Source organism: Anolis carolinensis, chromosome 2 (assembly GCF_035594765.1).
Source record: "Anolis carolinensis isolate JA03-04 chromosome 2, rAnoCar3.1.pri, whole genome shotgun sequence".
In the NCBI taxonomy this organism is placed as follows: domain Eukaryota; kingdom Metazoa; phylum Chordata; class Lepidosauria; order Squamata; family Dactyloidae; genus Anolis; species Anolis carolinensis.
Window position 1 is genome coordinate 293,674,515 of NC_085842.1, and position 114,371 is coordinate 293,788,885.

The 114,371-nt window shown below is 37.6% G+C and overlaps 3 protein-coding genes across 4 annotated transcripts; 1 reads left to right on the forward strand and 2 right to left on the reverse strand.

The window, feature by feature from the left end:
* Positions 1–2,506: 2,506 nt before the first annotated feature.
* On the reverse strand, positions 2,507–97,072 carry ipo11 (importin 11). Of its 2 annotated transcripts, XM_062972388.1 has the most exons (30): positions 96,928–97,072; positions 83,215–83,358; positions 81,721–81,821; positions 78,790–78,862; positions 76,143–76,346; positions 72,421–72,553; positions 70,521–70,579; positions 68,302–68,350; positions 66,225–66,295; positions 63,708–63,900; positions 63,443–63,595; positions 62,681–62,724; positions 60,696–60,786; positions 58,179–58,226; positions 56,746–56,851; positions 56,334–56,460; positions 47,248–47,281; positions 47,086–47,126; positions 45,976–46,092; positions 43,532–43,645; positions 41,968–42,083; positions 40,987–41,063; positions 37,746–37,825; positions 35,946–36,026; positions 31,969–32,064; positions 27,831–27,944; positions 26,289–26,410; positions 14,288–14,383; positions 13,628–13,712; positions 2,507–3,890 (listed from the first exon to the last, which is right to left on the reverse strand). In XM_062972388.1, the coding sequence occupies exons 1-30, from the start codon at positions 97,039–97,041 to the stop codon at positions 3,726–3,728; spliced, it is 3,048 nt and encodes a 1,015-aa protein (XP_062828458.1). In that variant the 5' UTR covers positions 97,042–97,072; the 3' UTR covers positions 2,507–3,725. The 2 variants fall into 2 exon arrangements, with proteins under 2 accessions (XP_062828458.1, XP_062828459.1); XM_062972389.1 differs by lacking the exon at positions 45,976–46,092.
* lrrc70 (leucine rich repeat containing 70) lies at positions 20,505–26,279 on the reverse strand. The gene is made up of 2 exons (XM_003216236.4): positions 23,190–26,279; positions 20,505–22,731 (listed from the first exon to the last, which is right to left on the reverse strand). The coding sequence occupies exon 2, from the start codon at positions 22,718–22,720 to the stop codon at positions 20,819–20,821; it is 1,902 nt and encodes a 633-aa protein (XP_003216284.2). The 5' UTR covers positions 22,721–22,731; positions 23,190–26,279; the 3' UTR covers positions 20,505–20,818.
* A 334-nt stretch (positions 97,073–97,406) lies between the features above and the next one.
* On the forward strand, positions 97,407–110,490 carry dimt1 (DIM1 rRNA methyltransferase and ribosome maturation factor). Its single transcript, XM_062972390.1, has 12 exons — positions 97,407–97,748; positions 100,666–100,745; positions 101,411–101,497; positions 102,555–102,616; positions 102,700–102,793; positions 102,897–102,946; positions 105,793–105,916; positions 106,031–106,123; positions 107,518–107,582; positions 108,520–108,583; positions 108,696–108,802; positions 110,185–110,490. Exons 1-12 carry the CDS (start codon positions 97,688–97,690, stop codon positions 110,225–110,227), a joined length of 930 nt encoding a protein of 309 aa, XP_062828460.1. The 5' UTR covers positions 97,407–97,687; the 3' UTR covers positions 110,228–110,490.
* Positions 110,491–114,371: the final 3,881 nt, after the last annotated feature.

The window sequence follows — 114,371 nt, forward strand, 5'->3', positions numbered from 1 at the left end:
GGGTTCCTTTTGAGATGAGAGAGGATTCCAGTTTTTCTCAGTCTCCTCTGAAAATAGAAAGTGAGCAGGATGACGGATATTATAACAGTAGCAGCCTGATATATTTTAGGAGACAATACCAAACCGTCTTGCCAAGGACAGGTGAAAAAAGGAAAGTAAAAGCAGCAAAAAAGCAGAAGAAAGACCTATAGGGCAGGAACAAAGGGTGACTGCTGTATCAGCTCTACTCACCCCCCCCCCCCCTTTCCACCCCAAGGCTTAGACATGCAAACCTGGGAGAGGTGATGAGGAGAGTCCATGAGAGCCAAGTTTTGAATGCCAGCCCAAATCACAAGGTATCTTAAGAAAAAAAGGGGAATTGTTGGGGGATTTCACCATTTAGATAATAATGGATAAAGCATGCGCTCATGAGCTAACCAGCTTCCTTCTGAGATGCTACTGAATCTTGTCAGTTGGTCTGCTGTTGAAAAAATAAGTCTCTCTTCAAGTACACAGTTATATTCTACAAATCACCTGGAACAAAACCTCTGTAGATGCCTGTCTAAAACTAGATTTGTTTGATTCCCTTTTTTAGGGTTCAAATTATGTCAGTATGTGAAAAAAATGGCTCCCCAATGCAATAGTGGAGATCCAGATTTCACACAGCCCAGACTAATTCAGACTCAATTGGATTAGGTCCAAATCCAAGTCACCGAATTAGGGTTAAAACCGCATCTGTAGGCCTGTGCACAGCCCACATCTTAATTCACTTTTCTGCCTCAAAAAACATTCTGGGTCCATTGAGGTTGGACTGCAAATATTTTGGATTCTTGTCATTGGTTACACTGGCTAGGTTAATGGGGCTTGCAATCCAACATTTGGATATTGTTGCACTGTAACTTAATTGCCTAACCCTTTTCTAAATTATGGATGCACTGAACAAAGACTCATTATTCCTTGGTTTGGCTGGCTGACTGTAAACTGTCAGATATCACCAGATTAATTTACATTTTGGCATACAATAGAATAGTCACTGAATGTTGCAAAATTCTGCCTTACAAAAAATGTACCATTAGAACTAGCTATTATACCAAATGATTTAAATAATATATGTGTTTCAAACATTACAGGCAGTACTACTTTTTCCTCCACAACATTACTGGACAACATGTTGGACTTTTCCTGATTATCTTCTTTCCTGATGATAAATGTAACGTCCTCTTTAAAAACAAGTAGAGAAAGCTTATTTTTTGCATAGCTTCTCTCTTTCACATTATAGTGAGAGAGAAAAATTAACTGCACTTCTAATAGTGACTGGTCTATAGATTATTTATTAGTGTCTGATTAGTGAAAATATCTCATTCATACCTGGATTTTCCCAATAAAGTTGTTAAATAAAGGATCCCTTAAAATCCTTGGTATTTATATATCTTCTCACTGGATAGCATCCAACTAAGACAGTATATTAAATTTCTCCTGCTATCCCCCTTCTTCACCTTCCAAATGTGCACTGCTTAACTTCTTAGACTGAATGAGTTTGTTAGGACTGATGGTTGTATTTTTTTTTCTTTTCATTCCATACTTGGGAAAAAAGGGTATGTTCACCTTAAGAATTATTATTATAAGTAGTATCCTGCTGTTTCTCTCCCAAAAAGAGACTTAACGTTTTTGGACAGGATCAATGCTTAGAGTTTTTTTTTTCATTTTCAGCAAGGGATTTGATTTCTCATAAATTTACAATTTATCCATGCATAATGTTATCTCATATATAAATCAAAAATGAGCTTGGAGGGCCAAATTTATGCATTTTGATGTGACCCGTGGACAAATCGAGGGTTGCTTTACATAGAAGGGAAGGCTGCCATTGGGTGCCACTGCTTCTTCTCTGCCCAGGCATTCAAAAAGGTCAGGAGTGGCACCACAGCAGAGACTGGTTCTTTTAGGTTCTTCCAGAATGGACTCAGCTCAGATAAAAATATGATTCGTAATTTTTTTAAAAAGAGTTAGTATAAGGTACTTACGCTGACCCATTAATAAGCTGGCTTGGTCTTGGGGGTAATTTTTGACTAAAAATTCTAGACTTATACATATCTATAAGTCTCCTTTGGGGAGATAAAGTGGGGTATAAACAACAACATCTAGACATTTCTAGACTTATATTCCAAAGTTATCAGCACTTTTAGTAGGCAAATTCTGTCGATTGTCAAACTATATGTAGATTGCGTTACTAAGCCTACTCAAACACAGTTCAGTGAAATCAATATCTTTAACTGTAATATATCATAATCCTATATGCTATATGACAATGCAGAGCTTAAATCCTTGTGGCTATCAACAAGTAGATATAACTGATTTTAATGTTTGTGTATATTTATAATTGTTTTATGTTCCGGCATGGAGTGCTTGCTGTATATGTCCCTTTCAGGGTGAGAAGGGCAGACTATAAATGTTTTAAATAAATAAATAAATAAACACGTGTGTCTATGGATTACTGAAAAGGAATAAGGAACACAGAAGAAGTCAGATGTGAGATATCATTTCGAAATTTAATTTAGATTTAATAGTTTGGAAGCACCAGATTTTATTTTCTAGTACAATTTGTAATCTAGTTTATAAGAAGACATTGATCTCAAGGGTTAGACATAGTGTTCAGCTCTCTGCACAAATATAATAACCAACAATTTGTTAGTACATAACCACCATTTCTTAAAAATAAATTTCTTACATAAGAAGGTAAGTGAGCATAGGAAGCCTTGCCTAAAAAAAAAAGGGGGGGGGGTTCTCCTTAAAATAGGAGGTATAAGAAAAAGACTGGAAAGTGGGGTACAGGGAGAAGCATGAATACTTACTTAAATGACACTGGAACCCAAAATATTTCTCAACTCACTTTACCTGATTCGCAACCGTCATTTTTCCAGATAAAGGCTTGATTATTTAGAATCCATCATTAGCATCATTTTAGAGAAATCCAGAATAACAGGCAATTAGTTTTAGTGAAGTAATTTTTCTAGGGCAGAAAATATATGCTCCACAACCCTGTCTGCTCAGGGTGCACAACACATTTCCCTCCTACCCTCATTGGAGGAGGTGATTAAGGATCAATTTAAAAAGTTGTCAAAGAGTCTGTGCACTACATTATAAATCAAAGCTATTTTGTAGAGCTAAAACATGAAAAAATTAAATTCTAAACCCTTTCCCTTTTACATGGATTAAAACACTGGGATAATTTCATTAGTTCTCTTTTCACGCAAAAGACACTAGTGTCCAGCTCCCCACAGAGGAAACTTTAAGAATGCTTCCCACTATTTATATTGCTATTATTTACACAATTTAAGTTGTTTGACATCCTTCTGCTGTAATGCTCTTTAAGCATTACCTTTTTTCCCAATTTTAAAAGTAAACAATAGAGTAAGGCAGCCTAAGCAAGCTGATATCCTTGCCGAAAACCTTAAGAGGATAAGAGCACATGATAGTGAGATCAAAGCTGTTACCAACAGTAAATGAGACATCTGCTTTTACAAAATCTCTCTTTTGCAAACTTGTACCCCTTATAGGCCATACATGCATATTTCATGTAGTACTAATTAGGAGACGTCTTAGAATCAAGACCATGGTCTCTCCCTTCTTTAATTTCAAAGAACAGCCCTCTTTTTGAAGCATTTCTTTTTGTAATCAGATGGAAGGCTGCAAAGTTTGCTTTTATGACGCTGAAGAGAAGAGATGCAAGATATCTTGTCTTCGGTCCTTCAGAATCCTTGTAAAAAGTCTTGTAGCTGTGTGACTATTTCCGTATCCACAGTTTCCATGAGCGCTTGAAAGCCTTGTTCTCCCAGCAATTCCTGTTGTGCTTTTAGCTTCTCGTATACAAATTGCTGCAGCGACACAGAGTGCACTGGATCCTTTAGCGCAAGCTGCAGAATACAGATAAGAACAATATATAATAATGAAAACAGCAGGCAAACCCAGTGCAGCTATGACTCATTCATCTGTTTCATAATCTCAGCTGGAATGAAAAAGCTCTTGTTTCCTGCTGTGTTTACAGTGAGAAACATAATCCACCAACTGGATCTGTCCAAAATGGAATTCTGTTACTTGATCAACTGAAATTAACCTTTAGCTTCAGTGCCCATTAATTAGCAGCGCTGAAATCCTCCCATGGAAAATAGTAAAATATGTTCTCCTCAATAAGGAATTTTAAAATTAGGTGCAACAATTATTGTATTTCTTCAATTCTAAGATGCATTTTCCCTACACAAACATCTTTTTAAATGGGGTGCATTTTAAAATTACAGGTGTATGTTACGTATTATTGTTGTTGGTGATAATGCTGAAATTAGGATGGATCTTAAAATCGTAGGTGTCTTACAGTTGAAGAAGTAAGGTAATTTTCTTATCAACAGTCTGGCTGATTATTACATTAAGAAATGTCATGGAATCTCCCAACTATGTGTGTGGCTAAGCAAGAAAGTAGTTTGACCTGGTCATCCAAATAAGCAAAATCTCAGGCCAGGCTTCCTCATTTGGCTGCCTTTGCACTGCAACTCAGAATACCAATTAGTTCTAGCAGTTGCAGTCCAACATCTCTGAATGGTACCTGAAGAGACCGTTTTTTTGTGGGGATTTGGTAGATTGTGATCTTCCTGAGTCAAAATGGATTTGGAAGAGGTGGGAAAAGGCCGATAGAGTTGCTCCTGGAAAGAAATATGATGGCTTTGTATCCTACTACAGAGAGGTCATCCATTTAAAGGTCTGTCTGCCACATTCAGTTAAAAGAGAAAAAAAAACAAAGAAGGAAAATGTTTCCCATCAATAGCTAGCATATGGACAGCAGAATTAACAGGCAGAGAAGTCAGTGTACTTCTACTAAGGTCAGATGTATTATATTACACTTCTACCTAATAATATTTTGGATCTTTTAAAATGGAAATCTCTATCCCTTTTTTTCAATTTGTTTGATTATACATTTATTATTTTTTGGTGCTGCAGAAGTAAGAACTCTGTATAAAGACACTACAGTTTCTAGTCCTGTGCATTATGAACCTGCATTATAATGGAAGAAGGGTTTGAAAGAAGGTCTACACAGAGTTTTTTTTCTGTTGGTGGTACTGTGTCTTTACTGCTTTATCAGTCAAAAAGTCTGGCACATTTTGGTCTATGTATGTTCTTAAGGCCTTCTTTAGAGGCTAGAGTCAAACTCCAAAACTTCCTGGAACAAAACTTCTTTAAACTATTTATTGTACATATTTTGAAATATATGTGTGCAGAAAAGTTCTTGTTACTGAATTTGGGCTTTTTGAATAGTAAAACAACCAGCATGTCTCAAATTTCTTTGGATGCCACTTATATTGCCATTTACACTTGTGAAATTGGACTGCACAGTTGTATTTACAAAGGGGGGGGGGGGGAGTCTGTCTTGATTTTTTTTAAAAACAACAACCCTAAGACCAGTTTAAAAACTTGCTACATTCTGCAATTTTCTTCTGTGCCCTGTTCTGTATTATTTTAGCAAACTAATGCTGTGAGCTTGCCTTTGTTGTCTGAACAAAGACCTATAAAGGGATAATACTCTATTCATGCTTCATACTGTATAGTTGAACTGTCAACTTATTAATAGTATCTCATTTTCCTAGGTTAACAATAAGAAATCACTTAGTCTGTCACATTAGTTTAACCAACCTTAGCAGTTTCCTAATTACGAGAGACTCTCCAAAATCCTTCTGACTCATCATAACTCTCTTAAAGAATAGCTGAGCTGGCTGCATTGCATTCCACTGATTAGTTTCCAACCAGCCAAAGGAGTGCTAGAAACACAACTTGCGGTGCTTTTGCTGCCATTACTTATTATTATTTAAGACAATCATCTCTAGATTCTCTTGCCTGGTTATATCTCAGCTTGTGATTAGCGTAATAATGTGAGGGAGGGAAGGGATTCAAGCAATAATATAAAGTCTTAAACAAAAATCAGAATCGGATAGCTAATACCTGTATTTGGTAAAAAAATATAATACCACCAAAGTTGATGAGTCTTTTGAGTTCTTCAGAACTCTTGATCACAGAAGGAGGGAAAAAGTTCAATTTAAGAATGGGAGGGGGGAATGTTCAGAAATGTCTTAATTTACTGAATCATCAGACTTAAATTTACAGATGAAGGATGCAGGCTGGATGACTCAGCTATAGGTAAGATGGTATCAGGTATAAGTTATGGGATTTGGTATCAATTCCATCTTGACACGATAAAAGGCTAGAAGACACTTAAACTAAGCACACTAGTAAAGGTAAAGTTTTCCCCTGATGTTAAGTCCAGTCATGTCTGACTCTGGGGGTTGCTGCTCATCTCCATTTCTAAGCCGAAGAGCCGGCGTTGTCCATAGACACCTCCAAGGTCATGCGGCCGGCATGACTGCATGGAGCGCCATTAGCGTCTGGTTATCTTGGAATAAAAGCACCGAGGAATAACAGCAATATTGAGGATAAAATGTAGTTAACGCACTAAATTTTTAAAAAGTGAAGCAAAATTAGAATTATTAACTAATTCTTTGCAAGAAAAAAGAAATATCTCTAGCTGCTTGAAGGAACGCCACTATACCCTTATTTCTATACATTTTCCCTTTGCGGTTTCAAAAAATGCCAGGAACATTTTCTCCCTAAAATACTGTATTTCACCACATAATAGTTCCACTTTTCCCCCCTTCAAAAAAGGGAGTGCAACTATTATGCAGTGAAAAAATTGGAGGTCTAGGGAGCCTTTCCCGACTGGCAGATGAGGGAGACCCCATAAGTCAACCTCCACTGGCACGGGAGCCGAAGAAGGCCCTGTAGGCCTTGCCCACCCATGTGTGCTGGCAGGACAGAGCTAAGGGGTTGCCCTATGGAAAGAGCTGGTAAGCTTCTCTTGGCTTCCCTCACTGCCACCAGTTGATCAGCCTCAACCAGTTGGTGGCTGCAAGAGAAACATCTCAGCTCTCATGGCTTCACTTGCTTGCACGTCTGCCACTTGGAGCTAAAGGGGCTGCTCCAAGGAGCAGAAAGTGTATATTAGATACTTTAGATTAGGGGGGTATATTGCACAATGCATAGTACGAAGTCTGTTTGATAGCTGAGCACCACAATCTATTGAGAACATGATTTGTGGTATATATATGTCCAATGTTTTAATATTCATGGCTTTACAGTGTATGCATGGAAACAGAAAATACCAAAAATGGAACCCCCAAAAGGGGTTGTGTGACTATTATTCAGTATACCAAACAACTGGGCTCTCTCTTCTATCAAATTTAGGAATGCCATGAAGCTAAATAATTATGCTAAATTTTATTTTTATTTTCAACCTGTCTACTTTGCTTCTTCTATTATTTTCATGAAATATAAGCACATATCATCTATAACTTGACTTGTCCTAGCAATCCAAATACTTATGTCTCAAAATTCCCACAAACCTTTCTAAACTATTTCAGTTGAAAAATCTGCTGGTAATAAAAATGGGCAGTAGCAAATACCAATGATTAAAGGAATAATTTCATCATATACAGTAGAATCTCACTTATCCAACATAAACGGGCCGGCAGAACGTTGGATAAGCAAATATGTTGGATAATAAGGAGGGATTAAGGAAAAGCCTATTAAACATCAAATTAGGTTATGATTTTACAAATTAAGCACCAAAACATCACGTTATAAAACAAATTTGACAGAAAAAGTAGTTCAATACTCAGTAATGTTACATTGTAATTACTGTATTTACGAATTTAGCACCAAAATATCATGATGTATTGAAAACATTGACTACAAAAATGTGTTGGATAATCCAGAACGTTGGATTAGTGAGTGTTGGATAAGTGAGACTCTACTGTATTAGTACCAACAGTATCAGGTAACCTGTAATTCCCAGATTAAGTGACAACCCAGTGTGGCTGCCTATTTGATGTGTTTCCTGTCTGATTTGATCTGTGGTAATCTGCCACAGCACCCCTATAAAAGTAGGTCAACCATGTCTGGTTCAATTTATTTGAATCACAGCTGGATAAGCTGGAATAAAAAGTAAAACTCATTTTGCTGAGCAGGCAGGTTAAGATAAACCCTCTCCATGACCATATGAAGTTATCTTCAAACAAGCAATGAACATCTGACACTGCTACCTGAATTCATGTCAAACTTGTGAATTTCTTAACACTTTTGTCTACTGGCTAACATATTTACAATTGTGTTGATATCCAGACCTCTGCTGAACATGGGTTTGGGTGTAAATATATATATATTGTGGGAGGGGGGGGATATCATTCAAGGTGTATCTGTTGTGACTCAGCCTTTCTGTGACTCTGATGAGGATTCTGGGGTGCAGTTTGAGGATTCTGGGATGCAGTTTCAAGATGATGGGATTCAGGTTCAGGATGAGTTCCAAGATGACTCTGATGGGAATTATGGGATTCAGGTGCAGAATGTTCCTGCTGTGGGAGATGAGGAAGAGGGAGGCTTTCCCACGGGAAGGAATGTGGTTGTTAATGATGATGGTTTTCAGGTGCAAGAAGCAGAAAGGGAGAGCAGCTCTCAGCCTCTGTTTGATAACGCTAACAAGCCTTGTAGCCTTGAAAGCGAAAGGGATGAGGCCATGTCTTTAGATCGGGCTAGTCGTCTGGAATTTTGGGGGTTGCGTAGAAGTCTCCGAATAGCAAGTAAAAGGGAATTCAAAGGGCAAAGAAACGCCTTTATGTTATGCTATTAAAACAGTCTGTTGAGAGAGAGAAATTCGTCAAAGCAATTTCCTCGCTTGAATCAAGAACCAAGTCTGCTTTCCTGTGTTACTTTGGAGTCTGGATGTATCCATGTTTCTGGGACTTTGGCTTTGTTTTAAGGACCTTGTTTCATGCCTAATGTTTCCATGGATTTGTTTCTTTCAGCCTTGCTTTTGTAACTACTGTAACAAACTGGAAACAAACAAGACTACGTTCTGTGTGCAGCCTGGTGTCTTTAGCCTGGTGTCTTTAGCAAGGTGAAGCTAACCTGAGGTGTGACAGTATCTTGCAAAATAAAGAATAGCTTAACAGGAGTGGCTGCCAAAGCTGTTTAATTAAAACAACACTGCAAATGTTTCTTTGTGGTATTAAACCTAGCACTAAAAGAATAAATAATATTTAACAGCATTTTGCAATTGAAATTCTTCTACACATGCCTTAAAAACAAGGGGATTAAACATTTTCAAGCAGTTAACTAATGCAGTGTTTTGCTAGTATTCCAAAAATTAATATTCTATTCAGCTGGTATGTATATTAGTGAACGTTTACAATTTCATTATAAAGACACACAAGTTTATCAAGCTGCACAATGGCTTATTTATTATGTCTACATAATATACTTATGGTCTTACACAGGAAATTAAATTTTAATAAATTGTATACTATTAGGACTAAACACTACCTGACATGATATGAGCAATATAAGGATAGTTATTTGGGAAATCTCTTACCAAGCTTTATATTCAGCTAACATCAGATTGTTGCAAATTACGATTTGTTTTTTCCCCTACCTTGACCTCAGGGTTATGGGATTACTTCTTTTGAAATAATATTTATGAAGACAAGAACATTCAGTGATTTATGAAGGTTATGGGGTTTAGTTTTTCCTCTGGCTTCTGATTTTGTTTGCATAATAGAACTCTTCTACTTTGAATTGCAATTTCTATGTCTTATATTTTTAAATAAAATTTTTATAGGAAGGATTTTAAGAACATTCCTGTCATATGGTATAGATATAAATACTGTAAGCAAGTAAATGCCATTGCAATTCTACATTCCTGACTTAAATGCCAATGATTTGTAGTTGTATGTTTTGGCAATAAGTTGTATGTTATGTCACTAAGCAATAAAGCCATTAGAGAGAAAAACTAGTATCATCTCTCTCTAATACTGAAGTGTTGAACCAATATTTGTAACACAGGTTCAACAGGATACAAACAAGGCAGGCAAACACCCTCCATTGCAAGTTATATATCTATATTCAGAGTACTTTGGCAAAATGATTCAACAAGAATTTACCTGGATACCCTGTACAAAACTTTTCAGGAGAAAGGAGGGAAAGATACACTGCTTTTTGCATTATGCAACCAGTGGTTGGGTGGAGTGGGGGCATGTCTTTAGAGCAGACATGTCAGATTTTTAGAATAGTGACTGGGACAGTCAAAAGCCACAGTTTACAGGATTGAAACAGGAAGTGCCTTTTAACAAAAATGTTCTATCGAAATACGAAATGCAAGTATTGACTTCAATTAACCAACTTAAATAATTTCTCTGTAAAATTAACACTGTCCATGTTCTCCAAACCTATGTTACATGATGCACAAACTTCTGTGTTTAGGAAAATAAACATTTGACATCATTTTTGACCTTACAAAAATTCCTGAATCTTATAAAAACTCTAATTAAAATTCAGAGTAACCTGAATCTCAGATCTGGTTAGATTTACAGAACACCTGTTCATCTCTTCATTCCATTTGGTTTTTTAGAATAAAAAGTTCTTATCTATAAGAGCATTAGACCCTGGAAACAACAGGTACTAAGCTTCAACATGAGTTACATTCAAATCTGGGAGGGATAGCGAATACTCCAGAGGACAGGATCAGAATTCAAAATGACCTCAACAGATTAGGGGATTTGGGCAAAAACTAACAAAATGAATTTCAACAAGGAGAAATGTAGGTACTTCGCTTAGGCAGAAAAAAACAAAATACACAGGTACAGGATGGATGACACCTGGCTCAACAACAATCCATGTGAAGAAGACCTTGGTGTCTTTGTGGACCACAAGTTTAAACATTAGCCAACAGTGTGATGCAGCAGCTTAAAAAGCCAATGGGATTGTGGGCTGCATCAAAAGGAGTATAGTGTCTAGATCAAGGGAAGTAATGGTGCCTCTCTATTCTGCTTTGGTCAGACCTTACCTGGAATACTGTGTGGAATTTTGGGCACCACAATTAAAAAGAGATATTGACAAGCTGGAAGGTGTCCAGAGAAGGGCAACTAAAGTGATCAAAGTTCTGGAGACCATGCCCTATGAGAAGCGGCTTAAAGAGATGGGTATGTTTAGCCTGCAGAAGAGAAGGTTGAGAGGAGACATGATAGCCATGTATAAATATGTGAAAGAATGTCATAAAGAAGCGGGAGCAGGCTTGTTTTCTGCTGTCCTGAAAACTAGGAGCACTGGGTTCAAATTACAGGAAAAGAGATTCCACCTGAATATTAGAAAAAGCTTCCTGGCTGTAAGAGCTGTTTGACAGTGGAACTCTCTGTCTGAGACTGTGGTGGAAGTTCCTTCTTTGGAGGCTTTTAAACAGAGGCAGGATGGCCATATGTGAGAGGTACTTTGATTGTGCTATTCCTGCATGGCAGGGGGTTGGATTAGATGGCCCATGGCTCTTCTAACTCCATGATTCTATGATATGCTCAGAATAATAGTTCAACCTGACTTCAAGAGGCTCACCAAAACCTAAAAGTTAGAGCTTTTCTTTGTAAAAACATTTTCTTGATAATTTTGTTCACCTTTTTTTACAAACTTTCGGGCTCTGCAATATCCTACTGGAGCTAAAACACAATGGGACAGAAATCAAACAGCAATCTAAATCAGTAATATGGACCTATGGACATATATTCCTTTTTGTCTAAATGAATACTTTTGATAAATTTTGGATTATAGTACTAAAACTGTTCCAGCAATTTGATGCATCATACTGAAGCTGAATTCTAATAACATCATTTAAACTAATCAGTCATGAAAGGCCAGGAAGCTCTCAAAAATCAAAGTAACCGTCTGACTTTAACTGGCTGAGCAGTCACTAAATCCACTTGTGTAAAAATGGGAAGGGATTGTAACTCTATGTCCAAGAAAAAAACCTCCAGAACTTTGTAGTATTTCTAAATTTTATTATCATTTCTCACTTAGCCAATAGGGGCAGGTTTTACTAAATATGGAACAACTCTAACAGCATTTAGCTGTGAGTAACATAATGTGATTGGGGCTCTAGCACTGAGGAACATGGGATGGAACTTTGGAAAGACTGGGTTCAGACATTTTATTTATACTTTTAATCAATGTATCTTACTTAATTATAATTTTGACATCTGTGACTTCAAGGGTAATTACAGAATTAACAATATACACACACACACACACACACACATACATATATACACACACATACACACAGTAGAGTCTCGCTTATCCAACCTTCACTTATCCAGTGTTTTGTATTATCCAATGCAGTCTGCCTTTTAGTAGTCAGTGTTTTTGTAGTCAATGTTTTCAATATATTGTCATGTTTTGGTGCTAAATTTGTAAATACAGTAATTAGTACATAACGTTACCATGTATTGAACTGCATTTTTTGTCGATTTGTTGTAAAATATGTTTTAGTCTTAATTTGTAAAATCATAACGTAATTTGATGTTTAATAAGCTTTTCCTTAATCCCTCCTTATTATCCAACATTTTCATTTATTCAACATTCTGCTGGCCCATTTATGATGGATAAGCGATACTCTACTGTATATATATATATATATATATATATATACACACACACACACACATGCACGCACACACACTTTATTAAATCATGGCATTATGAAATGTAAGTTCCTAAAATGCTCTTCATATTTTAATTAATTGCTACATGCAGTGAATAGACATTAAATACAAGGTCTTCAAAGATAAGCTTTCAAGAATATTGTATTTCATACACATTACCAATTAGATGAAACATGGGCAAATTTTGGCCCTCCAGGTGTTTGGACTTCGACACCCACAATTCCTAACAGCCTACCATCTGTTAGGAAATGTAGAAGTTGGAGTCTAAAACACCTAGAAGGCCAAAGTTTGCCAATGCCTGAATTAGACAGAGCTTCAGGCTTCAATCGGTAGATAGGACTATCATATTAAGAGAAAAGAACTCGATATGATATTCATGGATCACTTGAGAAAAGTACCAAGTGACAGAAGAATGTATTTTTAGAAGGAAATCAATATACATCAATATATATCAATATATGTAAAGTTGTATTGCCTAGTGATGCAAGTGAACTCTACAGCATATAGTTTTGAAGCAGTGAATTAAAAGTGGCACAATGACAAACTCTATCCTGACTTTATCAGCATTTCTCATCTTGTGATATCTTGAAAATTCACCTCAAGCATTGAGCATTAAAGCATTAAACCTTATGGTTTAAATTTCAGCAGCAGAAATTTCAAACATAATAATACTTATTTGCCAAATAAGTATTTAAAATACTTAAATGTGACTGCCTAATTGTAGAATGTCAGCATAAAGTATCAGCCATTCCTTAGAGCAAAGTTTGAATTACAGGGAATCTTCAAGGCATATTTAAACTTGTGGGTGCCTGTTACTTCCTTGGACTTGTTTTGTAAAACCTTATATAATAATGCAACACATTACATTTCTCTGGCTGAATATGGATCTCATTTTATCTAGAATTAAAACTTGCCAAATCAGTCTATTACAATTCTATTTTATAATTTGACTGTTTGCTCGTTCCTCTTCAAACTGAAGACATAAGACAGCAATAACTGAAATGAACTGAGCAACAAAAAACTGGTTTACAGTTTCATACATTGCAACTTTTGACACATTTAGAGAGGACACATACCAACTTTTTTCTTTTGTCTTGTTCTGTGGGGGGTTCTTCCTCTTCTGTTAACTTGGGCTCTTCAAAAGTAGATAGCAGCATGCAGCTAAAATATACGATACAAATAACTGGATTGATTGTTAACAATTAGAGCCAAAAGACTAACATAGTTAAAATTATTAACACAATGTTTGTTTCACCCTGTACTGAGAGAACTAAACTACAGTATCACAAATGCAGCTTTGCATTATTTGCATGCTTTTCATAATTTTTTAAATTGTAATTTTTGGAGCTGTGCATAGTGCAAAAGGTTTCCTTATTGTTTCCTTATTATTTATATTCAGAATATTTTTGCTGACTTCATTTACATAAGGCCTCAACATTTTAAACAAGATATTTCTGCAATGATATTAACACAAGATGATCAAAACTAAATGGCCTTGCTCATCTACAAAGCAGCAGGTACATGCAAATAAGGACATTTGTTGGTATGAGGTGGACAACATTAGGCCAGAGTAGAAAAAACACATACAATTCCTTACCCATAGTGTGAGGAAACTGCCATGTCTGCTTATGCTTTGGTATATTTGTATGTCCATAAGAATATTTGTATGTACATAAGAATGGCAAAATTAAGTAATGTTGTGCTGAGAGAATTGATCTGGCAAATATGTGACTTACTCTTTAAATGTTCTAGTTTCTGTGTCTTCAGTCATGACATCATGCAACCCTTCTACTGAAATGTTTATAATGCCACAAAATTTATCTTGGATGATGCTGAAAAAGAACAGGAAATGATTTCAATCAACCAGGTAAATAGGAAAATTGCTTGAGTGTTTTTAAGGACCCAACCCCAGAGCCTTAGTCACATTACTTAAAGCACTACTTCTTAAACTACGGTTCCTGACCCCAAATAAGGTCTTTTAGCTCAGTGGTTCTCAACCTTTGTATCCCCTGATGTTTTGGTCTTCAACTCCCAGAAATCCTAACAGCTGGTAAAATGGCTGGGATTTCTGGGAGTAATAGGCCAAAACACCTGGGGACCCGCAGGTTGAGAACCAATGCCTTAGCTCACAAAAAATTTGGCAATAGTCAAATGTTTCTGAATGCCACTTAGACATTTACACCAATCTGTTAGCAACAATGTGAAAGACAAATCAGGCGGTTTAGCAACTCTTGCAAATGCTGATTTACACTTATTTTATATACCTATACATCCAGGGTCATGTAAAGGTTTCTTAGACGGAAAGGGGTCGTGAATGGAAAAGGTTTAAGGAGCCCTGACTTTAAGCATGGTTGACTATTGTGACAGCAAGTATTCAAACATATGAACAAACCATCTTTTGAAACTTGGCCCACCCTATGTTATATAGTTTTATAATGCAACAGCAACCAGAAAGGGAAACCACATAGTGAAGGCTGTGGTACAATCCATGCGAAAATTAAGATTGCAAAATCTATCTGTCTGCTGCTTGATACGGTCAGCTTTGATATTACTAATTATACTCTGGAAAATGCGGGTGAGATGGAATTAATCCTCTCCCTTCAATGCTGAGCATCATCTATATATATAAAACAAAAGAAGATGCAGGGATTTATCAATGGGAATTATATACCTGGGATCCAATCCAGCCATTCTACCTTCAATAACTCTACATTTCAAAAACCAGTGTGGTATATTGAAGTGATTGAGCACAACTCTCAAGACCAGGGTTTGAATCACTACACACTCTCAGCCTCAGAGGAAGGAAAAGACAAACCTTCTCTGAACAAATCACGTAAAAAAAAAAACCATGATAGGTTTGCATCAAGTTTGTGATAAATCAGAAACAACTTGAAGTCCCATAACAACAATGACAAGTTTTCAAGGATAAGTATTCAATTATATGCATGAAATTGTAGTAACTTCAGTTAAATTAATGATGACATTAACTTCTCTCTTTACAACTAAACTCATCTTTGACACTATACCGTAATTTCTACATATTGCAGCTCAAGCAAAATGTAGAATGTAGAAGACTCAAACAATATGATAGAGCAAATCATTCAACCCAAGACAAGACTGCATGAAAGTGATCTTCCATATTTCTTAGAGCTCTTTATGTTAATAGGTTTCACAGAAATACTGAAATACAATTCAAGAAGAAAATGGTATAGTCAACAAAGTAGCATTTGATTGACTCTCAGCACTCAACATATTCTGGGGGAATAATGAGTAATTTTATTTTGAAAATGAGTTAAAAAATGAATATGTGGGGCCGGGCTGTGGCGCAGCTGTTGAGCAGCTGCCTTAAATCACTCTGACCATGAGGTCATGAGTTCGAGGCCAGCCCGTGGCGGGGTGAGCACCCGTCAATTAAAAATAAAAAATAGCCCCTGCTCGTTGCTGACCTAGCAACCCGAAAGATAGTTGCATCTATCAAGTAGGAGATAAGGTACCACTTATAAAAAGTGGGGAGGCAAGATTAACTAATTTACGACCTGGTATGAGGAAGTGCCGTCAGTGTGGATGATGAAGCAGCTGCTCCCCCCTGTGGCCAGAATCGAACATCCCCTCAGAAGAAGGTTAACTTGCCTCTGCGTGTCTCTCTCTGTCTCTGTTTGATGTGTTTATGGGCATTGAATGTTTGCCCTATGTGTGTTATAATGTGATCCGCCCTGAGTCCCCTTCGGGGTGAGAAGGGCGGAATATAAATACTTTAAATAAATAAATAAATAAATATGAGGAAAGGTTAGCCACAGTCTGGCACTGGTCGATCAATCAGAGTAGCAATAGTCTAGTGCTGTTCTATATTAATACTAGACCAATGCTCTACTAGTGCTGTTCCAAGGGTTCCCCATTCCCAGAGAAATTTTGGAGATACAGTAGGATTAATAGAATCATAGAATAGTAGCGTTGGAAGAGACCTCATGGGCCATCCAATCCAACCCCCTGCCAAGAAGCAGGAAATCGCATTCAAAGCACCCCCGACAGATGGTCACCCAGCCTCTGCTTAAAAGCCTCCAAAGAAGGAGCCTCCACCACGGCCCCAGGGAGAGAGTTCCACTGCCGAACAGCTCTCACAGTCAGGAAGTTCTTCATGATGTTCAGGTGGAATCTCCTTTCCGGTAGTTTGAAGCCATTGTTCCGCGTCCTAGTCTGTAGGGCAGCAGAAAACAAGCTTGCTCCCTCCTCCCTATGACTTCCCTTCACGTATTTGTACATGGCTATCATGTCTCCTTTCAGCTTTCTCTTCTGCAGGCTAAACATGCCCAGTCCTCATAGGGCTTGTTCTCCTGACCCTTGATCATTTTAGTTGCCCTCCTCTGGACGCTTTCCAGCTTGTCAACATCTCCCTTCAATTGCGGTGCCCAGAATTGGACACAATATTTCAGGTGTGGTCTGACTAAGGCAGAATAGAGGGGGAGCATGACTTCCCTGGATCTAGATGCTATACCCCTATTTATGCAGGCCAGAATCCCATTGGCTTTTTTAGCAACTGCATCACATTGTAGGCTCATGTTTAACTTGTTGTCCACAAGGACTCCAAGGTCTTTTTCACATGTACTGCTGTCAAGCCAGGCGTCCCCCTTCTGTATCTTTGCATTCCATTTTTTCTGCCGAAGTGAAGTATCTTGCATTTGTCCCTGTTGAACTTCATTTTGTTCATCAGCCCATCTCCCCAGTCTGTTAAGATCATTTTGAATTCTGCTCCTGTCTTTTGGAGTGTTAGCTATCCCTCCCAGTTTGGTGTCATCTGCAAACTTGATAATCGTGCCTTCTAACCCTTCATCTAAGTCTTTAATAAAGATGTTGAACAGAAACGGGCCCAGGACGGAACCCTGTGGCACTCCACTCGTGACTTCTTTCCAAGATGAAGAAGATGCATTGAATAATAAAAGCTCAATTTTCTGAATGGAAATATATACTTTCGATGGAAGCAAAGATACAAGGCAGAGTGTATAACGATGGCGTAATGGTATATGAATTATATTCTTATGAGCCCATGGCAGTTCTAAAATCTTCTGGAGATGCCCTGTTCTCTGTTCCATCACCATCCCAGGTTAATTTGTTGGAAATATAGGAAAGGCCCTTCTCACTGTTTCCAAATTTTGGAAAGCCTTATCTCCTTCTGTCAATAATTGAAAACATTATTTCAAAGCTACTAGGCTTTGGGAAACTGAATGGGATGGGCTTTTAATGATGTACTATGCTGTTCTATGGTTTTTAATAGTCTTTTAAATAATTGTAATGTTTTTCATATTTAATGTTTTACCTTTATGAACTGTTTTAAAATAACTTTTACATTTTTGTTTTTACTGAAATTTTGTATAGTTTTAAATCTGAATTGTTTCTAAATTGAAGGCAGTCCCCAAGTTACAAACATCTGACTTACAAATGACTGTGGTTGCTTTTCCTCGGAGGTTACACTGCTTTCCTCCACACGCGGGTTTACCTCTCCTTCCGAGGAGAAGCAGTCACAGTCCTGGCTGATTCTGGCTGATCCTCCTCACGAGGAGAGATAAACCCACGCCTTTTTCTTGAGCTGACAGGAAGGGAAAGGCTCAATGTTTTGATTCTTGAGATCTTGCGAAAGAAGCGAAAGAAGCAAGAGTGGGTGTTTTGCTTGCTCCTCCCTCCTGCATTCATTCTTCAGCTGGCTGAGTTTCATTACACGGCGGGAAACTGCAGAGGGTAGGAAGTTTGTAAACTCATTAATAGTTCTGAAAAGGACCTAATTTTGAATGGGTACTATGTTTAAAGGTACTATTGAAGTATGGCTTTTAACTGCATATAATAAATATTTTATCCTATACTTCGTTAATCTTTAATTCCAAAACATAATATACTTTCTGGATGGCCCTCGTATACAATAACATGTACACTGGATTCATAGGAAGAACTTCCTGTGAGAACTGTTCAGCAATGGAACTCTCTGCCCCTGAGTGTGGTGGAAGCTCCTTCTTTGAAGGCTTTTAATGAGAGGCTGGATGGCCATCTGTTGGGAGTGCTTTAAATGCAATTTTCCTGCTTCTTCGCATAGAGTTGGACTGGATGGCCCACAAGGTCTCTTCCAACTCTATGATTCTATATATATGCCATACCATATTATTGATTTCAGCAGAATGTGTTGTCAATCTGTATCTGATTACAGGGCATAGCCTGATGCTTCTCCAGTTCCTCCTCCCCCAGCTATAGAATGAATGTTTGAGGGAGCTAATGGAGCAAAAAGCACAAGTTCTGGAGGTATTGACTTGGGAGTCAAAGTGTAATTTCATTTGTAGAACTCTTATGCTAAGCTAGACAATGTAGGATCTCAGCCATAAATAGCAATCTTGTTACATTTCTGAAGTCAATTGTTTTACCACCCTGATTGAAAGATTCATGTCACCTGTGTCTAGTTAGAATGGAACTTCACCATCACCCAATTCTGTGAATTGTGCTCCAAGTTGATATTTTTTAGCTGTATGCAGGCAGTTTGAGACCATTGCCATCCCATCCTAATATTTCTTATGAATCAACATTGTTTCAGTTTGTGATACTAAAAATACAAAGTCTTTAGGTTATGAATGGTTGGACCCAGAACCTGTTATTTTATTTGTGGAAGAGATCAAGATCTAATCAAAGTTCCCTATTAAAATAAAGTTTTGCTAAATTCTCCTTTTAAGGCAGGCCCACAGCAATGCCTATTACAATGTTTTAAAGATAGCAGCAAATTCTTGATACAGCTTTTTAAAGAACATAAAGAGAAGGAGGTATTGCAAAAAATAATATCTTAGAATGATTGTTCTGTAAGCACCTATAGGATATTTGGACCCAACTAGAAGTATTCACAAATTTCTACATTCTAGTAGTATCCTTCCCCAGAAAAAACATGATATGGGTCATGCAGATGTTTGGTACAAAGGCTAAAATTATATAAATAAAACAATTTTCTTCTGGATCATTTAATTATTATAGTTCATTAGCAAACTAATCTCTCTATTTTGCTCTGTTGAGGAATTACCATATATTTTCATGTATAAGCCAACTCCATGTATAAGTCAAGAAACAGGTTTGGGGGCCAAAAATAAGGATTTTGATATGACCTATGAAGATGCCAAGGGTCATTCTGTAGAGGGGAAAGAAGCAATGCTGCCTCAGAGGTCAGCCACCCTTTGGATTACCGCAGCCATTTTCTTGTCCACATGTATAAAAAGGCTAAAAGTTAATTGGCGCTTCTTTTAGGACTAAGCATTTACCTTTTTCTACTCTACTCAGTGAACAGAAAGGTACATTTTTCTGATAAGCGTTCATGCACAGTATTCACACTGATTCATGGATAAGTCAACCAGATTTTTGGGTTGATGTTTTAAACAAAACTTCTAGGCTTATACATGATTATATAGAGCATGCACTACAATTCTCATATCATCTTAATTTTTTCTAGGAGAATTACAGGGTATCTTAAAAAGATGAACACGATTTAAAATCGCCACATTTCTGCAACCACAAACCACCCATGAATACAACTCTTACCCCTTGAAAGGGTGAGGCCTAGGGTTTCAAATGATTTCCGCTAGATGCCTCTCCCAGCGCACAAATAGCCCCTGATCTCAGTTATTCATAAGATGGTGACCATGAAACATAAGGTCTAATGAGATATTCTCCATTTGCAGACTTATTTTTTAGATTTGTTACTGGCTCAAAATGGTTAGTAAAACTTGAAAAATCACCAAAGCATTTATAACTTTTTGTGTAATTGTAACATGTTGTTACTGTGAAAAATCCTGCTTTGAAACTGGGTCCATCACTTTGAAACACTTAATATTTTGGTTAATGAAGAAATTAGGTTTCATAGCACTGACATTAACAGTTTCCTAGTCATTTGCCACTTGTCTTACATTGTTTCTATGAATTATTTCATACAAAGAAGTATTCGAAAAGACTACAATCTTTATAGGAAAGAATTTGATATATGGTATAGGCAAAGAACACCCATTGATGCAAAGTTGGATTTATCAATGAATGCTTTCCTATAGTCAGGGAAAACATAATATAAGCATTATATATAAAACAAACATAAGATACATACAAAAGTACAGCTATTAAAACAGACAAAACAATGTCAATATGTGAAGAAAAATACTAATTGAGAAACCCACGTACAAACATCTATAAAATATTACAAGCAGTTGTTATCTTGGCTTTTACACAGTCTCCAGTCCTGCAATCTATTTTAACACAGAACATCATAATGCTGAATGTTCAAATAAGATGACCTGTGCTTGACTTTCAAGTACTGTTGGTTTAGAAAGTTGAGCATAGTCTAGATTTGGACTTCCCAATGAATTCGAGGAGACAAGGCGGATTGGATCAGTTATGGTGTAGCTACCCCCTTGATAAAAGCTATAGTATTCTATTCCACTGTCAGAGTTCTTTTGTGCTTTGAGCTTCTGTCTAAACTGAATGATTTTGTACATCAAAAAGATGATCATAGCACAGGCCAAAACAAAAAAAGTTAACAAAATGTCAAAAGAGTGATTTAGTTTCTCTACTTCTTGTGTACATATTAGAGATGTTTTAATGGATATAGAAGCAGCTTCTAGAGGGAATACATTGTCTTCTTCCATGGTCAAATCAACTGGTATCTTCTGTGTTGCGATCTGTGCTGTAAACACTGAAGTGGTCTGTTCCAGTTTCTCACTGGAACTCTCTTCATAAAGCTTCTGACTAGCAGATGTGGCAGGCAACTCTGCCCGTGAAGTCATTGTATTTGTGTCCACACTTAAATGTTCAAAAGCTTTCTTGCTTGCCGGGTTTTTATGCCACGCCATCAATACTGTAGTGGTACTATGATGAATTCCTGCCAGCCCAATGTTGTTGAATATTTCAGGCTTTGGGGTAGTGCTGAAACAGGTTGTAAACAAGCTCCATTTGGCATAACTCACGTGTCTTCCATGGAAATTGGAAGGATTTTGACAATGAAGTTTTAGAGAGCTGGAAGAAGATGCTAACCATTTAATTAGCTCAAGTAATCTGCAGCTACAATTCCATGGATTAGAATTTGCCTGTAAGTGAGTTAAAGATACCAAAGGCTTAAGCACTTCAGCCCGTAAGAATGTCAGATTGTTGAATGCTAGATTCAGTATCTTCAAGGAAGATCCCATTTTTTCAAATGTACCATCTGCAATGCTTATTATTTTATTTCTGTCAAGCTGCAGAAACATTACATTCTCCAAAGATGCAAAGGTTTTGGAATTTATATTTTCTAAATTATTATTGCTCAAGATTAGCTTTTTAAGATTCTTGAGCCCAGAGAAGCCATTTGCATGAATAGTTTTTATGTTTGCACTTTTTAAGGAAAGAAATTCAAGCTTGGCAAGTCCTTTAAATGCAAAGGGAGGTATGACTTCAATAGGATTAAATGACAATGAAAGTCTTTCAAGATTTCTCAGTGCTAAAAATGCACTTGATGGCACATGTGTTAAACTGTTACTCCCAAGGAACAAACATGTCAGGTTGCTGAGGTGATGAAATGCTGCGTGTGATATTTGTGAAATCTTATTGTTGTCTAGGTTAAGAATCCGAAGACTAATCATTCCAAAAAAAGTGCCACTACCAAGGATGCTGAGACGATTGCTTTGAAGCATGAGATACTGAACTGAAGTGAGATACCTAAATAATCCTCTAGGAACGAATGTAATTTCATTATTATGCAGGTACAAAGAATGAAGATTTGAAAGTCCTTCAAATGTTCCAAGATCCAAGTGTTTTATCTGATTATTATTCAAATGTAGGAACCACAATTTCTTACACTCAGCAAATGCCTTTGGGCACACATATAAAATGCCAGAATTATCCAAGTGTAGCACAGCAACTTCATACAGGCCTATCAGTTCTTTTGGATATATGAGTGATATATTATTCCCACTTAAATATAAAAATACAGTATTTTGTGGTAAATTGCTTGGAATAGATGAAAGGCCTGAATAACGGCAGTCAGCTTGTCTGCCTTTACAATGCTGGCAAACAGAGGGACAGCACAGTATATCCTTCTGGATCAGCAACAGAAGCAGGCACTTAATAATATGTCGGATTGACCTAAGGTGGTGAAGCTGACACATATCCAAGGCTTTGATTCTCCCAGTCATCTTCGATTGTGCTATCAGAAAAAAAGTTTCAAAATTCTTATTTAAAATTCTGTATAATTCTTCTATAAACATGCATTATTTAAATGACATTTCTACTTTATTGACTTCTATACAACTGGTCCTTCATTTCTCAAAATGCTTACTTTATATTTAATATTTATCTTATTAAGCATGTAAAATGATCAATGGTGAAATGAAAGGTGATTTAAAATGAATTCATAGTTTAAAACGTAGTGTCAAATCAACAACTTTCAAAGCAAAAGCTATTTAACACCTTTTAAAATATTTAACTCTACTTAAATTAAAAGAAAAGTACTGTTTACTTCTCTATAAAATGCCAACTTCCTGACACTGGTAGCTTTAAATTTCAAATGTCACTTTTAGTGTTCCAAATTTAAAATATATTAAAATAAACCTCACTCAGAATGTAATGCTTATTTTTAAAAATAATAATCATTTTGTATCTTACCTGAATGGCTAATTCATTTATATATTAGGATTTATTTTAGGACTTCGCTAGACAACATTCTAGCTTCTCACACTTTGTCACAAGTTCTGTAACTGTTCCCACAGGAAATGCTACTCTTCCCATTGGCTCCTCCACAATAACTGGTTAAAATAAAGTTACCATGGATACAGGAAACTGAGAGACAGGAAGTCATTTTTATCTGCAGCTCTGAAGTATTGCTAGAAGGAAAATCTCTGCATTTTACTCCTCTAAAACTCTGTAGGATAAATGCATATCCTAATACGCTGATATAGTTCATTTATTCTCTGAAATTATTGAACATCATAAAAATGAATATATATCAGCAAATCTAAATATAATAGCTATGAAGTATATCATGTTTGCATCTGGTTAAAATTGATCACTAAAAAGGAAATGATTATCCTATTGTCTTCAATATTTTTAAGCATTATGCCTATTAATCAAAACTGTAGCTAAAATATCATGAATTAGGTATAACTGAAACTGAAGTAGCAGTTTTGTCAACATTTGTCTGAAGCACAAAACACTTTGTAACAACAAAGAGCCCCAAGTAGCAACAATAATAAATTGCAGCATATTTGCAAACAATGGTAGCACGTGGTAATAAACGAAACAGATCCTAAGACACTACAAAGAGGGACGGCAAGATACTAGTTTTACCAGTTTGCATCTTGATCACAGATATAAAAGAAGGATACAAACAACAACAGCTTAGAGCTACTGGAGGATATGTAAACAAAAAAAACTCCTTTGGGAAAGAATGAAGTGGCAATAGAAAATGCCAGGCAACATTATAACTTCCCCAGGAGATACTCTCTCACACCAAACTGGAAGAGAAAGGGGGTCCTTCCATAAGAGTTTTATAGAATTACTGTTAAGATATTTATCTTATTTAGATCAACATTAAGCACTTTAAGTGAGGAGTCTGCTGCTGCTACTTCTAGATTCACTACTAGAATTTAGAGACACTTAATAACCTGACTTAGTACGAAGTATACCATGTTGATCAGTGTGTGAATTTGCTTGATCTTGGGATCTCCTCAATTAATCTAGGGAATGACATAGCTTTTAGAGGGCTTTGAAAGAAAGGATACTTTTCCCTATTAAGAGGAGGAGAAGCTAGATGAAACTCTGGCTTGGCCTATTGTCCCCTTAAATACAGACTTCAGCTAACAGGGTGACAAACATTCATGGATACCATGGGAAGAAGGCTGCACAATGTCCTTCTTAGAAAGGTCACTTACTTCTCTCTTGTCAGCAGTCTCTGGATTCAGAGCTGACAAAACAGTTGGAGAACAGCACCACATATTTCTTCCCAGTAAAGTGGGAGCTTGTTGTTCTGGCCCAACCTCCATTTGAGCTGTTAGGTGACCCTGAGGTAAGGCCCATTCAGCCTGTGATTACCCCTGCACCCGCCTTGCCAGAGGTATAGCCTGAGTTTGTCCCTGCATCTGCTTTGTCAGAGGATTCTGGATTTGGGCCTGGATGCAAGCAGAGTCTGTCCCAGTGGATTCTGGGACGAGAGACAGAATGGTTGCAAGTAGACAGTTTGAATCGCATTCCTCTATGCAGTCAAGGCCAGGCCTTCTGAGCCAGATGGACATTCCAGTTCGGATGCTGATAACATGGAAAGGGCTAATAAGCTTGACAGGAGAGGAATGATAACTCAACACCGGACAGAGGGAGTCTGTGCGAAGGAGTAGATGACTGCTTTTGAAGCGAACTAATAAGCACTATTCTCACACTTTGAGGCCTTGAATTTCCCTTTAAAAGGTTTGCTTTCTCTGATACAGTCAGAAGTGGCAACATTGCTAATCCAAGAGAGAAATATCTTTGCTCCGTGTTCTTGTGTATTCCTGCAGCCGTGTATCTTGCTTCAAGTTCCAGCCTTGCTTCGGTCTGTGAATCTAGTTGAATGTTCCAGTGACTTTGCCATTTTGGATTTCTATTCTAGCCAGGACCCTCGCCTTGTGTTCCAGCATTGACTTTATACTATCTTGGAGTTTGATCCTGCATTCTATTCTTGTTTCCTGTGTGTTCGTTTGACTCATGCCTTGGAATTAATCTTGTTTGGACTATTCTTGATACCTTTCTTGGGACTTACTTTGATATCCGGTTTGAACTATGTTCTTTGAGTGACTTTGAGTGATCTTGTTTCAAGCTTTTCTAGTACTTTGCTCTTGTGAATTTAAACCCATTTTATTAACTCTAAACTTTGATTTTGCTATTGCTTGCATATAACCTTGAATAAACAGCTTGCTTGCTTATATTCTGGGCCTCCAATGTGGTTTTGAGGTGCCTATGTAGCATAGGGATGCAACACTTGTGGCCATACACCTTTTCAATACTACTGGAGAATACATGGAGGGTGTATATTGTTAGAATCAGAGTGTGAAATGAAATTCCTGGAAAGTACTGATCAGTGACATAACACCTCAATCAAAATTAGTAAACCACAAATCCTTGAATCTCAACCAAGATTTGTTGCCAGTAGCTCTATTAGATATTGTGGTAAAACTATAAACTTTAGGAGTTCAGGAAAAGGCTGAGTATTGAACATTGGGAGAGGTACACATCCTCAACAGGTAACTGAAGCAAGCCAATCCATCTACTTCTACACAGAAGAATACACTGGCAAAAATGTTTTGTCACTACTCCCACCAACATGATCACTCTACAATATCAAACATTTTCTATACTTGGAAAGATCTTGTACGTTCACACAGAGTGTAATATCTGAATCCAACTCATCTAATGGTAAAATCTAAGAGAAGGCAGGCAAGACTCAATCCTATTATAATCACTTGTACAATTACATAGTTACGCTAAGATATCCCACTGACTGAAATAGAAATCAAAATAGCTCAAATTCAGCCTAGGCTCCAATATAATTTATTACATAGTGACTGAAATTTGTTTTTACCTAAAAAGAATTATCAGTATTTTGAAGGACAATGAAGCTAAAGTTTTCATACATTATTGTAAGACTCTTGAAACATGGGCACCTTCCATGAGAGGTGGAATCCTATTCCCAACAAAAATGTCTTCCTTTCCTATTCAATAAATCTTGTTACTCACTTATTATCTGATGGTAGAAGAGAAAGTAATGCCAAAGCTGAAAGTTTCCTTCTCTCAGGCTGAGTTATATTATCCATGCGATCAACCCACATTTCAATCATGTGACCAAGAAGTTGATCCGGCTGAAAGAAAAGAATATGAGTCAAATATGATAGACATATATACACATATACACATATATACACAAAATTGAGAACACAAAATTCTAAAGTGTACGTTCTTGTTCTTTCTGCCACAATCCACTAACTTGGGTTCTAAAATACACTGTACATTCAAACTTTTTAAGTAGCAATCACAAGCACCTTGATATAAATGCAAACTGACAAATGCATAATGAGGAAAGGCAATGAACTTTCTTATTGCAAATTCAAATCTCTATAGAATGAGTTCAGGTCTGTAACACAGGGCAATGCATCAATGTAGATTTTATGGAAAAAAACTTTGAAAAATCTATTGCTGTTTCTTTGAGATAAATTGCCAAGCAGCTTTGCACTCTTGCTTTTAAGGATATATTTTCCAATAGTAACAACAACAACAACAACACTTTACATATATCCTGCCACCATCTCCCAAAAGGGCACTTGGGGTGGCTTACAAGAACTGTTTTGCATATATTGTGACATGACACTTAAATACATCAATATCCATAATAATAACAATTACAATGTCAATGAACATAAATACCACATTATAGAAATTACAACTACAGTAGAGTCTCACATATCCAACATAAACGGGCCGGCAGAACATTGGATAAGCGAATACGTTGGATAACAAGGAGAGATTAAGGAGAAGCCTATTAAACATCAAATTAGGTTATGATTTTACAAATTAAGCACCAAAACATCACGTTATACAACAAATTTGACAGAAAAAGTAGTTCAATATGCAGTAATGCTACGTAGTAATTACTGTATTTACGAATTTAGCACCAAAATATCACGATGTATTGAAAACATTGACTACAAAAATGTGTTGGATAATCCAGAACGTTGGATAAGCGAATGTTGGATAATTGAGACTCTACTGTATCAGGAAAAGACCGATTTCCCAGGACAGAAACACAGAAATATTAACAAGGTAGATATTATTCAGTTACTGAGCATTACACAGAAAACACTTGCTTTTACAGAATATTTTTTGTCATTCAAATTAAAATAGTTCAACTGGAAGTCAAAGTATAATACACTGTAAAACATTGAGAGACCTTTAAAATTGTATGCTCTTTATTTCCAGCTGAATGTTTACCCCCATCTATGCCTCTGGATTGCAATAAATAAAACAAAACTGAATAGCCATGAATTGCATGTTTATTCAGCCTTCAAGAACTACCAGTGATAGACTTGGTACCACTAAGCAGTGCAATATTTAGCTTATCTATAGACTGAAAGGAGCTATTCTTTCACATAAGTGTTAGAAAAGCAAAGTCCTTCCCCATTTGAAAATGGAAGGAGTGAGAAAAAAAACGTTATCTGCTCAGAAAATACGTAATTTAATTAAGGTTTTGTGTATGATTTCACTTCCTAAATTACGATGACTTACCTTCTGGCCAATCTCACATGCCATTTGGTTCATAAGTAATGAGAAAAAGCTTTTATTTTGCAACAGGATTCTACCAATGACTCCCAGGTAAGTAGACATTACAACTGGGTATCTCTGAAATGAAAGCAACCAGTATTAGGTTTCTAATCAATCAGAAAACATACGCATAATTTAAAAAAAAACCATGCTGCAAAAATTGAAATAAAAACATATTTTTAATTTCAAATAATTTCAGGACACTCCACAAGAGAATACTGATATCAATTATTATTTCACATATTTCACATATTTATATCCCGCCCTTCTCACCCCGAAGGGGACTCAGGGCGGCCTTACAACCGGCAACAGTTCGATGCCCAACAGAGGATGGACTTATAAGCAGGACAGTAGCATCTCACAAAAACCAAATTCTCCTCCTGCTCTCCTCAACCACATCAACCCCTAAACTTTATTTTCTTAGTAGGCAGTGAAATAAATAGTGTCCTGCAGTATCTTGAGAACTAATATTTTGCTTTGTTGTATGTATGGTTCAAATATAGGTTCGTTCATGATGGGTTTTCATTCCAACCCAGGAATCTTGTAAAAAAGAAACCTTATTCCCACATTTAGAACAAGAGTGGGAAGGGGAAATTGACATTTTCTAGCAGATAAATCAGAAGAGAAGGCAAGTTATGTGGCCATCAGAACAAAAAATAATAAAAATAATATGAGGAAATAAGTAACTTCATTGGGAAACATAGAAAATCAGACTGATTTATGTGTTACTCAGGGTTGACTAAATCCAGAATAATAAATATAGGTTTTTTAATAGACTGTATGAATATAAAATTAAATTCCCTTTAAAGTCCATGGTTTAGCAGCTGCTCAATGTTTTGGGATGCGCAAGGCACACCTTTATTTTTCTACTATGTACAAAAGCATTTACTCATCATTCAAAGCTATCTGCATAGTAAGATTCTTCTTTTCCTACTATTTATACAAGAGAGGAGGAGGAGGAGGATCTTAGTGCAACCCCCCTCCCTACAAAAGCTAAAAAGTATGTCAGATTGTGATAAATTGTAGTATTAAGTTCATCATACTTTGAATATCTGCTATTTGAAGCACGAATTGAGTTACAATTTTAAATCAAGTGATATAGGCAGGAAAAATGGTTTTGCTGAAGTTCAAAGTATGTCTTATGAGATAAAGCAATCAGGTATCTCCTTCCTACAGAGTAGGCTAATCCCTGCTATCACACATGGAAGAAATATAAATACAGTATTTATATACTGAACATGGACATGATTATATTTCATCCAACTATCTAATACAGGACCGACATGCATTTTTATTTAAGTTTATTAAATTAAAATGCAATTTATCAGATATCTATGATGATCCATTAAAATAATTCAAAATTAATAGGTAATATTGTTAGTATGGATTCAATGTCATAATGGGAGGGCTTTTGAATTTCCCAAAGAATTTGAAGACCTGAAGGAGAGTTCTAGTTTAAAAATGTCACAAAGGCACCACTTGCTTGTTACTTCACAGCATTCATGAAATTTGATTTCAATTCACATTTATAGGGCATTTTTTTCAACAATGGTTCCTAGTGATTTTTGCCTATAGCTGAGATCCTGATAACATTCCCAATGTTAAAAAATTACCTTTTGTAAACTAGAGAGAGGAGAGATCTCAACTCTCTATTCCCATAGCACCTTTTTATAACGTGCGTTTTGGATTATGATTTGTTAAGGTGAATGACAATTCCTGAAACTTTATGTAACTGCTCACTATCTTACTTTACAATCTTCCAAAGAAATTTTACGAGATTATAAGCACATCAAAGTGACAAGAAGTCGCATAAATAAAGCCTGAATTCAAACCTACGAATCTGAGACACAGAAAAGAGCTCATGTCACTAGTTTGAGTGCATTTAATGGCACCATATACTGGGAGAAGACATAATAAGTCATACATATCTAATGGTAATCCATCTGTATAAAGGGTGTATTTTTCATCATGTATTAATTGCAAATTAACATAAGTTACAGCCCGAGTGGGTACTACTCTCTTGCTTTCTCCTTTTGTGGGATTTAAAGGACTTAGTATTCAAAACTGCCAGGTTCCCCCACCTGCAAGCTAATATATCAAGGCTTCTCCTGTTAAACCCACAACAAGTCAATTGTTGCTATTCTCAGTGGTAACACTATTCAGTGCACAGATTTTATGTAACAATACAAGTGAAGTGACACAGTGTGTGAAAAACAACTGAATTGTTAAAATACGTAATTTTTAACACTTTCCATTATTAACTAATGGGTACTTACCTCCAACATTAGTCTTAACTAAAGTATGATTTTATATATATCTTAACTGTTTCAAACACTTTCATATGATGATTTATTTAATGGATTCAACATTTTATACCCAATATTAACAGTATTTTTCTTTAATTTTCCATTGTGTTGCCTTGGGATATGGCAAATGAGTCAATTCAGTGGATCTGTATAGTATTTATTAGGCATGAGCGATCCATGAAAAAAATGGTTTTAAACTCGCTTCTAGAGTAGGGGGCGCTGGCACTTCGTTTCTGAAACTACTTCTGAAATTTGGCCCCAAAAAGTTTTGAAACTTACGAATATTCAGAATATTCTAAATTAATTCGTTAATGGCAGACATGCATGTGCAGTGGCCAAAAACAGCACCGAGGGGGAAATGTACAGGACTATCCTGCCCTCATTTTTTTAGCTATCTTCTTCAAACTTGGTACAGTGGTAGAAAACATTTATCACTGCTATCTCACCAAAATTCAGAACATTTCCCTTATCCTCTGATTTTGGTGAATTTTCATAGCTTTTATAATAAACAATTTTTTAATAATTGCAATCTGTTCCTGGTTTGAAAGTCTTATTTCCTGTTTCATTGGGTTGTCTTTACTTTGAAAGTCATTGTTCTACTTCAGAAACTTTGTTTTTGTGGATGAAACTTCGTTTAATTGGTGGACAGTGTCCCAGGAAACCATAATGTGCTCCATGTCCCTTGTGCAAAGACAAGGTTCAGGCAGTGTCATAAATTTTGCCATGTTTCTATGACAGAACCAATTAGGAAATGACATTTATCACCCAGGAACAGAAATCATAGTACACCATCAAATCATTCCTGACAGATGACCATCAGCCTTTGAATAAGGAAATCAGTTCCTGGTTTGAAAGTGCTATTTCCTGTTTCATTGGCTTTTCTGGGGCTGAGAGTGTGTGACTTGCCCAAGTGGGTGGCTGAGTGGGGAATCAAGCCACAATCAGAATCCAACACTCAAACCTCTCCCTCCCTCCCTCTCCCTCTCTAAACTTCTCATACCTTCCAAGAATTCACATACCATATGAAAGTTTGGTCAAGATGGTCAAGTGAGGACAAAAAGGGGTAGGGAATGTTAAGAGGAGAGAGGGCCTGGGACATCTGGGAATTGTAGTTTTAAAATGGGCATAGTACTATTAGAGAAACGTCTGCTTCAGCCCAATGCTTGTATAAATGGGGAAAATTCAGAAGCTCTGTTCTCCTCCATTTTTAAAGCTATTGGGATGACATTTGCTACAATCAAAGCAAATATTCACCACTCTTTGCCTATCAAGTTTCAAAATGTTTGACCCATCCACTGATTTTTTTGGGAATTTTCAAACAACATTTTTTAAAAGGCTACAAGAATGATGGCCCTGCCTATCCCTCCCTCTTCCTTCCGCCCTGATTGGCTGAGAGGCATGCCAACATGGCTTCACCTCTCAGTGGGGCTACAGCTACATCCGAAGACATCCGAGACAGATGAAAAAAAGTTGCCTTTTGATTCAAATTCTTAATATTAGGAAGGCGGTGAGCAGATATGTCAAAACTCGCTTCAAAGGTGCTTTAGATCCTAATTTGAAACAAATTTAACGGGCATATGAAAAATTCACCCAACCCTAGTATTTATCAAGTGCTCATTTCAAATACATAGCATTTAATCCAACTGTTAGTTCCAATGAGAATCGAGCCATTAAATCAATGAGTACTTTTTGCAAGCTAGCCATTATCATTTATATGAACTTCTACTGCAATTGGACCAACAAATGGATTTAGCCACAGACACAGCGATAAGACCAGTAAGTTAACAAACCCTTACCTCCCCACTTATAATTCCACGAAAGACAGATGGCAAAAGAGGTTGAAACATTTCAGGGCCTGAGACCGGATTCACTTTGAGCACATTTTCTACAACCTGAAAGACACAAAACACTTCTTTAAAAAACAAAAAAGAATGAAATAGTCAAGAAAAGTCTTTCACACAACTCATAGAAAACAGTAAATAAAAAGTCTAATTACCAAAAGGATAAATAGTATGTAGTATATGCCTGAAAAACATATGACCCTCAGGCTGGATGTGGTCTACAAAGAGCTGAATTTCCCTTTGGCTGGTCAGGCCTTCCCATCCCTGCCTTCCCGGTTAGGCAGACAGGCAGGGGGGGAGAAGTGGCCCGTAGAAGTTTTTAAAAAAATATATTGGCCCTTTACAAGTACCAAGTCTTGCAGGTTTGGTGTAGTATATGGTGCCAGGAGCTAGTATGATGTAGTGGTTTGGGTGTTGGACTAGAACATTGGGCAACCAGGGTTGAAATCCCTTTTTGACCATGGAAATCCATTGAATGACCTTGGAAACCCATAGAATACTCTTAGCAAAAGTTGTTGAATGTTCCAGAGCTTCCCTGACATGCCCACACTTTGGTGTGAATAGCTAAGCTAGTCTAATTCAGAAACTTGTCCTGCTGTTCACATGGGACTATGTTGTCAACCTGCTTTACCAGCATTCTGTGGCATAGAGAGAAGGGTAGGGAACTAAGATTTATTGTTGTTTGATTCTGTAGCAGTGATCATCAATCTCCAGAGAGCTCCTGGCCACTACTGTGCCCACGCAACTTGGAAAGAGGAGAAGCATTGGCAAACAATGACAAAGATAAGAGTGGCCATCCAGCAGGGCTGAACCATGGAACAAAAAATGTGTAAACAACTTGGCAGAATCTGGACCAGCACCGGACTTTGTGTCTGGCCTGTAAATGGGCCCACTGTTTTATACTCTTGTCTATTTTGACATATTTGGGCTAGAATCCGGTTGATTAGTTTGAAGGAGAGAATTCTCAATGAATTAATTTAATTGATAATGGGCCAGTTCTAGTTAGTATTAACAGCAGGATATATAGGCCTCATTGTATAAGAATCTTCATTGAGGAAAATATGAAAATTTCTGGACATGTCAAGATCATGATCCAGAAATAATATTACTCTGGCTTTAAAGGAAAAACTGGCTAATGAGCAGAAGTAGGTCTTTAGTTGTTTCTTGAAGGAGAGGAGTGAGGGGACCAGCCCTATTTTTTTAGGGAGAGAGTTCCAGAGGTGGGGGATAGCCAAAACAAAGGCCCTCTCTCTCGTTCCCACCAGCCGTACTTGAGGTGGGGGTGGGACCGAGAGTAGGGCCTCCTCTGCAGACTGCAATGTCTGGGCTGGTTTGTAAGAGGAGATGTGATCGGTCAAGTAGCATGGGGCCGAGCCATTTAGGACTTTAAAGGTAATGACCAGCACTTTGTATTTAGCCCAGAAGCAGACCAACAGCCAGTGGAGCTGCCGCAACATGGGAATTGATCTCTGCCTGTACGGGGCTCCTGTTAGTAATCTGGCTGCCAATCTCTGAACCAGTTGAAGCTGACACATAGAAAACAAATCTAAATCATATCAAATATGACCAAAAAAACACTGCTAAGATAGTATTCATTTAGTGATCATTTTTTAAAACCTGTATTGTTCTGTCTCAGATTAGATAATACAGTTTTTCACTGCTCTGGAACAAGAGTCTGAAAAAAATGTATATGTTGAGTACTATTCAGGTCAGGGAGAACTTGTAGAACAGCTGCATGTTTTAATGAATGAGTGTTTAGGCTTTTCTTCAAATTTCAAAGTAAATGATGAAAACAGAATGATTGCCTTATCTCGTCAAAGAAAGCTAAATGCCATTACCATCACAACTGCTGTCACAGCTTTCTGAAGAATTCCTTGCTTGCAGACCTTTACCTGAATATTTATGTGACATTCTATCTGCTATTACATCACAACATTTAATACGCATCCCAGTGAGACAGCTTAATAAAACTATTGCAAGTGCAAAAACAGTGCCAGTAATATATTTTAATTATTCTAACATCTTCATTAATGTGCACTGTTACCTTCTGATTTCCTAGAAAACACATGACATAATATCCCTGTGTGTATAGAACACTGCAGTCAATGACGCAGTTTTCGGGGGGAAATAATTTTTCTCTTCAACAGTCTGAAGCAATTGTTGCTTGGATGTTACCAATATATTTCCATATTTTATAAAGAGAGTTAATTGTAACTCACATAATCTAGAAAGTTAAGAGTTGTATGCATTGAAACAAGAAATGTGCTTCTTATAAATATAATACTGTGAAGGCATTGGCTACCTTAGAAACTAAGCAGGGACAGGCCTGGCTAGTACTTGGATGGGGAGACCAAAGAATATCAGATATTGTGAGCTGTAGTCAGTGAAATGCAATGGCATACCACTCCTGATTATTCCTTGTGTGAGGAAACCTATGAGATTGAAAGGGTCAACATACATCATTAGGAGACCTCAAGGCTATAATAATAAACAGTGTTATCTTGTAATCAATTCCCTTTCATCTAGCAACACACCCACTTCCATTTTCTTACCTTTCTTTACTCTCTTTGTTTATTTCTGCCCAATCGCTGTGCTTTCAACTCATCTTATTATTCTTTCTTATTGATAAAGGTAACCAAAACAAGGTCACTGCTTCTTTTATTGCACCACATATTTCTGATTCTATTTTCCATTATCTCTTAGTTCCACTGCACAGCAAGTATTTTCTAACTAGCTCTTGTCTCCGGAGCTAAATCCTTTGAATACTCATTTCCCAAAGCAGATGCCAAGTGTCATTTTGAATGATGAACATACAAAGTACATTACTGTATTGGTAAGCAAAATGCTCAGGTTTGTTTTTATGTAATAAATCTGGTTTGTTGACAAAGAAGGGAGAGCAGTTGTCACTAAAGTTGTTTGCTTATCTTCAGGGAATTCATCAGCACATTTGAAACTTCATAAATATGTTACACCTCAACAATAATGTTTAAAATTTAAATTACAGAAGCACAATAAACTATGCAATTGAGGTCAGCATGTGCTTAAATATCAAAGCATGAAAATAGAATATACTATAGATAATAGTGTCAACTGTTATCAGTTTTGTGGGGAGGATATAACAAGGGCACAAAGACATCTGGTAGGAACATTCTTTCAGGCACACTCTTCCTCCAGTCCCCTCTTTGCTGTCCTTCAGCTGGCTTGTTAAAGAACAGGCCTTTAGTAACTGACTGCGAGGGTATTTAACATCTTGCCTGACTGAGTTCTAAATCATTTTAATTTTTTATGTTATGTTTTGTACATTTTTTCCTTTTTCCTTTTTAAATTTTTGTAGGTCACCTTAATTCCCAGTGTCAGGAAATTCAGGATGTAAATGAGCAAATAAGAACAACAAAGGTATCTACAAAATAACATACTGCCTGACATGTTTATATTACATTTGAGGCATGAATGGGAATGATGTGGTCCTACAGATGTCCTTGGCCTGAGACTCCCAGCATTCCTCACCATTGGCCAGGCTTGATGGGGTTCCTAGGACTCTGAAATCATCTGGGTGAAGTTGCAAAATTCCCACATATTTCAAAGTGTAGCGAGTACTCTTTGCTATTACTGCTAAAATATTGTATAATTAGTATAGTTTGCTATTACAACTAAACTGTGAAGAGGATGTATATTTGTGATCATTTTTTCATATTTAAGTATACTTTTGTGAACAATAAAAAGTGAAAAACTAATTACTTAATAATATGCTATTCTACAAATTAGGTACAAAGTCTAATGCAGTACTTCCAAAAATAGTTTTTGAAAATGATATAAAATGTTTTTAAAAGAAAGTGGCGATAGAATTAAATAGAAAGTGCACATGATAAATCTGTCTATTACTGTTGGTACCAGAAGTAGTTTAAGAATAAATTCGAGCATTCACTATTTACCTTCAGAACTTGAACTTGACCCTCAGTAGTTATATCTTTTAAGATCTCACAGAATGATTTGCAGAGATCAGCTGCATAGACCTAAAATTAAAATTGGCATAAATACATATAAAATTCATAGTTAACCTTGTTTATATTTCAGCTTTTATTGACCATCAAATGATTAATATCTGTCAATATGCATAACTGACATTTAAATGCACAAAAATTTAGAAAGAATTGAATCTAAGTAATTACCTCGACCAGCTAACAATTATTTTTGTTCTTTATTTTAATAAATCCAAATTTTAGAAATTTTACATTAACAACTAATTTCTTTAGTACACTACTGTGGGAAATCAATACACCTATACATCAATGGGAAGAACTTTCTCATATACACAGGTCTACATGTCATAAATTCTCTCCACAACCACATCTCTAAATCCTATATTATGCACTGGGTTCTGTGGAATCACCAGTTACAATCGTAGTAGTCATACAGGGTCAGAAAAGTTTTGAACATGCAGCTCGTATGTATCAAGTACTGGGCAGGAGACAAGGGGACACCAAAAGCACAAGAATGAAATATCTTATAATTATTTACTATAATTTTAATTTCTGTTTTAAGAAAACATTTACATTTGCATACGACAATCACATTTGGTCATCATTTGTATCTGCATGAAGTTTACAAACAAGGGAAAATACAAGCTAAAAGCCTTCTCTTTAGTCTGTAAGGTTTTTCATGTGCTGTGTGATTCTGGAACTGGAAGACAACCGTGACTACAGACATTTAAAAACAATACAACGAGGGGCCCTTCAAAATGACTGAGCAGTCTGTTAAATAGAGTATACCATGGTAACTAAAATTTAAGAATACTTGGCAACAGTATTAAACAGCAAGAACACAACACAAACCAGATGTTGCTTTCTGAAACAAATTATATGCAGTAATCAAGAAAACTATAAATATTTAATTGCACCATTAAAAGTCCTAAACATTGTGAAATATTCTCCCATCTCCCCTACAGCCAAAGATTTGAGGTAGGTTTAAAGACAACTGCATTTTCTCTGAACTGCATATGAACAAGTGGGTTTACAGCCACAAATGTTCATGCTAAAATCAACACCAGGTCGACTTGAAGGTGCCACCACATCCCCCCCCCCCCCCGCTTTCTTCCTTTTGTATTTCAAAATGTTACTGAAAGTGCACTGTTCCTGAGAAAATTCTGGAACGCAGAAGTGACTGACATAGAAGTTGATAGATCAGCTCCTGAGAACAATAACAAAGTGTGAATAATTCAGACCATTTTTTGGTTGGTATTTTCCTGTGGTTTTCCAAGTTTCCTTTCAGATGTGTGTGACTGGCTACAGACATATAAACCTAGTCCCATTTTAATGTGAAACCTTTTTAATGTAAAACAGTTTGTTACTTCCATTAGTTGCTTTAGAGGTCCCAACTCTTCAATTTTACATTTTGCTCAATACATTCATTCCTGTTTATGTGACTCATTAGCAACCATTGTTTCATAGGATTAATCAATGTCAGATACAACAACAAATCTCAGGTGGCATAAACTATATTTTTGAATCAACATTAAACTGTGGTTGGTTATCCAGCTGGCAGTCCTTTACAAAGCTGATTTGTAAAATGGCATAGATTCAGAGATAAGTGTGCTATCATTTGGATTTGCACACCATGGATTGGTGATACTTTTGTCACATGCAGCAACAGCCAGGTGTCTGCCTCAACCAAATATTAAATTACATAACAAAGCAAAACTGTATAAATTTCAATGATTCTGATTTTATACATACCTGAAGAAATTCAGATGGAGACAAAAACAGATAGCCATTGATGATCTTAAAGCAAGTTCTGAGGTTTTCTGAACTTAATTCTATAAAATAAGTAGCAGATCATTTTATTAGCTTTGCCAAGATTGAAGACTACAGAATTTCAAAAAAGTGGAATACATTTCTCACATCACAATTGGGTACTTTTCTCTTTTAATTCTACTATAAAATAACTGCTAAGCATATATATGTTCATATGAAAATTAAAGGCCTAAGCTTCCTCAAACATGTGAGTATTGAAGTACTGTAATAAAATTTCACCAGTAACCTAAAATACAGGAATCTATAAAAGCTCTTTAAACTATGTCCTAGAGACTACATATAAAAAGGGAGACACTTTATTTCTCTTAGTTCTAGTTACCAAATGATAATAGAAAGGCTGCTGCCACATTGTCACCAGAACGAAAGGTCAGTAGTACAAAAAGATTATAATTTCCTATTAAGTTTTTATGGGTAGAGACCAGCCGCTTTGAGTTTCCTCGTGGACAGAAAAAGCGAGATAAAAATAAACATATCAATATTAATAAATGTATAGGCAGAGATTGTGGTAAACTTTTGTGTGTGTATGTGTGCCTTAAAGTTGCCTAATGTATCTTATGGTTATTGCTGCTTTCACAAGGTTAGTTTGAAACAATATAATGTAAAGAACATTCTCATCAATACAAAACTGCATCTTTTATAGGCTACCACTAAAAACTGCACATTAAGGTATATTATTACAGGCAGTCCCCAAGTTACAAACAAGATAGGTTCTGTAGGTTTATTCCTCAGTTGAATTTGAATATAAGATGAAAAAGGAAAATTTTAAAGTGTAATCTAGTCACACACACAAATACACACACATATATGAGCTTTGGTTAGCATAGAGAAGGGTCAACATCCCTGTGGTGTTTGTTTTGCTGTCTGTGCCCCAGTTCAGAAGATTTCATCTCATTTTCTGTCCCTGTGATAAATGGATTCTGAAAAATGTGGCTTGTTGTGGAAACAAGGATTGGTGATAAAGCTTCAATGGAGATACCTTTTCCTCAGGAGTGAACTTCCCTTCCAAGGGATAGATTTCTCTTAACTTTTTGTTGTCTCACCCTTGTTCTTAAATATGAGTCGTTTGTAATTTGATTGATTGTGACTCAGGGACTGACTATACTTATGGAGAAGAAAGAGTCAGCTGATTAAGAAAGGTAAACTTAATTCTAGCAAGAGAGCTACACAGTGCCAAATCCCAGTGCAGACAGCTGCTGAAAATACCTTCCCGGTGTTTACAAATTTGTGAGTCAAGTGACCCAATTAACATACTTATACAGAGTAAACATGCAGGTTTAGATAAGTGATTTATTTTGCAGACAAAACTGTGAATACCTAATTTGGATCTTCAGAACAGAGAATTCTTGTTGAAATCATAGTTTCAGAATTCTTTTCCCCTCAGGTCTATCTGATTATATGACATCAGAGATATTTTATGAAGAGTTACTAAGTAGCCAAAAAGGAATGAAGAATAAGAAATGAACTCTGGGAAATACCCTAAAGCAGTCATGGGCAAACTTCGGCCCTACAAGTGTTTTGGATTCAACTCTCACAATTCCTAACGGCCGGTAGGAGGGCTGATTTGCCCATTCCCGCCCTAAAGGCAGCAGATCCCATCTGATCTTGGAAGAAAAGCAGAGTTGGTTCTAGTTAGTAATTGGATGGAAGACTAAGGAACTGTATATTATATTTCAGAGGAAGGAGCTGACAAACCATCCCTGAATATTCCTTATGACCCTATGAATTCCTGAGGCTACAATCCACAAAGAAAGTTTGTTCATTGTTAATCAATGTACTTTTGCTGCAAAAGATTAGCATGGCTAGTACCTACCTAGCATCAATACAGTCAACCCTCCATATCTGTGGATTCTGTATCCACCAATTAAGCCATCCAGAGCTTGAAACAAATTTAAAAATCCAAAAAGCAAACTCTGGTTTTGTCATTTCATAGAAGGGAAGCCATTTTACTACACTGTATATAATGGGCTCAAGCAGCCATGGATTTTGGTATCAATGGTTAGTGGTTGAGCCAAACCCCAATGGATACGAAAGGTTCATGAATTCTGTGTGAAATGGTAAAATTTGGCCTTATCATGTAGCAGCAATTTCTTGTAGTATATCAAGACTGAATGGAAGCATGTACTGTACATATGTTAAGATGGAGGGTCATAAACTCTATAAGAGCACAAACAGACTTGTGGGCAGACTGGATTGTATACAACTGGGAATATTTTCTAAATGTACAAAAACCAGAACTTAGCTAATTGTATTATAACACTGAATTCAATTCAGAAGGAATATTTGTGTCTCTTAAGAATACTACAAAAGATACTTGATACTGGAATTTTCATGTTAGTTGCCAAAAGGACGCCAACTCATTCCACTCGTATTTTCCACTCGTATGAAACGATTTTCATGTTTCTTCACAGAAAAAATTTTTCTCATCTGTTTGGTCTCATCAATTAAAATTAATTGCAAGGATGTTGTCTTCACTCTTTCTGATTCATCTGGCACCAGTAAGTTCTAGAACATGCTGATGCCCATGAAATAAACATATTTAAAACTCTATGTTTATTAAAACTGGAAACCACCTCAGAAAACATTGTGTTACTTTATGGTGTCATTCCCCATTTGCCAAAAAGGAAGGCTATTTTTAAAAGGAGTGAGCCCCCTCCTAGGTAAATGTTTTACTTAATAAATTGTCACGTTGCAAGAAGAAAAAACTAAAATAGCACAAATTTGACTATAACAAAGAAATGCTAGAGAAGATCACTCTCTTCTCTTCTCCTCCCCCGACTCTCATCATATTGCATTACATGCTGGTGGAAAGCAATACTACCCTGAAGCAAATAAGAGTAGATGAAAACCATAAATCATCACTTCTAAAGCTAATTCACACTTGCTTCTGCCCTTCTGCCCAGGAGAAGGAACCTCTATGCCAAAGCACTTCCAGGTGTAAAGAGAGAGAAAAGAAGCAAAAGGAGAATTCAGAAACATTATTTTTAAAAATGCTGGCTTCAATGCAGTCATACTAAGTGTACGAATGCATGTACATGTTGAGCATCCTTTATCTGTAATGCTTGATATCAGAAGTGATTGGGATTTTGGATATTTGTAGGTGGGACCCAAGTCAAAACATAAAATTCATTTATGTCGCATGTAGATTCAAAGACTGATAGCTCACCGAGAAGAGCAGACATATTTTGAAAAATTCTCAGCAGTTCTGAGGTAAGGCAGGGACTATTTTCTAGTGTCACTAGCCTAGGGAAAAGGGAAAAATAAAATCAAACACAGTGCTGAAACATGTCTTAGAATCAAGAAAAACTATTAAAAAGTTAATAATTCCACTCTGGTCAACTTTCAAGGCCAGCAGTTTCCAGAACTGTCAACTCAGGTTTATTATTTAAAACAGTGATGAAAAGTGCCCTGATGTTTATGCAACTGAGAAATTATCTCTTAAGTAGAAATGAACTAAAAGGAGGGGTAAACTTTCTTTACACCAGTATAACTCTAAAGTGATTTGCTAATAAATTTGTTAAAAATTCTTGCCATACTCCACCTTTGCAACACCTCAAAAACCCTTTCTAGAGTTTCTGCTTCTTCCCAACTCTCCCCCCGCTATCTGCAAAACATTAAGATAATAGGCTTCCCTATAGTGCCATTTGGTGAGAACCTAGTGTTCACTAACAGAGGAATTTTCTTCCTCTTAATCCTTATGTGTTGCATGTAAATACTGCACAAATGACAGATGGAAAAGAGTTGCCTATTGTATCATTTCTAGGTTATTGTTCAGATAAGAGATGTTACCCATTTATTTTATTTATATCCCATTTCTCCTCAGCACAAAATTAAAGTAATTAAAAATATAAATTAAAATAAGATTTAAAAAAACATCTACAATGTAATAAAATAAAGACACTGTAACATGCTTTGTGTAATGTTTGGAAACCTGTCATTCTTTTGTGGAAACCATGTCCTATTAGCTGGCCTTGATTTTGGTCCAGTCTTTGAATTTGCCTGTTGCCAATGATCTTGAAAAAAAAACCCAAATTGGAGCCAAACCAATTTCACAAGCAAGAAACCGGCTGATACTGCACCCAGCCAAATATAATTATAGATTGTTCTGCTTTACTCTTGTAATAGCACAAAAGAAAATAAGACTTACCAGAGTTCCAATCCATCTTCTAGGAGATACACATGCGGAGGTTGAGAAACATCAGTGCTTAGTTGAATAACAGGGAGGAGGAAAGGATAAAGATTCTTGCTATCTGCTCCTAAGCCCTAAAGAAACAATGAAACACTGATCATAACGTCTTGTTACTTTAGATTCAAGATAGATTGTTAGTTATAATTAAACATATGATTAGAACTAAAAGAGTTTTAGAACAGAGGAGTCTAAGCAGTTAAGCACTGCAAAAATGAGATAAGAGATTGAATATTAAAATAAAGGAAACATTTTTAAATAAAACGTAGACAAGCATGGTTATGTCCAGAACATGTAATACAGCAGGCTATTCCGCAGATCAAAGAATTGTTGTGAGAAAACAAGCTATTTTATTTCTTCAAACTATAACTGCATATTCCAATTCTACCTGAAAAATTAGAGGTGATTGGTAAGGAAGTGAAGTGTACATTACTACACACCCAGCTGTTCCCAGATGTTACAGAGTTGAGGATAAATAGAGTAGGAGGAGGAATTATTACTACAGCCTTGTACTTCAGTCACCAGAGAATGCCTTTTCAAAGAATAAAAATAATTACAATGGGCCTAGCATTTTTCTCTGACAACAGTTCCTTATGATTCTATGTAACAGGATTCGAAAGAATTAAGCTAAAACAAATAGCTTTTATTTGAAAGTCAGAATAAACTAAACATCCCTGAGAAAGCTAGGAGTAGAGTTAAGCATATTCAATTTATTGAGAAATTCAAAATTTGAACCTGGAGTTTGTGAACCTGTTACTCAGTAGTGAACTGAAGTTTCTAAATCTTTTTTTCTGAAGTGTATATGAGTAAGTACCATATCGTCTCACTTAAACTAGGATAGATGCAATCTTCCAGTTACTGTGGGGCTCCAATTTCCTGCAGCTATAACTGATGTGGAGGAATGCTGGGAATTGCAGTATAGTATCAGGAGTGTCATATGATTCCTATTCCTTACTTTTAGAAAACAAAATTTTAAAAAAGATATTTGAAATTTCAGGATAAGTCTAGAAATTAAGTCTAATGTTCAAAGCATAGAAGAATGACGAAAAATGACGAAGTCACCTGAAAAGTAAAATATAAGGTTCAGGGGGAGAAGGAGAGAGAGCTGATTGTCAGTTCAGGCCTTCAACAGCTTATAAGTATTTTTGAGGGGCATGCATACTATGAGTTTTAAAATTCCCTCCCTGAAATATACAGGAACAATTTAGGAGGAAAGAAAGGAAAAGGAATACTTTCTCATTCTTCACAACCATGTCCACTCACTATACATATACATACAAGATAGTTATGTCCAAAACTGGCAGCAAGTTCTAAAGGTAAGCATCTGGAAGTTTGAAAAAGGTATTTGAACAGAACTATAGGTTGCATATTCCGATCTGACCAGAGAACTCTTCTTATGAGGTTGGGATACAATTCTAACATTTTGCTGTAAATCCTGCATTACTTTATCTATTTTATCAGGGATACAGATAATTCAGAAGTCAATAATAACAGAGAAGAAAAACAGAAGATTCAAATATCTTACCTGGACAAGATGAATTAGAGTAGTGAGGATAGCACATCTCAACATATTGTGCTCTTCACTTTGTTTCCAAAGGAGAGGTAGATATTGCACCAGGCATCCTACATAAGGCCGTATCTATAAAGAAAATATTGTTTTATGCATTCATGAAAGTTTAGAAATTAAGATCTCAGTTTTTATAAGTATAACTGCTTGTCCCAACTACAGTAAAACCAACTGCTAAATGCTAAGTCAATACTTTTGTAAACCTTATTAATTCAAAAAGACTTTTTTGGTGGAATTATCAACTGGTTTAAAGTAAAAATAATTAGCCAGCTCCTTTGTCTATACCTATTAAGGTTCAAAAATGCTTTATGACTGGGTATTTCCAAAAATACAGTTGTTTTTATAATTTCCATGAGAAATTATCAATACTATGCTGAAAGACAATACAAATCCCTATGTGATATGATTATTTATTTTCTCACTGCAAAACAGATTTGTATAAAAAATAGCACTTCCTGTAACATTATATAGGATGAGTCTAAATAAAAGGATTCAGAATAATGACTAGATCAGAATTTTCCCAGAATTCCTATGGAAAATATCAGTAATTACAATATAAGACTCATAGTTTGCATCCAAGTGTATATTTTAAAATTAGTAAAAGAATATCCCAAGAAAATAAGATATATTGTAATAAACTCAAATATACCACTCCATAGCTCGTTAAATCATATTACCTTTAACAGTCATATTATTATATTTTATGTAATAAATGTAAGTTTGTTTAATAATAATAATAATAATAATAATAATAATAATAATAATAATAATAATAATAATAATAATAATAGCTGCAAAAGGCCACCCTACTGGGATCTGTGCGCATCATCCGAAAATATATCACACAGTCCTAGACGCTTGGGAAGTGTTTAACTTGTGATTTTGTGATATGAAATCCAGCATATCTATCTTGTTTGCTGTGTCATACAATGTTGCTGTGTCAATAATAATAAACTTTATTTATACTCCGCCTTTTTCCCCATGGAAACTCAAGGCGGGCAACAATCCACACTAGACAAGTTTAAAAAGTGTAATACAAAAATAAAAAACAAATAGTAATAATGTGGTAAAAACTGAATTAAAATATAATAAAATACACTAAAATGGTCTTTAAAACCTCTTATCCCCTCAATCTCAACAAACCTCCCCAAAGCCTGCCACTTATCCTTCCCCAAAAGCCTGTTGGCAGAAGAAAGTCTTGATCTATTTAACTATGTTTTATGGATGCAACAGCCTTATGCTGTTCTTTTTTAATATAATAAGTTCTGTTATAAAGCAGTAATAGTTAGGTTCCTAAGAAAAACCTCTACCTTGTATTAAAAATATGTTGGGAGAATAGGGTTAAATGGATCTCAGAAACATTGTTTGTTATCAAGGTTATTTATTTAATTAACCACAAATTTCAATCTGCTGAAAATAAAATTACAATAGCTAAGTCTTGGGAGTTGCTCTGCCTGTCTGCATATTTGTTTGTCTTACTCGCCCTCTGCTATTACATAGACACACATACAGCTGAGATGTAGAAATGTGCCAATTTTGAATATTGGAGATGGGAACCACACTACAGAAAATTAAAAGTTTGTGTTCTGTTCATGGTATTCCTCTCTGAATTAGGATTGTAACAATATATATACACGAGTATTAAGCCTGAACTAACTGTACCAATTTCTTGGTTAATCCTCCTTTTGACAATTTTTGTTGTTTCAGATGAATTGTGCAACTTAACCAATTAACCAATTTGGGTGGGGTATCAAGGCTCTCACACAATTATCTGTCAGTCAGCTTAGACAGGAATTGTACTATAGTTTCATAACTGTATAATAGGTAAAGGTAAAGGTTTTCCCCTGACGTTAAGTCCAGTCATGTCTGACTCTGGGGGTTGGTGCTCATCTCCATTTCTAAGCCAAAGAGCTGGCATTGTCTGTAGACACCTCCAAGGTCATGTGGCCAGCATGACTGCATGGAGCGCCGTTACCTTCCTGCCGGAGTGGTACCTACTGATCTACTCACATTGGCAAGTTTTCGAACTGCTAGGTTGGCAGGAGCTGGAGCTAACAGCAGCCGCTCACGCATATGATACATATCACAAATAAATAGGAACATTATAATGTGTAAGAAGACAGTGCTGGGTTGCTGTTATCTCTTGAAGGCTCTGCTTGCTTGTTCAGGATAAGGGAAACTAAACAATGTCTGAGAAAAGATCTTGATAGTTTGTAGGCTTGTAATACAGCTCTGTGGAATGAGGGATCCTTAATTTAAAAGGGCCCATTGCTCAAACAATCCAAAAGATCTATAGAACAGACCAATTTGTTTTCCCATTTTTAATTAATGTTATGATTGGGTTATACTCCTACACATTTAGATGTGCCAAACAGATTTAACTGTTCAAGTTAACAACTTACTTGCATATTGACTCTTTCAATTACACAAGACAGAACATGAAGTACGTGCATCTTTGTATCACACTCTCTCACTTCTTGAAGAAGCTGAAAGAGCAGGGTAAACATAGATTCCAGATACTATAAAAGAAAAATATATATATATATTAGTCTGAGTTAGTAGGGACAATCTTATAGATTGTTCAGTTAGTTTAGAGAAGCGTTAATTTAAGGCTCCCAAGAAATGCTCACTTTCCAATGAACAAAAGTCCTACAGCATCCAATATTAGATTTTTGGTTGCATTGATTAGAACTATCAGCATGTAGTCCCTTTCTGCTCTAAGGACCACAATAATCCTGAAGCAAGCTAATAAAAAGAATAGGCGTGATTTTTTTTAGAGTTTGTACAAAGATATAAAATGCTTGAGTTCTACTCCTATGACTCCAAGAAAACAAACCAGAAGATCTTTCAAGAAAATGAAGAAGAAAATAACTGTTTTTGTTTGTTAAGAAGCACCGGGCACATTCAGACATCAAAATTATAATGTAGTAGGAGCAGTATAACATACCAAGTTCAGTTCATGGTTTGATTAGTATGACATATGAACATACTAGGCACAGCATTTTGGGATGTCTCCCCTTACACAAGTCAGAGAAAAAAAATATGCCAGGACAAACTATGATTTCCCTAGCTTATCAGGAGAAAACAAGCCAAAGTGATGGGTCTTGCCAGGTTGAGAGTTCTTGTTAAACTGAAAGAAATCTTCTCAGAGAGAATTTTGAACCCAAGAAAACTGACATCTGGTAAGCAGATTTACTGAAGATCAAAGACACCTGCATTGCCTTGCCCACCCTTTTAAAAATTTAGTGCAAGGAATTTACACAAACGTATAAATATGATTTAAACCTGAAGCTTTAATACCATTCAGTATTGAATCAGAGGAAGTGGACTTATATCCATGAAAGTTCATGTTAAAATAAAAACTAGCCTTAAAGGTTAATTGCTGCATTAATTCTTGGAGTGTGATGATTTTAAATATTACAAAACCTAAAGGAATACTTTCATCGGGCAATATTTTAACATATATCCTTGTACTGAGCCATTTGCTAACTCTTACAAAGAAAAATACTTACTGGCAAGAATTGGTCAGTTCTAAATTCGAAGTCATCCACAGGTAAAAAGTAGTTAAGAAAAACTGAATTTTTTGTAATGAGTATTTTGAAGCAAGCACTATCAAAACAATAGCATTTTGAAGATCTGATCATGTAAGATACTCTAAATACACAAAAGGATATTAAGTTTCAGAGTTGTAGCTGTCTCAATACGAACCTGAAAATATATATGCATATATATTTAAAAAAACTGAACCAAAACATAAACAGGGATGCATATCCTATTTTGTTTATACAATATTTTCCTTTCAAAAATTAGATGCATTTCATCATGTTTACACATTGCAAACATGATTTCATTTAACTTTTTTCCAATTACCTAAATGTGGAAAAACAAATTCATATATTAATGAGCTATGATTAAAATGCAATTAGTTCTGAAAAATTGCTCCTCATGTACATTAAGTACATTTAACATATTTGCATGTATTTATTTTTTTCAGAAATATTTTATACCACTTTTCATTCAGACAAATTCCATAATTCTTTACAAAAGTCTTATAAAGCAAGCCAATATCTCATAGTAATATAAAGTAAAGGAGAGTTTTAAGTATCTCAATGTAATAAGCCAAAGAAAGAAGACACACTTTCTGTAAAACACCTAAAACATAACAGTGCTGAAGTCTGGTATAGTGAAGCTGGGAGGTAATTCCCCAGGGTGCATGCCACCACAGAGAAAACTCACCTTCATATATTGTATACATAGAGATATCCCTTGACATAAACTGCTCTTAACTTATAAAGGATACTACTATAAACACTTTTAGGCAAGCCCCCCAGGAACTAAGCAACACTTATTTATATGCAGCAGTGACTATTTTGTGTGCCATGATATAGTACCTGCTGCCTGGATCCACCAAAACAACCTCACAGTAGAACTCAAATGACATCTAATGTCACAGAGACATGGAGGCGTTTGAACTACTGCAAACATCTTGTTTACATTCTCAGGATTCAAAAATTGATCCCACAAAAACTGTCCAAGATGGTACACTAGAATCCTCATTCTGGCTTAAGGCCAACAGAAGACAAGTGAGACAGTCCTTCAAATGCCTTGTAAAGACATCGTACTAAGCCTTCAGCTGCAACATCACAACTATTAAAACAAATGTTAGCAATCTCTATTGTAACTGGAAGACCTCTGCTGAAGTGAAGGTGAGGAAGGTAGTATATTTATGGATCATAGACACTTCCCTCCTTCCATGCTTTTAGAAGCATCATTCTGCTACCTCACTGCCACCTAGTTTGTCCACTGAGATTTAAGTAATAAATTGCCACTGGCTTCTGATCTGTGATTCAGTCATAGATATCACTCTTGCTACAGACCACATTATATCTGAAATAAATGGTAATTGGATTGAACTGCATAAATAACATCCAAAATGGTACTTGTGCCGTCCGCCGGACAATAAAAAACTATAAAACTGAAACGTGCCGTCCTTTATCCGGGCGAACTGCAAATCCCTATAAGCTGTCCTAAAATATTGAACGACTGAGTCTGGAGAACTTCAAAAAAAGGATGTTTATTCATACAAGGTTGTAAACCTGGCACAGATCTTAAAGTTGCAGAAAATGAAACAAATTTCTATAGGTTTTAGGTACAGAATTATCCCTGGTTCCAGAAAGCAAAGGTGATTATAAAACCACTATACCCTAATCACGCTGCCTATATTAGAAGGAGAAACTCTTTCCTTCCCTATCTTTACAGCAAAGATTAGTTCTAGAAGCGACAGAATGACCCTGCTCCTCTAACTAGATTTCTTATTCCAGATCAATATAATTCAATACTTATCTAATTTGGATAGGCTTAGATTGGCCTGGTTTTGAGGATGATTTGTCCCAGTTAGCCTTGCACAGCTCCAGCACGTTGTAAGACTATAGCCAGAATGAAGCTCCAAAATGGAGACTAGACCCTGGTAAAAAGGGCGGTCCTAAGATGTTGCATTCTTTGACCAATCACTGCAAAGAAAACTGCAGCCAGCTCTTGCAGATTCCAAGCCATTTTTCCTAGGCTTTTGCAGCCAGAGGCTCAAACAAAATGTAAAGGAGGGAAAACAAACAAACGACCAATAGGTAAGGCAAACCATCGTCCTGGGGGACGGAACACTCCCCGCTAATTTCCCAGGATGTGGGAATTTACCAATCAAAAACATACAAACACCTTTGTATACACAACAATACAAACACTAGAACTTTAAACATCTCCAATAAGCAACACGAGGTCACTAATTGGTCTGTCCAAAATGGACACTTTGCCTCTGTTGCAAGTCTTTAATTGAACTTTCCTGACCTTACCGTCCGGGCAAGGAAAGGTCTTTAATACAATGCCCATGGGCCACGCATGGCGGGGCAAGTCTTTGTCCTTTAACAACACAACGTTGTTAACCTCAATGTTGTCCTGTGGGCTTTGCCAGATTCTTCTAGCTTGAAGCTGGCTTAAGTACTCAGCTTTCCACCTTTTCCAAAAGTGGTTGGCCAAGGACTGCACCTGTTTCCACAGGGCACGGTGAGTTCCGTCCGGAACTGGCAACATGACGTCCTTCCATCCTGGCACCTTTTGTGTCAAAATAAGTGCAGGAGTCAGTGGTTGTAAGTTCTCAGGGTCACTGGTAAGGGGAACCAGCGGCCGGTTGTTGATAATTGCGGTAACTTCCGCCATAAGTGTCACCAAAACATCATGCGTCAATGACCTATGACTCAAAAACATGGCATTAAGGATTTTGCGACTAATACCAATCATCCTCTCCCAAACACCACCCATATGGGAGGCGTGAGGAACATTGAAAGTCCACATAATTTGTTCAGTATTCGTAAAGTTCTGAACCTTTGGGTCTCTCCCAAACCTAGACACACAATTGAGTTCTTTGGTCGCACCTACAAAATTGGTGCCACAGTCCGACCGAATTGACTTAATTGGCCCTCTGAGGGCTATGAACCTTTTCAATGCGTTTAAAAATGATGAAGTGTCCATCCCTTCTATGACTTCTATATGGACAGCTCGTATTACTAAACAAGTAAACAAAACTGCCCACCTCTTGTTATTTACAACACCACCCCTGGTTTTCCTAGTGACAACCTCCCAAGGACCAAACACATCGATTCCCACATGGGAAAAGGGTGGGTCTGTCAAAGTCCTATCCTGAGGTAGTTCTGCCATCAACTGACTTTGACAGTTTCGTCTGAGTCGCCGACATTTGACACATTTGAAAATACAACTGTTGACCAAACTTTTAGCATTTACCACCCACAGACCTTCATTTCTAAGGGCTGCCTCAGTTAGAGTTCTACCCTGATGATGGATTTTCTCATGGTAGTGACGAACCAACAACAAAGCAATATGGCTATTGGGGGGTACAATGATGGGGTTCTTTGTACACACTTTGAGTTTAGCCTTAGCTAACCTCCCTCCCACTCTTAAAATGCCCTCCTTGTCTAGAAATGGGTTTAACTCACGCAAGAAACTCCGGCTGGGGGTGTCAAGCCCTTGTTCTAACCTGGCTATTTCTAGACTAAACTCATGCCTCTGAACTGACCTGAATATTACTCCCTTAGCCTTCAACATGTCCTGAACTTGCAAAGGCTGACTATCTTTGCAGACTAAGCGATGTATAAGCCTAGCAACTGCTCTAAGAAGACTGTGCCATTCCGAAAAACGTTCAAAATGGTGTCGTTCCAGACAAGATCTTTGGCCCATCTTGATTTCTGTGGTTGATTTGCAGGCTTTCACCTCTGCACTTCGTGAGACTTGAGCATTCATAATGTCCGAAAACCTTTGCTCATCTTTCGAGAGCGCTGTGGCTTCGTCTCTCTCAGAGACTTTGAAGATGGAGGAATACTCTGGAGTTATTGCTTGGCAGTAGACCGAGATATGACTTAGGCAACTGCGCACAAGTGTAGGACGTCCACCTTTAAGCACCTGTGCTTGATTGGAGTCCAACGACGATGGTGGGTGCATCTTGTTTATGCACACTGGGCCTATGACTGTCCAGCCTAATGGCAATTGTTGTGCGATAGGTGCACCTGGAGGTCCTTTAACTTGGTCGTTCACACAGAACAAGCTCGGGCAGTCCGAGCCAAGCAAAAGGGCAATGTCCACATCTGGCCGAAAGGCTGGTATAGCATTCTTTAACCGTCGCAAATGTGGATGAGCCTCCACAACTTCTCTAGTTACAATTTGTTTTTTGTTCCGAGGGATGGAGGAACACTCAATCAGGTCTGGCAACTTGAACTGTCTCTTCTGGTCGCAAGAGGAGACAACGAAGCCAGATGCTATGCGACCCTGCAACTTCTTTTTTCCTGCACACGTAGTCATAGTGTAGTCGACCATCTTGGTTTTAAGGTCAAACATGCGGAAGAACTCTGGAGTAGCCAGGGAGGCATCGCTCTGTGAATCCAGGGCCACATAGAGTCTCTTTCTAAGCCAAGGGCTCTTGGCTGGATATACATCCGCTAGGCAGATAGGATGACAAACTCTGTACTGGTGCGAGTCAGAACACAGCTCTGTACAGGCGACTGCTGAAACTTCCACCTGCATCTCTGGTGCGGCTGGCTTGTCGGTGTCTTCGACTGCTGACTTTTCTTTTGGTGAAGCGTTCTCTTTGGGGTGGGAGATGATATTGGAGTTGTGCATTGCGGTGCAATGCTTGAGGCTGTTGCATTTCTCACACTTGATGTTTTCTTTGCAGTTGGATGCAAAGTGTGGAGTTGCTCCACAGCATCTAAAGCAGATTCCCTGCTTTTGAACTAGCTGTTGCCTTTCTTTGTATGTCTTTCTACTAAACTCCCTGCAGTTGGCCAAGCTGTGAGGCTTTTGGTGAATAGGGCAAAGCAACTCTTTTACCTCCGACCTGGGTTCGTCAGTCTTGAGTTGAGTTTCGACTGCCTTTACGCTGACCGGTCTATTGGCCTCTCTAGGTGGTTTCTTGTCCACTTCAGATGCCTTCTCTGGCTGGGTCCCTTGGTATAAGGTGGGGAGGCCCGTCTGCGGATCATTCCTTTCTCTGGCCGCCCTTGTGATGAACTGGACCAAATGAGAAAATGGAGGGTATGCCTGGGAGTGGGCCTCCTTGTAGTTGAAGACCTCCTGTCCCCATCGTTCTTGCAAAGTGAAGGGCAGCTTGGTCAAGATCTGCCTCTGGGACAGGTGCTGATCGAGGCACTTCAAACCGGGCAGTTCTGGATTCTCCTTGGCCGACTCTAATTCCGTAAGGAGATCGCTGAGGTCCCACAAGAGTTTGAAGTCTTTGAGTTTTAAAGCTGGGAACCTTTGGAGCTTGTCCATAAGAGATGCTTCAATCTCTGTGCTGGCCCCATACCTCTGCTGCAACCTGGCCCAGGCCTTTTCCAGGGCTTTGTCGGGATCGGCTACGTGGGCTGCGTAGATCTTCTTAACTTGTGAGGATGAGGCTGGGCCCAACCATGCAGCCAGAAGAGTCAGTTCTTCCTCCGGCAATAACTTTAAGTCTCTGATTGCTCTCTGGAAGGTGGCCTTCCAGAGAAGAAATTCCTCAGGCTTGTCCGAAAACTTTTCGACACCCTTGTCCTTAAGATCTCTTCTGGGGCTTCTGATGATGGAGACAAGCTGGGACTCTGGCGTCGAAGGGAACAATTGAGGAGTTTGCTGTTGTGGAGTGGACTCCCACCGTGTACCTTGCGTCAACCTTTGGCCTCTTGGAGGGATGACATCGACCACTGACGAATCGATGGTTCCCTGTGCAGCTGTCTGTAGGGGCCAACTAGCACTCGGCCTTGAGGCCCTGATTGACTGACCTAGGGTTTTAGCAGGAGGCACAGGTAGCTCGAGCAAGGGTGAGCTCCCCGCTATGACGCTCTGCTCTGCAGGAAACTCAAAAGTGACTTTGGGGCCCTGCTCTGGGTAAGGAGAGAAGTCTCCCTGTTCCTCATCCGAAAACTGGCTGTTCATGCTGCCAAGGTGCGCAAACACTTTGGCAGAAGGATCCTGTATTGGTAACTGGCTTACATTTTCTTCTGTGAGTGGCTCAATTAGGGCTTTGGCCAAAGTCTCAGCCCTTACCCTTTTGGCTGCGGCATCCATCTTTATTCTAAGCATTTCTATTTCACATTGCCTTTGGGCCTGTTCTATTTGCATTTTGCTTTGCAGTCGTTGCTCTTCTTCTTTAAAGGGAAGGGTGAGATCAGCTGCCTTAGCATCAGCCTCCGCCCCCGCTACCTTGCTCTTTAGCTCCAGACGTGCAGCCTCCTTAATGTGCAAGGCAGCTAGGGAAGAGATGGCACTCCCAGCAGCAGAAGACTTGCTAGAGTGGCTATGTTTAGATGATGCACACTCCCTTAGTTTAGATACCTGGCTAGAGCGGTTGGACTTAAGACTAAGTGCCACAGCAGGTGATTTTAAAAGATTGGTCTCATGGCTGCATAAGGAAGACTGCTTTCCTTTTGGCTCAGACCTTAGATTAACAGGTGGAGAACTAAATTCCAAGGCATCTAGAATTGCCCTCACCTTATTTTCTTTCTCATTAGTGTCAGCTAAGACACACACTATTTCTAACTCTGAATCCTTGGCGTTAATGCGCTCGAGGACCTGGACTATCTTAGACACCAAACCCCTCCAGAGACCGAAGGTCTCTTCAAGGTCTGTCTGTAATATGGATGGCACCCTTGTAATACCCAAGCTCTCAATTCTGTCCATCAATGTTACAATTCGCTCCCATGCCGAACCTAACCTCACATGGAGGAGCTCCTTTTCATCTATTAGATGGGCTAGCATCTTGGCTGAAGGGTGCTTTATCCTTTGGGGCCTTTCATTCCTACTTTCAGCCTCAGAAGGAGGTATACCATCTGTATCATCTTGAAATTGCATAGACATTATGTATTCTTAATAGCAAGTAAATTTACAACAAAAGCAAATACAACATACCAGCAAGTAAATTTACAATAAAAGCAAATGCAATATATAATACAATGCACAACACTTAACCATAGCAATATATATCACTAAGTAACTATACTTTACAAAGATTGTGACCTTTGGCGCCAGATTTTAGTGGGCAAGCTGCAAAATGCCAACTGACAGCAACTTGCCACTTGATACCTCCCTTGCCCGAGTGACGTAAACTGCCAAAATGGCGACTTCGCCAAATTTTCAAGCACCTCGTGCTCTGCGGCTCGAGGCCTGCCGCCGAAGGAGCACCGAGGCTGGCTTTGGAAAGGAGGAGAGAAAAGACGCCTCCTCCCCGCTGTGAAGGGAGGTCACCACCGCAGGTCGATGAAACAGGTCACCACCGCAGGACGATGAAGCAGGTCACCACCGCAGGACGATGAGGCAGGTCACCACCGCAGGACGATGAGGCAGGTCACCACCGCCAGGCGATGAGGCAGGTCACCACCGCAGGACGATGAGGCAGGTCACCACCGCAGGACGATGAGGCAGGTCGAAGCCGGCCGAGTGCTCCGGCCGAACTCGCAGCAGCGTTGCCAGGCCTGTCCAGGTTCTAGCCTGGTTCTGGTGGGCTTCACGCCTCAGAGCCAGCCAAAGAACTGTCGCTGGTGCTCCGCGGCTCGAGGTCTACCGCCGAGGGAGCCCTGGACGTTGCTGGGAACTGCACAGCCTGTGCAAACCCAGAAAGCCACTGGGCCACGTGCGCACACGCGAGCCAAATAGCAAGGAAATAGAGCCCCACTATTTGACTCCTTCAGGTCTGAGAGCGGGCTCCACTGCCTCAGACGCTGGTAGAGTCTTTAGGTATGCAGACTGAGCTCAGGCGGAAAAGCCGCGGCCTAAACTAAACTTCCTAAACTATAAAAAACTATAAGCCGTGCAAGCTAGCTCAAGCGGAAAAACCGCTGATCTACCTCAAAACTGTGCCGTCCGCCGGACAATAAAAAACTATAAAACTGAAACGTGCCGTCCTTTATCCGGGCGAACTGCAAATCCCTATAAGCTGTCCTAAAATATTGAACGACTGAGTCTGGAGAACTTCAAAAAAAGGATGTTTATTCATACAAGGTTGTAAACCTGGCACAGATCTTAAAGTTGCAGAAAATGAAACAAATTTCTATAGGTTTTAGGTACAGAATTATCCCTGGTTCCAGAAAGCAAAGGTGATTATAAAACCACTATACCCTAATCACGCTGCCTATATTAGAAGGAGAAACTCTTTCCTTCCCTATCTTTACAGCAAAGATTAGTTCTAGAAGCGACAGAATGACCCTGCTCCTCTAACTAGATTTCTTATTCCAGATCAATATAATTCAATACTTATCTAATTTGGATAGGCTTAGATTGGCCTGGTTTTGAGGATGATTTGTCCCAGTTAGCCTTGCACAGCTCCAGCACGTTGTAAGACTATAGCCAGAATGAAGCTCCAAAATGGAGACTAGACCCTGGTAAAAAGGGCGGTCCTAAGATGTTGCATTCTTTGACCAATCACTGCAAAGAAAACTGCAGCCAGCTCTTGCAGATTCCAAGCCATTTTTCCTAGGCTTTTGCAGCCAGAGGCTCAAACAAAATGTAAAGGAGGGAAAACAAACAAACGACCAATAGGTAAGGCAAACCATCGTCCTGGGGGACGGAACAGTACTCAGCTTTCAAAATTAAGGACAAAGGTGAAGTGTATTTGAAATTTACATTCTTTGTTTGGTACTGATGATACTCTGGCTCAGGAGAGATAGAAAAATTAATATTGTGAAATAACTATGTGGTGGGAAATTATTCAGTGCAATATAGGTTTGCTACAAGATTGATATGCCTTGCAGCATGTCTTATCTTTTTTATTAAAAATGTGACCCCATTATGCAACATTTCTTCCTGCTATTTGAATTACTTGCCAGCTAGAAATACCAATTCAGATGCTGTGAACTATATTACAGCTAAATCTTCCAAATTTAATTCCATAACAGAACGCAACGTTAACCGATATTGAAATAAAGATACTTTACCCAGGCTGAAAAATACAGAAGTAAATGTCTATTGTTCTCTCAAATACAAGCCAAATAAAGAAATAAAAGCTGTAAGCATTAGGTGAACATATATATGAAAACAGATGCAAAGATTTAACTATGGAATAAAACCATAAGGAAATAAAATCCAGCTTTATTTGCTTAAGGCTTGACTACTGCACAAGAGTGAGTCTAAAAGTTCTCTGGCTCTTAAATAAACATATCTGTAGATTGAAAGAGAAAGACAGGTAAATGATATACAATATTTGTCAAGGAGGCAGTGATATACCTACCACTAAGTCTTGGTCTTGAAGTAAATTGCGGATTGCTTCATACAGCATAGGTCTTAAGTCAGATTTAAATTTCACAGAAATCCACTGTCCAATTAGCCAGACTACTCGCCGACGTATTGGTTTATACCTTTGAAGTATAAGAACAATTATTGTTTGTGTTCTGGGTTACTAACATTCATTGAACCGAACTGCTTAAATGTCACTGACAAACACATTTTATGAAAACTTGTAATTTTGACCCATAAAATATGAACATGTCTTTAAAATCAACAGTTCTTGCCCCTTCTACCTCATCCCCCTTGAGTCCAACAAACTGTAGCATGTTTAAAATACTTCAGAGGAGTCATTTCCACATTTTTTAATTATTTGGCTTCATAGCAATATCAAAGAAAAAAAAACCAAATAAACATACCTGCTATGGGTGACTTGCAATTCTGCTAGTAGTTGGTTTTTAAACCATTGATCGAAATCCACACTGTCAAATAGCTCATATGCTGCCAATCCAACTGCATTATACACTGAAGAGGTAAAATGTATTTTAAAATATCTTTGTTTTCACAAGGTGTATTTGTTCATCATTATACATACACAGACATGTGTGTGCGTGCATTGTGCTTATAACTATTGCAGTGGTCCCACATATATAAAAAAGGAAGAGCCATACTGAATTATTATAGAAAAGAGCTCACAGTTCCCTCACTCTATTCCCTTAACAATCAATTAAATACCAATGGGAATTCCACATGGAGGGTATGAAGATTCATTTGAACTCTCAAGTGCATTACATAGGAAGGGAGAACCGAAAGTACTGAAAACCCCTATGCTTGGTGACAGAAGGGAGGGGATACCAAGAGCATCACAAAACCTGTCTTGAGGAAGCAAAGGCAACAGAAGATTAGCTTTGCTCTACAAAAATTCTGTTTTCAGAAGCAGCCAACTTTATGTGAAGAAAATGATGAAATGATCTCTGATTGTGTGCATTCAGAAATCAAAAGCACATTGTCTCTAAACAAGGAAGGCCTATTTAACTATCACAGCCAATAGACCTAAAACTATCTGATCTTCTTAGAAATAATCTAGGCAAGGAAAGGACCATCAATCTCTTATCTATTGATTAATATTTTTACAACCATTGTAAATTTGTGATTAACATTTCTGCTAAATCTAGTTGGAAATAGAAAATGGTGTTTTACAGACCAATCCTAGGGTGGGAAACCATTCTTAATCTCTTCTGGTTGACTTCTGGCTGCTTAACATTGTTTATTCTAATATTTATCTTAAGATTACAGGCTATTTATATGTTATCAGTTATTATTATTACTAATATTATTATGTTTATGCATACCCCACTTTTTTTCTTCACAGGGAGACTCAAAACAGCTAAAATTAAAAGCATTTCAATACAATTTAAAATCTACAAATATACAAACATTAAAACAGAATTAAGTATCAATGGTATTAAAAGAATCACAGTTAAAATCCACACAATCAGAGCTAAAAACCACAGCACCCCATGACTTGATCTAAAAAACCTTCTTTAAAAGCCTGCCTGAATAAAAAGATTTTAGCCTCCTTTTGGAAAGACAGAAGGGAGGGGGGCATTTTGGCTTCTCTGGGCAAAAGGGAGTTCCAGAGTTGAGGAAGGAAGGTCCTCTCTTTCATTCCCACCAACCAAGTTTGAGATGAAGGCAGGACCAAGAGAAGGGATCTCCTGAAGATCTCTCAGGGCCTGGGCAGGTTCGTACAAGGAGATGCAGTCAGCCAAATAGCCAGGACCTGAGCTGTTTGGCTTTAAACAAGTTAAGAAACAAGTAACAATCAATTTAAAGTAGAAATTGAATTTACCAGCATCTTTAATCAGTAGAGTTTGGGTATCATCCACATTGGTGGGGCCTGAAATACAGCAAATGCACATTTTAAAAAACAATCCAGCAAGAAAAGTAATAATGCAGAAAAGTGTCTTTCATTAAATTTATGACGCAGCCATGCTCCTGTTGTAAAGGTAAAAATATGTGCACTGACTTTAAAGAAGAAATAAATCTTTAAATAGAAAAGACAACAAGTACCAGGAAAGGTAATGTGATTTCTACATTGGCAGAAATATCTATTTGTAACGTCCCACAAAAACAAATGTAGAGTAGTTTCAGATGCTTGTATAACTATACAAGAAAAGGATTTATGTTGCTTGTATAACACAAGAAAGAATTTCTTGGGACACATAGAAATTCAGATTGGGTAAGAATATTTCAGTCTAATAACACAGAAATTTAATTTCATTTTGTCATCACCTTTTTCTGAAATATACTATTTGAATCATAGAATCATAGACCACAATGGACATGCCATGCAGAACACTCTAACAAAGAACTCCGAACAGATGACCATTCAGCCTTTGCTTAAAAACCTTCACAGAAGGTGACATCACCATGCTCCGAGGCAGTATATTCCACTGTTGAACAGCTTTTACCGCCAGGAATAATCGTCCTAATGTTTAGGTGGAATTTATTTTCCTGCAATTTGAATCAATTGCTCCATTGTCTTCTAATCTTCAAAGTGGCAGAAAACAAGCTTACACCCTCCTCAATGTGGTATCCTTTCAAATATTTAAACATGGTTACCATGTCCACTCTTAGCCTTTTTTTCTCCAGGCTAAACATACCCAGCTCCCTAAGCTGCTCCTCATAGGTCTTGGTTTTCAAACCTTTTACCATTTTGGCTGCCCTTCTCTGAACACATTCCAGCTTGTCCATATCCTTCTTGAAGCTTGGCGCCCAGAAATGGAGACAGTGTTCCAGGTGATATTTGACCCAGCCAGAATATAGTGAGAATGTTACTTCCCTCAAATGTGATACTGTTCTCCTATTGATGCAACCTAGAATCACATTGGCTCTTCTTAGCTTCCACATCACAATGTAACCCATGTTCAGCTTGTAATCTACCAAGACTCCTAGATCCCTTTCACATGGACTGTTTTCAAGTCAGTTGTCACCCGTCCTATATCTGTGCATTTTACTTTCATTGCTTTTGTACTATACATCTCTCCCTGTTGAAATTCATTTTGTTAGTTTTAGCCAGGCTCTCTAATCTGTTAAGGTTATTTTGGATTCTGATCCTTTCCTCTGGCTTATTAGCTGCCCCTCTCAATTTGGTATCATCTGCAAATCTAGTAAGTGTGTCTTCTATTCTGTCATTGACATTACTGAAAGTACAGTTGGCCTGCATATCCACATATTTTTATAATAATAATAATAATAATAATAATAATAATAATAATATTTTTGTACCCCGCCACCATCTCCCCAGAGGGACTCGGGGCGGTTCACAGATATAAAACAAGCATACGGTGATATTAAATACAAAAACACACAAATAAATTTAAAAGGCATAAAATAAAATCATATATAGCCATAGATTCAACTATTCATAGCTTGAAAATATCTCCCCACTGCAAAAAATAAAAAAAAATAAAAATCCAAAAAGTAAACCTCAATTTTGTATTTTATCTGAGGGATGCCATTTTATTATGCCATTATATATGATGGGACATGAGTATCCATATATTTTAGTATCCATGGAGGGTGAGGGTGGGAAGGTCCTGGAACCAAACCCCAGCATATACCAAGGGCCCATTCTGTTCAATAAACATTGTGTCAAATAACTCAATGGATATTCTACCTGTTGTGTCGGGATGTATAGCAATCCCTAGAGAGTTAAAATGGGGCTAATCAGGGAACACATTGAAATTAAGCTTTGTTCAAAGTAGTCCTTGAGCATACAAAGCAATTCAATTTGATTATCTAATTATAAAACTGTCCTGTAAATCACACACTCTATCAATTCTATTTGAAACTCAAAGGCTCCTTTGCTGATGGAAAACAAAATAATTATGCAGGTTGTTTTTTTTGCTAACAAGACTATAGATTTCTGTTAATTCAGAAATGAATGCTCTTTTGCATGGAAAGTAATGAAAACCAAAGACTTCAATGAGCCTCATTAAAAAATCCATACTAATGCTATCTGGAGAACATTTTAGAGGTAAAGTGTGGCAGTTTATTGCGTTTCTTCAATACACTTCCAAATTGCAACCCAGAACCTCTTTTCAGGAAAATTTTATGACAATCTAGTTTATGTTGTTGTTTATTCCTTCAGTCGCTTCCGACTCTTCATGGTCTCATGGACCAGCCCATGCCAGAGCTCCCTGTCAGCGGTCAACACCTTCAGCTCCTTCAAGGTCAAGCCAATCTAGCTTATAGCATGAAAGATAAGTGTTTACAATAACTGTAAAATTAACATTCAGTATTTTACTGTACAAGTCATTATCCCTCTACATACTATATAATCTTAATCAAACTAAACAAGTACCTTGTAGAGAGTGAACCATTTCTAGAAGAACTGGAGTAAGAGTCTGATTATATTCATGAAAAATATCAATGAAGAGCACTTCTGTACATGGCTGAAAATAAATTAGAACACTTTATTATAGGAGGCAAGAATAGACTGAGCAAATTAGTTTTAAAGAGAACATTGCTAAATGGGACATGAAGCAAATGCTCAAAATATTCAGCAATTTAATGTCAAAACAGAAGCAAAGAAACATAAAAATCATTATAATCTATTGGAACAGAAAACTCCAGTTTTTCAAGGTATGAGGTATAAAGTTTATTAACTACTGAAAATATTATTAGTACTGTTGCAGTAGTGGAAAAATACTAGATAAAATCATTCTAGAATAGGATAAAATCATGAATAAAACTAAACAAAAGTTGGAAGTCAGATATTGATGTCTCTCAATATATTATCACTGGTAGAGCATATTCCCATCTGTTGCCCATCTCTATTCAAATCGAGCTCAAAAACATTAACACCTACTAGATAATATATCAATTATACCCATTATCCTTCTCCCAAAGTTGATGGTAAAGAAACCAGGAAGACATGAACAAAGAGAAAAAAGAGACTGGGTACATGTAAGACTTGCTAAAAAGGAGATTGCCAGAGGTTTTGATAATTGAGGATGCTTCCACACAGGCATTTAATTGGTTGCAAAATGTGGATTTAGAAGTCCCAGTGTGTGTGTGAATTGTCACACAGAAAATACAAAAAAAGAAGGAAAGAGGAAAGACACATACACCAGATCTCTTAAATCTACATTCTGACCCAGATTAAATGCGTCCCTAAAAATCTAGGAGTTTGCTTATCTCCTTACTTCCTGGCAAAGAACTGCACCAATGATTGCTTCTGCAGCTCCTGAAGGCAAGGTATAGAGCTTCAGCAATGCTAGGCCAACAGGGGAGGCTTTCTTTCCCTTCCTCGGCTGTGTAGCAGCCTTATCATTCCTACACTTCCCCAACCACTGTTGACACTTCTGTCCTGCCTTCCAAAATCGCTCCTTCCTGTGCCTCATTCAGACACAGGAGGGAAGAAATGTATTTTTGCTGGATATTTGGCGAATTTTTTAAAAACAGACTTTCAAAGTGGGAGAAAGTTGAAGCTCGCATCAAAGTGGATTATAATTTCTTGTGTAGATGGGGCCTGGGGTATGCCTGTATTAGGGACCAACTATTAAGAACTGCTTGCATATGGAAGAAAAAATTGGAAAGAATTTTGTGTGTGTGAGTGACAAGGTCTTGACCAGAGCCAGATGGACCTCTGGATTCAATAATAAAATATAAAATTTACTTTATTGCATAGAAAAGAGTTTGCCCTCCAGTAATAAAATAAGGATGTTACTACTTGCTATGATGCAAACATAGCAGCAAGAAATGTAAATGTCATATATTGAAGTGTTAGTCTGTAGAACAGTCCTAACAGATGCAACTCAGAGCTGACTTAACATGTCAGCAAGAATCATACAGCTATCCAAATGATGTTGGATTAAATTTCCAGCAGTCCTAGGTACTTCAGACAATAGTGGAAGGCTAGAAGTTGCAATCCAAAAAACATCTGGAGGTTTGCATGATTCCCATCCCAATTCAACAAATCATTTTCATTCAATAGGTCTCTTCCATTTCAGATTATGAAGAACATTTAGCCAACAGTGCGATGTTAAACAGTAGCTCAGCTATTATTCATCATGCCAACAATAATCCTATTTTTTTCTCAAATACATGTGTGTTTTAGAAACGTGTAGACAGGTCTTGGAGGCAGCCAAGAGGAGAAGGTTTGACATATATCAGTGTGAGTTACACAGTATATGGGCTGGGCTGGATCCAGCTTCTAGGACTGAATGCCATTGTCATTGTGTGGGAGCAGGTTCATGGAGACTGTATTGTAACTTCTATAGATCATGAGTTAAAACCCATTTCCAACAAAGAAATATGATTTCACTTTATCTACAGTTTGCCTACCCTGATACTGTATTTCCAAGAATCTCCTCCTGTTTCTTCCACAGCTGCCACAAAGAAGCAAGAAAAAACAGAATTAACAGAGCAATGCAAAAGGTGGTGATGGAAAGATCCAAAAGTGAAGCAGCTACCTTGTATAAAGTACTTCTGAGCTCATGTAGGCAAAACAAAAGGGAGGTAAGAGCAATAATGTAAGCCTTCCTTTTGCTTCTTTAGATGTTTTCTTTCCCAATGGAATTAAGGGAAGGAATATTATGCACCCACTTGCTCGAAGGCTGATAGGTTATTTATACTAATCTGCATTTTAATTCTATGGATCAGGATACATTGCCCCTCTGGCTATACATATAACATTGCTCTCAATGTACTCTCCCCTTTGCTTCTTGTGCCAGTGGAAGGGCAAAGACCTCCAAGGTCTCTGGGGGAGAACACATGGGAAGCACTTGAATTTGCTTTCCTCATCCAATAATAAGCCTCCCTTTCAGTATATAGATGGAGAAAGCTCAATCTATTCTATAGCTCTTAGAATGTTTTTCCTGGGACCATAGGACTGCAGTATACAACATTTTTCATTTAGTATCATACAAATGTATGAGTGAATGCACCCATAATTTAAATTTAAAAAAGAACATCCGTACATACAAAGTGTATTTCAAAATGCTAATAATCGTGACAACGTCCTAAATACACTGTTAATATTTACTTTATTCTTATTATGAAAAACATTGAAATAAAATAAGACTGAAAGATTTATTGGTTCCTTACTAAAGCCTTCTGGATCCTCTTCCCACATTGTTAACTCTTCCTTGGTTAACAGGAAATACTGAGTGACTAACCGCCTGCATATCTCTGTTAGGGTCGGGTATGTGAAGAATGACGCCTTTATCTTATGAGCTTCAAGAGTTTCAGGGCTGCTGTCTACAAGAAACAGTTCACATGAAATAAATGTGTAGTTTAATATGGAATCACAAAGCAATAAATAGCTATCAATATTTAAAATAAATATCAAATATTAAACGAGCCAAATTACCTTCTACATTTTTGGATGGCTTGTAAGCATAATTTTTAACAATCATTTTGATCAAATTCATGCATTGGACAATAAATCGTTCAAACACAACTCCTTCACCGGCCTCTGTGAAAACATAGCTTACAGCAAATTCCAATGATCTCTGAATTAGTGATGTGAATGAAAAAGGATGTTGGTCCAAGAAATCTAAAAGCTGGAAGTGAGAGACATTGAACAGAATGATATAGCAAAGGTGAATCAAAATTCAAGAAGGAAATACTTCCAATATGAAATAGTATTATACGGTAGTAAAATGGTACCAAATATTTCCCATGTATCCGATGCAAACCTTTGGTAGTACCACAAATTTAAACAATCCTCATCTCAGTAAGAAAACACATGGTGGTTGACTTCAAATAATAAGCCAGAATTCCAGATAATTTAGTATTAATATCCTTTATTTATATAGTGCTATCCGCTCCCTACAATTCGCCCCAAACACTTAGGTCTTCTGGGGAGCAACTACTCCAGCCTGCCAGAATCCAACTGGCAACCATTACCCAGAGGACTTTTCTATCAGCCGTCCCACAAATGTGGAACAACCTGCCAGAAGAGATCTGACAGCTAAATGAGTTATTGGAATTTAAGATGCAATTGGAAACCTATCTCTTCCAGCAGGCCTATCAGTCAGTTTTAATCATGAATTTTAAATAAGCATCTTGTGTTCACTGTTATTTTAATCTTTGTTTTTTGTATGTTAATATATGTATTTTGTAGAAATAGTTAATATGTACATTTTATATGTTTATGATGATTATGTGTTTTTAGCTATGTTGTAACCCACCACAAGCCACAAGGAAAGGCAGGTAAAAAATTATTTGTTGTTCTACATGGCGCTGTAAAAGTAGAGCAACAACAAAAACCCTTACTTATTCTAATGAAGACATGACACAAATGGAAGTTACTGTTACAAGCATGTCATGGTGCATCCTGCCCAACTGTAACTACAGTACTTGATTTCTCACACTAGCAGAAACATCTCCGATGCTCAGAAGAACTTTACATTACATTGCAACCTGATTTTGTCCCTCACAGCCATCTTCAGGCTCTCATTTGTTAGGGGAGTGAAACAAACCAGGATTTGTTCATATACAACAATGGTTCTCAATCTGGGGTCCCCAGATGTTTTTGGCCTTCAACTCCCAAAATCCTAACAGATGGTAAACTGGCTGGGATTTCTGGGAGTTGTAGGCCAAAAACATCTGGGGACCCCAGGTTGAGAACCAATATATACGACATCATGATTTTCCTCCAGTGAAATCCCTGATTAAATAGGCCATTCCTATTAGTAGGCACAACTAAGTGGGAACAATCAAGCAACACATACCAGTTTGTTGACTTGTGAACTAAAAACAAAGGATCAATGTTCACAGAAATTTTAATTCAGTATCAATAAAGTCTATCTGCTGTAACTGTATGTTGCCCACAAAATTAAATGGTAGATTCTGTTCACAGATTATAAGAGTCCTTCAAATAATTATTAGAATTAAAAATTTAATACAGTTAATGTAATCTCAAAAATACCTGCTTCTATTTCTTTGTACCAACATGGTGATCTTTTACTAGTTCATTAGAATAGAGAAGATAGCACTTCAGAATTAACAGGGCGACGGTCAAGGTATTGTGACATCTATGTACTGTAAAGTTAATGAGTCTACTAAAATTTCATCTGATATATACTACAGTCTTGATTTCAGAAAAAAGATCTGTTATTACTATTGTGCCAATTGTTGATGTCAACCCTATATTTTATATGATCTTAACAACTGCTATACAATGTGTTGTCAAAGGCTTTCATAGCCAGGATCACAGGGTTGTTTTCCGGGCTGTATGGCCATGTTCTAGAAGTATTCTCTCCTGACATTTCGCCCATATCTATGGCAGGCATCCTCAGAGATTGCTGCACAAATATATGCAAAACTAAGTAACAGCATTCCATTGAACATATATGTTACTGTGATGGTAATGAAATACTGAAATATGTAATATATTTAAATATGTAATGAGTGATTTATACTAGAAGTAGTAATATTTTTGTATATGTATTTGCTTCAAGGTCTTTTGTCAACTTATGGAAACCCCACTTGGTTGTGGTTTTGCCAGTTCCCGCCTCCAAAATATTGCCTACAGCACGTAGTATTCATTGGTGGTCTCCCATCCAATTACTAGCCTGGATAGACCTTAGTTAGTTTCCAAGACAAACAAAATTCCTTGCCTTTAGTGTAACCATTTTCTATTATTTGACATGTACAATCCTATGAATACAACATGAATAGTACGTCTTTAGAAGAAATTAATTATTAGAAGAAATTAATTCTTGCAACTTAGCTAGAAGAATCATTGGTGGAAGGAAAATTAAGTATCTGATATGAGCTAACTTGCCTCTAAAATATTCCTAATAAAAATTAAATATTAAATCATGTTCTGGATATTACTCAATAATAGCTTTCAATAAATTTAATAACCAATAAAACCTACCACTTTGGTGAATAAAATTATAGTCTTTTCTAGACGATCTCTGCAGACATGATCTGCTTCTATACTTCTACCTAATAAATAAAAAATGGTTTAATAAAAATATTTTAATTGTATTTCACTCAATTTCTAAGAAAAAACAATGCTAGTCTGTTACTAAAAGAAACACAAACTGTATGATTTACAAACCTGTGACATTACTATTGCTTAAACATTCATAAATTAAAATCCCAAAATGGTGACAGTATAATACTGCATTATCCAAAGTTATGGGTTATCCCAAATTTTCCCTGAGAATTTTCCTTTCTTCCCAGAATGGAGAAAGGAAGCATTTTTCCTTCTTCATAGAATCACTCTAGTCATATCCACAAGTTATAATTTTGGCTCCCAAATATGCCCTCTATTTGTACATGAGGCCGACTTATAAATGACTACCTATACAGTATTTCAGAGAATAATGAAAATTAGCTGTACAAAATCTGGGACTTGATAAATAAAACATCAATTGGGGAAAGAAACCATAATAATAGTAGCAGTAGTAATCATCATAATACATGGTAATAGATATGTTCTAGTCTCTGAAAATGTAATGCAGTGGAGTGATTAAAGGACTGAGGCTCAGTCACTGAGTCAAATGTTTAGCAGAATCTTACACTATTAAACTACAAGGACAATGAACCACATAAACTGATTAGTTGGCATTTTCCCCACTTGTACAATAAAATATCCACAATCTCACTGAAGAAAGGGATGGTAGAAGCAGCGATAGAGTTGCAAGCAGCCCTGACTACTCACTGAACACGGCTCCCAAAGGAGGAGGGAATCATGTCTTCCTATAGAGAGCACTCTATATACAGGCAGCTATTTCTCAAATACCTGACTTTGAGGGCCCTTTTAGACAGACCCTACATCTCAGGATTTAATTGCAGGTTTTCTGCTTTAAACTGGATTATTTGAGTCTGCATTACCAGATAATCTGGGATTAACAGAAAACTTGGGATCAGATCCTGGGATATAGGGCCTGTATGGAGGGGCCCTGAGAACGCCTTAAAGTCAGCACGCTATGCAAAAAGTGGCTTTAAAAATAACCTATAGTATAAATAATAGTTAGCATTAAACAAACCACTCTCACACAGCCTCAGTCTGAAATCTACAGAATGTGCATGTCTCTATCACAGAATAATTGTGAATATTAAAGTCACTGCACATGATGAAAGTTAATACTCTAAAACAGGGGTGGGAAATGTTTGGCCTGTAGGCCCATGGGACCTCTACTGCAGTCCATGAGTTTATCCTATATACCCCTCAATGTTTCCAGATCCCCCTTTTTTTAAAAAAAAGATACATTTGAGCATGATTGGGAGGGGAGCTCCACTCAAATCTCCCTAATACTCCAAAAACCACTTTAAAAGGCAACAGTTTGTTCCCCTATCATTCCCCGTAACCTTCCCAAAACAGATCAGAATAGAAAAGAAAGAAGAAAAGGTCAAAGTGTTATCATTTCAGATGTGCTGAAATGTGCTGCTGTGATCCATGAGTGCAGGAAGAAGCAATTATCACTGCCTTGTTAGCAGTTGCCCACACAACAAATGCTTATACTTTTAAATGCCAAACATTTAGCTCATGTAAATCTCTACAATGGCTTTCATTTCCAAATTAAACATATGAAGTTCAGAATCTTTTAACAGGAAGATTTTTAAAGAATATACTGTATATTATTTCTTACTATCTTTGAGAAAAAAAATGTACTTCAATAGTTTTTATTTGCAGTAACAATGTTATTTGCAATAACAACTCCTTTTATTAAAACATATGCCATTTAGCAGCAGGAATTAACACCATGATCCTAACCAGGAGCACTTGGAGGAAGCCAGGGTTTCTGAATCAATATGGCCAACTCTCTGGTATATTAAGACTGCAATCCTAAAATATACTAGGGCGAAGGTGTCACTGGGCACAGCAGAACATTGTTTTTTTAATTACACTATATGACATCTTTTATTACAAATTCAGCAGAAGCTATTTTCTTTGGACTTTAAAAGGAAATATATATGATGAAAGCAAGTCTACAAATACTTACTGCATTCCAAAAACTGCTTTAGCCGCTCAAATACTGCATGGAGGAAGCCCTAGAAGATATTAACACATGCATAAAACCAAGAATGCTTCGTATGTTCGAAATAGGTGCAGGGACATCTGCACCGAATATTATTTAATCAGGTTCTACACTGCCATATAATCCAGATTATCAAATCAGATAATCCATATTATTTGCAGGTTACAAATAAAGTTGTTGTTGTTGTTGTTGTTGTTATTACACTGCCATATAACCCAGTTCAAAGCAGATAATTTGTATTTTATATGGCAGTTTAGATGGGGCCATAGTGAACAGACGATTTTGTAAGAAAAATACAAGCAAAAATATGGATGGGGAAGAAGAAAGCAAAGTGACAGGGATAGCATGGGGGAGCCTGAAGACCAAATTAATGTTATGAAAAAGGCATCCACTCTCAGATATTAACATGGCTATGTTGATTGACAGATGTTGATCATGGGCAGTACATGTTAGTGGAGAATGTACTGCACTTGCAATGCATGATTCTAACTGAGTCTTGAAATATCACCACCCATGTCAAGAATAACATTACAAATGCATGTATATTGCATCACTATTATTGAAGACAAAAGAGCAGAAGGTTTGCATGGAGGCATGTGTATTTATTATAATTTTAAAAGACAGATATAATCAAAAGTCCTTTTTCAGGATCCCCCCTTCCCTCAATGTGTTGAATTCCATAATTACAACTTAAGCTAATACTATAAAAATGTAGGGAGTGGGAGGAGATAATGAAATATACTGTATTTTCCTCTTTGTCTGTGATGTCTCAGGGACCTTTGACCCATGACCCCTCAGCCATCATAGATCAAACTGAAGAAGATATGGGTTTTTTCCCATCTCAGCAAGATTTTGTTCCATTCCAGATGTCCCCTGTTGACATTTTCATGCCAAAGCCAATTACAAACGCCCTTGAAACAGAGCCTGGTTCCCCAGAAAGTGTTGTGTTTGATAGGAAGTCCTTTCTCAAAACACATCGCTCCCATAAGCAGTTTCCGAGACGAAGCGCGAGATTAGCGGAGAGAGACGATTATAATTAAACTGTTTCCCTTGGGAAGTTCGGGGAGGCAGGCATGTTGAAACAGCTACTTTCTCTGGGAACAATTGGGGAGTTAAACACCTGTTGGGGGGAAGCTCTTGAACTTCCATAAAAGTTCTGCACTGAGATCTCCCTATCGCGGTGTCAACGTGACTAATCAAAGAACATTGTCCCTTGTTTCCGAGCTCCTAAGCGGCTTTTCAGTGCGCTTACTCACGAGTAGACCGGGAGTTGCGTTTTCACTCCTGTTCAAGTTTGGACTGCATTTCAGATCCACCACGAATTACCTTGCCTAGCCTCGAATCCTTGTCTGGACTTTACTTCAAGAATCTTCCGGTAAATCCTTGCTGTTTCCCCACTCAAACTTCCAAAGAGTATGAGTGTGTTTCGGTTATTGGATTATAGACTTTGGACTCTAATACTGGACATATAACTTCATTTATTTGGACTATTTTTGATCTTTCCTATAAGAACAATTGCTTGACTATATACTCTGCATACTTTTGTTTTATTCTTTTATTGCATTAATAAAGATGTTAGATTGTTTATTGGCCTCCGTGTTGGTTTCCAGTGCTCACGCAGTCTAGGGGTGTTACACTGTCTCTGTTTTACAGACACATGTAAAATATTTCACATATTCCACATACTATCAACTATCACTGTCTTGAACATGTTAGGCACATCAAGTATGCTACACAAATGCTAAATCTGCATGGTCAGTCTTCAAAATGTAACTTTAAATGTTTCAATAAAGATATCAATATTTTCCCATGAAACTAAACTATTTTAGATAACCATAGCCACAACTGTAATTGTATTGATTAAGATATTTTAACTACAAAAATTAAAAAGTCAGGATCCAACAGTTTTTTTCTACTGATGAATGTACTTTACTGTGTGGAATCTGGGAGTGCCAGGCAATTTTCCTATAGTGGAATTGGTAGGGGGAATCCTTTTCTGGCAGCCCACCGTGCATCCACAACCATCTGGGAAACTTTATAGAGAAGTTCATTTAGGAGAATAGCAGACAGTTGACATGGTGAGATGAACAAAGATCAAAGACAAACAGACATATATACAAGGTGGATTTCAGGTCAACAAAAGCATATATACTTGTGAAAATTAAAGTACATAGTTCACTTACCATCACTTCTATGTTCCGATGGGGTTCCACAAATCCATGAACAGTAAATTTACGCAACACTAAAATTGAAACAATATTGTTGATTCATAAATATTAGTACTCTCATATAATTACCCAGATAGTTTTAATAACAAATTTTAAACTTTTGCTCTATGTCTAACTTTTGTTTTGTGTATTTTAACATGTGTTTTATGGGAAAATGTTTTAATATGTGTAATCTACAGAGTGTTTTCATATTATTATGTGTATTGATTATGTATTTTAGCAATGTTATAACCTGTCTCGAGCCGTGAGCAAAGGCTGGTAAGAAATAAAATTATCATTATTATTAATCATTACTGCAAATCTTTTTTCTCTCTTGTTAACTTTTATTTCTTTCCTGCATTTAAAGAAATACTAATAGGTAACAAAGAAAATATGACACAAATAATTAAATAAATGTATTTTAGTGTCTTTATTAAGGTCAATGGTTATATAACAATACAGTTCTGTTCAAATAATTCAGAAAGCCCTTTTGTTGCAAAATAGAATAGGATCTTTTCACCCACTCCACCACATTTCACAAATGAAAAATGCAATGTGAGATATATATATATATACATGAATAAAATGCCTCACACCTTAGAACAAAGGCTGCTAAGAATATAATGAAAAAGTATCTTGGAACAAGGAGTGGATGGGTACAGAATACTGCCAGCATAAAATATAAATGGCTACATTTTGCAGTGTATTGTATCTTTATGATAAAAAGGATATGGAGAAGAATTTTCACATTACTAAAAATAATGGAAAGTTAAAAAATAAAAAATAGCACATTATTGTGAGACCAATCCTAAAATGAAAGAAAAGCTCCAAGTGCCAAAAAGAAACGAAGTATAATTTTGCATTTAGACAGAACAAAAAGAAACAAAGTATACTTTTGCATTCACCCTGAGAAAAAAGTGACTTGCAAAACAAAAGATGCTCTTATTCGTACATTTACATCTTTGAATTACCATAATGACCAAAATGGAGAGTTCATCTTACTGTCGCCCTTTAAATAGAACTATTATCTTGTGGATGCATTTTTTAAACAAGGGCAGGTGTTTGAATGTATCAGAGGAGCTAAGAATAACAATGTCAGGAAAGTAGACTCCTATTTAAGAGTCTAGACTTCTAGCAGCATTGCCCAAGGCAGAAAATCCCAAATGGAAACATAGATGAAGATACATTCCTCTCCTTGGGAGAGCATTGGCTATATCAGCAAAAGATGCCTGGTAGATCAAACAGCAATGGAAGCCCAAAAACTCTGGTAAGGAAACCACTGACAGCAGTAGTAGAAAAAGACAAAAACAGCAGCACTGGCAAAACCACTTCCAAATTACTTTCACCTTGAAAAACTTTACAAGGACATAATACAAAACAAAACAAGGGAAAAAATGAGATCCCAAGGCTAAGAGGCACCCAATTGGCTGGGGAAAGCAAAAGAGAAGTACAAACGGTTTTGTGATTCAACTGCATACAGGACAATGAAAATGACTAATTTATAATGTAGTGCTAGAGACTTCTACAGATACCATGGACCACCAATAGGAAAAAAAATTGGTCCAGTCTATCAAGCATAAACTTCCATTAGAAGCCTATCTGACTAAGCTAAGGCTATCTTATCTTGCACATACCACAAAATTACGTGACTCACAATAAAGGCAATGATGTTGGTAAAGATACAGGCAATAGGAAGACTGCATTACAAGTGGATGCTCAACTATAGAAGCTATGCCCCTGAGTTTGCAAGATCTGAATCAGACTCCTAATAACAGATCCTCTCGGAAATATCTCAGTCATAGGGTAGTCAGCTTGCTGGTACACAAAAAGAATATTGATTTAATACATGTTGTACTATTGCAATTAGGTCAATTACCTTTCAATGATAACAGAGTCCTTTCTAATGAATTACTCATAGCTGTTTCATCTCTGCAACAAACTTGTTGAAGGAATGTATCTGTGTGATGATTCCACAAGGAACAGGTAAAGCTATAAATTCCAGAAGCTAACTGCAATAGAAAAAACACATTTATTCAAAAAGCTTGATATAAATAAAATAAATGCACCCAAAATAGCTTTTGGTGAGGGAATGCTGTGAACTTTATTTATTTATTTATTTATTTATTACAATATTTATATCCCGCCCTTCTCACCCAACAGGGGACTCAGGGCAGCTTAAAATAAAACACATATATAAAAATTGTACAATACACTATAAAACAGTTAAAAATTATTAACTTACATCGGACATTCATAAAACACATTCTAAAATACAGATGGGCGTGTTCAATTTTAAAGGACTGGGTCTGTTGACTGAGTTCCAGCGTACATTATAATAATTTGTGTGGTTAATTGTTATTCGAAAGCCTGGCCCCACAACCAAGTTTCAACCTTCCTACAGAAGGATAGGAGGGAGGGAGCCTGCCTGACTTCACTGGGGAGGGCGTTCCATAGGCGGGGAGCCACTACTGAAAAAGCCCTGTCTCTCGCCCTGTCTATAGTTATTCATAAAAGCAATGTGATTTAAGCTTGTCGGGACCAACTTGTTCCTTTGGATTTACTGGGAGATTCAGTGCAATCTTAAATGTGTCTATTTATAATTTTATATCTATGGGCTTTAATTCTTATCAGATGATTTCAGTTAAAAAAAACCTTAGCCTTATTTATAACTAAGTATCAGCTGTATTAGAGCCAAGATCCAAAGAGTTACATATGGTTCTTACAAATGGATAGCAGTAGCTGAGGGAACTGCTGACCCTGAATTCTAGGCCATGCCACAAACACTTTTGGGATGCCATCCAAAAGCATTTGCTAAGTGGCATAGTGGGTTGTTGTTTGTGTAAAAAGAAGTCTGAATCACAAAACAACTTCCACATATCTCTCAATTCTAGTCTAAATGTAGTTAACAATACATTTGTGACGTCTGTATGAATTAGGTTTAAGTATTACTGCACCCTGATCTCTTTTTCCCTAGCCCCTTTTTCCTCTCATGAAAGCTTATTTTAACAGTCTGAAACCAAGGACTATGGCTATGGTGGAAGCCACTACCAATAATGTAATCAATATCATACATTAAAGTTCAGAGCTCTTAGAGATATATTAGGCTATTATAAAGACTGCTGTCATGCATTTTTAAACACCTATTGGTTTCAAATCGTAAGAGATCACAAGAAACCTTTTGATATTTAAGATAAATATCTTAAATATCAAAAGCCCAATTCAAAGTGCTGGTTTTGACCTACAAAGCCCTAAACGGCTCCGGTCCAATTTACCTATCCGAACGTATCTCCTCCTATGAGCCCATAAGAACTTTAAGATCATCTGGGGAGGCCCTGCTCTCGATCCCACCTGCTTCACAGGCGCGGCTGGTGGGGATGAGAGACAGGGCCTTCTCGGTGGTGGCTCCTCAACTGTGGAACTCCCTCCCCAGTGACATCCAGCAGGCTCCTTCCCTTCTAGGGTTCAGGAAAAAACTAAAGACATGGCTATGTGCTCAAGCGTTCAATGAATGAACTTTCGAGCTTGGCACGGTCGGTTTTTAAGACTCTGGATTAACAAGGTCTAGTGAATGAAAGGACATTACCTCGGTGCATGGTAATGTTTTATTATTTTATATTGGTTTTTATGATGTTTTAAATGTTTTTAGTTTTTAATGCCTTTTGTATTGTATTGTTGATGTGATGGCACTGTGTTGCCAATTTGTAAGCCACCCTGAGTCCCCCAGGGGAGAAGGGCGGGGTAGAAATACCGGAAATAATAAATAAATAAATAAACAAACTGCAGTTTGACATTGAAAAGAGAAAACATGGCTCATCATTAAGTGAAAAACAACATATATGAGATGACATTTTGCTGAATTGGAAGACTTTGTTCTTCCAAAAATATAGATGCAATAATAGATGAGGATAGTGAATAGGGTCAACAATTTAGATCAGGGACTGGAATATGTATCTCTTCAGATTCATGACACCAACTTCCATCAGCTGTAGGTAGCATAGCCAATGGGGTAATACGTTTCAATTGAATAATATCTGGAAGGGAACATATATCCCATGCCTGGTTAAAATAAAAATGTGATGTGGGCCTTTGCCATTAAAAAAATTCAGTTCTCCACATTGTGGCAGTATGTAATTCAAATATTAACATATGTATTACTGAGGCTACATGTTGCAGATGTGATAACATACTGCATTATGAAAGTGCTGTTGTGAACATTTAGGCTGGCTTATAAACGTGGCTGCAGAGACTGAATGGGTATAGTCCAGGTATAACTATAGGAGTAAAACTATTCTGAAGACAGATGCTAAGATAAGCAAAATATAAACTAATTAAAAACCTCAATTATTTAAATTATGGCCAAACATGGCAGGTTAGGGACAGATGGCTGAAAATTCTAAAACATTAAATAAATATTTTCCTACAACATAATTGAATTTATGCCTTAAAATGCAACTATTTTTCAGAGAGTATTCTGGTTTTATTAATTCCTTAAGGACAGAATCTTGGGTGTTATGCATCAAGATGTTCCTTATTTTCTCAATTAAAAAAAAAACCCATCTGCTGTCCTTATGAATTGTCCTTCACACTATTCAGGTTCTCTGTGCTTAAAAATTGTTTACTGTAGGAGAAAAATACTTTCCCACAATAAACCTGTGGTGCAGATCTCATCAAAATTAAACATCTTTTATGAGATTGGTGATACACATAAAAGTCAGAAACCTATTTTATTCTCAAGACTACAGAACTTTATAATCATCATGACGTGGATATTTATTTTCATAATATAATTCATCCATATCTCTAGCACAGGCTTCATTAAATAAAACAAATTATGTTCACTAGCATAAAAAGTAAGCAAAATATAATGTATGAACTTGATTTGTTTCCATCAGTCTTGGTTAATTTATAATTCTAAACCTTGCTTAAGGATTTACATAAAGACAGGTTGGGTAACTTTCCTCTAGCAAGGACCTGCAAATCACAGTTATGTATACTGTTTATAGGCTACATTTTCTATTTAACTTTCATTCAGCCTGACAATGAAAATATAGCAGACAATACCCTTTTCACAACCTAAAAAATACTGTGCAAAGCTTCTGTATGTCTCGCTCTCCTATCCACATAACCATAGTATTACGCCTGCATGAGGGTATCATAGTGGTTCTCCTTTGAAATCAGAGTCAGCTTTTCGAAGTTGGTTTAAATGTAACAAAGATACACATGTAGTGTAGCTCTATGGTTAATGCAGGAAAAAGAAGTGCAAAATTCATTAGAGGAAAAATTAAGATGGCAACAGTTAACAGCCCGCTTCTGAACTTAAAATCACATTTAAGAGATTGAGAAAATCACACTAAATCACACTTTTAAAATCTAAACTGAAATAAATCTCATATCAATTATGCTAACAGGATGCCATCACCAGAATAAGGGTTGCATTCAAACAAATGTTTTCATCATTTGTCAAATGTTTTGAGTGTTCCCAGTTGTATGGTACCACTGCACTGTAATACTGTGTAGGGATCAAGAACAATTAAACATCATGCTTAGTGGGAGAAACTAGTCCATCTTAAATGACATATTACTGGAAATGAGACTTACATCATAGAAAAGTTTTCTATCTGCAGCAAGTCGTTTAGATGCCAAAGTCTTTGTGACATGGTAGAATGTAAGTAAAGCTCTATGTTGACGAAGATCATCTTGAATCTTTACAGATTCTACAAGGGTAGGAATAAGCTCGGGCCACTGCCTAGGGCAATCCAGTCTAGCCACTTTGGCAATCAAGACAGAAATCTGAGTGGCAATCTGCAAAGGCAACCAAAGAAACACCTCTAGTTAAGATAAATGGATATTACAGTTATATGTGTTGTCGAAGGCCGGAATCACAGGGTTGTTGTGTGCTTTCTGGGCTGTATGGCCATGTTTCAGAAGTATTTTCTCCTGAAGTTTCGCCCACATCTCTGGCAGGTATCCTCAGAGGTGTGAGGTATATGGGCGAAACGTCAGGAGAGAATACTTCTGGAACATGGCCATACAGCCCGGAAAACACAAACAAACCATTACGGCTACAGTTCAAAATAAGAGGTTTCAATTTCATTTGAAATAGCCTCCTGTTTGTATTGAATTTTTGGCCAATAAAGAATTAAGCTATACATAGCAAATCCAAAAATGCAATTGAAGGCTGATGCTGTAAGAGCAAATAACAATAATTAACATAAGGGAGTCTTCACAGAAATTACTGCATTTCACTTTTCCATTCAGTCAGTCTTTTTCCGTGGTTAGCACACTCAACCTTCTCCTCCCAATCTCAAACACAGGGTTTTTATAGGCAGATTGATATCTGCTACTTGCCTTGGAGAGGAAGACTCTCCCAATATTGTCTACAAACATTTTCTTGTTGGCTGGAATACATGTACAAATGCAGTACTCATTTCCTGTGATACTGAAATCTGGTTATCTTTAGTTTTCTCCTGAATAAAATTAGGTGTTCAAGGTGCCACAAGACTTTGTTGTAACTGAGCAACTAAGTTAACACACCTGCATTCTACACATTAAGCTGTTCATCTTTCTGTATACTGAATACACAAGTAAAATAATGCTTTTCTACATGCGTGCATTTACACAGCATACAACAAAAATCCAATTCCGAGATGATGTCACAAAACGAACAGGGTAAAAGACATCATGTTGGAAAAGGTAGCCTTTAAAATATGCTTCATAAAAAATTCATAGAGCAGAATAATGGAATCTTGGAAGGTGTTGGAAAGGACTGCAAGGATCATCTAGTCTGACCCCCTGCCCAACCCAAATGCCATTGAAGACCTCCAACGAAGGGCTCCACCTTCTCCAAGGCAGTCTTTTTTACTCTCAAAACATTCTTAGTAAAGAAGTTCTCCCTAATGTTGTGATGGAATCTCTTTTCTTATAATTTGAATCCATTGGTTTATGTTTTTGTGACAAAACACTCCTATAAGATGACAATGCTTGCAGTAAAGAAAGGTTTCCTCTCTGCAAGCATTGCGTCTGCAGATTCAAGTCCAGGTAAGATGTTCAGTGGTGAGAGGCTTAACCCAGGTGCCCTCCCCTCCGAACCCAGTTTTAGAACCTTCAGTAGCTCACTGTGATGCTTTTAACAACCATTTTGCAGATAAAATCTCTTGCATAAGAGCAGACTTACATACTGTAATTGGAGCAGAAAACAACAGTGAGGTGTCCAGCAACTCTGTGAGTGGGATTATACTGGATTAGTTTCAATTGGTGAGTACGGCTGATCTGAACAAGCTGCTGGGGCAGCAGGGAAAATAATCTAACTGTCCACTGTCACCCAGAAGACCTTTTCATCGGCTGCCCCACAACTGTGGAATGACCTGCCAGAAGAGCTCAAACAGCTACATCAGCTGTCGGAATTTTAAAACCAACTAAAAACCTATCTCTTCCGGCAGGCCTACCTAGCCAGTTGAAAGCATGCCATGTGTTTCGGTCTCTATCCTGTGTGATTAATGTATATTTTACAGAAATGCTTTGATCTGTATCTTTTATGAAACTGAATTTTAATGTGTGTTTGTAGAATTTCTATAGTATTTGTATGTTTTTAACTATGCTGTGGCCCGCCTCGAGCCATGGGGACAGGCAGGTAATAAATAAAATTATGATTATTATTAATTATTCTAGCCTCTGAAACAGCAAAGAAATGGATCTATTTTCTACATAATACTTCACCAGACATTTAAAGACAGCTATCATGTCACCTCTTAGTCTTCTCTTTTCCAAGCTAAATATATCCAGTTTCTAAATTATTCCTCACAAGGCTTGGTTTAGAGTTCTGATTATCTTGGTTGGTCTTCTCTGTTTGATCTAGTTAGTTACTATGTTCCTGTTTATGCATCCTAGAGTGCATGGTTTTTGTTTGGCTGCTCATGTTGAGTTGCATTTTTCTTGTGGTCCTTAGATCCCTAATTAATAGAATCCTTAGCTTCTTATGATAATTTTAAAAAGGAAACCCCCAAAAGTAATAATTACTTATTTTATTAATTTCAGATTGATCTTCTACATGTTCAAAAGCACACTTGTCTATGCTGGTGAACTTTTATTAAGAATCATTTTCTTATAAGAATGGGCATGGATTATTTACTCAAACTTTTACTGGATAAAGAAGAACAAAATTCGTTTAATTAAGTACTTAACAGAACTGCAAATTAAAACACACATCCTTAGAATGTTAATGTTCATCGTTTGTATCACCACTAACCTGATTAACTGGCTCATTGAAATTGGCAATAAGCCCTGCACGCAATGTAGATTTCTCTTCCTCTGAAAGAGCACTGTTTGTTAGAAAATTAAAACCATCATTATAGTAACGTTCCATTTGTATATAATCTGGAATTTTTTAAAACATAAACTTTGAGAGCTTTTTGCAATAAGCAAGAATGTAAGAAAGCTTGCCAACTGGGCTGCTACTGAAATCTCCAAATTTTTCAATCAAATCATGAATAATCTGGAAACTGGAGAGAGATGCAAAATGGCAAACTGATACTCTTGAGATTCCTGCCATGTTATTTTATGTAATCTTGTACTGTACATATTGCTATCAAATTTTGAATTTAGCCAATAGGGGACAGGAATGGATTATAATCTGAATTTCTACTCAGCAGTGAAGCAAATTCTGTGCTTTTAGATCAGTTGCTTGTACTAGGTAGCTTCTTGTAAAAATTAAATGAGGTAATTCCACAAACACTCCCCTGAATTAAGTAGGGAAATAGCAAGCTTCAAACATGATACAATGTGCCTATTTTACTTAATTACATTATATGAGAAAATCAGAAGTGAAAATGGCATATAGATCTGTTAAAACTCTAAAATTAGGTGAAGTAAGAAATTGTACCAAAGGTGTAAGATACATCCAAAGTCTAGGAGAAGAAAAGGAGCAATCATTAATACTGTTCTGTGAACATTTGTTCAAAAGCCTGTGTAAAACCTTACTCACAGTTACAGACAGGTTGAATAGCACTTTCTATTCTTTTTAAACATGTGGAAAACATGGTTGGCATAATTAGTGTACTACCGGCAAACTATTTAATTTGCAAATACAAGTACTATTAAATGCCACCATCTAAATATTTTAGCATCAACAAGTATTTGTATCACATGTATTTCTGGATGTCAATAGGGACTTAAAGATTGGCCAAATATTACCCATTTGGTCTATTTTACCAATTATTAAAACACAAAACAATATAGAAGCTGCTGAAAAAAAACCAAAATCATATTACAGATATATTCAAAAGTAAAAATAATCCAAAATGATCTATACATAGGCATTTCTGTGGATATCTAAAATGAAAAGAAAGACCTTCTGAAAACTGGTGCAATACTGACATCTGCAGGATGGTAGAAATTATTCTTTGCCATCCTATGAGAAACTGCTTCATGATATAACCATTTTTCTTCATTAGTAGTAGTTTCCAATTATACAAATAACAAATGTGAAGTCCCAAACCTCTGGAATAAGCTAAAGAAATTCTATGTATTATAACTATAAAAACCAAGTAAGTTATAAATGATAAACAAATGTAGATAGCTGAATGTTATCGGAACAAGTCCAACTCCAGGGTGTTGGACTAGATGGCTCATGTGGTCTCTTCCAACTCTATTATTCTATAATTCTATGAAAAGTACTCAGAATGGTTTTTCATCACATTATAGGATAGTGAATAAGGACAAATATAAGACTATAAAACATCAAAATATATAATAAAACTATAACAGTAACAATAGCATAGGCCAAAAGCAGAGCAAACAAAAGCACCACGGTGCTTAAAACATCTGGGAAAACAAAAATGTTTTAATGTGTCTTAAAATATATTTACAGATTTTCAAAGGACAGTCTTAACTCTTTAGTTCTAGCCTTCATTATTAAAAAAAACATGTCTACTAAGCAACATAAGACCTCAAAACATAGCCAGATTATTAATATGGTCTTGTAGCATTTCAGTTCAAAGTCGTTTATGGCTTTAAAAGTAAGTGCCAGTATTTGAACTTGGGTTCCAAAATAATTAGGTAAACAGTGCATTTCTATTAAGGCTAGTGATAATAATCTGGCAACAATACTAATATATAATATTGTTTGCCTTCACTGCAAGCAACAAATGAGTATGGGCAAAATAACAGGGCATTGCAACACTAGCAGATGCTCAAGCTCCTGACAATGTAACATCAAATTCTCACTGTAAAGAGGTTCCTGTAATCAGGCAGCAGATGCAAGATGTAGGGGCAAAGAGTCCTGAATTTCTTAGCAGCAAGAACTTCCAGTTCTACACATCCCTTTGAAGTCTAAAGCAGTAAATAATGGAAGAAACGGGATGCAGGAAGGAAGGGGACATGATATGAACATTTACAGTGCCAGTGGGACCATCAAATGCTTTAGGGATGATTAGTGAGATTAATTAGGCTGAAACCTCCAAACCGACTACAGACAGAGAATCCCTTATCCAGAAATATGAAATACTTCAAAATTATCCAGATGCCTGGGTTGAGATAGTGACACCTTTGCTTTCTGATGATTTTGTGTACACAAACATTGCTTTATACACAAAATAAGTGCAATATTGTTTATTAAATTACCTTCAGACTACACGTATAACATGTATAAGTGTATATGTAATAAGATTTAAGTCCCATATCTAAGATCTCTCATTATGTATATGCAAATTTTCCAAAATCCAACGTCTCTCCTGCACATGTCTGTTGCTATATGTCAAATAATAGTTTTTTAAAAAATGTTTTGTTTTTGGGAAACAGCATAACTTTACAGGTTAAAAGCAAAAAAACCCACATCTATCTACAGTTGGTTTAATATCCTCTTTAGGATACATTTTGTATTGGAGTTTACACACATATGTGTGGAAAAAATAGTAACTTTGGTTTCCAAAAGTAAGTAAAAGACCATCTGGTTTCGCAAATCTCAAAATGGATTTTACATGAATTCAAAGCTACCTTGACCAAATCAGACTCAAATCTAAATGAGGTTCTGAACTGAATTGGGAACACTCTGCATAGTTGTACAATCCACTCCTTTACCAATATGAGCCAGCAAATCAATATTCTTCTCATAATGCCAGCAATGCAAAACAAACAACCACAAACACTGTCCAAAAACAGAGATAGAAAATATATTCCTTACTGTGGTGCCACACGTCTCCAATAGCGGTCAATTCCATTTTTGAAATACAGCACAGCTAGCCACCTCACATTCACATCTAAGGTGTGATTTGTAACGATATTCTGTTAAAAAATTCAGCAGAATTTTAAATACTTTACATGTATACATCATTTTAAGACTAGCAACTGTAGTTGACAATTTTGAATGAACTGAGAAATGTGGCTCATTGGGATCTTAAACCAAAGTCAGAGAGGTTTTTAATCCTTTTGTGTTTTGGAAATTATAATTTCCCTGTTTGGACAGTTGTCTCCCTGTTTTGAAACCTACTATTTATTAAATTCATGTAAGAACATCAGCTAATGCTGCAAAAGTCTTTCATGTGTGAACAAGTGGCTGAATAAGCCAACATGTTATGGTCTGAACAAGGGAAAATATTGCAGAAGAGCAGTGTCTGTACTGAATTTGTTCCTGGAAAACTAGGAAGCTTCTCCCTCTTTGATCAATCCTATTCATTCAATAAACAATAGTCTTTTCACAACCGGTTATTCGTGTAAGCTCCAAGTCAGCATGTAAAGTAATATAATGGTCTCTGGGTATCTCTAAAATACGTAATTAATTAATTAATGCATACATAATTTAAATTTGTGTGCAGTTAGGGACCTAATCACATCTTAATAATGCTGAAGAGACCTTATTATCATAACTTTAATGATTATAGGAAGCCAGATTAGAAAGGTTGCTAAAATTTTATTTAAGATTAGATTTGTTATTGTTGGAGACGTGTTGCACGTTTAATGAATGCTTAATTAAGCCTGTTAGCAAACTTTTACATTTCAAAACTTGAAATAAGAAATACAAAATAAGTCATAAGAAATTACAAAAGACCAAGTATCCATGGAGTAGCACTGCATCTTCTTGCAGAATGCCTATTTATTTATTTATTTATTTATTTACAGCATTTATATTCCGCCCTTCTCACCCCGAAGGGGACACAGGGTGGATCACATTACACATATAGGCAAACATTCAATGCCTTTTAACATAGAACAAAGACAAACAAACATAGGCTCTGAGCGGCTTCGAACTCATGACCTCCTGGTCAGAGTGATTCATTGCAGTTAATTGCAGCTGGCTTGCTCTCCTGCCTGCGCCACACCCCGGGCCTATCTATGATTGTCTCTTATACAAAGATATACTAAAAGATGGCTGCAAATAGACTGACTGCAACAATAAATAACAAGCATATTTTCAGTACTAACAGAGATATATCTTTCTTCTCTTTACAACAATGGAAAACTATAACCCTCCAGATTTGTGTGATGTGCAACTCACTGCTGCTATAGCCATTAGTGAATGACCATGGAAGTTTCACTCCAAAAATATCTGGAATATAATTATACAGTGATGGGCATTTGCTTTTCACTTTAGAAAGCAGACATGGAATGAGAAGGAAAAAGAAGAAACAATGATGACTAAGAAAAATACTTAAGAAATTGTTTTAGCACTGTAACTTACCAACAGCACTGAATAGAACCCTGGCTGTGTTTCCCACTGTTTCAGTTGCTCCTCAGCTGGTTTTAGCACAGCAGTATTTTGACTAGTGGCTTGGGTCAAGACCTGAAGAACAACACCACTGGCACTATTGAGATCCATGAAAACCTGTCAAAGACATTTAAGAGAAACACACTGGTATAAAATTAGGGCTGTGCAATCAGTGTAAAAAAATTTCAAGACTCATTACAAAATTAAGGGGCGTTGGCATTTCATTTCTAAAGGGTTTCTAAAGTATTATTAGTGAAAATTTCGTTACTATAACGAGAGTAACGAAATTTTGTTACTTTTTCGTAATAGTAATTGCACAAGTGGGGAAACATCAGGGGCTCCTATTCCCCTCATTTTTATATCTATTGGGGTGAAACTTGCTACAATGGTAGAACACATTTACCACTATTAGCCCATCAAGTTTCAGAATATTTCACTTATCCACTGAGCTTTGGGGAATTTTTCAAAGTTTTAATAAACATTTAAAAAAAACTACAAGGGCAATCTCCTTGAATTTTCTATACAATGACACAATATAAGAGGGGATCACTCTCCCCAACTTTCAGAAGTATTCATACATCTATTGATTTTAGGGAATTTGTTAACGTTTTGACAAAAATGTCTATATATACAGCCACAACAGCTATTTCATTGAATGAGTCTCGTATAAACCAACAGAACTTCCATTAGGGATTTCTTCCCAACCCAGCACAGAGATTTACTTACTAAAAGTATCAGTCAGTTCTCCTCTTTGCATATTCAACAATTTATTGGAACTCTGGCTGGCTGCTGCTATGGAGGGACAAAACTCTCCCCTATCCTGATTGGGACTTTCTGATGCTGAGCAGAATTCTGGGAAATGTTGTTTAGGGCAGGGTCATTTGAACCCTTGGGCATAGGACTCCTTGCCTTCCCAAACTACTTTTCCCAGAATGCTGTGTTTTTCAGTCTCTTTCACAGTAAACTCTGCTTTCTCCCTGCTGCTTCCCTCTCCTAATGGCGAGGGACCATTAATTTAAAAAGGAATGGCAGCCTTTTAGGCTTTGCCTTGCTGGCTTGCACTGAAAATGAAATTGATTTTGGGAGGCCTATGAGGTTTACAAAATTTAAACGAAAAAGTATTGGGTAAGTTTCAATTCTTATATTTTTGGCATGGGCCAAGCCCACAGGTTGAATATCACATCGTAAGTACAAATTTAACTAATTTGATCGGACTTACGAGAACTAACAATAATTTTGAACAGCCTGAATAAAAATACATACTACAAATTATTATACAGTCACTTATAACATTGATATTCCAATGTGCTTTTGATAATGGTTAGGCCAGTCCTTTTTTTTTTTTTTTTGCACAAGCCCATGCCCAGCCCTCTCTAATTTTGATCTGCCTGCCATATTCCTGGTTATGGTTATTGCGATTGGTTTGATTTATTTTAATAATGTTTTATAGCTATTGTTTTGATTGTATAATCAGATTGTCATGTTTATTATGTTTTTAAATGTGTTTTCACTAGGTTAACATTGTTGTTATTGGGCTTGGTCCCACTTGTAAACTGCCCTGAATCCTTTTGGGGAGATGGTGGCAGGATATAAAAATAAAATTAGTATTGTTGTTGTTGAATTCAAAATATTAAGAAAGAACCAGCTCTAAAAGATCCAAATTTTCTGCACTTGTGCTGTGATTAATAAAAGCACTAAATTTGGATTACTATATTATGGTCATACTAAATGTATACATGATGGTTGTCATCTGATGAACATCAAATGTATAAATTATGGCCTAAGACAATATAAAACTCTTGTTTGGGGTACTCTCAACTCTTCACTCTCTACAGTCTGATTCCTTTCTCAACTTCTCAAGATTTGATTTTCCTTGTTTATTACATATTTTCCAGACACAATAAAATATATAAATATTTACAGAAAAATGGGGCTAAAAAGAGGAATATTAGAGAAAGTGGTGAAGTTTAGCAAGAGATAATATGTTACTTCTCATCTTCTTTTCTGTGGTTACAGACACACATAGTATAATCATTTATCTCTCTAAAAATTACAGTCATACCTTTGTGGCAGTATACTAGCCACTTAAGATGCATGGTGAAAGTAGCATGCCTGAACATCTGAGAAGCTAGAAGAAACTGAATCCTGTCCCTCCACTAAAAAAGCTACTCAAAGGACTTTCCAAGTGTCACAGAGTAAATTAATGCTACAAATCTACTTTGTACAAGAACCTACCAAATCTGTGATAGCTCCTGTAAAAATTATTTGAAATATGAATGCACAACTCTTTAATAAAAGCACCAAAAAAATTAAGAATAATCCAAGTACACTAGAAATATAAATACAAATGCTGTCCATACTGAAACTCTTGCACTGATAGAAAAACAACACACAAATAAATAAAATAGTAATAAACTGCTGGTGCAGTTTTCACTTATAACCGAAACTAAAACAGAGCAAAATATGAAATATCCTTCACATTCACAGGCCCCCATGAAAATGGAAAAACCTCAGATATCTCTACCCCCGCCCCATTAAGTCCCCCATCCCATTAAATCTTGATATTTAATGCTGCCAACTTGTACTTGCTAATTCCAAAGGCTGATGCAGATAGCTAGTTGGTTACCCCTACTTAGCCTGCTTAAGTTCAATTTTCTACCAGAGACACTAGTGTTATCAAAGTGGTAAAATGATGTAGGGCTGAGATGGGGCAAATAATCTGTGAATAATCAAATCTTGCATGTGAAACCCACAAATGTGGAGGGAGGTCTGCAACTATCACCTAAACTGCAATCACAAAGTTAATAAAAATGTCTTTACAGCAGGCATTGACAAAATACCGCCCGTGGGCCACAAATGTTCTCTAAGGTTTTTTTAGGTGCAGTATAGGATTTTTTTTAAACCAAAGTAAATGGGAACAACTTGTTAAACATGGTGAAAATGCTCTCCTTCCAAACATGTAAAGGAACCCAAAAATGGGGGAGTGAGTTTCAGTGAGAGGTGTCATCTTCTAAGGTCTTCTGTGGGGTTAAAGCAGTTCTCTTGTTTCCCAGAATTGCCCATAACTACTGTACTTACATACTTGTAAGTAGCATGCACTTTTTCCATTCTGACTTTTTAAAAAAGGAAACTAATTTCTTTCCTCTAGATAATGCAAGTACCTCAAATCTACCCATAAAATGTTTATACATATTTAATTAAAAACATCAGACAGATAGATTATGGAATTTTCCAGAAATTCATTAGGAATCTATTTAAGAGCAAAAGTAAACACTTCTGCTGAACAGAGAATTCTAATTAGTTATTCTCAAGAAAAAAAATGGCTTTCCAACATCTTTCCCCTTTTAAGGATAAATTATTATAACCCAACTATCTAATTAAAGCAAAGCAGGAATGACAAAACTTCAATGTTTCATTAGTTTCAAAATGCAAATTGCCCTAATTAAAAAGAGAAAACAATTGTATGGTAATAAACAACAGTTACGAGATAAGCCTAACTGTGCTTTCAAGTTCACAACATCCACAAAACTCATACATTTACAAGAACAAAATTAACTGAAAAAAACTTGCAAGCTCCCTCGTTCCTTTACATAGTAGCTGTGACACCTCAGGGCAGCATGAGCACTGGGAATCAGACATGAAGGCCAATAAAATCTAATATCTTTATTAAGGAAATAAAGGAGACAACTAAAATTAAGCAGACTATATAGTTCAGCAGTAGACCTTTCAGGAAAGGTCAAATATAGTCCAGTAATGTGAAAGTAGATATCCAGTATTAGAGTTCAAAGTTTTAAATCCAATAACCGAAACACACTCAAACCTTTAGGCTGTTTGAGTGGGGATTAAGGCAAGATCTGTCAAAGAGTTCCAGGGCTCAAATCTGAGGCTAGGATGCAAGGCAAGGCAAAGTTAGTTGTGGTAAAGCTGAAACGCTGTCCAGACTTGACAGGGAGACGAGAAGCAATGCCGGTCGACTCGAGAGTAGCACGCTGCAGAACTAGAGTCGATGTGAATTCCTCAACTGACACGCTGAACAACGCAAAGAACAGTTGGCGCCCTGAACTTTTATGGGACTTCGCTCTCCTTTCCAGCCAGGTGTTTGAACACTCTTTCCCAAGGGAAAGTGGACTAAGTCAACAACTTGCCAGATGCAATCCTCCCGGGAAACTCTCAAGGGAACCGGCTTAATTAACGCTTGCTTTCTCCGCTAATCTAGCACTTCTCCTCAAATTCTGCTTCTCCGCGCGAGATGTTTCCCAAAACAATTTGCGGTCAAACATAGCGTTCTCTGGAGAAGCGGGCTGTGAGTCAAGGCCCTTTTTAATTAACTGTGGGCTAAAACTGTCAACAGGGGACATCTGGAAGGGAACAGAATCATGGGGAAATGGCAGAAACCCCATCTCTTCCTCGGTCTGATCCATAATGGCGACGGGGTCACGACTCGGAGGTCTCTGAGACACTACAGTAGCTACTTATAGGTCTATTTGGGAGAATGGCACCATACAAATCAAATAAATAAATAAATAGGAAGGAGACAGTACCATCTTACAATGAGAAGCTTTAAACCTGACCATAAGGGCCACAATTACAATATTACAAAGTTTACTTTTTTTTTCCTTTCACTCTCTTGGTATGTTAAAAATAATATCTATATGCAGTCAACATTTGGAGCTGTGAAAATAACTGGCACGTTTCAAACTGCAAGTACTGTAATACATACATAGGGTTGTGTAATGGATCTATGAATTTTATCTGACAATCCTGTGTATTCTTTCCTGGAAGTAAGCTTTACAGGTTTCTTTTAGGTAAAATACATGGGATAGCATGGCACGGTTCTCATGTTAAAAGAACCACAAGACAGACTTCATCAAAGCAGAGGGAGGACACAGCAGAAACCCATCCCATCTTTACTTTTTCAGAAAAGCAAGCTTTTTCAAGAGCATTAGAAAGTATCTGAAGGTATCTCAAAAGAATCCAAAGACATCCATGAACTATTCATTTCATTTATAACTTGATGTAGCCTCTAGTCTTACAAAACTTTTTCTCACAATATTAAACTTTTAACTATAGACTCAGGGCAAATTAGAAGATTTTTGTCAAACATGCTGGCCATAGCCTTTATTGGTTGGAAGAAGCAGAGCTTTACATATTCACATGTATATCATCCTACATCTAAAGACATACACATTTCTTCTCTCAAACATACCACAATATTCAGGGATCACTGCTAGGGACTGGAGCCGATATAAATGCTTCCACCATTACCAAGATCACTGATGGGATTGTTGCTTCCTGTTATGATAAATATGGAAACAGATGCTATAGAAGCAGGAACTAGAGTAGGGCCTGAATCCTGTTTCATCTGTTTGATTTGTGGTTTTGTACAGTTCTTTCCATTCAGATGGCACAAAATGGTACAACCCCGAGAACGAAAGAAGCAGTGAAATGCAAGGAAAAGGGAAATAGTAGCCATTTGGTCAACTGATTTTCAGTGCTTGGCTGTAGGCCCTGGCTACATCAAGTGATTGGCACTCATAGGCCTGCCTGCCAAGCCTAGGAGCCATCAAGCGCTTGATGCTTGTAGCCCAGCTCGCAGGGCCTACAGTCAAGTGTCGGGCCCGCTCAGCTGTAGGCCCTGACTGGCAGGCCCTGGTGCTTTGCCACCCAAGGCCCGAAAAATCTTTCTTTTTTCCGGACCTTGGACAGAAAAGCCCATTCATATAGGTTCCCATTTCGGTAAGCGACAGACGGAAACAGAAACGGGCCCATACGAATGGTACAAATAGAAACGGGCAGTGATTCCATACAAATACACAAGACTAGCAGTAGCCTTTGTGGCTGGAAAAGGTTTTCACCTCTGGAATTCACCCTTGTACTTCTAATGTGTGGGAGTCATACCAAACATGACCAAGTGTTATATGTCTAATGGATGAATGCTGTGCATCACACTCTCATAACAATCAGAACAGAAATAAAAAAGAAAAGAGAGAACAAAACTTATACAGTAATTAAACATTAATATTTTAAAAGAATGAAGCACTAGTTCCATCCAATGTTATGCAAGCTGCCTTTGGCTCAGCAGCAAAACTTTGCTACAGGCCAGATATATTTGTTACCATCTTTGAAATCTGAGAATACTTACAAAGTACACAATATAACCTTGTGTAGCCTACAGAAAGCCACATCTATTAGTGCAGGACTTTCCAAACTGTGTGTCAAGACGCACTAGTGCAGTAGTTCTCAACCTGTGGGTCCCCATGTGTTTTGGCCTACAACTCCCCAGAAATCCAAGTCAGTTTACCAGCTGTTAGGATTTCTGGAATTGGAAACAAAACATCTGGGGACCCACAGGTTGAGAGCCATTGCACTAGTATGTCACCTGTATCCCTAGGTGTGCTACGTGAAATATGCCCCCCCCCTCCTGTCCCCACAAGCAAAGGATGGAGCTGATATAATTACATATATAGAGGGGGGGGGAGGTATGAAACTCTTATAAGCGGTTGGTTTAACCTCCAGTTTGCCAGTAAAATTGAATTATGTCACCAAAGAATGTGTCTAAAAAGAGTGTCACCAGCATGAAAAGTTTAGCAAGCTCTGTATTAGATTGCATGTATATATCAGTGGGAACCTAGCTTCAGCTTAAGTCAAATATCAACAAGACAAGCCACAATGTAGGTGTGAGAAGATGTGACTTTTGGAAGATGTAATGTGTGGAACTGCAAAAGAAAAATAAAGATGTCCAGTAGATTTTACTAAGAGCAACCTTCTAGCAGGTGCTGTGGTGGTTGACACAATTAAGATGGCAAGCAAACAAAGACTCCAACTATACCTAAGATACTTTCATGTCTAATGATCCTTAGCCCCTCTACACTAAGCATTTAATGCAGCTAAAAGCTAGCTTCAACCTGTGGTGGTCAAATCCACAAAAGCACACAAAAGAAATCCAATGATATGTGTCAGTGCATTGTAGTTTATGTAATGTATGTGTCTGGTATATATACTATGGTTATAATAGATGCTGTTAAGATTTAACAATGCTAAAGCAAATTAACCCTTAAATTTATGTGTGTTAATGGATGCTTGATTAGAGATGTTTAGTGTCTCAACAGATGAGATAACATCGCTTCATTTTGAGGGTTTTTTTCTGTGTCAGGAGTGACTTGAGAAACTGCAAGTTGCTTCTGGTGTGAAACAATTGGCCGTCTGCAAGGACATCGCCCAGGGGATGCCCGGATGTTTTACCATTCTGTGGGAAGCTTCTCTCATGTCCCTGCATGGGAAGCTGGAACTGACAGATAGGAGCTCACCCTGCTCCCTGGATTTGAACCGCCGATCTTTTGGTCAGCAGTCCTGCTGGCATAAAATGGATAGAAAATCCTTTTTTTTCTGGTAATGTGTGCATTACAGTCAATGGCGCACTACATTCAAGTAAATATGGGAATTTTGAAATTAATATTTTTAGTTTGCATTGTTAACACTGAAAGCAAGAAGTCATGACTGCAACATTGTAACAGCAAATTTTGTTGATAAAAATGTTATACAAACCATAAGTGATAATTTAATTTTAAATTATTCACTTCAAAAATCTTTAGAGCATTACGAGTCTGCTATAAAAAGATTCATCAGGTTTTATCTCTATAGTGACATTGTAACAGCAAATTTTGTTGGTAAAAATGTTATACAAATCATAACTGATAATTTCATTTTAAATTATTTACTTCAAAAATCTTTAGAGCATTACAACAATTCTCTTATAAAAAAGATTCAGCAGGTTTTATCTCTGTAGTGACAAAATTATTCTTCTCCATAGCTATTATCTTTTAGACCAAATCTGTCCCACACACATATAGAATCAGTGAGGTACAGTTAAAACTACTGAACCTGGACAAGTATGTTACAATGTAACACCAATCAGCCCCAGCCAGAACAGGAAGCACCATGGGGGAATCATGGACTCTGCATTCCAACATCTGGAGAGTATTGCTTTCTCCACTGACTGCGACAATTCTAAATACTAAGCATGAAGGCTCAGGCATAGGATGTTAAAAATACACGTTTCTTCTTATTCTTCTTCCTTTTTTTTTTTTTTTTTTTTTGAAGAATGAAGTTTGGCAAAAGACGGAAAATATTCAGCACAGCAATGCTGGCAGAAATGGCTATGATTACAATGATTTCAAACTGCCAGGGCCCAGAAGGAACAATGTATGGCATCTGCACAATGTGCTGAACTGGTTAAAAGATACTACCAAAAGCAATCCATCAAGTGCTGGAATGAAACATGTACTCCATTACTGATGAAACATTTACACTAAGAGAAAGATTATACTTCAGTTGATTCCAACAATACTTAGATAAATCTACAATGTTGTAAAATGAATACAGTTTGACACCACTTTAACTGCCATGACTCAATGCTATGGAACCCTGGGATCTGTCGTATAGTGAGGCACCCAGCATTTTCGGAAGAGAAGGCTAAATAGGCTAAATACTTTGTAAAATTATATGTCCCTTAATTCTCTAAGCATTGAGTCATGGTTGTTAAAGTGGTGTCAAACTCCATTAATTCCACAGAGAAGATGCACCCCTAGTTTATTGCACAAGCCAGCCCAGAATCTGTATTTAGTTGGATTAGCAACTGATTAGCAACATTCCTGATCTGTACAGAATGGCAAAAAAAAAACCTGAATCTTGATTTATGCTTCCTATGAATGCTGCAGGAGGGGGGAAGCAAGGAGGCACAAACACTCAAAGAGGGACCAGAGGGAACATGATAGCAATGTTTAAATATTAGAAAGGATGTCATGTTGAGGAGGCAAGCTTGCTTACTGTGCTCTAGAAACTAGGACGCTGACGAGTCAATTCAAGCTGCAGGAAAATATTCCCCCTAAACTTTAGAGAGAGAGAGAAAGAAAACCCTGATGATAAGAGTTGTTCAGAAGTTGAATGTGCACCTTGAAGTGCGGCAGAGTCTCCATTTTGAGGTTTTTAACCAAAATCTTGGTGGTCACTGTCAGGAGCACTTTGTTCATATATGGCAGGAACTGAATGGCCTTTATGGTCTCTTTCCAACTCTAAGACAAAATCACCCCCTCCTTCTACACCAGGCATGGGCAATGTTTGTCCCTCCAAGTGTTTTGAACTTCAAATTACAGAAATCCCAGCCAGCTTAACCGGCTGTTAGGAATTGTGGGAGCTGAAGTCCAAAACACCTGGAGGACTGAAGTTTGCCCTTGCCTGTTCTACATCAATGGGGGGCACCACTTGTGGGCCTCCAGATGTTTGGAGCTCCCCAGAAGTGCTAGGCTGCTTGTTCAATGGTCAAAAATTCTGAGAGCTGACATCCGAAACACCTGGAGGGCCACAGTTGGTGCCCCACTGTATAATCTACATCAGACATGGGCAAACTTCGGCCCTCCAGGCGTTTTGGAGTTCAACTCCCATAATGGGTTGCAGTGAGTTTTCCAGGCTATATGGCCATGTTCCAGAAACATTCTCTCCTGATGTTTTGCCCAAATCTATGGCAGGTATCCTCAGAGGTTGTAAGGTCTATTGGAACACTATGCAGGTAGGGTTTATATATCTGTGGAAGGTCCAGGGTGGGAGAAATTACTCTTGTCTGCTGGAGGCAAGTGTGAATGGTGCAACTGGCCACCTTGATTAGCACTGAATGGCCTTGCAGCTTCAAAGTCTGGCTTCTTCCTGCCTGGGGGAATCTTTTGCTGGGAGGTGTTAGCTGGTCCTGATTTGTTGATGTCTGGAATTCCGCTGTTTTCAGAATGTTGTTCTTTATTTACTGTCCTGATTTTAGAGTTTTTAAAATACTGGTAGCCAGATTTTGTTCATTTTCATGGTTTTCTCCTTTCTGTTGAAATTGTCCACATGCTTGTGGATTTCAATGGCTTCTCTGTGTAGTCTGACATGGTGGCTGTTCCAGACATGAAACAATTCCATGAAGCAATCAGGGCCAGCTAACACCTCCCAACAAAGGATTCACCCAAGCAGAAATCAGCCAGGCCTTGAAGCTGCAATGCTCTAGGTGATTAATTGCAACATTCACACTTGCCTCCAACAGACAAGAGTTCTATCTCCCACCCTAGATGTTTATTTATTTATTTATTTATTTAATACATCATTTCTGCCACGCCCTTCTCACCCATCAGGGCACTCAGGGTGGCTTACAATATAAAAACATTAAAAAAACAAATTACATCACAATTAAAAATCAATGTAAATAAAAATTACATTAAGATTAAGAACCTACATTAAAATCCTACATAATTATGCATATAAATATACATTCACGGAGCATTTCAAGTCCAAAAGGGGTATGTTATTGAGTCATACAGTTCCATCTATATATATGTAAAAGGATAAATAAATTCGGCCTAGGACAAAACAACAAAACTACACATCCCAGAAACACTAAACTTGGCAACACAACCCCTCATCCATGCCTCTATGTTCATACAACAAAAAGAAAAGAAAAATAAAGTCCTAATTAGAGGAAAAGGAATTATTGTTTTTATCCAATTTCTGCCAGTTAGAACTCTGCCCACTTGGTCTCCTAGCAATCTACTCAGCCCAGGGGACAGGCACAGTTAGGCCTCAGGTCTCTTCCACACTGCCTATAAAATACAGATTATCTGATTTTAACTAGATTATATGGCAGTGTAGACTCAAGGCCCTTCCACACAGCTATATTACCCATTTATAATCTTATATTATTTGCTTTGAACTGGATTATCTTGAGTCCACACTGCCAGATAATTCACTTCAGTGTGCATTTTATACAGCTGTGTAGAAGGGGCCTCATATAATCCACATCTAAGCAGATAATATAAGATTATAAATATACAGTAGAGTCTCACTTATCCAACATAAACAGGCCGGCAGAACGTTGGATAATAAGAACGGATTCAGGAAAAGCCGATTAAACATCAAATTAGGTAATGATTATACAAATTAAGCACCAAACATCATGTTATACAACAAATTGGACAGAAAAAGTAGTTCAATGCTCAGTAATGCTATGTTGTAATTACTGTATTTACAAATTTAGCACCAAAATATCACAATGAATTTAAAACATTGACTACAAAAACATTGACTACTAAAAGGCAGACTGTGTTGGATAATCCAGAACACTGGATACGCGAATGTTGGATAAGTGAGATTCTACTGTAATATGAAATAATTACTGTGGTAATCCAGTCCAACCCAATTCTGCCATGGAGGACACAATCCAAGCACGCCCAACAGATGGCCACCCAGCCTCTCAATAATAATACAGTAAAGTCTCACTTATCTAACATTCTGGATTATCCAACACATTTTTGTAGTCAATGTTTTCAATATATCATGATATTTTGGTGCTAAATTCGTAAATACAGTAATTACTACATAGCATTAATGTGTAAAGAACTACTTTTTCTGTCAAATTTGTTGTATAACATGATGTTTGGGTGCTTAATTTGTAAAATCATAACCTAATTTGATGTTTAATAGGCTTTTCCTTAATCCCTCCTTATTATCCAACATATTCGCTTATCCAACATTCTGCCAGCCTGTTTATGTTGGATAAGTGAGACTCTACTGTAATAATAATAATAATAATAATAATAATAATAATAATAATAAGATCATACAATCAAAAGGTTAGGAGACACCCCTAAGGATCATCCAGTTCAACTTCCTTCCACCATGCAGGACGACACAAACCAAGCACTCCTGACAGATGGCCATTCAAGATCTGCACAGTAATAATACAAACTGAATCATAGAATCAGACAGTTAGGAGAGACCCCTAAAGGCCATCCAGTCCAACCCAACTCTGCCATTGGACGATACAATCCAAGCACTCCCAACAGATGGCCAGCCAGCCTCTCAATAATAATAATAATAATAAGAATATCATACAATCCAAATGCATACTAAAAATAAAGACAACCATACAACAGACATTCAATACCACCACTACCTCAACAAGTTATCACCAACACCACCAGACAACGCCACAGCAACGTGTGGCCGGGCACAGCTAGTAGATATAGTATAAACCAGGGGTCCTCAAACTTTTGAAGTGGAGGGCCGATTCATGGTCCCTCAGATTGCTGAGGGGCCGAATTATCATTTGAAAAAGAAAAAAAAACGAACAAATTCCTATGCTCACAGCACATGTCTTATTTATAGTGCAAAAAACCCCCCCAACATTTATTTATTTACAGTATTTACTACATTTATACCCCACCCTCTCTCATCCCGAAGGAGACTCAGAGCAGCTTACAAGTTGTATGTACATACAATATATTATATTATTAGCATAGCACAATATTAGCATTATATATTACTATATTGTACTATACTATTATACCGTAATATTATTAGTAACATTACATTTAATATATAATATATAATTAATATTATTATATTATACAATATTATTATATTGTATTATTATTAGCCGCCCTGAGTCCCCTATTGAGTGAGAAGGGTGGGGTAGAAATACTGTAATAAATAAATAAATATTATATTGTTTTACATTATAATATTATTATCAATATTATATGTATATGCAGTATATTATATTATTACCATATCGTTCATTTACAATATTTCATTTACAATATTAGTAAATGAAAGAACAATACAATATTTAAAAATAAAAATAATTTTAACCAACATACTGTAAACTTATCAGGATTTCAGTGGGAAGTGTGAGCCTGCTTCTGACCAATGAGATAATCAAGTAGGATTGTTGTTGTTGTGCCTTCAAGTCATTTCAGACTTTGGGCGGGCCTAAGTCTAAAACTGAGGGTGGGGGCCAGGTAAATGGCCTTGGAGGGCCGCATCCAGCCCCCGGGCCTTAGTTTGGGGACCCCTGGTATAAACCTTCACACTTGTTTACAACAGAAAAGAGTGCTTTCTCCCACCGAAGACCTTCCACAGATATATAAACTCCACTTGCATAGTTTTCAAACAGTCCTCACAACCTCTGAGGATGCCTGCCATAGATGTGGGCGAAACATCAGGAGAGAATGCTTCTGGAACATGGCCATACAGTCCAGAAAATTCACAGAAACCCAGTGATTCCGGCTATGAAAGCCTTTGACAGCACACAACCACAATTCATAACAGTCAGTAAACTGGCTGGGATTTCTGGGAGTTGAAGTCCAAAACACCTGGAGGGCCCAAGTTTGCCCATGCCTGATCAACAATGACCACTAAGGACCTCATCACACTAGAGCAGGCATCCTCAAACTGTGGCCCTCCAGGTGTTTTGTACTTTAACTCCCAGAAGGCCTCGCCAGCTTGTTCAATGGCCAGGAATTCTGGGAGAGTTGGAGGCCCAAACAGCAGGAGGGCCGCAATTTGGGGATGCCTGGTTTAGGGCATCTATCCCAGGCATGGGCAAACTAGGGCCCTCTTCCAGGTGTTTTGGACTTTAACTCCCACAATTCCTAACAGCCGGTAGGAATTGTGGGAGCTGAAGTACAAAGCACCTGGAGGAGGGCCCAAGTTTGCCCATGCCTCCCCTAGTTGTGTGATGAGGTCCAAAGTGTCCAGAACTCGCAGGAGGAGAATGAGTTCAGGGGGTGTGGTTATGACACGATTTCACTCCCGGCCTGGGCCAGGAAAGGGCTCGCCTTCACAGCCTCTCCGCCAAAGCGGCCAAATCCATTCACTCACTCGCTCTCTCTTCGCGGAGGGCCCCAAGTCTTCGTCTGCGGTTGCTGCAGATCCAGAAGCTCGTGCCGCCACAACCACACGGCGCGTCCCAGTGACGTCACAACGGCGCGCCATCCATCCATTCTCTCTTTCTCCCCCCCCCCCCCCGAGGTTTCCGGTCGCTGTGGCAACGGGGAGAAGGAATAAGAATGCCTCAACATGCCGCAAGGTGGCGTTAACTCAAGGAAGGCTTTGAGTGTCACGGAGGCCTGAAGGAAGGAACACTACCTTATGATTTGCTTTGAATTGGATTATGATGGCTTTGTAGACAAGGCCTGGGCAAACTTGGGCCCGCGCTCCAAGTGTTTTGGACTTCAACTCCCACCATTCCTCACAGCCTCAGGCCCCTTCCTTTTCCCCTTCAGCCGCTTAAGCGGCTGAGGGGGAAAAGGAAAGGGCCTGAGGCTGTGAGGAATGGTGGGAGCTGAAGTCCAAAACACCTAGAAGGAGGGCCCAAATTTGCTCAGGCCTGGTATATAGACTCATATCATGCAGCTTAATTGCTTAACATTTAGATTCCATAGCATTGATCCGTGGCTTAAAGGGTAGGTGCCCCTTTAAGGAATTCGAGCGCTATCCTTCTCTGGGGGTTGTAGTCCTCAAAAGGTTGCTCTGCGTTGAACGAGGCGCCAGGGAAACTACCTTTCCCGGCAGCCTTTGCGCGCGCCGCCACCGCCTCCTCCATCGGAAGCATTCCCTGCGAGAAAGAGAGAGAGACACGATGCCGAAAGTCAAGACGAAGCCCCGTTCTGGGAAGCCGAAGCGAGAAGGCAAAGCACCAGGTGGGAGAGCGGCGAAAGGGAAAGACTGTAGATGAGAGAGAGAGAGAGAGAGAGAGAGAGAGACAGCGAGAAAGAAATAGAGGCCACCTTCCTGATCTCACCACGTGAGAGTGTATTTAACACCAGGCATGTGGGAGTTGTGGACTTCAACTCCCACAATTCCTAACAGCTCTTTAAGCCGCTCCTCGTAGGGCTTGTTTTCCAGACCCTTAATCAAAACACCTGGAGGGCCCAAGTTTGCCCATGCCAGTATTACACTGTACAATTCATAGAATCATAGAGTTGGAAGAGACCTATGCCACGAAGCAAGAAAATAGCATTCAAAGCACCCCCAAAAGATGGCCATCCAGCCTCTGCTTAAAAGCCTCCAAAGAAGGAGCCTCCACCACATTCCGGGGCAGAAAGTTCCACTGCTGAACAGCCCTCACAGTTAGGAAGTTATCCTTTCCTGTAGTTTGAAGCCGTTGTTCCGCATCCTAGTCTCCAGAGCAGCAGGAAACAAGCCTGCTCCCCCTTCCTTATGATATCCTTTCACATATTTATACATGGCCCTCATCATGTCTCTTAGCCTTCTCTTTTGCAGGCTAAACATGCCCAGATCTTTAAGCCGCTCCTCATAGGGCTCGTTCTCCAGACCCTTGATCATTTTGGACACGTTCCACCTTGTCAACATCTCGCTTAAATTCATGCAGTTCGACCTCACTTGAACTTCTATTGCTCAGTGTTATGGAATCATGGGATCTGGTGAAGCACCAGCACTCTTTGCACACTCTTTGACAACTCCCGTGATGGCATAGCATTCAGCCATGGGCATTAAAGCAGTTTCAAACTGCATTACCTCTACAGCTTCACTGGTTGCCTATTTGCTTCCATTCCCAATTCAAAGTGCAGGTTATTACCTATAATGTTCCGCTTTGATTCCCACCCATAGGTGAAAAGCGGGATAGAAAAAAAAATGGTTCAGGTCCTGCCTATTTATGCGTTCGCATAATAATAATAATAATAATAATAATAATAATAATAATAATAATAAATCTTTGTGTTGTCAAAGGCTTTCATGACTGGAATCACTGGGTTGCTGTGAGTCTTCCGGGCTGTATGGTCATGTTCTCTTTATTTACATCCCTCTTTTCTAAACGGGACCTAAAGCGGCTTGCAACATTATGTCAAAACAGTACAAGACATCATACATATGTAAAGCAACTTATAAATCAAACAATTTACAATAAAAAATAAAAATGAACATATTTAAAAACATTTATCTAATACAATTATTACAGGCGACTCGACAGACAGATGATAAACTTAGCACAATTCAATAAAAATTAGCCTTCCTGTCATTACAGCTAAATGTCTTCATTGAAAGCTCTCGTGAACAAGAAGGTCTTTAGCTGCTATTTAAAAGATGTTTTAACTAATGTTTTATACTGTCTATTGTTTAATTTGTTTTGTTTTGTCTTTATATTCATTTGTCATGTTATTATCTGGTTTATTTTTACTTTGCATATATTATTCATTGTATTTATTTATGTTGTAAGCCACCCTGAGTCCTTTCGGGGTGATGGGGAGGGGTTTAAATAAAGATGATGATGATGATGATGATGATGATGATGATGATGATGATGATGATGATGATGATGATGATGATGATGATGATTATTATTATTATTATTATTATTTATTACAGTGTAAACACACCCCAAGGGAGATCTCAATGGGCTTAGACTCGCTTCTGGTTTCAAATGCCTGTTTAGGGCCCTCTTACACTGCCATATAATCCAGATTATCAAAGTAGATATTCCACATTATTTGCTTTGAACTGGATTAGATGGGGGCCCTTCCACACAGCCATATAACTTGGAATATGAAGGAAGATAATCCACAATATCTGCTTTGAACTGGATTATCCGAGTCTACACTGCCATATAATCCAGTTCAATCTGGATTTTATGCAGCTATGTGGAAAGGGCCTGAGTCTACACTGCCATATAATCTAGTTCAAATCATCTGGATTTTAATGGGCTTGGGTTTCATGGCAGTAGGTTGTTCTTTAGAGCATTTTCAAACAGAGACGTATGGTGCATCTACACTGCAGGATTAATGCAGTTTGGTATCACTTTGACTGACCTGAAATCACAGGAGTTGTAGTTTTACAAAGTCTTTAGCTGTTGCCTCATCCAACTACTACTCCCATCATTCTGTAGCACTGAGCCATGGCAGTTAAAGTGGCATCAAATTAATTCTTTCTCTCTCTCATCTGATGTCAAACTGCATCAATTCTACATAGAGGCATTTGTTCTCTCAAAAGTTAGCTTTGGAATCCAGGCCTCAAATTTGAGAAAGTTGCATTGTTTCCCAACAGGCATTGTTGTGGCATCCATTACTTTTACATATCTATGGTTAAAATGCTTTTGTTCTAATACAAAAAGTTGAAATTGAGCAATTTTTAGTTTTTTTGTATCCTCCAATGGAATTTTTTTTTCGTGTCAGGAACAACCGGAGTTGCTTCTGGAGTGAGAGAATTGGCCGTCTGCAAGGACGTTGCCCAGGGAACGCCCAGATGTTTTGATGTTTTACCATCCTTGTGGGAGGCTTCTCTCATGTCCCCACATGGAGCTGGAGCTGATAGAGGGAGCTCATCCACGCTCTCCCCGGGTGGGATTCGAACCTGGCAGCCTTCAGGACAGCAACCCAACTTTCAAGTCATGAGGCTTTTATCCCCTAGGCCACTGGAGGCTCCTCCTCCAATGGAATGAAGACTCTTTTGGTCTCTTCCAACTCTGTGAAGTTGGGAATCCTGGGAAGCATAGGAACTGTGCTGTGCCCTACACCATCTCCCAGTTCCCACTTGAGTCATAAAGTCACTGTGAGTGCCTGCAAGTTGATTGATGTACTTGCACTATTTTTTTTCTGTCAGTATCTGGCATCAGATTCAACACAGGATTGGGTCAACATATCTTGAAGAATCCCCTCATTGTTAACAGCATCATAGAGAAGGTAGGTAATAACCAGTTATATTAGATTTAAAAAGTCTTGACATGGATGCAGTCTGTGGCTAAAGTATAGATATCGATTACACTATGTAACACAACTTTTGTCCCTGGATTATAAATGTCATTTTCTAATTGGTTGTATCATAAAAACATGGGAAAAGTTTATTAAATTGCAAAAACTTTGTTGTTGCGGACATCCTGCAGCACATTTTGCTATAGTTTTTCAGTGAATATAGAGTCTCAACCAATTCAACATAGTTTGTCACAGCCACAAAAATGAAGTTTCTGGAGTATAACAACTATTTTCAAAGTAAGTATCGCACAATTAAACAGGAAATAACACTTTCAAACTAGAAACAGAATTTTTGTCAAATTTTATTACATAGGGTTATCAATTTGCATAGATACAACTGAGCAGATAATAATGGGATTGTACTGTAGAACACTAAGAATTACTTACAATATGAAATATATTTAAAATGACCAACTTATGGAAAGTAATTTAAATGCACACTTCACCTTGTTCTACCTGTTTTATTTTGGGGTCAGGGCCAGAGGTAGAATTATTGCATTAAATATATTACATGTGCTATATGATATCAATTCATATTCTGTCAAGTACTGACTTGCTATTTTTAATACTGAAAATCCATTCTCTTTCATTTTTAGGCTTCCTTGTATCCTACAGATGTGGTTCTAGAGGTTGGCCCAGGCACTGGTAACATGACAGTAAAAATGTTGGAAAAGGTGAAAAGGGTAAGAGAGAAAAAACAAAACATTCTGATCTGTTAACAAGTAATGAGCAAATTGTATATTTCTTTCCTGCTCCCCCCCATTCAATATGGAGAGATAGAAAGAGGTAAATGAGATAATTAAAACTTTTCGGCTGAAGGGAAGGGAAAAAATGAGGATTTTGGGACTGTATCACCATTAGCCAATATATAATACATGTCTTATCAGTCTGCTTCATCCTGGAAATATCTTTAAGTTAAAGCTGAAATCATTTAGCATGTATTCTAGGCCTACTGGACTAAATATAGTGTTAGGCCTACATATAGAAGACTCAATGAAATCAGTTGCACTTGTTAGTCACAGGTCCTTTAAGTGCCACTGATTTCAATGAGTCTGCTGTAGAATTAATTTTGGATTTTATCCCAAAAATCCCATTGTGGTATACAGCTTTTCCTTCTGGAAGAGATACAGGCATTGTTGTGGCTTCCAGTACTTTACATACCTGTGGTTAAAATGCTTTTGTTCTAATATAAAAAGTTGAAATTGAGGAGTTTTGGATTTATTTTTTTTTGGTATCCTCCAATGGAATAAATGACCCTTTTGGTCTCTTCCAACTCTGATTCTGTGACATTTAATAGTGAAGGGGATTCCATCTTCCCCTTTTCTCTTCCTCTCTGGAAGATTGCAGGACTCAACAAAAACACTTTTCAGGATGTATGAGAAGTTGTAGAGCAGGGGAAAGAAAGGGCCAGAAAGTCCAGTCAAACAATTTGGACATAATCATCCAAAACACTATTTTCCTTGGGCATACTAATCAAACCTTTGGTTGCCTCTGCAGTTGTCTATTTTTTTTGGATAATATTCTTCTTGTCATGTATTAACCAGCTTAAATGTATCATATTTGATTTTCTGGTGGGAACTGGATACCTACTACAACATTACACAAAAATGTGTCATAAACATTTAATAAACAGAAAGAGAGCTTTTATCACATGTGTTCACAACTATGGTATAATTCCGTGCCCCATTATATATTGTATATGAAGCACATACAAATGAATTTGTTTCTATATTTTTTCAGGTAGTTGCCTGTGAGGTTGATGTAAAGCTTGCTGGGGAACTTCAGAAAAGAGTGCAGGGCACGTAAGTGGACATGATAGAAGAAAAAATGTTACTAAAATTTGTCTGGGAAATACACTAATTTGAGAACTGTGGCTTTATTACAGACCTTTGGCTAACAAACTTGAAATAAAGATTGGAGATGTATTAAAAAGTGACCTGCCATTTTTTGACGCTTGTGTAGCTAATTTGCCTTATCAAGTAAGTACAAAATGAAGCATATTAGAAAATAAAGCTAACAAAACTTCTAGTTTACAATGGTAAGGATCCTGGGAAATTAGCTTTCACTTTTTTCTCTCTCCAGATTTCTTCTCCTTTTGTTTTTAAGCTGTTGTTGCATCGGCCTTTCTTCAGGTATGTATTAAAAATGTATCATTTCTAGTTTATTTCAGGTGCTTTTACAAATCATTCAGTTTCACTGATTAGTACCAACAGACAGTTGATCTTCAAAACAAATGATTAGCCATATGTTTCTAGCATGCTAGAAATTATTTATTTCAAACTAGAAGTTATGTTTAATTTCTTTAAGAAGAAAGAAGTATGTCTGTGTGCAGATCACACAAGGACAGCTGTTCAGAGGGCTGTTCTAAAAGATAGTTGCTCATTCCTTTTGAAATGTGGAAAGCCAAACTCTGATTTTATATTTTCTCAGGAAGTTTGTTTGGGTTATGCAATGAGGACTCTCCTAAAAATAGCTGCTTACTGTTTTTGCTGTCATACCTTTATGCATTTTTCCTGAAAAGTCTGAAGTACAAAGAACAGAAGTTATTGACAAACACTTTCATTTTTCCTTCTTCCATAATCTGGATTTTTGTTTACTTCCATCTCCTTATCTGTCAAGGACAGAACGCCACAAGATCAAAGATAACAGAGTTTATTGGATTTACAGAACTCAAAATGCCCGTAAAAGACAAGGGCAAGGCAACTTTAGCCTTTAAAAACAAAAAGGGGCAAGAAAAACGTTCAAAAGATAAACCGGATTAAACCGGAGTTTAATCCGGGTAAAATCAAAACAGCTTGCTTCAGCCTGGGGAAAAACAAACAGAAGCTGGGAAACAAAGAGTTCAAAAGAATGCAACTAATTGGCAGCAGATGCCTCTCTGCTGCCAGCACTATGTTTTGAGTAACTAGGAGTCACTCCTTCACACAGCAAGGCAAATTTCCAATACAAACTCAGCAGCCAAGGATTGAAGCAGTAGCGTAGTCCCAGTTCGTTCCGTAGGTCGAGAGGCAGAATCAGACGTTTGCAGTTTTCCAAGTTCAATAGGAGAAAGCAAGCCCGTAGTCAGTTTTCAGTCCGTAAATCCAGAGTAGCAGATGGCGTCCGTCAAGAAGACGACGGAAGGTCAAAGCTATTGAGATTAAGCAGAGGTTTTGCACAAACAAAAGCCCACACAATTCCTCCCGCCGTCTGAACCCAAATTCCAAAACAACTTACGTATCAGCACACGAAAACACACCAGTCTTCAGGAAAGCGTCCCACACAGATCCCAAGCGTTCGTCCAGATTACCTTGCCCAACGCAATTTGCAATTGCTCCCAAGCCTCATTTTATGCCAGTTACAAATCCTCATCACTATCAGCTGCCCTCCTTAACCCGGGCGTTTCCTCATCACTTTCCTCATCAGAGCTGGAACACCTCTGACTACGCCCCACAGCATCCCCAGCTGTGGATCCCGTCCCATCCCTCCAGCTTGTCCATGGGTCTAATCCTGAAGGTCCCCATTCATCTTCCATCCCATTATTGCCAGTGGCACCCAACTCCTCCCTTACCCGAGTCCAATCCATCTCATCCTCTTCCGAGCTAACCAGCTCTTCCTCCATTCTCTCCGTGAACCCCTTAAAAGACTCTTCGTCAGATGGTTCTGCAAAGATATCTCGCAGCCTCTTTCTTTCTCGCTCCTCGAGAGTATCTGACTCTCGAGGAGTCTTACGTCCACGTCTGCCAGAAGCAGAGCCATGAGGCTCAATCATAACACTATCTTTATAGATCTTTATGATCTTGTAATAATATTATTTAGGGATGGTTTATGGAAAAATTATTAAAATGTAATATTTATATAAAGTGAAGAAGCGTAGGATGGTGGTTTGAGTGTTGACCTGGGACTCCAGGAGACCAATGTTTGAGTCACCATTTACCCATAGAAATCAGTTTGGTAACCTTGGGCAAGACTTGCTTAAGAAGAAGGCAATTGCACACCTCCTCTTAACAAATCTTTCCAAGAAAACCTTAGAGGGGAGTTACCATTAGTTTGATCTAACTTAAAGGCCAATAGCAGCAACAATAATGTACAAGTGTTTCAGATAACAAATTTAGATATTTAATACCATGTACATAATTGTGTCATAATCAACTTACCGTATATACTCGAATATAAGCCGACCCGAATATAAGCCGAGGCACCTAATTTTACCACAAAAACTGGGAAAACTTACTGACTTGAGTATAAGACGAGGATGGGAAATGCAGCAGCTACGAGTCAATTTCAAAAATAAAAATAGGTATTAATAAAATTGCATTATTTGAGGCATCAGTAGGTTAAATGTTTTTGAATATTTATATAAAACTGTAATTTAAGATAATAATAAGACTTTAATAAGATAAGACTGTCCAACTCTGAATACCTATATACTCAAGTATAAGCTGACCTGAATAGAAGCCGGCCAGGACCCTCATTCAAGTATAAGCTAAGGGAAGCTTTTTCAGCCCTAAAAAGGGCTGAAAAACTAGGCTTATACTCAAGTATATACAGTAAATAAATCTCTAATGGTTACAAAAACCATAAAACTAATAGCTAAAATACATGACCAAGCGAATCTGTTATCTTTGGCATTTTATTCCATCCTAATTATTTCTTTTCTTGTTCCCATTTTATTATCACAAGCTCTCTTATAGTGAGGCGGTTCATTCTGGCTGAAAAGGAATTCAGCAGAGTTTATATTGCATGTATTATTGGCTATATGCTATTACCATCCAAAAGTATGTGCACATCAGCTACTCTGCTGTTGCAGTGATGTAATCTAGTTTATACGTCTGTTGCATATTTTAGAAATAAAGCAATAAACTTGTTTGATCTATGTGGGAAAGTAATGTGCAAATTAATAAAACATGATGAAGAAATGGTGGTGTTAGCCCATCTAGAAAAGTCATGCTTCTGGGCAATGTGACCCAAACTTATATCTCATTTCTTTTATTTTTAGGTGTGCAGTTCTTATGTTCCAAAGAGAATTTGCTCTTCGTTTGGTTGCAAAACCTGGCTCTCCTTTATATTGCAGACTCTCTGTTAATACTCAGTTATTAGCCCGTGTTGACCACTTGATGAAAGTAAGTACATCAACATATACTTGAATTGGAGCTGTAAATTTTCAGATAGAAAACTAAAGGAGAACAAGTTCTTAACAAGATGTAAACAAGGTATAACATTTTGATTGTTAACAGGTTGGAAAAAATAATTTTAAACCACCTCCCAAAGTTGAATCCAGTGTTGTGAGGATAGAACCAAAAAACCCTCCACCACCAATCAATTTTCAGGTGAGACACATCACTGTTGACCCCATAAAAACAAGTGTCATCTTATTCTCTATATCAGTGGTTCTCAACCTGTGGGTCCCCATATGTTTTGGCCTTCAACTCCCAGAAATCCTAATAGCTAGTAAACTGGCTGGAATTTCTGGGAGTTGTTGACCAAAAAACCTGGGTACCCACAGGTTGAGAAACACTGCTCAATATCTTCCATGATTGCAGAAATCAGGGATTAGAAACACACAGCATTCCACATTGTGTTGTACTCCCACTAGTCTTGGTGATCAAAGCTTATGTTGAGGGAAGATGAAGTTGCACTTTAAATAACAATTATACTTGTTTACTGTTTTCGGGCCGTTGTCCCGTGTTAGCCGCCCCGAGTCCCTGCGGGGAGATGGTGGCAGGATAGAAAAATAAAGTTACTTACTTACTTACTAATTGGAGAACCTTATGCTCCTCTTTCCTTGCATAACCTGTAAATAAGCAATATTTCTTGCAATACCACGTTTTCTATGAGGGCTGTCTAACACTCAACATTTTAATAATATCATGTATCAGTTGATGAAAAGGATATGTAGAATCTGTTGGTGTATTTGTTTGTTTATTGTGGGTTTGGGGAAAGATTTCAGCCAAGCCAAATTTAACTGTTAGTAAGAAAAAGGCTAAAGATTACTGTCTCATTTATGGGAAAATCAACTGAGGCCCTTGTTCATGTCATTATGCTCATCAAAGTCTATCCCTATTAATTGTACCCTGAGTGTGCATTTTTGAAGGCATATTTATGGTGATTTGAAACCCACCTTGCAAGAAAGGATATACAGTAGAGTTCTGGTTATCTGAGATAAAGGGGCGGGCCCAATCTCGGATAACTGGAACTGCTCGGGTAACAGAGAGGCCCTATTATCCCTCCTGGCAATCTGATTTAGGGAAGCGCCCCGTGATCGCTGCTGCCTAGCAACGTTCACGGGGTGCTTCCCAAGGGGCGAGGGCTCCCCGAGGGAACTCGAGAGAAGAAGAGGGAGAGGGAGGGGTGCCCCCAGCGGTGCCTCGAATACGGAACTCGGTTAACTGGAACCCTACTGTATATTCAATCAATAATACATTTGAGGAACATTGTAAAAACTGAAATGAGCTTCTAAGGCATGATCTATCTCAGAAATTAATTGTGTTTCAAATGGAGTGGCACTCTGACCATATGTAGAAGATAAAAGCAAGCATATAGATAATAAAACTTAAGATTGAGGAAGCGGAGAATAGAGGAAGCATCTGGAGTAACAAGGGAATGAGACAGAAGTACAAATGAAATGAATAGTGAAAGAATTCTTGCTGGGGCTCAGATGTTACTCAAAATTTTATTCTAAAACATGCACAATTTGAATCACATGTATTATATGTTTATTTAGGAGTGGGATGGCCTGCTAAGGATAGTTTTTGTCAGGAAAAATAAGACGCTTGCTGCAGTTTTCAAGTAAGTTACTTATACCAGAAGGAGTATTTGGTTTGCAGCTAAACATTCACTTTTTATCCTGTAAGAATAAATTGTTTCTCCTTTGATGAATTGTCACACTGGATTGTATTAACAGATAATGTTTGTTCTCCTTGTTTTTGGAGTTGGTGATATTGCTATATTGCCTTGCCTTTCCTTTGCTCATGAGCAAAGAGAAGAAAACAGAGAGATGGCAGTGCATCTGATTTCTAAATACCAGCTAATTATGAAGAAGGAAGCTGGGGCCCTGCCCAGGCATAGTCATGACAAATGAAGACAGCAGTGAGCATTTTTGTAAGAAAAAGAAGATGCAGATGCATTGGTGTTTTTGTGATTTCTGTTTTTTCATGACATTTTAGGTTATGAGGGTGGGTATTGTGTATTTCACTAAGGAACGAGTAGCTAATAATTCCTCATCCTGCCTCTGGTCTCCCCGTTTTGAGCCAGTTGATTCCCTGATCAATCACTTCTTTGGCACAGGATCCAGGAGAGCAGGATAGCGCACAGATAGGTAGGCAAGAAAACCTAGATTTGGTGGGAACCTAGCACTTGTGATTCCATTAAGGCTATTAGGATGCTTTATTTCACAGATAAGCAAAACTAAGCAAAATATCCTTTTGTTTTATCGTTTTATTATTGCCGAGTTGACACTGACAAGATGGCAAGATAGTGGACACCAGTTTCTTGTGGTTTTCTAGAATTTTGCATTCCAGGATTCTTTCAAGCTTTTAGTGAAAGGGGAGAAAAGTATGAAAGGGACTGTCTTCTCTGCCATGATTATAAATATATACTGTTCTCGTATAAGCCCTTGATGTTTCTCTAATATAGTTTTTCATAATCCTCCTTTTAATCCTTTTTTTGAAATGCAAGATGGTCTCTCTACAGCTATAGTAATAATTCCTATTTTTACTCATTTCAGTTCAACTGCTGTGAAACGATTACTGGAACAAAATTACCGAATTCACTGTTCCCAGAATAACTTGGTAACCCTTCCATTTATTTGTTTGGTTTTTGGAAAAACATTTAAGTTCCTTCTCATGTGATAGGTACGCAGCAAATAAGGTAAATTCTCTCTTCTGTCTTTTATGTTGACAGGAAATTCCTGAAAATTTCAATATTGGAAATCTCATTCATGAAATTCTAAAAGACACCGGTTACTCAGAAAAACGTGCACGAGTAATGGATATTGATGATTTCATCAGGTGAAACTAAATGCATTTTTCACATTAAAAATCTGTGCATGTTCTCAGCTAGATAGCTCGTTCTCAAATCACTGCAAAAATTGATACGAAGGTTCTGTGAGGTGTCATAGGTGCAACTGTATTTTGAACTCTCTACAATGCGTTAACTATTGGTTGGTGTTGTGCCCTGTGTAGTTTGGCAAGACATTGACTGCTGCATGGATAATAGAATCAGAGTTGAAAGGGGCTGCACAGGAGGCTATCCAACCCCAATTCCTGTGTATACAACTCAGCTAAAGTGCTTCTGATTAATAGCCATCCAACCTTTCTTTAAAGCATTCAAAGAAGAAAACTCTGCCTTCAAGGCATTAGTTCCCAGAATCAAACTGTTAAGAAATTCTTCCTTAATGTTTAGGTAGAACTTCTTTTGGAGCAGCAGAGGAACAGTCATACTCCATCGTCTGCAATGACATCCGCTCATATTGCTTTTCAGGTCTTCTTGGAGGTGTTCTTCATTGGACTAAGTTTCCAGACCTTTTACCATCTTGGTTTCCCTTTGTCAGTAAATGCTTTGAGGCCAACTCACCAGAGTGTAGATTGTATTTACTAGGGTATAGGAAGGTGGTTTAACAACTATTACTGTTCCTCTATCATTTTAACTATCTTTCTTTTACATACCATGAACTTGGGACATGAACGGCAGTAATCCTTCAGCAGCGTTTGAGAGCTAATACAGCAAAACCATTGCAGAAATGGATCTAATTGTGGAACAATTAATGTGTGGAGCACTGAGTGGAAAGGTGTACTTGGGGGATATTAGTGTATTGTATTGATTCCAAAAGTGCTGTCAAGGTTCATTGGTCTGATTGGTGAGAATGCAATAGTACTAGTTATGTGAGAAGCACTACATACTGTATACTATTAATAATTTGTGCTTCTGGCTATATATTAGAATAGTGGCTATCTTATCTGGCCCCCAAAACTGGACTGTGGGAAGAAATGTATGCTCCCTCTCAGCATTCAGGTAGAAGTTTAACATTATGATTGGTCTGTACCAGCTTCTTGAATTATAAAGGGCCCAGTATATCTTCCCAGTTCTTTAGATGTGGCACCACTAGGAAGTATTACGGAGCATTATATGTTTGAAAAGTGGAGCTGATGGTTCAAATGCTATCAAGATAATGTCGCAGTGGAACTGGAAGCTTTGGGGTTATTGGTTACAAGACTTCTAAAGTAGTGAAGAACTGCCCAAAATTACTGTCCTCAAGCAGAAGCATGGGTGGGGAAAATACTTTTCCTATTGCATTGAAAACTAAAGCCAAATTGCTCAGGACTCCTTGGGGGGTGACATTATTCTACATGAAATATCAATTTAGTGAAAACTGAATGTTTTTCTCTTTTAGTGTTCTACATGGCTTCAATTCAAAAGGCATCCACTTTTCCTGAAAGGAATGAGATTGAAGATGACAAAGAGAAGAATGTTTTATAAATAAAACAGCACCATAATGTCATTCATAAGGAATGAGAGATTTATATTTATCATGAAGGTTCATTCCTGGATGGAATGGAGAAGCAATGCATTTATACCATATGGATTACTCCTCCATGCCATCCAGAGAATATAAATTGCTCTGACTTAGCACATTCAGATGTTTTAAATAATCAAATTATGTGAAATGGATTCTTGAATATAAAGGCCAGCTATTGCATTGCTTTTCTCCAGCTTCTCTGCTTCTTTCAGAGTTGGATGTGGAATGTTTATCCCGCCTGATGTAGTTAAGACTGCAACTCCCATTATCCCTCAACATTGGGTATACTAACCAGAGCTTAAAATAATTGCAATCCAAGCACATTGAGAGGGCCACATGTTCTTCACTCCTAGTTTCAAAGAATAGATGGAGTATCTATATACCTCAACAAGCCTTGTATAGGCTTTTCTGATAGGTTCCAAACTTTTTGTTGCCTTATCTTATGTTTAATATTATTAAATGTTTGTCTTATGTTTAACAAGCCAAATAGGTGTAACTATTGTTATTTTTGGAAGAATACATGGATCTGAGAGGAACTAGTTTTTTCTTGGTGCTAAGCCTGGCCTTTTAGATTTTAATCAAGCTGATCAATTTTTCTCTACAGCAATAATTATTTTGTATCAGATTTTTCCCAACAATTATTAATACTTTTTAATAATAAAAGCTCTTCAGTAGCAGCTTTAAATGTTATACAATTTGACTGGCATTTTAGAGTGTTTCACAAGTTTAACACATCTGTAAGGATACCAATTATATTACTATAACTCAAGGATGGGCAAAGTTCAGCCCACAAGCCACATGTGGTTTTTGGAATCTCCCATAAGTCCTCTCCAGCCCAACTAAAATGGCCTTTTAGTTATGGGGCAGTCTTTATGTCCCCAAACAAGCTAAACATTTGTGCATTTAGCTTGTTCCAGAGTCTGCAAAACTCTTCCAAAAAACTCAAAAGGGGGGTGGAGATAGCTGAAAATCAGCTAAAAATATGACAAACATCACTTTCAGTGCATTGAAACTCACCAAGCTCACCGGATGGGTATGGGGAAATTAAATGGTTCCTGCATCTGGGAAGCTGCCCATTCTTGTTACAGTTGGAACATTCGGCACTCACATCCTCCAGAGCCTCTCAAAAACATTGGAAAATTGCAGAGAATGCCTTGAGGCTCAGTATCCTGCTATGAGAACATAGCTGAACCCTTCTCTGCCACCATTTCTGCTTCCACTAAGCAGAAAATTGTCATGTTTTGAACATTGCAACTTTGGGTGGGAGAGAAGGGATGGTATGGTTGGGAGAACTTTATGCTAAGTCTTGATCTGGGATTTCAGCCACCAACATACTATGTGGAAGACTCAGGTACTTATTGTCCACAAAGTTCCCCAAACAAGACTATAAGATATCCATATCCCACTTGTTCAATTACATATGGCTGTTTTTTTCTATCTTCAAAAAGCAGTTATAAACCCTTTATCCATATCACATGCAGATCCTTTATTGTAGTATGATACATAGCAAGCAAGAATGAATAGTTGCTTACCTGTAACCATCTTTCGTCAAGTGGTCATTTGTGAAATTCACACCTGTAGTAACTTTCTGCATCTGCGCAGCTAAGTCAGAACCTTTCTAGAAAGCTCTTGAGTTATAAGACTACAGCCCTGCCCACCCTGAACAGAAACTTACTGTGTAGATATGTTAAAGAGGGAACTTCTATGTTTTGAATTCTGGGTCCACAGATGTTGTTAGACATTCCACTCCCAGAAACACCCCAACAGCTGGTCCTAGATCTTACTTAACCCTCTCACATTTAGGCACTACTCCCAGGTTCAAACCACGGGAGCGGCGAGTTAGCTCCAGCTCCTGCCAACCTAGCAGTTTGAAAACATGCCAATGTGAGTAGATCAATAGGTACTGCTCTGGCAGGAAGGTAACGGCGCTCCATGCAGTCATGCCGGCCACATGACCTTAGAGGTGTCTACGGACAACGCCGGCTCTTCGGCTTAGAAATGGAGATGAACACCAACCCCCAGAGTCAGACATGACTGGACTTAACGTGAGGGGAAACCTTTACCTTTACCTTACATTTTGCTAAATTTCTGGTATCCCATTCACCTTGAAGATGCAACAAAGCAACCAGGTTTCACAACACAGGAGCAGGGGGAAAGTGTGATTTTAATTTTTTAAAAGCAAATTTTCTGATTAATACCACTCTTGAGGTAGTCAATACAACTTGAAACAAGTGTCTAGTGCAGTTGTTCTCAACCTGGGGTCCCCAGATGTTTTTGGCCTACAACTCCCAAGAAACCTCAGCCAGTTTACCAGTTGTTAGGAATTGTGGAAGTCCAAAGCTTCAACTTGGGAGGTCCAAAGTTTGCCTACGGCTCATCTAAAGAGTGTGGGTGTTATTTTTTGCCATTTCACAACAGGAAATAAAATAATTTACTTTTTTAAGGCCACTTGTAGGTGTTAAATATGTTGTCGAAGGCTTTCACGGCCAGGATCACAGGGTTGTTGTATGTCTTTCAGGCTGAGTGGCCATGTTCCAGACGTATTCTCTCCTGACGTTTCGCCCACATCTATGGCAGGCATCCTCAGAGGCTGTGTGTCCATGCCACACAGCCTCTGAGGATGCCTGCCATAGATGTGGGCGAAACATCAGGAGAGAATACGTCTGGAACATGGCCACGCAGCCCGAAAGACATACAACAACCCTAGGTGTAAAATAGTATGGGGAAAGTAAAACCATGATGAAAATGCACCCACGTTTCATAGGGTGCCTTTCAGGGGGTTACATGTTGGCCATTGCTTTGATCACCCCTGCTCCTGAGTTGCTCTATGTCTAGTCATGAGGGGACTTGGGCTGGGCATGGAGTGATGTGGGAGAAGATGGTGGTGTAGGTCCCATAATACTAATGAACATGGTGAATTGGACCACGGATGAATCCCAAAATGAATACAACAGGAGGATTGAGTCATGTTTGGAAGAAAGTGCTCTTGCTAAGTTTTGAAAACAGATGTCTGATAAGTTTGAAAGCCAGTCACATGCTCAGAAAATTACAAATATTCCAGAGGTGATATAGCAAAGGGATATGTGCTGTTAAGAGAGCCCATCCTCTTAAGAAGTCACAGCTGCTATACCAATGTAAATTTGGCAAATCCTCTCTTCCTATCAAGGCACATTCCCAACATTTAGGGAGAATAATGTTGCTCAAAAGATGCTGATTTCCTGACTTAGAATGATCAGCTATCACCAGAAAGCATCTTTCTTAATTTAAAAATTTATTCATTTACGTATGACCCCAAACTCAACAACCACAGTGGAATATAATGGGAAATGTCTGCATGCTCTCTACATAATTAAAATCATAGTCCAAATCCACTCCAGAAGTTTCATGCTACGATTAATATGGTAAAAGGTTGCAGTAGTGGAAATCTATAGAACGTAGGTGCATCTATTAGCAAGCTCTTTGATCTTCCCTGTACAAAGCAGGTCTCATTTTGCTGTTTGCTGCCCTGGAATATTGTAGCTGAAAACATGCTGACAGATTCATTGGGGACAGTTTCACCATGTTGTTTTAGCAAACTGACTTACTGACTGAATTGTTTCATTCACTAAACCGCTCTACAAGTCTCAAACAGGAAAATTGTCCTTGATGTAGAATGTATCTGCACAATATCAGTTTTGGAGCTTCTTACAAGAACTGTCAAATGCATGGTTTTGATAACGGAACTGGGGAGGGGGGGCTAATCCAGCCAAGCTCTTTCATGTTCACGGTATATCCCCTGCATATGCAATTTAGTGAAAAGAGAGACAACCTGTTAAATAGTTTCCTTGAAAAATTGCACTTGTGAAAACATGGCAACGTCAAAAACTGCTTTAATTAAAACATCTATAAACAGTCAACCCACGAAATGACTCGGTAAGATTGCTGCTTAATTGTAATGAAATGTATGTATAAAAACTGGATATTAACATTTACCACACATGGAGACATTTCTCTCTTTTAAAGCACATTTAACTCCAGGGAAGTGAATATGTTGCTATATCCTTCTAGTCATATGACAAAAC

What these genes read in the sequence shown, in the direction of transcription:
- lrrc70 (XM_003216236.4), bottom strand. Translation starts at nt 22,720, where the DNA reads ATGACTGGGAGAATCAAAGCCTTGGATATGTGTCAGCTTCACCACCTT.
- ipo11 (XM_062972388.1), bottom strand. Translation starts at nt 97,041, where the DNA reads ATGGCGCGCCGTTGTGACGTCACTGGGACGCGCCGTGTGGTTGTGGCG. An exon ending in CTTGGAAATACAGTATCAGG is followed by an intron (nt 60,787 to 62,680) that starts GTAGGCAAACTG and finishes ATTTATTTTCAG; the next exon opens with CCATGTACAGAAGTGCTCTT. An exon ending in TTGAAAGAGTCAATATGCAA is followed by an intron (nt 43,646 to 45,975) that starts GTAAGTTGTTAA and finishes TTTTCTTTATAG; the next exon opens with ATACGGCCTTATGTAGGATG.
- dimt1 (XM_062972390.1), top strand. Translation starts at nt 97,688, where the DNA reads ATGCCGAAAGTCAAGACGAAGCCCCGTTCTGGGAAGCCGAAGCGAGAA. An exon ending in TAGCTAATTTGCCTTATCAA is followed by an intron (nt 102,794 to 102,896) that starts GTAAGTACAAAA and finishes TTCTCTCTCCAG; the next exon opens with ATTTCTTCTCCTTTTGTTTT. An exon ending in GATATTGATGATTTCATCAG is followed by an intron (nt 108,803 to 110,184) that starts GTGAAACTAAAT and finishes TTTCTCTTTTAG; the next exon opens with TGTTCTACATGGCTTCAATT.